Raw genomic sequence first — 144179 nt, 5'->3', positions numbered from 1 at the left:
GAGCGAGTGTGTGTGTGTGTGTGTGTGGGCCAGATTTTTAGGCCAGATCTGAAGCCTAATGAAACTGAGAGTCTGTATTTGAACTGAGCAGCCAACACACAGAGACATGCACTATAATTATCTGTCAGTGATCTCCAGTGCTCCTACTGGCAGATGAAGGGGTGGACGGTTTATGTCTGGACAAATGAAACAAAATTAAGCTCGAACAAAAGCACTATGTAATTGTCGGACAATTCCGCAGACACAGGCCCTCGCAAATCAATATGGCTCCAATTAAAATATGCTGCAGCCAATTAGACCTATTGAGATTGTGTTGGGGAAATGATGGGGTGCCTTTAAAGCCCTGATGTGTGCATTTACACAGACCGAAGCCTGTAATGATTCACTCATGCACAAAACAAGTCTGATTGCCCAGGTCATCGAGAGAAGCCTCTCTAGAAATGAGGCAAATAGGATTATAGAGACCACGGTCTTCTCAAAAGATGTCAAGGAATCTTTTTTTATATTTTGCTGCTTGTGTATTAGGCCACAATCTGGTTCAAATGCTTAACAAATAACAAAAATTATCTTCATACTAACGTAACGTTTATAATTTGAAAATTACTTGAATTCGACAACAATGTGCTTTATGTAGAAACATATAGACTACTGTTAGACTACTGTTCATCATTTTGGGGTCGGTACTTTTTTATTATTTAAGAAAAGAACATTTTTATGCATTAAAAAAGTGACTTTTATAATGTTAATAAACATGCATCACTATTTCACCAAAGTTAAGCAGAACAACTGCATATATAACATGTAATCATAGATAACAATTATTAATGTTTTTAAGAATCAAATCAGCACATTTGAATGATTTCTGAAGGATCATGTGGCACTGAAGACAGGGATAATGGCACCTGAAAATTCAACTTTGTCTTCACATGAATAAATTCCTGTTTTTTAGATTTTACTTTTCAACTTTTAATTTTTGACCAAATATCAATAGAGATCAGTAGTATATATACAGTAAAGCCAAAAATATTATTTTAATGACTGAATCAATTGACTATACTTTTAAGGGTTTCTGGGAATCAACTAAAAATAATACCGTCAAATATCACTTTTTATAATATAACCACATTTTAGTACAATAGCAGTTGCTTTTAAATCTCATTGTCTGAAACTGCAGCTGAGTGGGCAGAATAATAATTCTAATGCACTCATTCATTTCAGTGAATAGATTTGTTTGGACGATTCTTGTGAACTAAGCTGTTTTCATTTGATTTATAAACTGTACGACCAAACCAGTTTACTAAAACTATTCACTGATTTATTTAAGGCCTTGCAAAGAAATAGTAGACGACATAAGTAAAATATGTTTTCTGAATTAGATATTTAGATATACTGCAATATACTAGATATACATGTTGGCTATATTTAGCACATTTTCTTGTTTTATTAGCAGTATTTAGTCCTACCTAAAGTGTTCATTAACCCAAATATGCTAATTCTGTCAAATAGTTTTTTCACCCTCATGTTATTGCAATTCTCTATGATTTTCTTTCTTCTGTGGAACACAAAAAAATACTTTTAGGATTTTATAGAGATTTTCTCAACAACACTGTAATAATCTAAGTTAAACCATATATAAAAAACCCCATCAATTTATATATTCAGTCAACATTTTTATAATCTAACTAACACTAATATTTGGGTACAGTTGCTTACATTTAGTTCAGTACTATATATATATATTACTGTCTGTAACCACTTCTAATTATTATTATCTTATAGCTGATTCAAAGTAGCTACGAAAGTAGCATACAGCAGAATTTTGGAACTGATACAAGTTATGTGGTGCGTTCACAGCCAGAAGATATGCTTAAGAAGCCAAGAAAGTGCTTAGTGTAGATCTGCTCCGGTATAACGGACTGACTGAGAAATGATAAGTGAAAAGATGAAAAAGAAGAGATGAAAAGTGCCAGGAACCTTTACGAAAATGAAAAGATTACATTTTCTGTTTTATTCCGCTCTTATTTTTTGTTTTCTCTTTCTCTCTCTCCATTCTTCCCCTCCCACCCAGAGTCACAGAGAACGAAAGAGACCATCATTTATGATTTAAGGCTGAGGCTTCATTTGAGACGTGTTTCCACGCTTTTCCTTTTACCCAGTCAAGCGGCTGGTTAACAAGCACAAGATTAAAAACACATTTCTCAATAAACATCCTGGTCACAGCACTTAAATGGACACTGCACTGGGATCGAAAGCACATTAGTCTAAATACTAAAGCCCTCTCGCCGCGCTTTCAATTCACGAACTGTCCAATGAAAAACAGAATTAGACTCGACGACTATCACCATCTAATGGACTAATAACAAAATCTGATAAAAGCTGTTATCAGGGGCAGAACCGCAACACAGAGAACGGGGGGAAAAAAAGAAAGAAAAGAAGAATAAAAAAAACTTACTCGCGGTAGCAAGCTTAATGGTTTTTCACATAGGGGAAGAGGGTAATTTAAACAAGTACATTTTGTGCTTATTGAGCTTGTTTTGTCTCGTTTGAGACTGAAAATGGGCCAAATTCTTTTTTTTCTTTTGAGAATGTGAAAAAAAAAATGCAGTGACAAAGGGGGGGTTTCTATAAAAGAACAGAAATATATAAAAGCCCAGGCCAGGCTTGCACTGTTCTCTGTGAACAAGCACTCGCACACACACACACACACACACACACACACACACACACACACACTACCTTTCTCTTGTCCCCTTAGTGTAATTACATGAAATTAAAAGCATGTGGCTCTTAATGCACTTGTTACTCTGAAATAGAGCCTCAACACAACACACCCCCATTTCCCATTTCTTCCTTTTTCGCTCTTTATTTCTCACATAGATGCCACTCGTAACCTGGGTTCAATAAGCCGCTAACGTGCATAGAAAAATCCCCCGAAACGAAGAGTTTAGACAGAAAACAAAGAGTTAATCACTCACGCATATTATCTCCGCCTCTTCCCCCCTGCTTATTTTTACTCGTCCCTTTAATAGATTTTACGATAAATTAACTGCATTTTACTTTACAGAACAGACTCCATCAATGAGGCGGGAGAGCAGAGGGCGTCGGGTTACAGTACAGGGAACTGACTCGGCACTCTGAGCAGATGCAATTAAGACCCATTAGCCAGAGTCTAATTAGCCGAGGGTTATGTTGATATTTCAAGTGCTGTTTTATTATGGTGTTTTGTTTCCGAACAGCATCTCCAAAAACAGCGCCGGGAGACGCGGAAAGAGAGAGGAACGGGTCAATAGAAAGTCATCCGAAAAGAGAACGAGAGAATGCGTGATAGCGGAGAAGGCCGAGGAGGAAGAGAGATGGAGAAAACGAGCGAAAGGGAAACGAAAGCCCACGGCTGAGAGAAATTAAATTGATCTGCTTGAGGTGCCACATTTAATTGTTAGGCAACAGAGGGACATGACATTTTACCTCCTCTCTTACTCTCTCTCTTCCACTCTCGCTCACTCGTTTTCTCTCTCTACTCACATTAGCTCACCGCATCGCCTCAAATTCTCTAGCTGGAGGCAGACAGTCTACCACACGCTGTCTCCTTGTCCACACGTCCAAACCATCACACACCCCCACCCCCACCCCATTCATACACACATTGGACGTGACCCTGACTCATCCTTCTCTGCCCTTCTCACTCAGACTCTTGTCATTTTCAGCACTTTTCAGTTCTTGCATCCTCCCTCGGTCACCAACTATTAATGTTCTGACATATTCTGTTCTTTTTTTAAAAGGGAATCACGGTCAAATACAGAATAAAAAAAGAGACTGTAGCTGCTTTAAATATTAAGAGGCTCATTATTCCAGAATGACATTTTATGCTTCTTTTGTTTTTTACCTACCATCCAGTTGGCTGCCAAGAGCAGGGTATTCAAAACAATTGGGTTCATTACAATCAATTACTGTATGATTCATCAGATAAGATAAACAGAGCAGTTCATCAACATCACACACACGAAGCAAACACTAATATAGCCAAGCACAAACTCTTGTGAGCTCCCCCTATGTACACACATGCACACAGACTCATTTATCAATCTAAAATAAAGATCTCAGATATTTTCAACAAATTAAATCAGGCTTTATTAGTATATTTTATTAAATCTAACCGATAACTTTAATCAAAATAAAATAATACAAATACAACGAGTACTAAATATTAAGTTCTTTTTTTTTTTTTTTTACACAAAACTCACATTAGAAACTAAACATTATAACTTTACTGTAAGACTATATACATCATACATTTTTTAAAATTGATTTATGGCATTTATTGTTGTTAATGATATATAATTCCCCATTAAAAATGGATAAAATGAAATCAATAATAATAATAATATATTAATTCATAATAAACTAAAAGTCATAATGTATTTATACATTTAATAAACAAATGTTCACAAAAATGAATAAATCTTGATAATAAACGCTAAGTATCATTATCAATTAAGAATTGTTAGTTACCTATTGTTACCTATTGCATTAACTAATAATTGAAAATTAATATAATGTATTATAATATAATAATATAATAACATCATATAATATCATAATACATTATTAATTCATAATGAAATTGATATTATATTACATTTAATAAACTAATGCTCACAAAGATTAATAAATGCTGTAAAGTATCATTCAGTGTTAGTTCATGTTACCCACTGCATTAACTAATGTCAACTTGTGCAACCTTATCGTAAAGTGTCCCCAAGATCAGTTTCATACCAGATTGGCAATTACTTAATCTTTAACAGAGCCTCTATTTGTCAGAATGGCAAATCATGGAATAAGACCCAGGATCAAGACAAGGCCACAATCCTCAGTCTGTTTACAACAAAGAGAATCAAGCGTGCGGCTGGTTATGTATTGCTGGAAAGCGCCTCGGGGGCTATCAGGTGTCTGCCCTCTGCACACAAACTCCTTGCAATCCAAAAGATGCTGTCCGCCAAAGCCCGCCATGGATCAGCCCACAGCCATGACAGAACCCTTAATAAAATGCTTTTGATGGAGAGTGGATGGAAGTGTTTGATGCATAGAGATGATGTTTCTCACTCTGGAGAATAACTACAATACATCTGGTGGCAGAGATGGACATCTGCTTTCAAAGCTCAGAGTTTGAAGTTGTTTTTCGGCATTAAGGATGATATCTTGAATAATTGGATCCATTTAAAAGGGTTTTACTGTAATATAAGTTAGAGAAAATCAATAGCCTGGAGAAACCTAAGTTAGGGCGATAATGAAAAGTCTCTGATGAGAAAAACTAAACATAATCGTAATTTTACATTCTGTGTTTTACTATCATTTTCTCTGAGCTAAAGTGGTGTGAATGCTCAGTAACTCAACATTTACGCACTATGCAATAAAAAAAAAAATTACAGAGAGAGAGAGAGAGAGAGAGAGAGAGAGAGAGAGAGAGAGAGAATGAAAGAGCAGGAGAGAGAAGAGGTAAAATCAATGGCTGGTTCTTCTGTCCACCAGTTCCCTATAATATTTGGTTTCTTGGGGCATATTTGTTTCCACGGAGGCTGAGCATAAAGGCCATTGAATCGAAACGTCAATTCATTATCTCAAAGAGGCAGCTCCTAAAGCACCAGGCTCTTCCAGGAACAGCCTCACCTCAGGACCTGCATCACTGTAACCAGAGTGCATATGAAAATAAGAAATTAATGCATCCTGATTGATCGACGCCCTTTCTGATCTATTTCAGTTTCAGATTAGAAAGGATAAAACGCTTGAGTTTTTTTTTGTGTGTGTGTGTGTGTGTGTGTGTGTGTGTGAGAGAGAGAGACAAGCATATACAAGGAAAAAAGGTGAGCAAAATTTCACAATTTTTAATTTTTTTTTCTCTACAAACCAAGAAACTTGTAGGATTAGTTCCCTATTAATTGAAAATTGCATTGATTTCAGTAATAGTAATAGGCGATGAAAACATTACCTGAATATTACACTCTAGAGACTTGTGTGACATTACAGTCATAACAGATGCTTTACATAGCACCGCTTTTAGTATGATATATTTAGATATTTATGTAAATATACAGATATTTATTTTCTATTTATCCATAGTGTAAATAAATAAACACACACACACACACACATATATATATATATATATATATATATATATATATATATATATATATATATGCACAAACACAAATATTTATATGAAAATTATATCTATACATGTAAATAAATTAAATAAAAGTCTCTTATAAAAAGAGATGTGCCCATAGTTATAATGTAATCAATAAATACTTCATCGGTAAGTAATAACGGATGGGGTGAATGGAGCCCATTACTGTCATTATATGTGCTCATAATTATCGTAATAATGTGTAATTATTGATTCATGATTGCGTTTTAGACTCAGAGTCGGCAGAAATGGAGGTGGGAGAAAATGTAAGAATGTCTTAGCTGTGCAGACAGTCGCGGTGGAGTACAGGCGTCTGTGGCCAACCTCCGTTGACATCCATCCGTCCATTTCAACCGCCCTGCACTCATTTTATCCATTCGTATTACTTCTCTTCCCTCCATTTCACGTTCGCTAATCCAACTCGTGGTTCATGTTTCGGTCTCTGAAGGGCAATGCGGCACTGAGATCTGACATGGACCTTATCGCCAGCCGGTTCATCCTCCATTTACAAATATTTCTTTGTAAATAACATATCGTGTTTTTATGTAACATCCCAGTGGGAAGACGGAAGACCCTCTTGGGGTGCAAAGCTGGGGGTCAGTATTGAACTCGGAGCATCTGTCTGGGAATTCATAGAAGGTTGCCAGTCTGTCAGATCCGAGAACAGTTCAGCATATCGTACTATTGAGATGAGCTTGAGTGAGGCAGATATAAGATGCAACCATCTGTTTGTTGTCTTGACTTGGGACTTGGGAGCGTATGTGTGTGTGTTTTTAGGACAACTGGATTCCTCAAGAAGGCCCCAGCGTTGACAGTCCCAAAGGGGGGGACCACCTTCTGTTGCCGAGGGCGACAACCTTTCCCATAAACCCCCCTCCGTCGCCAGTCCCTTGTTACCCCATAATGGACGACGCATGTCATCAGGACCAAAGGAACATCCCTAAGGAACCCTCTGGGGCTGCCCTCTCCCTGCCCGCTCCCCTTGACTTCTGCTGCTTAAAACATAATAAATAATCCTTCATTTGACATCCACTGAAATTGACTAGAGTTTAAACCTCATCATTATAGGCAAGTCTGAATGCACAAGCAACAGACTGCAGTTAATACGGGAATAAAGTGGACAACAAAACAAGAAGTTGAATTCCAGTTAGTCCTGCATGATAATTTGGAAGTGAAAACAGAATAATGGTTGGTAAATAACCATGTTGATGTCGGTTTAGGACTTTATAGCGACAACAAAGTCTCAAACGGCTTAAAGGGGAGCAATATTGCCCGTCTCTTTGGATCACATCAAGCTAGAAAGTCCTTGCCAAATGTGTCTAATGCAATACGAGTCAGGCCTTAATAGTATGGAAATTATACACAATAACACTCTGGACACCACAAACCGTTGCAAGAATGTGTGTGTGTGCCCCAATGCTAATTGTGTCCAATTTGGGCAGTCGCCACCTTGGACTCAGACTCCAACATATTAGCTTCATTAGCAGATTCAATGTAATCACCACACTCTAAAATAAACAAACAGAGTAGCGAAAGCCAGCTCTCAGTCATCCTGCCAACGTACGCCAGCCAGCGCTGCAGCTTTTAGGGCCTGCATTTACATGCAATTATCTTCTTATATAATTAAGCACATTCGCTTAACGAGCACCTTGCAAACGGATGGCGCAAACGAGAACCTGAAAGAGGGAGAAAGAGAGAGCGAGAGAGAGTAATTAGATGTTGATATGTCTGTGTTAATGGAGGAAATTAAAGAACATACGGGATTGAATAGATGAAGGGAGAGACGAACACGAAGACGCTGATCGAGAGGCCGAGTTCGCTATCCAAACAAACCAAGGTGGCTCATTATGTACATGTTGAGCAGAAATAATATCTAAACATTAGCACAAAAACAGCTAAACTCTGACAATCACACATCTCATTTACTGCGGGAAAGGGAAAGTGGCGGCTCTCACTATTTGCTACAGCCTGCCGTACCTTAGGCTCGCCTCCAGCCAAGACCTGTTCTACCACAAAGCACTACCTTGTCATGTCCCAGTGCCATACTGTCACTACGCAGGTCGCCTCCCTCTCCCCTCCGCAGTCAAACTGACCTTTTCTTACAGCCACATAATACCTTAAACCCCTCAAAGGCAACGGCATTGTGCTGCTAATATGGGTCCTTCAGCAGACCCCAGGTGTAAAATATAATCCAACCGGGCCAGGCAGGGTTCAAAGCCTCGCCTGCTTTTGAATGCCTGCCAGAGTCCTATCGCCATGATTGCTGTAGCTCACGCTGAAAAGACGATACAAACTATGCGCGTCAGTAAGAATATCTGGCCGCCTTTGTTCCACTGAGCCTGTCGAACACTTTATCAGCCCTGAGTGCGGATTACCTCAGGGAGCACCCAAGCTTTCTATCCCCCCACAACACGAACATGACACCCACCCTCTACAATGCAAACCTACCGCGTCCTCCCAGGACTAATTGGCGATGTTCACCTTAGGATCAGGAGGAGTCAGGAATTGGGGAGTCAGCTGTTACGTTTAGGAGTGGAGAAAAACTGCCTGCAAAGTGGGAAAAGGTGAGTTTGAAAATCTATTTGTGAAGAAAAAGCGTGTTATGCTTTGCTTCATATGTTCTGCACACTTTCTCTGAAACTCTTTTTGTGTTGCCGACCGTCCAGAGTGTTGACAGGTAAAGGGACATTCCCAGAACGTTCCACAGCAGGAAACAGAATGAATGGCTCCTGTGAGTGTTGAGCAAGCCATGAAGACTTTCAGAACTTGGTTGCAGTGCCCTCATCTGGTAAACGGAGTAACTGACTTGACAATTGCTGCTGTGTTCAAAATAACACACTGTCATGCTGCATATAATAGACTACACCAGTATATACTGGAGATGAACACTGCATGAGACAAAATAAATCAGGTGGTGATTCTTTGACTGTGAGCATCTGTGAACCTGTAAACTAACAAACTCTATTAAAACAATTAAATTCTAATTAAGTCATTTTTTTTATTTGCTAACAACATCCAACAGTAAATTTACTGTAGCACGGGAGAATTGTTTTTCCTGAATTGTTTTCCCAAATGCCATTTCTGTAGCAAAATGCCAGCCAAGGCAATGCATCATGTAAGATAAGGTGGGAATTATGGTTTTAACATTTCAAATCAACAGCAAGGCCAAACTTTTGTCTTGCTCATTTTCAAGCTAAGCTAATTTTAATATTTTTTACTTTTTTGCATAATTGTGAAATTTACCTTAATATTTCTTTTTTTTCCTTGATACATCATGTATCAGACTTAATCTCAAGCACGCTCTTTAGAGACACACACAAAAAAACTTTAGACTGACCTGTGGGTTGTGGTTGTAATAACAGAAGAACTGAAGGACAGTCATAAATGTGTCTATAAATTAAATGTAAATGTGTCATAAATGTGTCTAAAAACTAATATAAATCTCCACACATCAAAAATATAAAAAAAATTTATTTGAGTCATGAAATGAATGTCATTTAAAATAAACGGATAGATTAAAATGAATATATAAATAAAATAAAAAAATTCTAGAAATAATACTTTTACAAAATAAAAGTATTATTTTCACATTTTAGTAGTTTAAATGTACCAGAAATAAGTTACTTTAAAGAAAAAGTAAAAATATGTTAAATAGTTTTAATGAAATATCAACCCCTGGGACATAATTGTGCCTACAGCTGATGAAACAGGTATTATGTCTTTCCATTCTGAAATTATATTCGTATTATGTATATTCGCAAATTCTCTTCAAATTCTTCGCAAATTCTCTTCACAATTATTGTGATCATTTTTGGTAGAAAGTTTCAACACAAAGTTCTCATCATCAAAATATTCCAAAACTACTTTATAATAAAGGTCAAAAGTTTCTTCGGGCCTCACAGTCCAAGTTTACATGTGACGGCATTGTAAAACAATCAGTAGCTATTCATTTGTTTTGTGAATACAAGCAATGCACCCCAAGTAGAATTTCTGTCCTCTCCTCTTTTTCTCCCATTTTCTCCATCCCCCTCTCCCCTCGTTCCCCACTGGGAGGGGAGACACTCCAAGGTCTTTCATTTGTTCTGTTATTATTCCCCCTCTATGCTGGCTCATTTTTCACCCAGCTTACATTAAGTATTGATATTGATTTCTTGTAAATGCTGCTGCAATGGACGGGCCACGGTTCTTTTGTGATTGTTCTGCTTTACCTTTGGGTAATTCATATCAGCTGTTCTGAGGGCAGGCCCTCTTTGCCAGGGTGTCCAGATCGAACATGCCAGCACGGCCTGCCTAAAGACATCTGTCATAATCACAACTGACTGTAAAATCTAGGTATCTGAACAGGCTTTGAATCTACACGACAGTGCAGTAAAACTGACACGAGATGTAAAACGGTTTATACATTTTTATATATCACAGGCCTACTTTGTGTTACCGGACACAGCTGCAGTGCGCCAGTTCAATCAATTGCTTTCTTTCCCTAAATCATGCAACAAAATCTCTCACAGTGCTGTATTTATTCTCTAGAGCCCACAGAGAGCTCCTTAATGCCATCGGATGATTTAATTTGTGTCCCATAAGCAAATGACTGTCAGTTAATATCATCTGAATAAGCCAATAGGGGGTTTCAACGGGTGAATTACAACATGGAACCCATCTGGTGGCCGCAGACGCCAGCATAACACGCCAGCATATACACAGTCAGCTTCAACGACGGTAAAGAAGAGCCCGAGGCTACACTGCATTGGTTAGCAAGCCGAACCTATTCACCTGAGGTTAATGGATGAGGTTGGGCTTAAGGATTTACATTCTTCAAAGAACATTTCAGGTTCAGATCACTCAAAAACTTCTACAGAAATCAATTTTTTGACTCATACCTAGTTATACCTAACTCTTATATTAGAAATGGCAAAAACCAAGTTTATGGTGAGGCACTGACAATAGAAGTGAAAGAGGACCATTTCTGAAGCATTTAAAAGAAATGTAAATATGTGTTCTATTGGAGGTATAAAGCCATTTATTATTTTATAGCCTTTTTAGGGTATATGTCAGTGCCATGATAAAATAGTTAAATAGTTAAACTAAACAGTTAAATTTTAACCAAAAAACAGCAGTAGCCATTTCTATACATTAAAATTATATTAACTCGCACACTGAGGAAAAAAAAAAAGCTCAGCCAAAACCATAATATACCATGGTCAGTTTAGACGTTATATTGATATCTATGTGGATGAAAAACATTGAGAAAAAGACTTTCAGTCTTTTATTTCATTGGTTGTATACTTTATCTATTCCAAACTCGTTTTCACTCCTGTCAAAAATGTTAAGAATATTTTACCTTAAACCTGACTTTTTTTTTTTGAACACAAAAGAAGATATATTAGAAAAATGTTGGTAACCACACAGTTGACGATAACACCTGACTTCCATAGCCTTTTTATCATTCTATGGAAGTCAATGGCTACCGTCAACTTTCAGGTTGTCGACATTCTTGAAAATATCTTTTTTTGTCTTTAAGAGAAGAAAGTCATACAGAACAACTTGAACGTGTGTAAATGATAACAGAATTTTAATTTGAGGTGACTACGGTCTATAAATGATTTTTCACCTTTTGTACTAGAAGACCTTCCTTGGACCTTTTTTAATGTTTGATTCACATTTTAGGATCAAAGAGCACCTTTTAGGTTCAGTTCATAAGGGCCTTTAGTTAATAGCATTTCAAGATGTTTCCCTCTAATTAACGCAGATATTGTTCTCATCTTATGACAAAATAATACAAATTTTGACTAGCATTTCTTGTTCAACCACATTCACTTTTATTGTAAGTACTTTTTTGTGGTTATCAACAATATGATACAAACGCTGTTTACTTGTATACTTCCTTAAAATAAAAAGTCAGTTATCATCTGAACTCTCTTTTATAACTATATGCAAGTCATGTGACACACACAGTGAAAAAAAAAAAAAAACAAGACACACCACCGTTGATGTTTAATGTATAACATGCAACCCAGGAGGGCGAACTTCATAGCAGCAGTGATCGTCAGGATTCAATATTTTGACTGGATGCGCGAACCAAGATGGAGTGTAACGGCTGTGCTTCGAGTGGGCCATCCTCCACCTCTGTCTTTCCACGAGGACTACGTCTGCTATAATAGGACAAACCCATTGAAGTTCTACAGGAGGCCATTTTGCAGATAGCGCTCATTAGATCCGTTCATTCTCGGTGCCAAAGTGTTGATCCCACCAATCAGATCTCTCAAACTCTAGGAGCTTATATAACCTTGGTCACCATCCAGCTCTCTCTCCATCTGGCTGCATTAGACCGCTCCACTTTACAGCGCACTCGTTTTCTCATGGAGTGCATTCGCTTTGTCTGTCACGGCAGCGCTAAGATCTCTCTAGCTCTCTCCCTCCCCCTCCCACCTCCTCTCTTAACTCATTTTTTTAATCTCTGTGAAAATGCTGAGCTCCTGCCCGTTATTACCGGGGCGGGTGTGGGCCGACAGACAGCTGTGTTTGGGCCACTTGTTCCTCAGCTGTGGCTGATTGCAGGCCTCGTGCTCAAGTGTGTGTGTAGAGGCCTGATCATGCGGCCGACTTGCTGCCACTCGCCCTTCTGATGTACGGTTCAAATACCGGCAAATTGACGTTAATCAAATAACGCGGAGGCCCAGAATCAAGCTTGTAAAGTCAGACCGAGGGAGAGAGAGAGAGAGCAAGAGAGGGGTTCTTTTTATTTTGGCTGCTAAGGGTACGGATTTTGAGGCTTGATTTAATTTCCTTATGCGGGAGAGACCAGCACCCGCCGTTGTTCTGCACTTAGATTGAATAAGGCAGTTAACCAGCACTAGAGTGAGAAGTACTACTCAACTCCATGGCAGGCCTGATTGCTCGGAGATATATCTATATCAAGCAAATACCTCAAGAGTACAGCAGCTTATTGACTAATGCAGCTCTCGGAGGATGAAATTAGGTGCTGTTCATTATGAATCAGTCCGGTATTCCGGCAATTGACATTCATGAACTCTTTGTGAAGATGCGCTATTACCAGCTTAGAGGTCTCTTGTTTAAATGATTGCGTACTTTAAAAAAAAAAAAAAAAAGTTTGTAGGTAGACGGCCAAAACTCTGTTGGCCTATTCTGGAAACCCTGGAAATGTAATTCTTCCACAACAAAAAGCTGCATTTTCTGTTACACTTAAAATAATAATTCAGATTTATGTATCCAAAATATATATATATATATATATATATATATATATATATATATATATATACATACACATATATACTATTTTACAATTACAAATCCTTTTAAGTAGTAAAACAAGTTGAAAAATCTGCAATAAAATTTTTTAGAATGTCTTCTTAATAATAATAATAATAATAATAATAATAATGTCTTAATGTCTCATGTGGTGTATTAACAACTTAAACTTCAAGAACACCTTGTCTATAGATACTTTTCATGGAGAACGGAGCAGTTAAAAATTTCTTAAGAACTCATTTTTTACTTTGTATGCTTTTTTACAGTGTATGAAGAATAAACAAACATAACCAAAGACGTAGGCTATTAATATTCAGACAAACAGGACAAAGACGCACAAACCTCTAAAATGCCAGCTATATAAAAAAGCACCAAGTCGTTTTCTAAGTACTGTGCAATGGGTCTGAATTCCTCAGAAAGCCACAAAAATCCCATCAAATAAACATGAGGAGCTCGGCAAACAATGCCCAATAGTCTTATTCCTCTTAAATAAAACTACTTCCACTGGCTGTACAGAGGCTTTAATATTGCCTTAAATATTAAACGAAAGAACTCTGGGCTCATCTATTTTTCATTTATTGGGTACAAATGTAAGACATCATCAATCTTAGATAAATTACTGACATTTTCATCTCAAATAAAAAAGGGTACACTTTATTCTGAGGGAGAAAGAATTGGCTGCCGCCACCTTCAGCAGCATTATAAGCGTCTGGGGTGTTCGAGAAGGCAGCAGATTTTTATTTCAAAACAGCTCCCTGATTTTAACCATTTAAAGCTAAGCAACACCTCAAATGGCCCTTAGCATAATAACCTGCCACACTCCGATTTTATGATAAGCGTGAAAATTTCAGTAACCACAGAAGGGTTTTGGGACAAGATGTTTTCGCGTCTGTGTTGTTGAGTTACAGGCTCCGAGGGAAAAAATGGAGGCCCTTTAAGAGGTAAACCTTCCCTTATTTCATATCGGCTTCGGAAGAATAAATTGTTGGAGAATTACAGCGGAAATATTTACAAATGATAGCAGCCGAATGAACTTAGCAGCATGTGAATTCATTAGTCATTTAATACAGCCATAATTATATTGTGTTTGAATCGTATATTTCTGAAAGGTGAGATCGGTCAATGTAGGCCTGAGGGCAGGAGCGGTGTAATTACAACCTGATATACAAATGGGGCCCGTAATGGGGGAACAGTCACAGCCGCCTAGCCTGTGGTGACCCCACCAGAGGATTACCATACAGAAGGGGTGAGCCTGTCTCTCAAAATATGAAGGGTAAAAAAAAAAAAAAAAAAATCAAGGTCTCTCAATCCAAGGCCCTGGGGTTCAGACAGCTACCCCCCTACCCCGCTAGCTTCAGTGAACTCGGCACGGGCGGTGACATTAATCTGAGCTGCACGCTAATCCGTCATCGCACAGGTATACAGAATGTTGGGGAAACGGGTACAAAACCAGGCAGTGGGATTTATAACAAAAGCTGCGACGTGCTCAGTTAATTCACCTCGACGGTGCTGACAGGCTACTGCCACATGCATAATTCACACGCTAAAGATGGAGAGAGCAAGAGAAAGTGACACGCACACACATTTTCTCACAAACCTGGCATTATACCCAGGCCCAAATCTCTCCGTCTAGGCTTCTTTCCTCTAATTTCCTCAGCAGGATGGATGAATATTTGTTTATCATTCTCTCTCCGTCTCCCAGTCAGCTCTCTACGGCCCTCACGCCTCATTTGCATAGGTAGATTGAGATACAGTGTGAATAACGAGATGTGGGGTGAAAGGGAACATGGGGTTTGTGGTTGATGAATCATTCTCTCTGGCTGGAGCTGCACTTCTGTAAATGTTTGATTAGTTGTAAATGGATTACTGTTAGATTTTGAGGTTGGTAGGTTTTAATGTGGCTTTTGCATTGGCTCAGTGCCAGGCAACGGACTTCCCCAATGGGTATCAAACCTGCGTCTCTGAATTTTTTCCCCTAGGTTTGTATAGCTGAGTCTATAGGAAACGCAATCCGAATATATATATATATATATATATATAAATAAATAAAATTATATACTGGGTGTGTGTGCTTTCTTAATTAGTATTTTTGTCAGAATTGACTGTAAAGTATTTAAAATATTCAAAACATAAAGTTATTAAATAAAATAACATTTAATATGAAGAGAACTGCATATGATAAAATCACAGGATATGTGAAGAAAATTTGCAATCAATATGTATACTAACAATCAAGACATTTCTTTAAATAGTTTTAGACTTGCTTTTGTATAAAACAGATAGCATTAATTTATCATCATATAATATATTTTACATCAAAATTAAACTATGAACTTAATAAAATTAAGAGTAATTGCTTTTTTGTATTTTTTTATCCTGTTTGCATATTTTTTCAAAGAAAATACACACACTCACACTTATATAATATAAATATGTAAAATAAAAAAGTAACATTTTCCACAACATTCCACAATACTAGAATAGACATATCAAGAGTGCTACAATGATCTGTTCATAGCCAGGAATCTCATTTAATCTCTCACCTGCCGTTACCTGCTTGAGGAGACAAGTAATTAGAGAAGTCGAAAGATATTTTTCATTAACTGAAGTTTTGACACCTTTGACCGTTAATCTAATTTTTACACCTTTAATTTCATTTCTGCCACATTCATCTCATTTCTAACACACACACACTCTCTCTCCTCTCTCTCTCTCTCTCTCTTTTACCAGCATGGTCAGTCTGCACTTTTCATTCTAATCCTCCCTATGATACCATTTCTCCTTTTCTGGGGAAAAAAAAAATTGTAATGCTACTGTTGACCTAGTCAGCTGGAATGATTATTCTAGAATAGCAGGGAAATGTTTGTTTATATTTGTGTATGTGTGTTGGCAAGGGGTCAGAGACTCTTTGCACCCCCACTTCTCTGTGCCCTGCTGTCCTGCTGTGTTTCCCCCAATCTGTTTGCCTTCCAGTGCTGACCTTTCTCCGAGTGAGATGTATTAGGCTGGTAGCTCATGCAGGAACAGTGCATTAGGCAGCGTTGGCCGTGGCCCGGTGACAGCCGCAGGAACTGTGGGCTAATGGCTACAGGCTTGTAGAAAGTTCCCTCATGAATCAGTAGTGCTAATACCAATGCGGCGAGGCTTTTGATGACGGGACATCGATGCCGTTCCATCTTCACATTTTTAACTTCCTATCTCTTCATTACCTCATCCACTTACTTTACTAGCTTCTTCCAGTCACTCATTCCCTTTTCAGTTGTCTGTTATTGGCATGCGCCTCTTTTCTTTTTCCATTAACTTCTTGTCCTTTTCCTTTCATTTTTACTAACCTCTTAACTCAATAGCCAATGCTCTCCTCCTCATTCTTCGTACTTTTCCTTTAGAGGGAGGGAATTAGATATGGAGGGGGAGAGAGAGAGAGAGAGAGTTAAGCAGCTCATTACTTTGCGCTCTGATTGGGTGGAGTGAGTGAGCTGGGCGATAATAAAGCCTGAATTTTTCAATACGGTTAAAAATGGGTCCGTGACAGCCGAGCTGGAGAGCAAAGGGCCGCCTTAGACAGCGCGCAGAGGGCCACCGAATTAGCAATACCATACATCATAAAATCTAATTAAACCCGGCTGCACGGCCAAATGAGCTCCCTCACTCTCCCGCCATTCTATTAAACGAGCTGGAGAGGGCTGACTGAATTATTCACAGTGAAGGATTTTGCATTTATACAAAAATTGTGCACTTAATTGTCCATGCTATATTACAGATTTGGCCTTATGTTAACAATGAGCCTTAAGCACACTTAGTGGGCCGTATCCAGAGTGTGACGGAGCTTACGCGGCTGCCGTGGTTTAACCCGGATGATCACTATACTACGGTCAGAGATAACACGTGAGCATGGTATTGTCATTGCAGGGATAAGACTATTAATGCATCTATTTACAAAATATAATTAGAGGAATAGTTCACGCAAAAATAAAAATTCTGTCATTATTGACACAACATACTATAGTTCTAACCCGATTGTCGGAAAGCATCAGAATCATTATTGACTTTTGTAGTTGCATCTGTTTTTTGTTGACAGAATTATCAGTTAAGTTACATGTTTATGGCAAATCCCTCTTTTATTAATGAGATAAAAATCCTATCATAATATATGTCATTACAAACGTGTATGACTTAATTTTCTGCAGAATGAACACACACACTAAAATTTTTTTATTTGGAATAATGTTTTAATTGAAAGTCAATGGGGTCCACTGCACCACATTTCTTTTGTGTTACAGAGAAAGAAAGGGGTTTTGCAATGACATGAGGATAACTAAATTATGACAGAATTTTTTATTTTTGAGTGAACCATCTGCCTAATAGAAGAATCTGCCATTGAGAATCAAATGACTAATATATAACTGACTAATCTGAGAAAAAAAAGATGCGACTACAAAAACAGGTGAAGATTATGCTGTGCTATAATCTAGATCGGTCCGAAGCTGAGAATACATCTGTACAGTTGTGAGCGAGAGGCAAAGTCATTTTGTGTATTATTGCTCGTGTATTTCAAGGCCGAGACTAGGAATTAAAGAGAGAAAGAGTCATCAATCACAACACTTTCAGGTTTTTTCCACCATAACATTTTTCAATCAATGAGCCATTTCACCATATTCCAGAGAAGGGACCTTTGTCATTATAGCTATTGCTTTTTAACCCCCTCTCAGGCTGTGTCTTTCTCCCTCGTTCCTGCCTTTCCTATCTTCCGAGCTTTCCAAAAACACAACTTTATTATAGTTGCTGTCAATACAGTAATAATAAAGAGTGTGCTCGTAGCTGAGGCCGGCGTAATACACTTTTAACAAGAGCGCCGCAGATGCGTGGCCAGTGAATATTGAGTTTTAAAACTCTTCAGCGTGTGATTTGTGGCCCTGTCAGGGTGAGTATTTGTCAGTGTCGGGGCGGTACGGGCTCGTGTTGACAGTTTGCTGGTAAGTTTGGAGTCTAGAAGGCTAAACTCGCTGATCAGCCATTACAGAGAGTCGGTTGGTGACAGTCAGGTGATGGATCTGTGTTTATCGTGGGCTGGGCTTTGCTGCCAGACATTATTATAAAATAAAAGGTAATTTTGTCAGGTTTCAATCAAGCCAGCCGTCATTTGTCATACTATCGTGTTGGCAAGCACGTCCTCGCGGTGATGAATTGTTGTGGCGCCGGTGTCTCGTGAAGCCGGCTGCTGTTGTTAAAGTCGGGAGGCATTAGCTGTAAGAGCTGTTTGTTGTGCGTTATCTCTCTGCAACTGACCCCATGAGGTCTTAATCTCTTTTTAGCGATGGAGTGTAGCACTTGCTTTAGATTCTATTCCTACACGCTGTGTGACATCTCCCTTTGCTCTGCTGGAAGTACATGCAAGCCTTTGTTTATCTGTTTTACGCTTTTGCCCTTCTTGCCTATAGAACTCTATGTCCTTCCAGAGTCTTCCCTATCTCAGTGGTTTGGCTAATTCTCTCATTCATCCTCCGGAGACCACAATTCATGAACGCTATTTCTGTCTTTTTTGAGACAAACACTCTTTTCAGTGAAACCGCGGGTCTGATGAGCTTCAACCATTCTTGATAAAAATCGACCTGGTAGGAGGGGTAAATACAATCAAATATCTAATTCTTTACAAATTAATTCTAATGGATGTGCCGGATCAACTGACATGTTCATGAACTTAACCGGGGTTATTTATTTACAGGATGCAATGGTTTAATCACAGAAAATGCTTCCTCTCATTCAGAAACATAATGTGTTAGGACAAAATAAATGGTAGACTCTAAAGGTAACCTAAAAATGTGCTTCATTTGGTTAAAAATGTGCTTCATTAAACCTGACAACATTAGGTTATTCAACAAAAGCCAATGCTAAGAGTTAGCTCAAGTAGAAATAAGCATTTTATGGCCACCAAGGCTGCATTTATTCGATTAAAAAATAAGATCATATAAAAATCATAGTCTGCAATACATTTTAACATTTTAAAACGTCTATTTAAAATGTATTCCTGTGACAGCAATGCTTAATACTTAAGGAACATTTTTGCATTATTTTCACAAAACTGTTCTACTTAACTTTTATGTAAGTATTTGTAATACGATATCTTATGCTATAAAATAAGCTTATTATCAATGCAATGCATGCTAAATCAACTATTTGTAGCTTTCAAAAAAGAAAAAGAAAAAGGTACCGAGCCTAAACTTTTGAAAAGTGTAGCTCCTTAAGATAAATATTGTCCTTTTGTAAGTTTTATTATGCTTCATTAAGCTAAACTTAAAAACATTAAAAATCACTCAAACATGAAACATTTGACACAGCCTTCGAAGACAAGAACCAAAGAGACCAGAACATACTGACCTCCTGAATTAATTCTATCTTGCATGGTAAAGTTTCTAAACTGTCCTAAAATCAAACAGAATATACTCTCTGAACAGCAAACCCGCCATATACATTAGCTTTAGCTCACCATAGCCATTAGCATGCTACAACAAGGCACAATTTATGTACTATTTTAAACAAGACCATTTTCATAATGTGAGTCTATAAAACCTAGAGTTAAAGTCAGTATCATGTTCATGTTTTCTGATTTGAATCATTTTAAACTGACCTTCAGAGTGGCTCAGTCCACAGACAGAGCAGTAGTTAGAGTTGTAATGGGCTTTTATCTGTGATTAGCCGCTAGCTGCTCTGTCACATTTAAGTCTGTAATGCTTTAAAAGTATTAACATTAATATTCATGCACACCTGCACAGGGAGCGCTGTGGTACCCCAGGACTTCAGGTTTGACTAAGAGCCACCATTACTGCCCGGCATTGAGTTCAGTCTGACGGCAGTGCTGCCCTCCACCATGTCATGGTTCAAACTCTGCCTGAATTCAACACAGAAAAAAGAAGCCTTTTATATAAACAGTCAGACATAGATTCTGTGTTCAACCCCCATGTAAAATCATATAGAGTGAAACAAGTCCTTGTGCTTTTCATTTATCTGCAACAAAAAGCATATTTAAACTGAAGTGAATGTCACGATAAAAACTTAACCACAGCTAATAAGCACATAGATTAACTAGAGAAATAATTGGTGGGTTTTGGCTGGTTAGCAGTACATTGTAAGAGGTCATTTACCGCATGTGTAAAGTAGCCAACCTATATCATGGGTGTATTTCAAAATTTAAAAATAAGCATTCTAATATAAAAAGATATAAGATTTTATATTTTTTATCTAATATAATTTTTTTGTAAATGCATTTAATCAAATTATTTATACATTAAATAAATTATTAAAAGTATACATTAAATTAATTATACATTATTTATAAATTCAAAAATACAATACTGATCATTGTTGTGGTTGGTATATTATATTAGTATGCATGTTTTATCACGTTTATCATGTTTTTATTGTGTTTTGTGTTTGTTAGCTGTATTTGTTTTAACCTATTTAAAATAACCCAACTGCATTTTGATGAAAAAAACATGATTTGTGAAAATTGTTAATTGTTTCAAAAGAGTTGACTGTTTTTGCAAATGAACTCTTTATATCACACACATGACATTATGCAGGTTTTTGATTTTTGATTCAGGAAGAACTAAATTAGGTGCAAATTTTTGCCGTTTGCTTTCTGCTAATTTATTTGGTTAGTATGTGGCTGCTTTAGTTACGCAACACAACAGGCCTGAGACTTCCAGATTAATAGAAAACCTTCTTAGCGAGCTGCATAGCAAGTACAAAATCAATTAAATCAGCCTCTATAACTGCGGACAATTCCTTCACAGCAACCGACTATTTTGCTAGTTCAAGACTTTCATATATCTGAAGCTAAGCCAGTCCCTTCGTACATGACCCACTTCCCATCAGAATAAATCTCAAATTATGCTGACTTTTCCCCACTTACAGAAAAGTAATTTTACTGCGGCATTTATAGGTTAAAAACTAGCCAATTTCATGTCAAATAAGCTCTCAGGCAGGAAGTGCTGCTAATATTATGTCTTCCATGATGGAGCGAGATGTATTCTTTTATCATCTGCTTCTGAAAAACTAGATTTGTATGACACCTCGCCATCAGGGCATCAGCTTCACGGTCAGGAGATAAAATGGCACTTAGGATAATGTGGTTGCCCTTAAGGTATGTGGAGGTGAATTATATTCTGTGATTAATAATCTGGAAATTAAAGACTCACTCATTTTCTAATTTAATTCCATCTCCAATGGAAAAATGTTCACTCTGAGGTAAATTGGCGAATAATGTTGCTAATTCAAATGCAGATGAAATTTCAATTCGGGGTGGCATTGGGAAATTTGATTGACGAGTCCCCGTTGGATCGTTACCACCGCCATCCACCATTGCACCAATTCCCCGGCAGTTGTCGTAATAACGGAAGCGACGGACGAAATGAGAGAAGTAGCAGGCGTTCCCCTTGTCACTGACTCATTCACTGGGTCTCATCGCACAGTTCTCTAATCGTATTTCTGCCCTTCAACTCTCTCTCGCCACAAAAATAATGAACAGCGCAGGGGAGGTCAGGAATCATGGGAAATTACAGTATTTGCTCTGCATTTCAGGCTGATAGCTCCACAGCCCACTGTTTCTAATTATTAGCATGTATAATTACTGGCGTGTGCCTCGATGGAGAGAGTCAGGAAAAAAATAAAATGGCTGCTGTAGAGTTGATTTAATGAAGGGTAAATGTCAAGGTAATTACATGGCAGCACAGGTTAAAAGCAACGTTAAATTTCCCAGCAGTGAAGTGACATTCACCTGACAGAGAGAGTCTGAGAGAGAAAGAGAGAGAGAGAGAGTCAATATTCAGTATAAATGTTTTTAGCAATACATGTCCATTAATCTCATTTTGAACAATCTGCATGTATTTACAATAATAGTCCATTTAAAGGCAATTGTCTCGGTTTGACTTTTACCTTTACTTTCCATCATATCTGTCTTGAAGATTTGTTAAACCTTTTACCCGCAGGCATTGGCAAAAAAAAAAAAAAAAAAATGGCCCATTCTCACCCTGTTCAATTAAAACAATCAATGACGATGAAAGGCATTTGTTCCAACACATTTAACTCTGAACCCTCCGGTCTCACTGCTCGCATCATCACATTATAACCCCCAGCACAACACAAACACCATTCCTATACTCTCATACATACGGCATCTACATCAAAAAATGTTGATTCTTAAAGTCCTGCACATTCAATTTATTGTATTTTTTTACATTCAATTTAAATACTTTAATACTTGCCTTACACACTGCCTCTTCAGGTTTGTTATTTATAAAAAGGATACACACACGCATATACACGCACAAGCATATATGTGTGTGTGTATTTACATATCAAGACATCGCTTGACAGCATATGATGTAATAGAGAATATTTATATTTATTTATTTAAAAAAAATACTTAAATTTTTACAGTTGCTATTAATCAACTTTCAAAATTCCAGACTATGAAATCACACTTTCAAAATTCTAGACTATTAGTTGTTTTAGCTCATTTTAATGCATTACACACCACCCTGAGGACCCCTTGGAAGTTTGCTGGTGGGCTCCGGGCCCCTGGTTTAGAACCATTGTAATACACCTAAAACAACCTTGTAGAAGCACAAACTTTTTCGAATTTTGAAACAAAATTAAGACATCTTTGGAGGCATTACAAACACAAATCACATTATTAAGTTTAGTGGTGAACTGTGCCAATTTGGAGAGTGCAAACATGGTAGGAGGCAGGTACGGCATGCAGCAGGTGTGGGCTGATGGCTTTCACATGGCTGACTCTTTTACATTAGCCAAGGTATTTAATAACAAACCTGTACGCTGACTGAAATCTACTGTATGCACCAATGGAGCGGTGAAAGTTTTGCTTGCTTATGGTTTAGCGAATATTTAGTGATATGAGCAGAAGGTGTAAGCTATGTAAAGCTAGGCAAATGATTTAAGCTCTTTTTCATCTATCTGACTGAGCTTAACTAACCACATTTGTAAATTAATGAGACCTTGTGTTCTCTACTCTCTGTTTTAATGCATGAACTCCTCCACATTTGGCTCTGATTCTCGGCTGTGCACGAGGAAATACTGTAAGCTGAGCTGCTGGCTGTGTTCAGAATAGAGCACAAGCGTACTCTGTTCATTTTTTTTAAATAGCGATATACTGTGTAAAGTATGCAAATATTCTGTTTGCATGCAAAATCCATCCCATTTAGTACTTTTATTAAAATACACAGAATACAACAGAGCGTTCTATACCAATATCTGCAGCCATTTCAGATGCGACAAAGATACTTTTTTCTTGTCTTTTTCTAGGCAATTTATACAAATCTGCAATGTAATTAGGAAAAGTGACAATAACAATGACATTTTGTTGTAAAATCATGCCTATTGTGTACATAGTATTACATTTTGGCCCAAATGATGTTTATTAAATTGTATGTATATATATATATATATATATATATATATATATATATATATATATATATATATATACACTTTCTAGAAACCATCTAGTGATCAGGACAGAATGTGACATCCAGACCTTTGCTCCCCGACCTTCTTTCTCTCTCTTTCTTTGACACCATGTCACAGAGTAGCGCAATTCTCAAACATCCAATTCTGCGACATTGTCAGAGTCTATTCATTACATTTGGCGTGGCAGGTTAGGTGTGTACGAACGAGTGTGAGTGTCAGCGGAGAGGACAGGAGGGGTCACACCACCCCTAAAATCTAATAATCCCTGCGGTCTAATGGTCCTCCACCTCTCCAACTCTCTTCTTCACTCACACACGGCCAGCACTTGAGCCAGCCTGGGCTGAGAGGAACATTTTCTCACCTTATTGTTCCTGTTCTTTTCTTTTCCTTTTCTTGCTCAGCTGAACCTCATAGACTGTGAGTGACAGAGTGCCACTAGAGAAGCAGCCGGTGCACAGAAAGATTAGGGCCATGCGGGGTTAAGCCAACAATATGTAGAAGCACTAAGGATTGTGTAGGTTACACAGACGTATATGACTGTGTGTGTGTGTTTGCGTGTCTGTCTCTGCACACGACAGGTCCATCATTACAACCATCGTGCTGCAAAATCGGTTAGGATTGCATGGCGGATCTCTCTCTTTATTATGGCAGGGTGTGAAGTATTTCTCAATTAGGAGCAAATTTGATAATCAGTCACGTAACTTCATAGCCTGCATGGGTTGTAAACAATACTCTTATTTACAAAGAGAGCAGGTGTAAGATCGTGAACAAGACTCTCACGAAGCAATTCTCTCCTTTAAATACACTGAGAGAGGCACTTTGTTTTCAGCCTAACGACCCCATTTAGAACACGTCGGCAAAATTAATGCGGAACAAACTCGGCAGTAACCGGGCCGACTAATTTTTGCTCATTTCGCGTGAATTATTAATGATGGAGAAATATACCATATGCTCCCGCCAGAGTCACGCACATCCATTCTGCTGCGATATCACGCCTGTTTGGTGAAAAGTAGTGGAAACTTATGGCCGTGCTTTGGCGCGAAAGGTAAGTTATAGCCGTGCGTTAATCACGTATAAATCAGGTGTGGTAATTACACTCCCAGCTGCCGCCTGAGGGGGGAGGAGGATCTTTTTGCTCCGTAATACAGACTACACACCTGATTCATTTGAATCCTGAGTTCCTCAACGAGGGGGTCCGTATCGAGCCAGATCATACCCCATCAAAAACCTACCCACTTACACTTTACTCCAAAGCGTTTCCATCGGCTGACTAAAATTCTTTTGAGTACCCTATTAGCAACCTGATCATGAACCTAGAACATAGCTTAAAGGAAAAAAGAAAAAAAAATTGTCCATTCAGAATAAACGTCCACGGTCACCCAAAACTGTTTGGTTACCATCATTCTTAAAAGAAGAAATGAAGGGACACAGAGGCCTACCTTAGAAAATGGACCAAAAAAAACACAACAAAAAAACTTGATCAATTAAAATTTAAATAAAACACTTTACAAAAGGTTCCATTTGTTAGCATTAGTTAACTGCATTTTTTTTTACATTTTTGGTTATTACAATTCAAAAGGTTTTTTTGTTATTATTACTTAATGGATCTGAGCTAACATTAACTAATAATGAACAGCTGTATTTTGTTACTAACATATTGTAAGTTCATGAATTAACTAAAAATATATAAATAAAAAATTTTATACAATATGTAATATCTATTATTTGGTAAATCTTGCTTTATTTACACATTGTAGCTTACAGTCAGATCACTAAAAATGTATAAATAAGAGCTGTTTTATACGCATTATTTATTTAAAAAAATAATCAGTGAAATCTGCAATGTATGAAAACGTATTGATCTAAAACGATCTGACACAGGTCCTGGTTAGGTCCTGCTACAAGAGTAGATTACTAATGTCTCGTCAACAGATCCTACCAATAGACTATATACTGTAGGTCGCATTCAGGTGGACTGTTACACAGGTCATTCTTTGTTTTGGCCTTAATGAGAAATCCATCTCATAAATGAATTCCCTTCTCTCATTTAAGACCGGTCGATCGCGCAAGAATAGCTAATGATCTAAAAGAAGATTTCATATATTGGTGCCATTACCGTCTGTGATATCATAATCTTATGACATAGGATTTGCACTGTCCGAAGGAGAAGGGGGGACACCTAGTGTTGGGTATTTGGTACTTTCACATCCACTGAAACCTACCAGAAGCTGATTTTGTAAAGCCTTCATGTTTTAATCTTTGATTACAGTCAAATAAAGTCAAAAAGATACTTAAATGTATCCTATAAATGTCCATTTTCAATGCTCACTTTTTTTTAATTGTTGTGAATTATTGTCAACAGGTATGATTCAATGTGCTGTATACAAACGACCTCTCTCTTGCTCTCTCTTATTTCTTTTGAGGGAAGATGAAGGGAACAATCGCTTGCTTGTTCCATACCTGAGTGACTCTTTCAGTAATAGTCAAATAGCTCTAAGGGGGAAAGTTAGTCCAATTCAGCCTAAGTTTGAATCGTGGATAATTTCCTGGTGTCAGGGAAGGGGATTTTGTTTTGTATGTAGCACTAGTAACTTTGCATATATAAACTGTATTTGTATATAGCAGGTCCCAGCAATGCAAAACTGCGTGGTTCTCTCTAAAGCCGGACAATAATAACCAGCAGCTATTTAACTGAAACTTTGTGTGATATGAGCAGCCCTCTAACCCTGTTATCCAGAACTTTTACTGATAGGCAAATGCAAGAACAAATTTGTTGGTATGGTGATTTTTATCTTCTTACTCTAGCTGCGATGTGGCTGCCATTTACAGCGAATGTGTCTGATAAGAGCGCTCTTCAGCACAGTTCAGGATAGATTGATGGCAGTTGCTGCAGAGTCCCAGGAATTGCCTGGATGACAGTACATGGATCAGTGTCGCAAGTCACAGGTCATACACTTATTAAAGTACTACATGTATATGATCACAGACATTATATGTGCATGACTAATGTAGGAATTTGCTTGCCCTTGATATTATTTCACACTGGTTGTACAATGCTAATCTTGTTAATGTAAGTGCACTAGTATTAACCATCTCTCTCTCTCTCTCTCTCTCTCTCTCTCTCTCTCTCTCTCTCTCTCTCTCTCTCTCTCTCTCTCTCTCTCTCTCTCTCTGTATGTATGTGTGTGTGTGTGTGTGTGTGTGTGTGTGTGTGCGCACAGACACATTCAAACATATGAAGCAGGTATATGAAGCGGGTTCTGTGTAAGTATCATTACTAAAAGAGTTTTTCCAACATTATTAAAGATAAACTTTTGTATGGTTTTGTAATAAATTAAGGGATATTTCTAATTCATATAGTATATAAAACATCTAAGATAAAAAATCCTTAATACTCATTATTAAATTTGACCAATAACGATACAGTTCATTAAGTCAGGTGTTGATTCAACACCAATTGATTCATTAGATTTATTCAAACTACGAACAAAAAGATTCATTCAAGATTAAGACTAAATTGTTGGTGTTGTACGTGTTTGATTCACTGCAGTGAACTGACTCAAATAGGAGTTGGTTCTTTGGGGATCTGATTAGTCTGATCTTATTCATCTGATCATGTTGTAGATTTTGCTGATTTAAAAAGAGCCACGTCACCTGTTCAAGAATCCAAGAATCGGTTTACACTGGCAGTGCTGTGCATTTTTGATTCAATAAAAAGAACCACCCCACAAGAGTAAAATTCTTTTGGTAATCAAATTACACTGGTCACGTTGTAGATGTCGATTCACTAAAAATAACCATCTGTTAAGAGTCATTTGCTCGTGAACCCCTCAGTGTGCTTTTGATTGAATGAAAGGAACGGCCTTGTCTGTGAATTGGGCTAGGCTGACAGTGTCAAGTTTTGATTCACTAAAAAGAATTAACTTTTCATTTGTGAATAATAGTCATTCTATGCGGTTTCCATATTCGGTCAGCGATGATGACTCAATAGAAGGATGTTTTTCTTTTGCTTTGTGGTACACGGTATTTTCATTGCATCAGAACATGACGCTCTGGCCTGTGAAAGGTTTTAACTCCACCGAGAAAGCAGGTGTTACTTCTCCATATCTTGCACAACATAAATGGCAACATTTTCAAGCTCAGTAATTCTGCATTTGAGCGCTTCTCTTATTTTAATTGAGCTATGCATTTTCAAATGGAAAGGTCTTCAGCTTTTGTATGCTCGCACACATACATAAACATGTACACACAACATTTGGAAAGCCTGAACTCCAGGCTAATTGGGACATCAAACAAGTGGGTTTTAATTGGCAGGGAGGGAAGGGACGTAAATGACAGGATCTGTTGCAGTATCGGTGTCTTTGTATACTTGAATAAAGAGGTCACAGCTCTTACTGTATCCCACCATTCATGGCTCCTTGCAGCCGAAGGCTCAGAGAGGAACACCTGCTGTTTCTAATCAGACCCTGTTAACCAAACGCTGGCAGCAGGGTGCTGCTCTCTGTTTATATTTTGTGTGAGGAGATCATTGAGAGGTTCATTCGCTGTAAAAGAAGAGGTCAGTGCATGCACACAAATGCGTACAAAAGAGCATCTTTGGTGGAGGCCACAGGCCAGACATGCACAGGCCAGAAGCATTTTAGTGCATAAAACTGATGTGTGTCCATATCTGCGTGTTAAGATGCTAATTTATGATTATGCACTGTTGTATGTAAACAAAGGCCGCATTCAAACCCTCAGCTGCAGTACCCTTGGTATGTACTCAAGCTGCTGAGGATTTATGAAAAAATTATAAAGCGGCACAGATCTCTAAATAACGTCTGCTGTTCAACAAGAGAGATGAGCGATGCAGCGGCTGTCCTTTCTTTCTGCGAAGTCAAAAATAAGGAGTGGGAAGAGAAACGGCCCTCGTATATCTGACGGTTGTTTTGTCGTACGGGCCGCAGATTTCTTTTGTGTTGTTGAGGCTTTGCTTCTGTTTTATGTCCACCTTTCACACAAATCAGCTGGCATTTCTTTCGTTATTTTGGATCCGAGGCTCAAAGCAGCAAGTAATCACGCGCCGGCGGTGACACCTCATCCATTCCCTAGCTCGGCGTTCTCAGACAGACTCCACATTTCCGCCCACTGTGGCCTTGTGCCGTTCACACAGCTGCTTTTAGTTATGGTGAGTGGTAATCACATTGCTAAAGTTTAATTGTTCAATTATTGGTGCGCTTTGTGAAGGGGAAACACAGACCTATCCCACACCCTCTTCTCCTCTCTGCTCTCTCTCTCGCTCTCTCCTCCTCTCCTCTCTCTCCACCAAATGGACCATATTTGTAATGGTTAGCAATTAGAGGAAGGGCCCTTTTGCTAAGTTGTGCCTGGTGCAGGCTGCTCAGCCCTAATGAAAAGCTTTTATTACAGAACCCGCTACTGCAGTTAGCAGCAAATTATGGGTCATTTCTGTCAGCCCAGGGCCCCGGCTGCCACGGCTACATTTAGATAAATGACTCGCATCAGGCAATGCCAAACAGCCAGCCGCGGGGACATCCGTCTTTTTTATTTAATACACAAACCCACAGACACTGGCTTTTATCTATCTATCATTGTTCTGGAGGATGGCGTGATGGAGGCAGGTAGACCAGATCAGATTTGTTTTTCCAGGGAGTGATTGAAGTCATTGGGGCCATAAAGCAACGCGCAGACACACGCTGTCATTGTCATACACACCATTAGGAGGGCTACGGGGGGCTTGTGTGTTTAAAATCTCCATCTAAGACCACTTTTTTCCTTTATGCTTTTTTGATTTGCATAAAATGGAAAATAAACCCCTCTGTCATCCCACATAAACACAAATCTATGGTTAGTTTCTGCTGAAGGCCAGCACTGTCAATGTCTTTACTATGAGTGTTGTACATTAGTGTATTCTGGTTGGAAATATGCTAAAGATGAACTGATATTCACAGTTAGATACTTGCGTACCTAGTCATCACACTGTATAACAGGCTACCATATCAATACGCTTAAACCACCCCAAAAATGATCTTAGCTGATTTAAAATGGTAGCAAAGTCCCTAAAAGTTCTTCTAAAACCAGCCAAGAAACTAGCTTAATCATAATACAAAAGTACCTCAGGATGGTTTAAGCCATATACTCATACAAAAGAGCTTCCAAAAGGCGGAATGTGCTGCCCTACAACCTTCAGTGAAACTTTTCAGTGAAAAATGAGGTGTGAGGCACATTGTAATAATCTAAAGAACCATCTCCTACTATAAATAATCTTTTGTAATGGAAAGGTTCTGTAGATGGTAATGTTTCTTCAAGGAATCATAAAACACCCAATTAAGAAGCTTTAAGAGTGAATGACTCATGACTTTCCTCAATAGCAGAAGTAGCTGTAAATTCATATACGTTTGTGTGTGTCAGATCTCTTCGAAACCTAACTAACAAATAAGATGCTTATACATTTTAAAGACACTTTAGTTTTCAGTAATTCTTCACGGCATATATTCAGACTCAAAGACACTCATTTAGTGGCTGAGGTCATTGTGTCACTGTCCACTCTCTTCATTACCAAAATACACGTCTGTGTATCAATAATGGCCGTGTCTCCGGCGCCTCACACAAGAGGCAGTTGCCGGGAAACCGCGCGCTCTATGCCGTCAACTTCACCCGCGTCTCCGAGTAAACATTACCGAGTGATCCCTCTCTTCATTACACTCGCTCCCTGATCTCTCTCCAGCGCTAATGAAGAGGGGAGGACTGTCTTTCTCCAGCACTACAGAACAATCGCTCCGCATTCTCTGGCTTTTTATCCACCCGCAGTAATGAGTAACATATTCACGCAGACGCTCTTGAAGATGCCTCCGATCGCGCGCATCACGGAAGCAGAATCCGACTCAACAGCGCTTCTATTCAGCACACACTGACTGCTTCACGCAATTACTGCATTTCGCACATTTCTCAGCCTTTATGCGGGTGACTTTGTGACAAATTGTCATTTTTCTCCCTCTCTCATTCATTTTCTGCCTTTTCCGTCCGTGGCCGTCCCTTTATTTCCTTCACACACCGTTTCTTTTGTTTGACTTTATACTCACACACGTGTGATGTGTGTGCTGTCATTTCCCTAATACTTATTGTGTGTCAAGTAACTCACAGGTACAGCTATTATTTTTGTCAACATAAGACTAAAACAGTACTTGTGTATGTTTTTAGAAGGATATCTTAGCACCCATACAAATCAGGTCATTTACATGGTATCTATATCTTGTTTCTCCTTTCTATTTAAATGCATTTATCCCATTACATTCACTTCTAGAGCAAAGCTGTTCTGACAAATGCCATCAAAAATAAATGCATTAATGCAAAAAAAATTAATAAAAAGCTAAATGTATTCAAAGCATGCGATTCAAAATAATAGCAGTGCCATCCTTCGTAGATGAATATTGAGGACTTTTTAATCTAATCCTTCCAAAGGAGACATAAAATTAGGCACTGTCGCCATCTATAGGTGACATGGGGTATTAGTAGGTCACCTTTAAATTTCTAGCCATCATATTTTTGGTTTTAAATTGTAATCTACACTCTTTGTAAGAGATTTATCGTGCCAATATACATTATTAAAACATGGTAAATTAAAAATAATCAACATTTTGCGTATGAAGTAGCTTAATAATAATGCAGATGTAAAATCCAGGACAAACAGAAGGCCGGCTACCCTCTAAAAGCGCAGAGGCATAATGGTATGGAATTGGGCTAATGAATAAACAGATAAAATGTGATAATGTTTAATATCCTCTTTCAAGCTGACTAGAGTGCAATACAACAGTCATTTGTATAACGGCAGCCAAGCTTACGTAGCATAAAATACTCATCGATGAAGCTGGCATTGTTTTTTTTAGAGGTTAGGCAAATCTCAGGCAAATCCTGGCTGTTTTTTCTTGACTATGATTCCTCATTTGAAGTCCGAGTAATAGTTAAAAAAAATCTTTTTGCATGGCTATCAGATTTTTGATGAACGAGGTGTTAGAATTTAAATGATCTTATTATCATGCATTCTGTAAAGTCACCAAAACAGTTCTCGAGAACAGTTGAATAATATATCACAAACAACTCTAAACCTTAAGAGGACAAAAGAAAACATGTGACCTGTTTGCTCTGCAGGGCCTTATTTGCATTTAAAAAGTGAAGCACTAGAGGATCAGTTATTTGTGATCATGGATTAACCGTCTCTCTGGAGCTTGCCGTCCCCACATCCATTCATTGCATGCATATTTACAGACAAATCATTTAAATCAAGGTCTGAAAACACAGTTAGGGCACATCAAATTAGAGTACATCACATACTGTAAATTGTTGAAGTGCTGGCAATTCATCTCTACATTAACTTAAGAAAACAAGGTCATTCTAATCACGTAGTAGTCCAGAAATCATTTAATAATATCAAACTAAAGCAAAATTACTCAAATCTAGAAATCAAAATCAATCTGCATTGTTGATCAAGTTAAAAAAATGTATTTCTTTTACAGGAATAAGGACATAATTTATTATTATTATAGCTTTGTACAAAAGTTCACGCAGCAGATTTTGATCAACATCTTTGTTGACCCTGGAACAACATTGTGATTAACCAATCACATTTGAAGAACCATTTTAGAGTTTTTGTGAAATTTAAGCTTACAATCGGTGTTTGTTGCTTGTACATCAGTGTCATTCATCCATCATTTCCTCTGATTGTAGGCCTTACTCGTGGGTAAGGTAAGGTTTAGGTGTAAATATATGGTCAAAATTAAATTTTTTGGATAAAAATGTTGTTCAAGGGTCAACAAAATATGTTGACCCGGGAACACAAGATCTCAGCAAAATCAGGGCGTGCACATAAGGATAGCAAACTTAGAAGATACAAATTCAAATCCCTGAGGATCTTCCCTTCTCTGACCACTAATGTTATGCCCTTGAGTGAGGCACTTAACCCTTGACACCTGCCCAGTATAATCTCACCCCCTCCACATTTCTATTATGTATAGAAAAATGATAATAATTCTAAAATAATAATAATAAGAGTAATAAATAAATGTCAAATTACATGACAAAAATATTACAAATTAATTCCACAATAATATATATGAAATAATATTTGAATAAATCTATATATCCGTAACTATTTATTTCTCTCTATTAAAAAGAAAACATACTGACATGAACTAAGAATGAACCATACTTCTACAGCATGCATTAATCTTAATTTATGTTAATTTCTGAAGTTACTAAAGCATTATTAAAATCATAAGCTGTTTTTTAACATAGGTTTTTAACATTAGAATTAACACGAGCAAACAAATGACACCTTATTGTAAAGTGTTATCAAAAAATCTAATAAAACACACAAAATCTAACTCCACCTCATCTTCTGTGTGTGTGTATACAATCATATAGATACATATTTTTTTGAAGGAAATGTAAACATACACACATCCTTAGCTGAATCCTGATCCATGCTGTTACCAAGAGACAGTTTCAGACAATAGAGATCTATGCGGGTCCCAGAGGGCCTTTTGAGCAGATATCTCTGTTAGCTGTCCATCGTACGCCTGTCTCAAAGGCCCTGCTGACTTCAGGTCAGTGTGCTCATACACACATTTATCATGTAATTACCTTGTTTGGGCTGAGTCTCTGATCTTAGGACATCATTACCAGTAATTACAGAACATTTCACGCCTCTCCACTCACACAGATGGGGTTCCAGACTCCCTACACAAAAGGAGAGTGGAGAGAGGCTCATTTTTTCATTCAATCTTTTTTCCCCAACCCGTTTTTTAATCTTTCATCCATCGTACCTCTTTAAGGGTGCTCACTGGCAAATGAATTGAACCATATGTGTTCGGCAGTTAATGTAATGCCAATGAGTGTGGTGGATGGGGCAGGGTTTTCTATTAGAAACATACATATAATGACATAATCATATAAACAATGTTAAATACAATATTGTTTATCATTACATAGATATTAAACTACAGTCTCAGGGCAAAAGTCAGGTTTGTCTTAAATCACAATAGAACATTTTTAATTGAATGGGACTTTGCCTTTTGAATGCGACATGGGTTTCCATTAAGATACTTGTAATGAGATAAAATACTGTAAACAATTTGGAAAACAATGTTATATGGAAGCCAAAGGTCAGATGTTAGTATTAGATAATATAAATCATTTTCAGAAAAACATTTACATGCATTTTCACAGGCAATATTGTATGTACATACAAAAATGCAAACCAGGCTGTGAAGAAAAGCTTTGAATCTAATTCTGTAGTATTTCTAGTTTACATATGCTACACTTTATGCAGTTTTATAGTTTATTATTTTTTCATGGTTTTTTTTTTTATCTGTTGTGGTCATTCTTCACAATCCAACAGTCTTCTGACACATTCTTGATCATATCTCTATGCAAATCTTACACCAGTGAGAGTCTTTTATACCCTCAGCAAAGCTACGGACTGTATTTCCGTGTTTCCAGGCCCACGGTTATGTTAAGTAAAGGGGAATTCCATACATTTCTGCATAAATCAATTTTACTGATCCATATACAAAATTGTTTTTGTATAGATGCATACACACAAACCTACATTACCAGTAACACTTGGGAACGGTGTGGTCTCTTATGCTTTTTAGGGCTGTAATTATTCAAACAAAAACAGTACAATTACGGAAAAAGTTTTTGAAAATCGTTTTATCGTTTACTTTATTCCAGCAAAAAATTTCTTTAGTGTCCAATAATCCTTCACAAATGATTTTAATATGCTATTTTAATATGGTGCTCACAAAACATTTCTTATTATTAATTTTAAACAAATTTTATAGTTAAACATTAATTTTGAACAATATTGTTTGTGTAATTAATTTAGTATTCCTTGATGAATAGCGAGTTCAAAAGTTCACATAAATAATTTAATGTGCCCTTGCTAAATAACAGTGTTTATGTCGTTAAATAAAATCTCATCAGCCTCAAACCTTCAAACAGTAAATGATTTTTGCAAACGCCATTAGATACGTCGTTCGTTTGGCTAAGAACAGTGATGTCACAAACTGTGGACTATGCTAGACTGGAATGAAATGACAACAGTGCAGTAAAGACAGATGCGAAAACGTCTATTTAAACTGTTATTAACTACTGTGGCTGTCTGTGCGCGCACTGAACTGTTCACCTCAGGCAGAATAACAGCAGATGTGGTCTGTGTTGAGACTGTGTGTGTGTGAGAGGGAGAGAAAGAAAGGGAGAGGATGGGGGTCACATTAAGCTGTTGTGACCCTCACATGAACTGGGGGTAGACAGATCACCCACTTAGCAGGTGCAGCCTACAGAACTGCAAAACAGGCCTCTTCAGTGCCATATTCAAGCTCTGTGTGTGTGTGTGTGTGTGTTTGTGTTGGTTCGAGCATCTATTCTGAATCCATTACCCCTAAGGTCTCCCCTCTACATTCTTACAATTACCTGTGCGGGCGAAACAGGTGCATTCTCAGGTTTAAAAGGGGGGTCCGAGCCACTTGGCTGTTGGGGGAAAACCTCACGAGTGACACTTTGGCCTGGCAGAAACAATAAAAACACAACAACAACAAAAAACCAAGCAAGTGAGAAAAACAAGAGGAGAAACCAAACTGACAGTCCTGTTTAATAGGAAACAAATTGCTCTCCACTTTTCTGTGACACAGATAGCTGCCCATTTATGCCTGTCCGGCTTTGTTGGGAACAATTGGGAGGAAGTGGTGGGATCCCGAACAGGGATTGGTTTCAGGCCTCGCCGCCCCTCATGCTGCTCTGAACAAGCCCCTGTGGTGAAGCAGTTCAGGTGCGGCTACATACGGAGAGAATGGAAGCGATGGTTACGGCCCTAGCTGGGATTGGAAGGGGTTGCGGGAGGGGTGGGTGAATTGCCGGGGGGAACTTAGTGGATGAATAACGGTGTTGTTTGGATTCACAGAGCGAAACAGTAATAGAAAGAGCCTGTTCACATTGGCATCTAGTGACTCGAGCTTTATTTTTCTCACTTGCGCACAAACTTTCCCTTTTCTACGCACACACTTGCATTTATTTACACACCGACTGATATAATAATAGGAAGCTACTAATTTAAGAGGCACATGCATTTATTCATCAAGAGCAGTTAGGGTTATAAGAGTGCGGGCCTGGGTTTCACTAGATTGAATCTAGTCAAAGACGTTTTTGAGTACAGGAAACACACAGTCCCCCCTCGTCGAACATGGTCCTGTGGGACACACACACTCACACTCCTATGTATGTAACCTAGGCTGTGTGTACACCTGTTTTACCAAGGCTGGGAACGTATTGACCTCACCTCTGACCGGCCACTATCTGCCTGTTAACTGATCACATGCATCCACATCACAGAAGCCAACTGGCCAGTTCAGGAGCTGAGATTAAGATCGTGTCACTTTACATTTCCATCCTTGAATTACAGCAGAAAGACAATTTGCTTTCAGCTTATAAACTGAACCGTTTCCTCTCACTGAAATACACTGACACTGCGGACTCCCGACATGTATTTATTATAATTGACTGCCTCCGACCATGAAAAGCACTATATTTTGGAGAACTACAGCCCGAGGAGCGTAAAGCCTCACTGAGCAGCCAACTAATGGGAGTTAATCTCATTTTCTGTCAGCCGGCTCCCAGGGGTCAGGGTTTAAGTGCCTAGGTCAGAGGTCCTCTGAAAAGAGAAAAAGATAAACCATTTCAGAATGGATAGTAAAGTTGAATACGAGTCCATTTTTGAATATAGTGTTTGGTGGTTTTCTACAGAGGTTGGCTTTGAACATTGGTATTGTATATTACATGGACTTATTCATTCTCTGTTTGCATATCCAGTTATGGTTCCTCACTAAGATGCAAATAAGTGGTAATTGCAAATAGTAGAGATGCTAAAAGAGTCTTGCTTATTTACACAACTGATACTGTGCATTGTCATGCTATGTCCTCAGCAGAGTTGGCACACGGTAAATCCAGGACTTAATTGTTATCCTCTCTGCAGCTTAAAGAAAGTGATATCCCTGTGACCGGAGTGCCATCTGATTCCTCAACATGTACATTTGCACTCATTTTTCTAATTTTATCCTCTATCTTTTCCACCTGTTTCGGCTCCTGCACTCTTTTTGTAATTATTTCAAGGTTTGAATAGCGTGAATGCGAAGCGAGGGATGAATAGATCGATTGATATGGGGTTTTGCACAGATAGATAAAACAGTTGATAATGATCTGACTTTCAAGGAAACAGAATAACAGTGGAATGCATGGTACTTTACATAGGTAGACTGTATTGGAAAAAAACACATTTTACTTCTGTATATTTAAATCTAAAGTGCTTTGCATCAGAGAGAATGATCTGTATATAATAGAAATTATCCAATGCTAAAGCAATGGTTTGATAACAGACTTACTGTTATTTAAATGTTTTTCATCACTGACAGTATAATATTCAGTAATGGTATGATCTCAAGTTTATAAAAATGAAATAAACTTCTGATCAAAGAAATACCACTTAACCCTTAAAATAACTGTACTCCCACAAGTGTGCGTTAAAGCGTTAAACTTCAAAAAAACTAAATATTTAAGAAACATGAAAAAAAGAGTATAACTACAGTGCCACCTATGTTTCATATGTGGAATAACACAATTAAACAGTGGCAATAACCAGAGTTTTGGTTGCATAAATTGATCAATTAACAATTTTTTTTTCCATTTATCAATGCGTATATGAATCCATTTCAAAATGGTGACAGAAAAGACTGATTTGACAAAGTTAGAAGGAACAAAGTGGATTTCGGCGTCTGGTCCAAAATGGCCTCTTCTAACAGAATTTTGCTGATTCTAAATAGCTGAAATGACTGTACAATTGATCTAAGAGGCATCCCTCACTCTTTCATCATTCTCAAAGACGGATTATATGGGGATGTGGTTCTTTCAAAATATTGCCTCCGTTTCTCTTTTAACAAGGCAATTACCCTGTCAGACACACAGCCGTATCCACCCACATGCATGCACTGACACACACACACATGGTTTCTTTTGTCAATTAACCTCTGTTTCAGCCCAGCCAGGGGAAGAGAGCCCCTGTCAGTCTTTCAGTGCATGGACATTCTTCTAATAAACTTGGTTGACAGTATGATCAGATTGCGCTGCTTGCCAGGTCGCAGTGGTTGGCAGATTGAAATTTTTGGTGATAACTTTGCTCAGATTACTAATTGTTGGAGCGTTTTTATTTTTCTGTTACTTCTAAACCCACAAAAAAGCCTCTGTTTTCTCAAAGCAAGCAAAAACGCATTTGAAGAAACCTATAAAAAAAGTTTGCACATAGTTTAGTATCAAGATAATTTTTTAATAAGATCTGCTGAATCATGCCAGAAAAGCTCGACTGTCTTCTTTGATCTGACTCCAGCTTTGATTCTGTCTCTACATGTCCAGAGACCGTAAATGGGTATTTTATGAACGTTCCCTAATTATATCCCTCATCGGCTTCAGTCTGTTTGTGGTAAAGGGTCACTGTAAGCCTTTTGTACTTGTATCAGATCTTCCTGCTCTTCTCAGACTGAAGAATGACAAATATTTACCTCCCTTATGCTCATATATATATAGACCTACACACACAAATTGTATGCATTATATGACACTAGCCTAAGTTTGACCCTGTAATGTTCTACAAGTGAATCCTCAAAAACAACTCATTAAAAACCCTAAACTATATTGAAATGCTTCCATAACTTCTTCTCATCTTTTTTAGTGTGCTCAGTCTGCAGTTGTACAATGCACAGTGAGAGTGCAGAAAGCAGCGTTGTATGCCTAAATAAGTGGCTGTTGAAACGAACCTCAGAGGAGCACACTTTATCCCCTCCCTTTCCAGACGAAACGCCTGCGGGGAAAGGTAATAGCATCCGGATGGCCTTAACTAAATATTCAGATTATCCTTACCTCTCATCATCACCCAATCAATCAACACTACCTGGAAACGTGTGTGTGTGTGCGTGTGTGTGTGTGTGTGTGTGCTCTGTGATAGCAGGCCAAACAGCTCAGGCACAGGGTATAAGCCCTTCTTGGCCACATTGGCCCTCTGTTTCCATGGTAACTGACTTGCCACAGTAAAGAGCAAAAGGAAATTAAGATTATCTGATTAAAAGTTCAAAGTTGAAACACATAGAAAACAAAATGAAGAGGTGAGTCATTGGCTGAATAATACAGCAGACCTCAAGCCAGTTGAGGGGCTTTTAAGTGGGTTTTTGACTTCAGTGACTTAGTCGCTAAAGTGATAGTTCACCCAAAAATAAATTCTGTCAGTATATTTTTACCCTCATGTAGGGGTGGGTAATGACCAAAAATATGAGTAATTTTATTTCACTGTAACAATATCTATCAATATATGGGTTTTTTTTTCTTTGAATAAGGTATTTATGATATAAAACATTTTAAAACACATAACTTACATAATTCTTATGAAAACGTATATATTGTTAAAGTTACAAAAGTGATTTAGTCAGAAGTAGTAAGAGATTTTCTGTCTTTTGTTGTTTTAGTACCATGAACGACAGAAAGCTGGAATATTAGACTACTATCACTTTAAGAGCTGCCTGGATCCTCTTACAAATGTGTTTTCTTTTTGAGCAGTTTGCTTTCACTCCAAGACATATAAAGGTGTTAATATTTAACCATTCAATGCCCTTAAAGTTGCAAAAATAACTACCATTAATACTCCCACTCTATGACCAAAAGTCTTCACGTGAGCACATGTCTCAGACAATGCACAGATATAGCAAAATTAGTTGTTTTTCTGATTGCATTTTCAATAGCTAAAAACTTATGTGCCACTTGAGTATGTAAATGTGAGGTGATAGTCTCTACAGGTTGACAAATTTCTTCAAATTTCCAGTCAAAAGTAGTCAACCGGTATATCACCTACCCTATTCTAATCCTCTATGACTTTCTTATGTAGAACAGAAAAGACGATGTATTTCAACTCTTTTTTCCCCACATAAAATAAATATATAAATAAGACAATAAAGTTCACTGACTCCTTTTTTGTGTTCCACAGACACAAGTCACAGGTTATGAGTGTAGCAGAATTTCCTTTTCTTTCTAAAATGTCTGTGATCTGGAAATGAAAAGTATCAAAAGAAATATGGTGCAACGGCACATCCTAGGTTATCTTATTCCCTAGTCGACATGAATGATGTGTTAAGCAGTTTGTATAACACCCGACAGGCCTCTCGCCCACCGTCCAAGTTCAATTTGCAACCGACACCTCGCATCTGGCCTTTCCTCCGCATCCTGCCATGCCAATTCACTTTGCTGTCGGTCTTGTTTTACAAAAAGAGGCTTTAATGCAACTCAATTCACAATTTCCTTCTTGCGCCCTACTGTAGAGGATACGACCCCGTCTCCTCGCTTCCTCCCCCTCTGCCACACACAACACCGTGCACTATTAGAGACGGGAGGAATTCTGATAAGCGTGGCATTAAACTCAATTTCAGATATCCGCAATCCCCAACCCACAAGCACCAACCCCCTGCTCTAACTTCTAATCTTCCTTAACTGCACAATAATACTTTATTTATCTGGAAGGGGTGGGTGGAATTGTCCTTAAGCAAGATGTGGTAGCACTTTACAGTATGCATTTCACACAAGAGCTAATCCTCTGGGAGAGAGAGAGAAATGGTTCGCCTTTTTTGGTGAAGGTAAGACTATCCTGACTCAGGAGTAGGAATGCTGAGCTTATCTGCCTGCGGTTTTAATGCGTTTTGAAATGCTATGACAGATTAGGTAAACAGTGCATTTGATGAATTGGAGAAGAAGTCAATTGGCCATACAGCATAGCGTTCAATCCTCACACAACACAAAAAGCTCTTTCTTACTCTCCGCTCCTCTACTTTCCGAAGGCTTAGAGATGCCTCCTACCCAAATCTGATTTCCCTCACATTAACCTCCAGAAGGGCAGGTTACACTAAAGCTGCAGACACTTCCGCAGGTGGAGAGTTCAGTCGGGAGAGACGCTTTTAGTTCGCCACACTGAATCGGCTTCAAACCAGCTTCGGTTATGAATGAGTGACGAAAAAGAAATAATCTTGGACAGTGCAAGCCATTCAGTAGTGAATACTAGGCGAACTGCTTTTTTTCAACAAATTTTAATATTCTGAATGCGGCCACACTAACCTGTTAACAAGAAGAAGGAAGAAAACATCAGAGACCCGGCCATGACCCTGAAGCTCGAGTTGCTGCCATTGATCATTTATATCCACAATTATCCACAATTGGTGCGCACCTGGGTCATTGATGTGTAAGACATTTATTATGGGACCTGTTTCACACAGTATGCACTTTGCATTCAATTACAAGCATCAGTAGAAAAAGTAGAAATAAAAATCTAACTTATTTTCTTCAGAATAAAAGTTCAAACAGTAAAATAAAACTATCACACAAGTGATTCACATGATTCCAGTCCATCAGTCTTGTGTCTGCATGTTTAAAAGAAGAGAACTACACAGTTAAAAATGAAAACATACAGGGTTTTCCATTAAGCAACTGTGGTTGCAAGTTAACGGTTCTTTTGGGAAATGCACCACAGAATAGTTTTAAACAACTGCAGTATGTCTGTGGATTTTGATGTGTGAAAACAACAAAGAAATCTGTTAAAACTGCTTGAAGTATTTGTTTAATACAAATATACAACTTTTCACTTCACAAGACACTAACTGAAGAACTGCAATTGTGTAGAACCCTTAGATTATGATGTTTTTAATCAGACGTTTGAACAAATCTGATTTTCAATTTTTTTTGCGTTGTGATTTACCTCGTAGCTGTTCGTGTTGGTTTATTGCTTATAATTATTTAACAAGACTTTTTAAAAGTTCAAATCAGAAGAAGAAGAAGATATGAAAGTTTACCTGTTACAGGAAGTGCTTAGCCAGGTGTTTTTTCCTCTTTCAGAATCTCTATCTTTCAAAACTGTTTTTTGACAAATCTATTACTAGTAGATTTAAAATCTGTGGCACCTCCGTACAGATCCATTATTTAACTAAATTAAAATAAGAAAATCAAGGAGTCCGCAATTAATAAATTAATAAACTAATAAACTGTGGAAATCAAAGTTTTAATTAATGGTCATGACATCCTTTTTTCTTTCAAATGTCATATTTGGGGCTCATATAAGGTCTGTGTAATTAAAAATAAATAAACCTTGCTGAGACGTAGGTTTACCTCCTAACGTTTCCAGCTTTATTTTATGACTTCTGCCCTCTCCAAGCAACCACATGATTCACACTGTGGCTTTATTCAATTAATACTTTCGTAGAAAGTATTTGCCAGAGTTTACTGCCCTCTCTCTCTCTCTGTCTGTCGCACTCACATACGTCTAACAAATAGATAATCCCCCCAAATATCCCCGAGCAGTGTGATCTCTTCTTTCCTCTTCTCCTTTCCTTAACCTCCCTTCCCTGCTTTAACCATCCCATATATGCCATTCATCTATCCACAAGACCATGTCTCTCCTTTTCCTTCTCTAATCCTCTTTTTGGACATTACCTGCTAATAAAGACACTAAGAGGGGAGAGAGGGAAAAAAAAAATCTCATCTTACACCCAGTGGCAGATTCACCGAACAGGCAGTTTCACCCTAGCACAGACAAATAGAGATGGAGAGAGACAGACAGACATTTGCCAGGAGAAAAGATCCAAAATATCTATATCATGGAACTCTACTCTAAGCAGTGAAGTCGACTCATAAACAACTCAAGTCACAGCTAACAGTAAATTATTATGGCAAGACAAATAGTTTTGGACATACTACTCAAAAATCTGGAACAGTTATGACGCTTAAGAGTTGCCAACCTTTCTATCTCGTCTTTTCCTCTTCAATAGTTAAATTACAGATTTCCGTTCAAAGCTCCATAGTTCCAACAAGCCCGGTTTTCACAAGGACGATCTCTTTCACATACCTGCCTGATCTGCTTACATTCCTCTGCAACACTTGAAAGGTCATCAGAGGGATCTCATTGTGTTTAGCTAAGAGGCCTTACTTCCCCTTGCAAACTGCTCACGCTGTGATAAGAAGTACGCTGGTTATAATTTAATGCTGGCAGAACTAATGCAAACAGACAAACATTTTAAAATCTTTCTTTGCTGGTTCTTGTCTGAACGAAGTAACTTCTAAGTTCACTCTGAAATGGTGTAGCATAGTGGTTAAAGATCTCACTCAAAATCTGAAAGGTTCATGCTTAAAACCCACAAATAACAATTTTATCATATTATGCTCAAGTAGGTCTAGAACTGTAAGAAATGCTTAAAAAAAACAGCAGCATGGTTATTTGACACTTGTACCAATTAGCATTTGCATAGCAAAAACCTTTATATGCCACAAAGCGGAAGAACACAAAATGTGATTTAACCCCTTGTTATTTATTTATTTAATAGAGATATATTATCCCCCTTTTTACAAAATGTAATTTGCATCAAAATGCCTTTTTTACAAAAAGTCTCTGGTGTCCCTAGAATATGTCTGTGAAGTTTTTAGCTGAAAGTACTATTTTTAAAATGGCTATTTTGAGTGGAAGCAGAAACACTATGTTTTCCGTGCCAGTTTCTTTAAATGCAAATGAGCTTTTGCTCCATGCCCCCTTTTCCAGAATAGATCTGTGCGGTTACAGCTTGTGCCTGCTAAAAACATCTGGTTTGGTTCTTATCATCATGTTTATAGTGCTAAAATCATTTTAAATCATGAATTTTAAACTATATTAGTTTAAACTTCTGATATACGGTTTTCTGTGTGGATACATCCAAAGGACATGGACAGAAAGTGGCTGTTACAGCCGTGCACCCAAAGACAGAACAGTTTGCCATCGCATTAGAGCTTAAATCAAAATGATGGTGCAAGAGGTTGAAATTTATAGATTAAGGGGAACTTTTATTATAATGAGGTCTCTTTGCAATCAGAAATCAGCATGAAATCAGACACTTGTTTTTTCAGATGTGTACAGTAAAAAAAAAATCTAAATTAAGTTACTGGGTTATTCTTTTTCCCATTTTCTTGGTTGGTAGATGCACTGGGGACCTGATGATAACACTGATTCTAGCAATGGAAAAAGTCAGATTTTTATTATACATCACCTTTAATTTTAGTTTTTTTTGTCACATATAATTTCTTTTATTATTGTTTATGTATGAGAGTTATGAAAAGTATCTTGATAGATGTTTCAGGTGTTTTGTGTGTGTGTGTGTGTGTGTGTGTGTGTTTGTGCTTGATCCTTCAAAATCTTGGCTCCCACTGACTTTGATAACATAAAAAAATTCTTCAAAACATGTTCTGTTTTGTTTGTTTGGCTTTATTTTATAACACAGAAGAACTAAACATGACAGATTAACCCTGACTGTGACCTCTGAGGACAGACCAAACAGCACTTGTACTCTACCCCCTGGGCCTGTGCCCGGACAACGCACATGGGCATTATGTGATGCTGATGATGTGTTTATTAGGTTTGTTGGGAAGTGATGACAGAATTGTGGGTCCAGAATGGTTTCAGTGAAGGCCAAGCTCTCCCTCTAGAGGTCAAAACAAGGAGTTCACATTAAACATCTACAAAATCAAGCAATTATCAAACAAAATTAACAGTACGACCTGAAAAACTAAAGTTCTTCCTTTGTTTCAGTTTCATGAAAAACCGTTTAACATCCAGTAAGCCTTTTAACTCCACAAAAGGTTCTTTTTAGTGAAACAGGCTTTACGTTATTCGTTATTCTAATTGTTCTCCACACTACCGTAGGAAAAAAAAAGACTCCAACTGGTAACTGAAATGTTCTTTGGAGAACCCAAACCGGCTCGCTTTCTGGAACCTTTGTTTTTAAGAGTGTAGAGAACAGCACTGTGCAAGCTGGACAGTGGGAAGAATCTGGGGGAATTTCAGGTAAATATGTTCATTTGAAGAGGACCCGTTCCTATTTTTGCCCAGGGCCCTTAAACTGGTAACTCTGCTCCTGCTTGCGGGTGCACAAGTGCTTTTTCTAATCACATAACAACTAGAGTCAAAACAACATATTTTCACATAATGACTAGGCTTTGATTAGTAAGGGCTCCACCACCAAAAATAAATTAGCTGTCAAAGTAAAGATGAAATGCCCCAGAGACAATCACAGAATATTCAGTGCATACATAATGAACATCAGTCCTCATACAAATAAAAACCGACAATAGATAAATTAAAAATAATCCTGAATAAAAATGAATTAAATTATGCATTCTGGTCAGATGCAAATCCAGAGCAAGGCAACTGTACTGAATGCAAAATTCCAGTTGCACCACCAGATGGAGCCACAGCTATACAGAAGAACCTGACACAAAAAAAAAAACTGGCAAAATATATACAACTGAAATCTGGCTGATCATATCACAAGTCTTCACATACACTCTCACTCGCATAGGTAAATGTATTGCATTATTTGCAGCAATTTCTCTCTCTCTCTCTCTCTCTCTCTCTCTCTCTCTCTCTATGAAAACCTGGCAGACTGGAATACAACACATCCTAAATCACATGAAATAGAACACAATGCTTAATTCTTGAAATACAGCCTTTGACTTGCATATGACAGGAAATTGGTTGTGCATAGAAACCTTTCATCTCACGCAACAAGCAACAGAATAATGAATCTGGCAGAATCAGAATGACTGGGACCAGAATGCAATGCATATAGTCCACAGGGCAGCATTTTGTGGTATTTACCATGCAGAACATGTGTGCATCACTCACATTCCAATGGTTTGGAAAGGTTACAATACACACAGATCTCAAGCTGTATAATCCAGGCTATAGAAACAATAGCATCATCTAATTACACATAATTGCCTTTGGTACAATTCCCTGCAGCACAAAATATACACGTACATTTTGTACATCCAAGTGTTCATCTAAATGACTGATTTTGACATCCTCCTTGCCCTGGGCTCGGTCAACCTGTGCTTTTCAGCTTGTAAATGCATGCTTAGATGGATGCACTGTCATGTCGGAGGAAAAATGTATATGTAAATTAATATTACAGATCAGCAGAAGCACCCAGTGAGATGAAAATTCCGAAGGCCCTTACAAAGCTACAGCTATCGGGCCATGTAGAAACATGAATCCAGTGGACCAAAGGTAGATGATGTCCTGTGGCAAGAATGATACCAGTAACCCAACATCAGCATATGACAACCAGCAATGATTTTCAACCAAAGCACTTAACACAGGCTCAAAAAGATTCATTAGACTGCTAACTTCAGAATAAAATAGAGTATTATTTCATGTAAATAAATAGGTTTAGGCAAGCTTTGCCAGGATCCCATAATATTTAGCCTTCATTTTAAGTCTGATTATTCTTGACCACATCTAATATTTTAAAACGCAGCTCTAAAAAAAAAAAGAGGGAAATTTATTGAATTATGCAGAAAAAGCGATGGAGATAAAAGCCTATGTTTCACATCAAGACAAGCTGTCCGTATCGCCCCCTCAAGAAGAATAACGAGATCTGTGCAGTTGCTCTACTGATTGGTCAGAATCGTTCATGCTGTCACAAAGGATCATGGGATGGACCACCACACACCCACTGCCCAGACAGCGTGGGCGTTTCCGTGGTAACAGAGGACAGCGGCGATCTTTACGTGGCCTCAGTGAGCCACTAATGAGTATGAGAGCATGTGAGCGTGTGTGTGTGTGTGTGTGTGGGTGCACTGGTTCATCGCTTCACGCTATAAACATGGGTGTATGTTGTAAGACAAAAACTGCAGGGAAATAGAAATGCATCCAACAAATCTAGGCTGGTGTGTGGGTGTGTGTGTGTGTGCGCGTGTGTGTGTAAACCTATCTTCTGGTTCAGTAAAAGTAAATGTCAGGGTTGCTTTCTAATTAGAGGAGCCAAAACGAAAGTAATTCCCCAGCAATAAGGCATCTGGTATAAGAGAAAAACTTCAAATGTCATTTTCATTGCAGTCAAAACAGTGCTATAGTTCTGAATATTGTTAAATGACGTAGTGCCCTACATGTCAACATGCAAACATATACACGTGCATTCGCCCAGACACGTGCACATATACAAATTCACATACAGATTCATATATACAAAGTGACAGGAAATTCATCTGACATCCTCCAGCCAAGCAAATAAGAGCCAAATGCATCAAGCCTGGCTCTCCCTTCTAACTCTGTCTCTATTTTTGTATTCAGATACAAATCCAAGTCACAGAATCAGTTCTTTGAATTAGAAATACTGGATTCATTATTATTATTGAGAGACTGCAGAATTAAAAGATATGTTAAAAGTGATTCGACATCTGTATGTGACCTTTAAATATACTATGTGTGTGTTTGTGAAAACATGAACTACTATAAAATGTACCTGCAAAACACTGGAATTCTACTTCAGTAGAATCCAACAAGAATGTGATTGTGTGTTCAGTTATATGTTTTTTTATGCATACTGAAATTGATTTGGCTTGGACAACAATAGCATATTTCTGCCCTAAACAGCTTAAAATCAATTTCACCAAAGGTTTACCAAACACTTAAAATCCCTCCTTCACTACATTTTTCTTCGTCTCTCCCTCTAGCTATTACAACTGCTGTTGAAAAGAGCCGCTCAGATCATTTTTCGCTCTGTCTAGGAATTATTTGATATTAATCAAACATTTGATTGTCAGAGTTTGAATAAAACTACATTTTCGTGATTTCCACGGTCTCTCTTAGCATGTGTAATGGTGAGGACAAAATGTGTCCGATATGAATATGTTAAAAAGGGCACAAGGTTTACCATGAGAAATGCATGCCCGTTTAATTAAAATCTCCATGTTTTTAATATGTGTACGCTATTGTGGACTTTGTTATATCTATATTAATTTGCACGATTTAAGAATAAGTAGCAGATTTCTAAGCTTCTTTCATTTGCAGCAGTCAAATATGGATTACAAACAAAGTTCGAGATTTATAGTCCTACAAATCACTGTCACAAACGTCGAAATTAAACGCGTTTCTAAATGCATAAAAGTGTCTGCAGCTCTTCAAGATCTTGTAGGTCTGACGCTTCGTGCGCGAGCGAATCATAAAATTGTACCACGAGACCCAGGGCTTTTGCCTCATCGTGACGTGAAAGAGTTCCCTTCGACAAATATAAACACCGTCTAAATTTAGTCCTCTTACAAAATTAATTCCCTGACGATTCCTTTGACGCTAGTCACGTGTGCTTATTTCGTGAGAGAGTGTGTGTGTGGGGGGGGGTGGGGGGTGACATTTTGACATATAAAGCTGTTTCAAGGGCGAATTCTGCATTAGAAGCGCGCGCGAACCCGAGCTGCGCAATTGCGCGAGGCATTCCTTTAGGGCTGTGAGGGAGAGCGGATTAATCGTCCACTCTTGAGATTTTGCGTTCCAACTGTTTGGATGGATTTTCCCAACACTTCGCTGACTAAACGGAGGTCGGAGTCATGGAGACCCGTGGATCGAGCGCCCGTGCACAAGTGGATATCGCGTCGGGGAATCTACAAGTTGTATTGACGCAATTTAGTTCCCCGTCATGAACTGTCCGGGAGTTGCGGTTCAAAGTTGGGGGCTTTAAGAGCGGGGAACATCATGCACACTGCGGAGCTCGCGCTCTCTCTCCTACTCGTCGTGATCATCGTTGTGTCGCTGCTGTCCAACGTGCTGGTGCTGATCTGCTTCTTGTACAATGCAGAAATTCGCAAGCAGGTTCCTGGGTTGTTTATACTCAACCTGACGTTCTGCAACCTGCTTCTGTCCGCCTCCAGCATGCCGTTGACTCTTTTCGGGGTGTTGAGTAATGCGCATCCCGGAGGACACATTTTCTGTCAGGTGATCGGGTTTCTGGACACTTTCCTGACCACTAACTCCATGCTGAGCATGGCTGCGCTCAGCATCGACCGGTGGGTTGCAGTGGTGTTCCCTCTGAGTTACCATTCCAGGATCCGTCACCGGGACGCTGTGATCGCGCTGGCTTACACGTGGGTGCACTCGTTGTCCTTCTCTGTGGTCGCCGCATGCCTCTCCTGGGTGGGCTACCATCAGCTGTACGCTTCGTGCACGCTGTGTAACAACAGGGCGGTCAATGCCAAGACGCAGTTCGCTATTTACACCATGGTGCTGCACTCGCTCACGTTCCTGTTGGTGTCGGTGGTGCTCTGCGTCACGTATCTGAAAGTGCTCAAAGTCGCGCGCTTCCACTGCAAGCGCATAGACGTGATAACCATGCAAACGCTCGTGCTGCTGGTGGACATTCACCCGAGGTAAGAATGAGTGAGAACATGCTGATTTTTACGGATAGAAAGGGAGAAGACCGTCGCTAGAAGTGGGTTGGCGATGTATTAATAGTTAAAAACACTAGTAACAACACATATGCATACACCGTATGCTGCTTTAAAGTTCATCAGAATTGTTAAAAGCAACAACAGTAGTCAGGAATGTTATCAAACACCTTGTTAACAAACAGTTTAAACTTAACATACAATGCAATTAAAAAAACATTCACAAATCCAATAACACCAATAATGTCTGTACATTGAACTTTGGGAATCCCCCTTGTAGTTCACTTTATATACAAGTAACTTTTTGATTGTGAAACATGTTTTTAATAACACTGCTATTTTATAGTATTTTGTTTTTAATTGTGCTTTTGATTTTAGTGTCCGCACAAATAAATATTACATCAAATATTCAGCACTCAAACATTGGGCAAGAGACCTCTTTAGAGCCGCTGGGTTTCAGCACCACAGTTTTGGTCCACAGCCCTCTTCACTAGATTTGACAAGGATTTTAACCATGAATCCTAAATAGTTTTCTATTTACACCTCACTCCTTAGATATATCATAGAAACGACTACATATTTGAAATGAATTAACTCCTGAATTAAAAATTTTCAATGTAAAAATTGTAACTGTAAACTACAGAGATGAAAATATGTCACAAATGCGTTAACTGAGATTTTGGGGCTCAACTGTTCATTGACAAAGGCATCATATTTTAATACATCAAACAGGAATTAAATTGCAACTGCTCAAGAGTTACGTATAAATGTCAAAATTAAATCATCAACCACCCAAACTGGACCCCTCAGACTAAATTAAAGTCGCGAATGTAACTGGTGCAATAGAACTGCAATCAACAGTTTCTACTTTACACCAGTGATAAACCTTATATAATCTGGCACATTTGCATTCTGCTACCAAATAATGCGGCTGAAAGAAGTTAGTGGCTGAGCACACCTCTCTCACGTGCCAACAGATATCAAGAGACATTTGTGCTCATCAGAGAGTGAACATCATCAGCTCATTGCCCAGAGCTTTGGATGACTTTCAATGGCAACATGTCGACCACAATAACTTATTAACCAACAATGACAAATCACAATAGCCCTACACAACACATGTAATGAGCGCATCTGGTGTTCAGGCAGGGAATGTATCGCAGCACTCCACACATGCAAAGAGAAAGGGAAATGACTGCCAGCTGCTGGCTCTTTCGCTATCCGTGTAAATAAATAAATAAATGAAAAGCTGCAGCTTTTTATAGACTCATCCAATCACACCATATTTCTGTTTGACACAAGTGACTGTGTGAACAAATGTTAAGTAATCCACCGCAGGTGTGACGAAACTAATCTTCACTGAAACAGATTGGGCCAACATCCTTAATCTATGGGAACACCTGTTATGTCTCTTGAATAGTTTGTGAGAATATGTTAAGTAATATTGTGGTGAAATATGTACGCATAGATACAGTTTTAGATAACATCTGTTTGAAGCTGGGTAAAAAGTAAGTCCAATGTGTTTGTTTCATATACATAGTAACATAATACGCAATTACATTTTTTGCCCAGTGTTCGTCAGCGTTGTCTGGAGGAGCAGAAAAGGAGAAGACAGAGAGCCACCCGCAAAATTAGCACCTTCATTGGAACCTTCGTCATCTGTTTCACCCCGTATGTCATTACCAGGTAAGCCTGCTGCTTTTCTCCTCTGGACACAGCATCTGTGCAGTCATGCTGTTATTATAATTTTAATTTGTTGGTCAAGTTGAGATCCCTGGATGTTATTAGCTGCATTAATAAGCTGGAGGACACTGCTTATTGTTTAAGGATATTGTGTGGTACCAATTCTTTTAGCTATAAGAAACAATGTGTGTTTAAAGCAAAACTGAAAAATGTCTAATGTAGATAAAATTAAAATCAATCCAAAAAATGTTTAATCATTTAAAAAGTTATATTTACTTATATAACTTAAGAATTGCAGCCCATTACTGATCACAGAGTACCTGACAAAAATCTATAACGTAAATCTATTCGATTACACAGTTTACGTAATATAATTTGACTATGTTTGATTACTTTTAAGTTATTTTGACCTAATTCTTTTAACATATACGTTTAAATAATATTACTGTATACCAAAGAAAATATATTGTATTCTTTATTATTATCAAAAAAAACAACAAGTGCATTAAATGTCAAGGTTTTCAAACTGGGGTTTGTGAAGAAACTGCAAGGTTTGATGAAAAGCTAATTAATGGGTAATTAAAATCATAAAAATGTGAAGTGCATATCAGTGTTATCGTTAACTGACATCAGAGAACTGTAATGTGCACATTTTTTGTTAATTTGAAATAATATGAACATCAAAAATTTCAAAAAGGGGACAATGTTTTAGTTTAAAATGCTTTAAAATGTAATCTTACTTTACTTTTCCAAACATCTCTCAAAAACGGGTCTCCCCTACAGTATCCTACGAGTCATGAAACATGAAGCCTGTAGTTCCCGTACTAATGTCTCTGGTCATGCATGTCCACCTGACTCATAATCCAAAATGAAGAAGGGCCTCCTGACTAGGCATGTTACATAACCTTTGTAAGCTCAGAGAAGATGGAAGGATGAACTGTCTTGTATATCCCTGACTCTTACTGCAGCTTTTCATCCTCAAAGCCCCTGTCAAAAGCAATTTTTATGAGCAATTGTTAGTTTCCCATCCCTCACATAACCAAACTGAAAGCAGAAATTGCTCTGCATTTACTGCCTCTGCTATACAAACGTGTAACCTTCCGTATGCAAATAAGATCCTGAAAATGTGTTAACTGCAGAGAACGGACTTTGCAGCTTGTCTTGCTCATGTGGGTGTCATGTGTTTAGGATTGTGGAGCTATTTGTGACGGAGCCATTTAATCCATATTGGGGCGTGCTTTGTAAGAGTCTGGCGTACAGCAAAGCTGCATGCGACCCCTTCGTCTATTCTCTTCTGCGACACCAGTATAGGAAGACCTGCGGTGACATCATCAATCGGCTCTTGAAACGCAGTTCCCCAAATGGCTCCGGGCATCAGCAGGAAAATGGAAAGATTGGGAGGGCCAAGGAAATCGTAAAAGATGGGGAAGTCGAAGCCAGACCTACACGCTGAGGACTCCTGTTGCTATAGAGATGAACGATCACAAAGGTAGAGCTTCAAGTCTGGAGGGAGAGAGAACAATGAAGGCAGAGGAAACAGCGGGATTCCGGGCTCTGCGTTTTTCAACTCACAAAGAATTCAAGATGTAACTGTAGCAAATGATTTTAGTAGCAAAAGAGTTTCTGTTTTTATAAAAAAATAGTTATTAGTTCTCTTCCTATCTTTCTCTAATCAATTCTGAAATCAAACTTCTGTAAAGCTGCAAGCCACGAAAGCTGCTAGTTAGCCAACATTCAAAGAGAATCAGTAGGGCCTTTTACATATCGTGGTCTGATTTGTCTATTATTATAGTGATAAATTGCTGTTTAGATTTATGAATAGGTGACTGCTTTGATTATACCGTATCACATGGTAAAATGTGAGAAAACAAGATCGCATTGTGAGTTTTTCAACAGAGTAAGAAACAATCTTTTCTAGATGATGTTTTAGTGGAACTCAGTGGCATGTGGTTTTGATTTTCTTGTAGCATGTATTGTATCTTCAGGGTTTAGATATGAAGCCCCTCAGCAATGGGCGGACCTGTTCTTTCGGTGCCTTTATTTTATTTATTTATTTATTTATTTATTTATTTAAAACAAAACCTGCATAGACTGAATTTTAAAGTAAGTTCATGATATGCTTATTTCAGCAGAGAATTGTAGAAAAATCATGTTGTGTGAACCAAAGGGTACAAATAAAGGAGCTGGAATGAGTATTTATTGTGAGAGAAACAATACGAGTTAAAAAAAAAAAAAAATGTTGGATTAGATTCTGACAGCATAAACAGTCTCTTTTTCTTACTTGCCTCTGAAAATTATGTGTGAAAATATTGTGCAAGTGCCTGAAGTGCTGTCATATGGGTTTACTTAATTAATGTTCTCTGTGTGGGAACACTGGCCACAAGACACAGAAGAAAAAAAAAAGCAAAATGGAAAAAAGTTTTTCTTTCCCTAATCGTTCTGTTTAGTTTTACAATGCCGCTCTTTGTCTATGTACTGTATATATGCATATACATTTTTGTATTTTTCAAGAGTAAATCATTTCTACAGGGTAATTTATAACTGAATGTCACTCTATAGTAAACATGTACCGTTTTATTTTTTTGTAGTGTGTATGTATGAATATGTGTGCGACATTTAGAAACTGGGAACATTATTACACTTTGAGGTAAATGTATAAAACTACATGTTTAAATGTTTTCTTTCGTGCAAATGTAAAGCCTTAGGAAGAAACGTCTATTTTTGTTAAACAGAAAATAATGTAGTTTTAAATTTTGCTACATCTTTGTGACTTTGACGACAATAAACAGTGGGTTTGAAAAGAGCACAGAGGTTTTTGTTATTTGTTTGACAGATTCTTGCAGAGCACTAAGCGCAAAAGGAATAAACAGCAAGCGAAGAAGTCCAAATTTCCTCTATATATCTGCTGTATTTGGTCTTTGAGAGAGTCCCTGCCTTCTAAGTTTCCTTCTGTCTAAGAAATAGAAGAGAAATGCATGGAAAGTTCACTTCCAAAGCACAAGAAAGCATGAGAGAGAACGATAGGAATGTGGGGGAGACAATTACTTTGTGAAATGCTTTAAAACAGATTTCATCCCTCCTCTGTTCAACTGAAACGAAGACAGCTTTGCACTTTGCACTCGTGCTCTGGCTCAGAAAGCACACAATAGAGAGAGAAAGAGTCAAGAAGTCTCTATAATTGCAGGTTCAGAAGAAAAAGAAGGAACCATAAAAAGAGAAGTAGAGACCGTGAAGGCAGACGGTACAGAACTGCAAGAAATGAGACCACTAAAGAATTCTGGGTAATTATTACGCCCCCTTATCACCACCCCCTCTTGCAATGCAAACAAGAACAGAAGAAAATTACATCAGAATCCAGCCTCGACAGACCCCAGGTCCTTACTTATGTCTTCCCTTTATCTCATCTACTGCGTTTGTTTAGTTTTTTATGGATTTTTTACTGCTGAGTAAGTCATCCCCATTTTGCACTGATCCATCAATATTGGCCAACAAAAGCAAAAGACAGTAATCACACCAACACTGAAAGTAAGGGTTGAGCTAAAGTAAATAAAATACTAAAAATAAAATACTAAGGTATTTGACCACAGGAGCATGTGACCATAGGATTTCTTGATTGACCAATCAGAATCAAGTATTCCAGAGAGCCGTGTAATAATGCTAGGTAATGGTAATGACAGGTCTAGCTCTAGTAACAGATTATCAATATTTAAAATCTAAATCAAAGATAACTACTTGCACAAATGGAAAAACCTACTCTGCTGTCCCTGATAACAGTTCACTGTACATTAAAAAAAATCTCAACAAATTATCATGAATTATCAAATTGTCATGGAAATGTGATACTAAACGGCTGAAAGATTACAAGCCATAACCATTTGCAAAAACTGCTTCTCTAGCTTCTGTAGTCCAGCTTACAGACTCATACTGAGTGTGTTTGCTCCAGTATGATAAATTACTTGCAATGTTCCTCATTTGTAAGTCACTTTAGCTACAGGTTATTACATGTTGCCATGTTTCATGAAGGTTCCTGCTGTTATACATCTAAAATACCCTCAATCCCACCATTAGCTTTTGTTGAACAAGATGTGGGCTACAGCCTTGATTAAATAAGCTCTACACAATTCTACACATACATTCACACGGACAGAGATGCTCTTAAACATAGTCATTTAAGGACATACTTGTACAAACATTTAACCTTTTTCCCCACACACACACAATCGCACACAAGCCCAAATTCCTAAATTACTATGATTTGCTCCAAGACTCACCCACACAAACACAGCACGGAGCTCTCTAGGGACACACGCGGTGAGCCCAATTAAAATGCGAGCAAGCAGATAGACAGAGAGGGGTAAAAAAAAAAGAAAAGAAAAAGAAAACACAGAGCGCTGTCAGTTTGTTCTCTTATTTCCACTCATGAACTGCACAGCTTCACAGCAGTACAACACAGAACAACTCATGAGAGAGCAGCTCTTCAGAGACTTCAAAGTCTATTCTGCGCTAACTGCAACTGTTTAGGGTCAAGCTATCAAAGATGATTATCTCCTCTGAAAATAATAACGTTTTCATAAAACATAAGGTATCGTTTAAAAGATTGATTTCTTTGACAATAACAGATCTTTTATAGAAACGTCTCTCAATTTTACAACTGACAGCTTGTCTGTCTGACAGAAGGAGAGAGACTAAGAATGCTTTGTTCCTCACAGGACCAATCTGTAATTGCCAAGATGTAATGGGTACCTGAAAACAGAGAGAAAACTTGCAACTGCTTTTAAAGCTTTGTGCCCATGAAAGCTATTTACAGATTTTAAGAGTGTTTTATTAAGTTTTCTCACACTGATGGTATATTGAGAACAAAGGCTGGGTGCTCCATTATAAATGAATGAGGTTCAGAGGTTTATTTGAGTTAATACAACTAAATCCCTGGAGAAATAACCAAAGTGAAGAGTCTGTAAAACATAGCAGGAGAAACACCAGGACAAATCGGAATTAGGGCAATAGCGTGAACAATAATGCTTCCTCCTTAGGATGCACTGATATTAAATTCTGGACGATACTGATTAGATGATAATTATTTTCCTTTTATGACTGAAAAACAGAACACTAGATTTAATATAGATTACCTTTTTACTTATTTAACTGATTGAATATTACCAAAAAATTCAGAAGATAAAGTTTATTAATAAATTTGAAATTGCATGCTTAACACCAGTATTTAGTAATTCAATGTGAATATGCTGATATTAAAATTCTGGGAAATATCAATACGCTGATAATTATTTCTTATGGTTGAAATCCAGCATTACTCAACTGTGCTTTTAAAATGTATCATTTTAAATACTATAAAGTTAGTAATGTGATGTAAAATAATTGTCAGGAGTTGAGTGCTCTTTTGAATGAACACACACCCTACGCACAAATTATTAGATTATTAATTGTTCAAAATTATATCCCCAGCATCCAATACAAAATTAGTGCTTGATTGTTTCTATAAAATTAAGAGAAAGACCAGTAGGAAGGAGCCAAAACTTGGACCATAATTGCGATTTTCCCTTTCTCCCCTGTACATTCCCTCACTATGCATTATGGATTAAATCGTGCACATTTTTACAAGAACTGATTTGCAAGTTGCCAATAGCTTCCTGCTGAGTTGTTCAAGTGAAACCATGGACCTTGATTACCCATTTTAGTCATTTGATTGAAAAAAGCATAAACCATATGAATTTAAATACAAGAGAAAATGAACCTCTGTAGTAGTGTGCCCATAACAGCTATTTACAGCTTGTTGTCTGTTTTATTAAGTTTTCCTCCCACTCTATAGATGCTATATTAAGCAGAGACCACAATTTCCAAGCATGGCGATAATGGTTCTTATTCCATCGAGATTTTTTGTCATCTTAGGCTCAGTAATTTACTTACAGCTAACTAGCAATTATAGTTAATTAACTGGCATTCATGCAATTCTGTGTACTGTAAAAAAACAATATGTAATGCCTGAGGCAAATACACAAGAAATAAGTTAAATTATAAACCTCAAATATCAAATTTAAGCTCTGTGGATGAAAAGGGGTTTGATCATTCACTGGATTTTCCCTTTGGATAAAGTCACACACTATGCATTATGGATTAAATCGTGCACATTTTTACAAGAACTGATTTGCAAGTTGCATCTGATGCTTACCTTGATTAATTTATCATTTGATTGAAAAAGCATAAACCATATGAGTCATTATAGATGCTATACAGACCACAAATATCTATTATTCTGTTCATCTGGCATTCATGCAATTTGCATTTAATAAATGCCTGAGGCAAATACAGGAATAAGCGTTATAATTAACTCAAATATCAAATGGTAAGAGTGAAAAGGGGTTTGATCATTCACTGGATAAAATCTGGATAAAGTCACACCATGTCAACGAACACATCTGATGCTTATTTTAATCATCTATTCCAATGAGTCATTATAGAAATATCTATTATTCTGTTCATCACTTTGCATTTAATAAACACAAAGACAGGAATAGCGTTATAATTAACTCACCAAATGGTCAGAGTCAGTGAAGCGGATAAAAGCTTCATCGGGCCGGATCCAGAGGCTAGCAGTGAGGAATTTATGAACCCATGATCTCCCCTGACTGGGGGAATTGCATATGCATGCAGGGAAGTGATGGTGGCGATGCTGTTTGCATGATTGTGTTTGATTGCAACGTTTGATAAGGGTTCAGAAAATATGGTCAAAATCTCTAATAATAGCACCTAAAGCCTGGAAGGTAGTTTGAGGGAAACATCACAACACACAGACACACACGCGCACATACATAAAGCGCTTGGTTTATCGGCCTTGGAGTGACACACGCAGAAAAACACATTAAACCTGTTTTCATTATCTGCAGACACGCACACAAACACACACATACACAGAGTCATTATATTCCTGACAGTCCCGTGGGAGGTGAAATTTGATATGATGGAGGTTAAGCAGCCAGTTAAGGCCAGGTCACTCTTGTACTCTTCAGATTCCCATGACTGTCTGACTGGGTCAAGTCCATGGTCGTCGTCACCAAGGAGACACAGCCTCTGATGATCTTTCTACAGGGTTTTTGTTCAGCTTCAGCATTCATTATTAAAACTGTTTAAAGAAAGGGCTCAATAAACTATCGCTCAATAAACTATCTCTTCTCTTTGTGCTTTGAACTTTTCTATACAGAGCCCTGCGTGCTGTGACACTGTGTTGCTTCAAACGCATCATTCTGTGCATGGGAAGCACATAAGCGCTTTGTGCCATGCCATATTGGAGCAATACCCTTTCGTATTATAATACTTTTGCACAATTAAATATTATTCAAAGCCATTCTTGTTCAGTTTGCCTTTAGCCCTTCCCTCTTTCCCCTACCCCTCCATGTTGCATGCTCAGGTGAAGGGGTAGTGTTGTCTCAGTTCACTTTTAGTTGGAGTGGTAGATTTCCCTTCATTTGTTTTATGTTACATTAAATTCTGAGTTCATATTTACGGTCATGTCATTTCAAACAAATGTTTGGAAAAAATAAATAAATAAATAGTCACATAAATAACGTCATATCATTACAAACTGCACGATATTGCCACAAAATATCTTACCGTAGAGAATATTGAGGAGAGCTATGTCCCCGCAATAATTAGCAATCGCTAAACTTTTTTCTCAAATATTGCCAATTCGCGTGAGATATATCTATAAAAGTTGTGTTTAGACATATCTGTGCATCTCTCTTTACAACGAGTGAGTTTACTTAAAATAAAAAAGGGTGTGTGAGCTGTGCAATCACAGATGTGTGTGTGTGTGTGTGTGTGTGTGTGTGTGTCAGTAAGCAGCACATTAATATAGAACAGTAAGAATCCAATGCACACAAGCACATCAATATAGATGTAAGTACTGTAGGAGCTAGGCGTCGGATGATGATGTGTGACAGTATAGCAGTGGTTTCCCAATCCTTAGAGAAATATTTTCAACCCTACCCCTTGACACTCTACTTCAAGGGACAAGGGGAGAAAGGACAGGAAAAGGGTTAAAAAAAATGATTTGGATTGGTAATAAGTCTGACTATGCTTTTTTGTTTCCTACTAAATAATGTTGTTCCAATAAATGTTTAGATTTCATAAAATTGTTGTGCACCAATGATCTTTTGCTGCTGAATTATACACTAAACCTAGCAGTGTTGGGGAAAGTTATATATCGTAAATTAAAAAGTAATGTGTTACTTTACTTTACTTGAAAAAGGTTATCTGATTACATAACTCACGTTACTTGTAATGTTACCCCCAACACTAAACCTACTTTATAATGGCATTTTATTCATATTATATACCATAATCTATGAATAAAATGAAATAAAGTTGTCTATATTTAGCACTTTGTGTTTAACACACAAAAGAGTGATGGTCAGGTCAACACACAGAAGTACAGAAATTCTACATATGCTGGTATCAGATCAGATTGGTTTGATTGGCAAAATTATCATTGCATAACTGGGACATGGGGATCACTAGGTGAGTATTGATTTGTGCAGAATTCTTAAAACTTCAAATGGCAAATATTTAGTGGATGTTCTAGCAGTGAAAATCCCTTTGAAGGGTTTTTTACAGTGCATTTTATAAGCCTTTATGCAGATATCAAATTAAAATGACTTACATACAGTACAGCTGTCTCATATTAAGCAAGGACATGATATTTTAGCATCCAAAAAATTACACACTTCACCTCTAAGTAATGAATAAGTCTCGCTGGAGAAAGAGGATTTTAGACTATTTAGTCTGTGGAAAAGTCTAAAGAGCCAAAAAAAGCTGACAGCCGGTGAATTTTAAACAACAAACAGTTGTGTGAAACAACACCAACAGTCTAGTGAAGAAGATATGCTGAAAAAACATCCCCGTTTACTTACTGTAATGTACAGTTCAATATGGCAAAATTATTTTAAATGTAAAGGTACAGCTATACTACCATTCAGTAGGATTAGTAGAGTCTGTAGGAGTTCTTAAAATACATTTTTAAGAAAGGTTTCAACAACAGACTGATTCCAGCATCGATGACATTTTTTAGCACAAAACATTTTGTGTTCTGAAATTCTTTCTTTGAAATTTCTCACGTACATATTTTGGTTTAATTCTCCAAAGATCATATTAAAATATACATTTTAATGTACATTTTAAAATATACTGTATATCATCAAGGAAAATAATGCATTTAGACAGCTTTCCTAAGAAATGCCTCCAGCAATAGTAGCCAGACTAAATGCTAACGTACCTTTGCAGCCATTAAAAGAAAGTGAAGAATCAAGTTCTAACAACTTGGTTAGGTTTAACGAAGCAAAAGTCACTGATTTAGAATTCAACATCAGCACTTTCACAGTTTACATACGAAAACGAATGACAACGTTCCTTAATTTTAGCTTAATTTTTCTACATATAAGAATTAATTTAACTCAGAAAAGGTTTTACACTTAGTATAAAAAGGTGATACAAAATAAAGAGTCAATGTGAAACGCATGGAATTAGCTGAACAGAATATAAAAGAAAGACAAAGAAAAGAATGAGATTCTAAGGCAGTGGCCATTAGACTGACTCCTGCGGGATTCATAATTACTAAAACCACTGTGTGTAGATTTTGTGTGTGCGTGTGAAAGTGTAGGCAGATGTGTCTGAGCGCCTATGTTAATTAACACTCACTTTAATCACTTAATCAAACAGGAAAATTTGAATCCCAATTTGCAAATAATTGCATCTGCTGCAGCATGTCAGCAATGACGTTTTAAGCAATGACATGCACTTGCCGATTTTCATGACAGTAGCTAATGCCACTACATCTGAATCATGTGTATTTTCATAGTTATGAATGATATAGCTCTCATCAGAAGATATCCTCTAAGATATGACCGGTGACTGAGAGTACATGATTAACCAGGTCTCTGAGAGAGAACAAAGGATCAAACTGCTGATTACAAATCAAAAAGAATCTGTCACATATGCAGATATTCAGACAAAAGTCAAAAAGAGGATCTCATTTAGTCTGCGGTAATGAAAATGTATGCATAATTGACTTGTTTAACATTCCTGTCCTAAGCTGCCAAGATACCATCAAGGTGGCTAACGTCAGTAGGAACCTTTTTCCTTTCTTTTAAAAAACTACATTTGTAGTTCAATTAAAGGTAAGATGTAATGGTATGTGCAGCTGGTATAATGAATCAAAATAGACACTACAAAAACAAAGTAATAATTTAATAGTCGCAATTACTGCATATGTTTCAGGACAGTATAAGCATTGTTATTTTTTCTATTAATTTTATTTATTTTGTTAAAAGAGCCAATAAAAAAATAAAATACTAACAGCAACTTATTAAAATATGTTTTAAAAACAAGGAATTGCAACTTTATTCCTTGCCATTCTTTGTTTTTGCTCCATAGACAGACAGTCAGACAGACAGAGATAGAGTTTGACTGAAACAGGCTTCCATAGCAACTGGTCTGTTTTACTGCTCATTTGAGTTACTTCAACAGTGATGAAATCCGTTGCATTGGCTAAACCGTACTAATCAAGACTATAACGAAAGTATGAACTAAAACATAGTTGTTCAGACCCTTTACAATTTTATTACTTTTTATACAATCCGTTCACATTTATTCACATCTACATGGGGAGTTCGAACAAAAGGTCTGAATCACTCTTTCACTCCATGCTGAAATTCCCGACCCTTGAATGTCAGAGCCGAAGAGAGAAGCCAGGAATTATCTAACCGCCCCCTAAAATCAATTAACCCCAGTCCCCTCATCCTGCCCAGGTGCAATTCCCATCATTCTCAGATTAATGCTTGCCCATCAATTAAAGACACGTCACTGTGGCTTATCGTGGGCAGCACAGGAACATCAGAGGAGTGCTACAATTGAGAAAGAGCTGTTGCATTGCTGTGGATAAAAGATGTTCACTCTGCTCCCCAAAAAACAGTCTGATATTCATTCTTATAAATGTCACAAGGCTCCCATAAGACAACGGGACTTGTGTTGATGTGACCTTCTGCATAAAAATGATCAAGACAGTTCTTCAGATCAGGTAAGAATCGCAGACGTTAACACCATTCAGACAGTAATTGCTTTTCAGGTCAGTAATAAACAAATCAAAGGAATCAAACTACAATAATAGGTGTAAAAAAAGAAAAAGAGGGTAGCTCCAGGAGAGTCACTTAAGTTTCACTAATTAAATGCACCTAAACAGATTAACCAAAGTCTTTGGGTTTACCTAAAATTAGCCGCCTGTATTTTTTCAGGATGTCAAAATAAACAATGCAAGATATAATAGGAATGAGTAACCCTGAATTATATCATTATAACGACTTAATCACTTTTGCAGTTTGCAAAGTCACCGATAACAAGGTATGAAATATTTTTAAGTTAAAGAGGGCAGAACACAATGTCCTTTTCTTACTTTCCTTTGTCCGACGCTTCTTTAAATGCCTCCACTTGGCCTTGGAAAGGTAGCAGCCAACCCCTGCACTGTATGACTCATGGTACTATTACTCAGAGCTAAAACCACAGCAGTAAATTGAATAATGGTCAATTAGACAGGTGCTTCTAAACACCGCAAAAAGAAAAAAAAATGGAGAGAATGAACAACGGATTGGCCTTTTTTGCGTTTAAAGGCTCTCTTTTGTGTTCAGATTGTTAACAAAAAAGTTTTAGTAAATAAATGGTCAAAATCAAGCGGTTAAATCTCATGACTAAACAACCAGCCACCTGGTTTAGTAACTAAAAGTTAGAAGCTTTGCGAGAAATCAAAGTGAGAGATACACAAAAGAGGGAGATGTGGGTATATACTGACAGTTGCTATGGTAACAACATTAAAAGCAATCAGTAAACTTTCTGTAGTTCTTTCCTTCTACTTTCTTTTTTTAACATTCAGACTTACTGAAAGACAAATTACTATTTCTATTTTAAAACAACCTTTGGTATGATTTTTTGATATTGCACAAAATCATTTGCTTAATCTGCTTCAAACCACATTAAATGTAAGCAACACTCAATTTAGAAAACATTTAATGACACTTCCAACTGAAATGCAGCTTTAAAAATGAGCGTCAGGTTATGAGAAGCGCAACGTCTCTAAGTCCTGCTCTCTAAACAGATGCTTGATAATGCCACATTGATTAGTTCATTAATATATATGCACAGTCTCCAATTTCCAGAGAGGTTAATTCTAATATAGCAAAGCCTCTCAGAAAATGAGAATGGAACAGGTTAATTAAAGTGACGCTGTGGGCATGAACTCGGAAATGAAGTCATTCCTCAGCTCAAGCACAACAGATTGCATTTGCTCAAACTCAGATGAAGGTTAGTTAGTTCTTTCTTTAGCCCGTTGTCTCTTATAGTCACATCTTTAACTCAACGACAAAAAGATCTGCCCCACATAGGTCAAATCTGATGCCTACTGAAGCTCTACGCAACCTATAACAATCACTTCAAGGTCATGCTGTTGGTTTCTCTTTGCTTGAGAGTTAAACAGCTGCTTTATCTGAAATCAATTAAAGAAAATAGATCATGTGCAAACATGATGACAAAAAAATCACAATAATCAACAAGTAATCCACATGACTCCAGTCCATCAATAAATGTATTGTGAAGAGAAAAGCTGTTGTGTAAGAAGCAAAACCATCTTTACAGCATTTCAATGGCAGTTCATCACTTCCAGCCAAAATATGGCTCAATAATCAATCGAATACTCAAAATATAATGTTGTCCTCCCCTGTTGTCCTCATAAATTACAACGTAATTTTAATAGTTTTTACTTATAAATGGTGCTTGATCTTAACATATTTGTCTCCTGATTCATACGAGATTGCTTCATTACTTCAATACAAAAAGACGGCAGTAGCTCAGATGGTAGAGCATGGCGCTAGCAATGCCAAGCTCATGGATTTGATTCTCAGGCAAAGAACTGATAAAAATGTAAAAAACTGTCACTTGAATGCAATGTATGTCGCTTTGGATAGAAGCGTCTGCTAAATGTAAATGTATATTACTCCCAAGGAGCAATGGCTTGAAGCTTAAAACAGCTTGATAAATGTATTAATTACAAAGCCCATCTTTTCACTTTTAATGAATGCACTGGAGTTATGTGAATTGCTTGCAATCTATTTATTTAGGCACACTAACAATGCAATAAATGTGCAAAAATAATAATAATAACAATAATAATAATAATAATAATAATTAAACAGTTGTACATGCAGAAATATACTCAAAAAATGTTTCTCACTTTTGTGAATATCAGTGAGCTTTTTTCCTTAGTATGTCCTCAGTCATTTCAAGTATTCTGATGTTCTCAGAAGTGAAATATCTTACTGTGTAATATTTATGTGGACAAGGACTGCGCACAACAGTCCATTACTAAGAAGTTAAAATAATACATCCCTCTGTTTTTATGCTTTCAGGTCCCGTCAGACTAAAGAGGGAATACAGGGGTTACGACAGAGATTAAATTCCAAGACAGTGATGAATGACTCATAGTTTTATCACAGGCCACATGTGTGGGCAGACATGCCCAACGCCCAAGCATCATTACAAGCATGTGTGCAAGCACCAGAAATATATTCTAGACTTCCCTTTCTCTATTTCACCAGCTTTACTCATTTAATGACTAAAGCTCAATTAGTGTAGTCCTGAAAATAGAAGAAATAAGTAGCAGATCGATATAATTAAAAATAAGTATACTATTTTTATTCTACAATATAAATTACATGATGTCATACCCTTGAATTTCAACATGATATTGAGATATGGCTATAAGAATCAAATTGCAAGGTGATATTAGCAGCTACTGTATGTACGAAACATTTGTGAAAACAAAAATTTAAATGTGAGATATAAAGCTGCATTTCCAATTATAAGATGCAATGATAAAGACTATTTTGATAATTGTTAAAACATTAAAAAAAAAAGAAAAGATGATATAACCACTTTGTCTTTTACTCTTAAGCTTCAACTCAACATGGAAATGCTTTCTCAAATACCAATGCAATTTAAAAAGAAGTGGAACAAGGACAAGAGCAAGAAGAAAAGAATGCAAATGGGTTGAGTCCTGTATTTGGCTGGAGAGTAAGCAGCTGCAATATCATCATGCATTAATACTTCAAGGACCCCAGAAAGTTTGGTAATTATAAGTGCACCAAAATAAATTATAAACATTGTGAACAATATCAGATAGAGGGAGCAAGTGCCTGAATGAAGAGGTTTCATAAAATATTTTTTTCTTAAAGCTCTTAAAGTTAAATTTGATAAAACACTCAGTGGTGAAAAAAATGATTTTTCTTTTTCAAGGAAACAAAGTTTTTCCATTATAATAACTTTTATTCATATGTAAGGATTAGATTTCAGTGGGAATAACATTTTTTGGAGAGTGGCAATGGATCATTGTAATGTATGACAATGACAAATATTTCTCATGCAGATGTTCGTTTTTTATGTTTCTTTCTTTCTCTCTTTGCAATTCTCCTTAGAAAACCAAACACATAAGTATAGACCATCTGGATGTGCATGATCATCCGGAAGACTCCTGTTATTTAAAAACCATGAATGGTGTCAACAGGAAAATGTACAAGCTGTTTGACCAGCCTGGATTATTTTGTAAATGCTTCAATTAATTCCTCAGCTACCGCTCTGTGCATAACAAACCCAATTATACATTTGTACATCTTTTGACGTCAGAATGCTTCCTGCTTGTCACAAAACTCGCAAATTCTAAGAAGATCTGAGCACAGTATTTTAAGAAACACAAAAAAACAGAAATCCAATGGAGAATTTAAAAAAAAATATGACAAGCAAACAACTTGAGAACGGGATATTTAATAGGTGATACTTGAGATGACAACACACAGCTGCAGGTAATGAAGAACATACAAACAGTTAATCCAAGAGAGTGCCCTCTGGTGGCTAACTTGAGCAGTCTAATAAGTGCCTGTGACATAACCCCCCACTTAAGGAGCAGATTCCAAATGCTCCATAAAAACTCACATTTCAGAATGGAGGCAAATCAGAGGTGGACCAGGAGGAAAGATGGTGGTTCAGGTCTATGCAAAGGCAGAGGAGCTAAAGACAATGACAGAGCAGAGTGCCAGGGTTGGCAGGGCGAGAGGCCACCACAGGTGAGCAGGATAATGCAAATGACCCACCGATGGCTCAGGCAGGACAGCAAAAAGAAAACAGAAAAGTTAGTACCAGCCTTGACTGCCACGACAGGGCAGGCAGTCAGCTCAGCAACAGTCTCCTTTTCTGGGAGAAGGCAGATTGAGTGGACTCTGAAGGCTTCTGTACTAGAACGGGTTTGTGAGTGGGCTTTCAGATTGGGGCTGAATCATGAGCAGACTCTGAGGGCTCTTGAACAGGAGTGGACTCTAAAAGCTCCCGAATTAGAGCTGGTTCAGTAGTGGACTCTGAAGGCTTGCAGACTGAAGTGGGTTCTGAGAAAGGTACCTGGACCCACAACACGGGAAGTTTAAGTGGGTTCAGCAAAACAGAGAGTCTGGATAGAGCCGGCAGAGAAAGGAGCCTGGGAGAAGCTAAGAAAACGGGTTGCTCAGTAACTTTCAGAGTAGAGTCCTCCAGGACCAGAGAACTTGAGTCAGGGCCTCCAGAACTCCCGGATTTGGGACCACCAGACTCGAGGTCACCAGAGCAGACTTTGCTGTCCTCCTCCTTCTCAACCTCTGCTTGAGAGTGGAAATCAAGAAAGGGTCCTAAACTTGACTAGGAGGTGGGGCTGGAACAGTATCTACTGGTGGATGCTAGTGGTGATAAACTACCTTGCCCTCTTTGCGCAACTGCAAATAGTTAGTGAAGTTCCAGAAGAGTAGTGACTTAACCAGTTCAATTTTCCATGACAGCGGAGTTTTGTCCAGACAGAGTTTGAATCTTAATGTCTGCATTATGTCAACCCTTGTCCAAAACCTCTGGGCGAAAGACCACACCTCCACTCCCTGTTGGTCAAAAGTCGCCAGTTCTTGGAGACCAACTTGTTTCTCTAGCATCTTGTCTTTCATACTGCTGGATCAAAAATGGCTGGATAATTCTTTCACAAAACTCACAAATTCTAGGAAGATCCAAGTGCAGTATTTTAATGAAGAGACAAAAAACAAGCAGAAGTCCAAGGCAGGGCAAAAAACAGGGCAACAAAAAACGTGCAATACAATTTTCCAGCAACAAAAAATAGTAGGTCTGTTTGACATGAAGCAGCACTGCAGGCACCGATTGGTATTAACATCAACGTAGCGAAAGATGGTTCCATATTCTCGTTATAATTGCTGTCGCGGTACTTTAAAGTCATACACCAATTGGTGGCTGCAGTGCAGCTTCAAGTCGATCACACCAACTGAGAGTAAGGTCTTTAACAGGTGAGACTAATAAGATGACCGCACATAGTTGAAGGTAATGAGACCCTTATAAGAACAGAGTGTGATGCGAAAAACATTCAAACAATGAGTCCAAGAGAGTGCCCTCTGGTGGCTAACTATAGTGACTACTACTATAGATTGTCATTTTGTTTCATTTTTCATCTAAAGTTATCATAAAAGTTTTGATTCAAAACGTTTTGGATTCATAGTTTTTAAAGACAAAAGGTCACTAAATATTCAGATGACAAATATTGATTGTCCTTCCAACATATGTTCAAGTTTTTAAATAGCCTACTTATTATCTCATGCATACAGCAAGACATGTAGTTGACATATAGTGTACAATTAGTCTTTCGCAGATTAGTCACTCACAAGTACAGTCACTGCTCAATCATCTACTATACTCACTATTTCCATATGTGCTTTCACAAAACATTTTCACATCTGAGAATCTCAGATTTATGAAATAAAAACTTTTATTTACAAACTTGTTTTTGTAATGGCAATTCATAATGACTTGGCTTTAAATTCAAATGACGATGCCCTTAAGGCTCCCCAAGCATGTTATGACATCAACAAGATCTGCTCTATAAAACTTAAAGCAATGCAAAGACCAGCTCTTCTTTATACTTCAAAAGGCTCTGTCTGAAGCGGTAGGTCATGGTGCAGTTTTAATAATCAATGTGGATTCTAATTACTCAGAAAGATGCTACTTCTTTGATGATCACCCTTTTTTTAAAAGTGCAGCTTAGATGAGATCCATTTATGTCCTGAGAGATTTAACACATTATTGGTGCAAAAAACAGCAAATGTGAAAAAGAGCATCAAGTAGCCTATATTGCATGTTTTGTGTATAGTGCATCTAAACAAAATAAAAGAGACAAAACGCTCAAGCTATGTTGTCCAGTTCAGCTGAGGTGCCTCCTTGCATCAGACATAAATATGTGCAATGTGAACACTAAATAAAGGGATCAGGTTGATGTGCCCATTTATATGTCATAAGCTTCAATAAGCTTCACACACTGTATGCACACAAATACACAGAGTTCCCCGCTATTTGCATTTGATACTATTCTCCTATTGCCTCTTTTCTTTGTTTTAAAAGCAGACTTAATGTTTTTGGGTACCAATTAGGGTTCATGAAGCTTTGTGCCGTGCTGCTTTTTTTTAATCAAGCATTAAAACTGCCCATTCCTGTGGATGAGAGTATAAAGTGAGGACTGATGTAAAGTTGTTCTGCTCTACTTTACCAAAAATGACAGTGGTTTTGGTTTTCAGTTTAGTCAATTGTTTACATCGTACTCTCGGTTGGATTAGAAAAGGTCTACACCAACCATTCAGCCGATGGTGCAATCAATCCAATTACTAAGAGATTATCTGGTTGCATGTGTACATGGCCAATGTGTATTCTAAGCAAATTAGATCTAATTGTATAATTTACGTTTTTTTTGGTCCGGACCAAAATAACCAAGAAAACTGTACAACAAGTAAGAAATTGCCCTGGCTATCACAGATACAGGATTCTGAGGAAGTTCCTGTATAACCACAGAACAATAAACTACTCTGTTTTACTGTAATCTTTTTCTTTATCTCCTAGTGTACTAAAGTAAATGGCAAGCCTTAACATATCTTTCATGTGAGCTACAAACTCATTGTCCACTTTTTTTTCCTCTTAGGCTGCACAACGGCATGAATAATGAATGATATGCCTGTGCGATTTCTAAACAGAATTTTTCACAATTTATGCAGAGAGATTTCAATCATCAACTTTAACTTCTCCACTTTCTTGGAGCACATTTGAATAATTCATTATAAGAATATTCATCTCTGCAAAGAGATTCGAATGACAATAAAAGTTTTGATTAAATTGTCATGACATCACCAGGGCTGGCCTTTAAAGAAACAAACGCTAATCTGCACTGGCAGAGTTTCAGTTTTATGAAACCGTCAACATGGGTGATCAAATAAGGGTATTCAAACAAACATGTCTTCAAAGATATATCCCTGTGGTATCAGAGCTTAAATTTAGAGATATTAATACATCACAGGGCTCTTTAAATCAGTGCAAACCACTGAATTAAGCTGCATTAGAATCATAGATAACATCAGTTCCCTCTACTGCTTTTGACTCTCTATATGCTATACAAGACAATATAGAAGATGTCACTTGAAAAATATAGAGCTTCAAGCAGCCTTTACCAATAAAATGTAAAACATTTTATATTAATATTAATTCATGACCAGTGAACACAGGCGATGCACCTGCTTGTGATGCATTATAGCCAAACGTAAAAAAGCCTTTCCAGTGCATCAAGTTTCAAGTCCAACATTTTATCGATTCATTTATTTGCAGGCTTCTCACGTCTACATTTTCATATCTTTATATTAATCATTATTTAAGGGTAGACAGCCTTTAAGTCAATAGCATGCTTGGGAATAGGTGTCCTTTAGTAAATTGAACAGGATTGAAGAACATCAGGAAGTCTCATGAAGTCAAAGAGTGCTTTTGAACCAATCAAACTCATCTACGGCTGTCTTCTCTCCCCCACAGCGGCCAAAGCAGCAAATTCATACTGATTATTGTCTGAATGGATCACACAATCATCCATCTGAGGATGCCCTGCAGCCCGAAGCCCTCTCTATCAAGCCTAAATTACCACTGTGGGCAGGGTGAAAGTGGTATTTATGTGTGTGTCGATGTGTGAGTGTGTGTGTGTATGCTTTCACTGCATGATAGCAAATGGAAATCAGGCAAGAGGTGCTGAAAACTTCACAAACCTTTTCAGTCCCTTTTAAGTCTGGATTTAGGAATATGCGCAAGATGAAATGATACTTTAAAATGTAGCTATATAAAAAGTACCGTAAATGCACCTTTGAACTTTTAAAGCACATATCACTGCCTAAAATGTAATATAAACATGTAAACCATTCAATGCCATTTTAAAATTTGAATATATTAAAATAAAACATTTTTGTAGAACTATACAATATTGTCAAAAACAGGTAACCTTCACATCATCACACAGAAAACAGTACGAAAAAGAGGCAATCTTTTTAAAAATTAAAGTGTTAGAATATATTACTGTTAAAGAGAAAATAGCCAATATTGTCTGATTTGTGTGCACATCCCTTACCCACATGCTCAGAAAAAAACTAAAAAGCTGTCACCGGGGGCAGGTACATCTTTGTACTTTATTTATACATGTTCTTAAGAGTTGTAATTTCTAAATGTGTACCACCCCAGTGACAGTTTTGTGCCTTTTTTTCTAAGAACGTATTGCTACATTCTGCTCCAAAGCTGAATGCCACAAACAGGCACGGCAAGATGTCAAAATCCCCAAAGTGCCTCATCAGAGATTCTTTTACCACCAAAAACAGAATACAGAAAGAATAACTACAACACAATGCCCCATAACAGCGCCAGGCAGCCAATCAAAATATCACTTTTATCTACATTCCTTTGGTCAACCAGATATGAGACCAGACCTGAAATCCATCTCCCTGAAACAATATGTTTTTCCCTCAGAGAGATTCCAGCTAAAGACAAACAACAGATGAGTCATGCGCACACTTGTCTCTCCATCCACCCACAGAAATACGGCACCCCTGTATTTCTCGGAGGATTCTTCGAAGAGCAGGTGAAAAGGAGGCAGACACAGTGAGAAATGTGTTTGAGGAAATGGAGCAGAGAGCCATGAATAATGTGTGTGGAGGGGTGTGTGTCTGCAATGTCATACTCCATCAGAGTGTGGCCAGCTCATCGTGAGTCAAATCTCAGAGTAGAGGCTGTGAGGTATATTGATGATATATCACATAAAAAGAAAAGACTATGCTTCACCAAAACCGTATTGCATTCTTGTCCAGATGTGCATTTAGAGACTCGTCTCTGAGAAGGTTTCGACATATTTAGATCAGAAAATCGAACCTACAATAGCCAAGGCTCAAACACATTGTTGAGGTGTGAACGCGGATGATGTTTATCTTCGAGAGTCCTAATTTCCTCTGCATACAAAAACCGAAACAGAGAAAGAGCTCCATGCAAGAATTGCCTGACATTTTTGGGTCAACTGACTGAACATTAAAAGCCTCTGCATACCAATGGTGAATTTACAAGGTACTGGCTTGCATTATTGCAGAAGAACATGCAAGCTTACAACGTTTTTGACCCAGTAAAGATGTTAAGATTTCTTTTACTTTATGTCTATATGACGTATTTCAGGATACTGAAGCACAGTATCTGTGTAAGTTAAATGACTTAATATACTATTCAACAAAATACTTAAAAAACAGCCTTATCTGAACATCAGACATTTCTGTGATGTATAGCATTTGTTTTATAATACACATAAAATTGCTCGCACACTTCAGAAAACACCTTACTGCCCTCAAAAATCGAAATTGACATTTGCTTTTCCATCTCTGTAATTCTATCTATTTCTAATTTATAAATTCTAACCATTTATAAAGCAGTTCCTGTCTATCACATGACATTTCAGAGTGCATTTTCACTAGTTCACACATCTACAGATCTGTGAAAAAGTATTTACCCCCCCAGTTTTGTAAAGCTTTCCAGATTTATATTCCTCAACCTTTCACAAACATTAAAAGGACGTTGCAATGGCTGATTAAAGTTGCTCAAAAACAGTGTATGAAGAAAAAAAATGCATGTTGGTTACCAATGATGAATATTACCAATAATAGTCAGACTGTGGAGAAACTGCAGCTAAAAATAGTGGACACTCTGAACTGGTGCAAGGGTCAGAACAGAGCAAAAAACGAAGAGGGACAAAAGGACACAGATGCTTTAAAGCGTGACCCTGAGTGCTCTGACTTCCTCCGCATCTCTTTTTGATACAGACATTCACAATGATACAGTGAACGCTTATTTAAACTTATTACAGTGATCAAAGACTGGTTTCTTTTTCAGCTTTTTGGCAAACACACACACACACACACATACACAAACATACAAATAAACTTCAGCCTACACAGTAATAAGAAAATATTATTTCCAAAAACAAATTCAGCCTTCTAAAATATGATATAATTACTGTCAAATATATTTATTTATTTAATAAAAGGTGGATATATCACAGTTTATCATGTTAGCCCCTTGAATAATGAACTTATAATAATCTTTTGTTCACATACAGGTGGATGTCTGTTATGTGGGCACTTTCCAGTGGCTTCTATTATATTTATACTGAGCTAACGTGATAATTTCGTCTCTTCACACTAAACCTAATACTCACAGTCCTTCTTATTTTTTTACATTTTCATTAATGTATAGTAATATGCATTACTAAGAACATATTTTTTTAGTATTTAAAAGTATTTCAAATTATAGTATTTAAATTCCTGATTTTCAAATAGTTATATCTCGGCCAAATTACCCTAACGACCCATACATCTTATTTATTCAGCTTTCAGGTGATGTATAAAGCTCGTTTTTTTAAAAAAAACAAAAAACAAAAAAACAACTGACAAATATGACTGGTTTTGTGGTCACATATGTTTCTTCTGCGAGACTCCACAATTTTAAATCAGCCTTTTCTGCCCTCTAGCGAGGATATTGCACAACTACGTTTAAAATCGTAAAATCCTATCATACAGACCAATCTCTAATCAAAAGTACGTAGAACAAAAAATAGCCTACAATCTACAATAGGTCTGCTACGTTGAAGTTATTAAAGTGTTTTTAAAGCAACAGTGCAAATAGATAGGTGAAACAATTATCTACAGTGCTGTTTCGCATTTTCAGTAAAGCTAATTATATAATAAATAAATAAAAAAAAAACTGCCATCTTTTACTCACCTGTCAGTTATTTTCTGATACGATGACGCAGAGTTCGGTCGTCCTTAAGAGAAATCCATGATTTCTGAACTGTAACTACTCCAAAACCTAACTAAATCCGTTTGTGAGACGAGCTGACTGACATTTAAGCTGCGGTTAACAATAATTCTTAAGATATTAACAATGCCTTTTAATTTTATTCACGCCGTCGCATATTCAAATTTGGCGAAGGAAAAGAGACGCGTCATCAGAATATGTGTGTACCAGGCCTGCTCTCTATGCTAAAAGCAGTTCGTCGAATAAGTAGAAAGTCGAATAAGTAGAAAGTCGAAGTCGAATACACCACTGTATGGCCGATTTAAACTTCATGGGCATGTTAAGTACACAACTAAGAGAGAGTATTCACGAACGCCGTTAGCGCTTTTTAGCTTTACCACAGTGAGACCCCATCGTCTATGCGTCGTTACGTCACTATAGCATATAGAATATTATTTGATATAATATATTATATTAATATATATGCCCTCGCTCGCAGGTCATGAAGGATAGTATGTATCATTTCTATAAAGGCACTTTTTTAGGAGGTGAGAAACTATTGGTCGTCGTTCGCGTAGCATACAGCCTAAACAAGTCTACCAAAAACCTATTCCGTTAGACTTTCATCATTTTAAACAAACTGAACATTCACAGTCTTTGTTAGATTTCTACAGTATTTTCACATGAACCTTTCTCAAATGTAACATAAAAGTGATGACGTATGGTACGTTATTGGCTTGACAGACTTAGAAAAAAAAGATATTTTATTGATAGCCTATTAGTATCCATGTATAGCCTGTGATCATTGTTTGTTACATAAAAAAAAAATTAAAATCTATTTTTTTTTTCTAACTTTATTTATTTACCATCACCAGTTCTCCAAACAAAACAAATTATTGGGTTTTAGAGAAGCAAATATAAAAAAGCAATATTTATTTCAATTCAGTCAGAAGATATCAAAGTTGAATTAAATGAAGTTGAAATGAATCTATTCTTGCCCTCATCTCTTTACAGTAGCAATAACAAATTGAAACGTTAAAATTACATTACAGTGACATCAGGTTTCATTTAATGTCCAGATGGCTTTTGTGCTCAGTTTCCACAATCTTTTATATTGTCCTTTATATTACAGATCCATATCTTCTAGCAACACTAGGTCCTCTCACATTCTCCACAGAGCTAAACTCTAAAACACTTTTTATTAATTGTTGTTTGTTGAGTGTGTATTTGTACATTTTTGATCGCTGCCTTTTCTGTTTCTATACCTTTCAATTTGTAGAAACACCTTGGCTTCCAAGGCCTTATAACAAATACATTAAATAAACTGTCGATTAATTTCTCAGTGGTCATCCAGACCAAATACTCTCACAGTATCAAAGTGCAATAATAACCGTGTCCAGCACCAAATACCCAAGGAAAAAATAATAAAAATAAAGTCAGTGGTATCACTATATAATTGAGTAGAACTGAAAATACTTTCTTAAATTTGAATTCTAGCCAAAGGTGATACCAGCCACCCAGCATTGCCCTAACAAATTAATTTAGTTTTACATTTGAATTTAATCTGTGTCAATTTTTCTATTACAATAATACATGTCTGTTCATTCCCTCTCCTTCAGGGCTACATCCACAAAAAAGCAGGGTCCCTTAGCACTTGGGCCAGGCGTTGGTTAAAAGGCTCGTAGAAGCTTTTCAAGATCTCCTTGGTTATGGGCAGCATTGGGCCAAGATTTCGATTGGCTGGCCGTCTGGTGTTGGAGGCGGGGCTCTTTGTGATGTCTGCTTCCTTCTGCAGGGTAAGAGGTCCTGTAGAGTCGACGAAACCCGGTCAGTCATATAACAGATTCTGGCACTTATTTACATGTAATGACAAATTTCTTCAGAAGTTAAACAAACAGACCCAGATTACCGTAACAAGTATATAGAAGCATGAAAACTAACTCACCCAGCTGTAGAAATTCAAAGACCCTACGCATAGTAATTTTTCGGTTAGCAGCATGATCCTCGAGTCGTAGGATGAGTATCTGCTCTCTACTGAAAACACTCAGCCAGTCCAGCAGGTATATGACATATAGTCCCACCTGAAGCCTCACCTACAATAAAAACAATAGTTATTATAGGGGAAAAGAAATATGATTCTGTATCTTCACCTTGAATTTTTGAAGTTGTATTTTATGTAAATAAATTATTTAAAAATCATCTTTTGATCCACCCTTGAAGCCCTGGTTGCCCTGATTCGAAATCTGCATTAAGAATGCATTCATTTTATGTGTTCACCAACAGAGGGACCCACAGACTCAGTATAACATTTAGCAGAGTGACAATGCCAGATTTTTATATATTTTTTTACAGTAATTTATCCACTGCTGTATCACATCAGCATGTGATTACACTTACTATATTATACCGTGTTGTCCTATGTAAACATCTTGTGTATGTATTTAACATTCTGTATTATAATACTAATATAAAAAAGTTGGATGGGCAGAAATGATGTACAAATACTAATTATATAATTAATTTTGATTTTATTATTTGATATGTAGATAACATTTTTACAGCCATCAGAATTTTGAAATGCCCACCACATTGTTCTCAGATAGCTTTATGCCAATAAATGTTTACATTTTTTATGTGTATTGATGTTTGGCCCCATAGATAAAATCAGAGAGCTATGGTATGTTAAATGGCTTAACAATTCTGTTTGTATCTTCGGTTCAATTTCAGTTCATTAAATCAAAATATAATAGGCATCCTCAGTTTAAATTCTGGACGGTGCACAGCTTCTGTTTGTATTATATTGCATCCAGTTTACCAGAACAAGCAGCAATGATTCAGCCGTCCAGACATTTGCTGGTTCATCAACCAGCTTAAACAGCTTCAAAGCCATAAATCAAACATTCATGACTTTAATCCCCAGATCAGTGCAACAAAACAATGTATATTTCACAACACGTTTAGATTTGTCTAAAACTGCTTTCATTTCAGCTTCCAACAGCTTTCTCCAGAGGTGAGGATCATCTACTGGCTGCACAGCTTTGGGGAACAGCCAGAACAGCTCATACCCTGGTGGGTATATCTTATCTATGCGGCTGCACCTGGTGGCTGAACCAATTACATCATATCAGACTGAACAAAAATCTCACTCTGACTCATACCAGCCGCCTTTGGTGCCTGTCCCTAATGAGAATTACCAACTGAAATGCTTTGGTGAGACATATCCATCTATCGTTCAGAAGATCTGATAACATTTTAATGAACTGAAAGAATCTTTTTTTGCAACTTGTCAACCTTTGGTCCCCAATCACTTCCTATGCATCATTACATGTAACATCTTTTTTAAATCACACATGAGTAAACAGAATTTTCCTTTTTAGGGTGTACTTTTCCTTTAAGAGAGCAATAGCAAATTGAATATTCACATTATTTGATATGATCGTGATTCCTACTGCACTCACAGGCATCAGGTTGTTGAGAGTGGTATTGTAAATGCAGGAACGGATGGACCTCTCAGCCAAACAGCCCTCAAACAGGTGCAGTGACTCCGATACTCGTTCGTGAAAATCCTCCACAGATTTATTAGCCATGCCAAAGTACAGATAGTCTGAGTAAAGCCTGCTCTCTCACACGCAAACACACACACGCGGCGCACAAACACAATAAGAGGTAAGAGAACAATGTAAAAAAGCATCTCTCACATAGTACTATTATACTGGTTATGATATGCAATTATTACAATATCTTATTTAAAGATATAGTAGTACCTTTCCACTGGGTCTCTGAGCATCACAATGAATCTGGCATCTGGTTGGACAGCACGAATGAAGTCTTGCACAAGAAAAGGAGGATCCACCTCCGTTCCGTTGTTGTAGAAATAAACCCAAGCGTTATTGTCCCACATTGTGGATGCACTCGCTTCACCTGTCAATCATAAAATGTGTTAATTGCTTGATCCAACTTCATTTTTAATTTGAAAACTGGCTAATCTGATTTCATCTATATGTTATTCGTGACTATGATTTAGTCGACTTTAATTTCTCAGGCCTCAGTAGACAAAGACTGAAATTTGTGATATTAATTATTGCTATGAGTCATAACAAAAGGATAGATCTAGACCATAGCATCTGGCATCTCTAATTAGAAAGTCTAGATGATGTGTATTTAATCTGAGTACTTTCTTCATCATCATCGTCATCATTAAAGTAATTGAAAAAAAACAACAACATTATTTTTGGTTATTTTACCGTTAACTGATGTCAGGAAACCCTAAACATGAGAAAATAACCAATTTAACATGAATATATTAAATCTCACAGGGTCAAATTAGTATTTTAGGTAAAAGAGGTATGGCTAACAACACAAAGGGTCTACACAACAACTAAGTAACCTAAAGATGATTTTACATTTATATTTTAAAACATAATTACCAATTATAATGTCCACTTTTTTGTGGGTTCTGGAGGAGTTGCTTGTCAAGTGATCTTGAATCTGATTGGCTGCTTGGTCAAAAAGGTCCAGGTAATCATTCAGTGGATAGGGGTTATGAAAACCATTACTCAGCCTGATGATACCTTAAACAAGGGAATACAAAGTACAATTATTTCAGTTGTAAAACAGCTTGCAACCAAAATTGCATGGCAGCTGTTCTGTAGCTGTAAAATCTTTTGTAATAAACTGATAAACATTAAGCAGATGCTCAGCATTGCAAGAAAACTTTAGTGGTAAACATTTTGCAGACTTTTAAAAGAAGATCATCCAGCATCACGTATCCACATTTTAAAACTGTCATTTATCTCTTACGTGAAACTCACCAAATCTCTTTCTTGTCCACCAGTGTGGCTCCTTCATAGTGGTGAAATGGACCTCTGGATGAAGCCGTAGCCGGTCGTAGAGATCCGTGGTGCCACACTTGGGCTGGCCGATGATGTAAAAGAAAGGCAGGCACCGCAGGCGAAACTGTCTACCTGCATGCTGATGCAGGTGAGCCGGAAACGCTCTGCGCAGGTGGTCATATATTGCTTGGAAACGCTTTGAATAAAGAGCATACAGGTTTTTCCCATACGGATCAGCTGTGACATTCCCAAAGAATTCTTCATACCAGCAGGGGTTCTTTAGATGGGGAAGAAATTTGCGAGGAATTGCAGAGAATATCTGTGGATGAGACATAAAATTGCATGAAATTGATACAAATTTTTAATTGATACAAATATTTAAAGGAATGCTTAATTTTCTATTCATTAAAGAGTCCTGGAAAAAAAATATCCTGGTTTCCACAAATATAATAATTAATGAATACAATAAGCAGCACAAGTGTTTTTAATAGTGATAATTATAAATAGCATATTAAAATGATTATGGGACACTGAAAATTGAAGCAATGGCTGCTAAAAAATCATTATTTCAAATTAAAATATAAAACAGTTATTTGAAACTGCAATAAGATTTCACAATATTACTATTTTACTTTTTGATTAAATAAGGTATATTGTAAGAAACTTCTTCATTTAAAATCTTGTCCACCCAGACTTTTGAAGGTAGAGTATGTGCTTCTTTATGTTTCTTTTGTATTCACTATTTGGTCCCATTTAACAATAATTTAATCATTATTGTAATTGTTGAATTGTAAATTCCTGCTATCGCCCTATATTTCCTGTTGTACAATTATAATTACTGACATATACATACATTTTATTAAGTTAGTTATTTATAAAAAAAAATTATCTAACAAATCTATTCTGTAAAACACAATAACATCTATTGTAATGACTAATCAAGTGTAATTCTAACGATCTTAACCTTAAAAATTCACAATATACCTTTTTTATTTATAATTTTTTTTAGTTGTAAAAAAACAAGAATTTATTTAGCGATATAATTCAAATTCAAATCCACGTACATTTGGCTCCTTCTCTTTCACTTCTCTCAGGTCAGGCACTCTTCTCTGACTGAAATCCACTTTGGCCACAATGCTGCTTACCACCTCTCTCACAACTCTGTAGTCTGTAGAGAAGGACAGATTAAGGGGCAGCTGAGCCGGATGAGTCTCCACAGTGAGGTGATACGGTGATGGTGTTAAAAAGAGCCCTTTCTGGTCCCTCGTCAAGATGTAGGATGCCATGATGAGAACGGTGACCATAAGTCCGAAAAGGAAGCTTAAGATTTTGATTTTCCGTACAGACCTGAGTGTCCACGGGCCCCATGCTTGTTGTTGCGCTCTGTTGTTCTCTATGACAGTCAATACACCCATCCACCTGTTGCTGGAGTGCAAAAACGCAGGCTTTCTGTCATCCAGGCCATCGAGAAACCAATACCTGTGGTCCATTTTTGTGAGCTACGTTAGCTGTGGTTTTTTCACATATGAATATCGGTGTGAGTTATAGTACATGGTCTTCATCACACTGCTCACACGAAGTGGACCGTAACCCCAATGAGCTGAGTTTTGCCAATAAAATCAACATCTTTCATGCAGCAGATGCCGTGTGGCTTCAGGTCATTGTTGATGATGGGATGTTTGTGGGCAGGAAGACAGACAGCGGAATGAGCGGGCTGGCCGCCCGGGGCTTCCCGCACACGTGGCGAGGGGCAAGACGTGTGGGAGACGATTAGAGCACTCCTTCAATTTAGCTGCCACAAATGACACAGCGGCAGCGGGCTTGACAGCGCACCAGCACAAACAGCGCAGATTTGGTTGTCAAGGTCACAAGAGCCCCAACAGCAGCTCAGATAACAGAAAGGTCTGTTCCTGCAAGACAAAAAAAAAAAGCAATAGGCTGTGAATACGCAAAGACTGCTCATTGATTTGAGTTTAGGAGGCAGTGGATGGCAGTGTTACTCTTCTTCTGTCTCTCACACGTGCCAATAACTCTGTGATGGGGTTTGGATAAGCATCAGAGAAAGGATGGCAGGGAGATCACACAGGCCACAGACTGTGTGGCATATGGTGTGTGTGGGTATGTATGTGTTTGTGTTGCGTGTGTGTGTGTGTTTTGGAGAATTTGGGGCGTAATCCATTCAGACATGATAGCCTCAGGACATGCCTAATTAAGAACACAGTAGACCAGCTGCAAGCTAATAGATACATATTTTATTTGACAACCTCCACTACTTCTTTCTATCTCTCTCTGTCCTGATCTTTCTTTGTTTCCATTAGTGTTTTTTTTATCATTCTTGGAAATTCTACAAATGATTCAGTGCTATAAACAACTGATGTGGAGACGGAAATGTAACCTTAAATAAGCCCTGAACGCATGAAATGGAAGCTAAAAACAAAATGATCTTTTTTTATTAAACATACGAGTATACACTATGTTGAAAAGTTTGGGTTCAGTAAAATTGGACTAAAAATAATAAATGATACGGGTAAAAAATCTATATCATGCCATAATAATGTTCATTTATCCATCACATCATGTTTTCTTTATTCTTTGTTTTTCATAAAACTAATGACTTTATTCTTGATAAATACCTGAAAATTAATGTTTAGGGAAAGTTCTAATTATTTATCATCCTTTTAATTATGTGTTTATATTAAACTCAAGTAGCATTTCTACCAATCTCTTCCTACGAATGTCATAAGTCAAACTGAGAAACAAAACCAAAAATGAACAGCACAGCATTTCTCCTCAATGTAAACCTAACGACTTGTTATTGCTGAATGTGCAGGGTTGAAAATTCAAGAGCAGGGCTTTTGAAAACCTTAAAAATCAATTTGTTTGCCTTGTTTTGCTTTCTTCCTTTTATTTGAGCAAATTAAAGGGCCTGTACTAAGATCCTCCGGTGAAGCGTTTGCCTTCATCATTTCATCATACAGTTCAGGGCTGTTATTTACCGCCTAATTGTGGTTAAATGTACCTTGGGGAGATCATTAACAGAAATGTGACTCTCCCGAAGCCCACACAGACCACAGTAATCCATGCTGAACTAATAAATAGATGTGGGGCTCATAAATTATAGATAATTTCCTATTTGTGCAGGGAAATAAATGGTTTGTATAATGCTCAGAGAGAGAGAGTGAGAGATTAATGAAAGAAAAGAGAGGGAAGGTAGTCAAAGAAGGACATGTGCGTTCCCATGGAGATGAAGGCAGGTGTCATTGATCCGTGTTGCTATGGAAAATAGACTCTGGGAGTGTTTGTATTTGTACGATGACCTCAAATGACATTCCAGTGACATCTAAGTCACGTAGATTGGCTATAACTGAGGTCTCGCTATCTGTGTCGAAAATAAGAGTTTGAGGTAAACCGTAGCATTCGCTGTCAGCGTGGGTGTCTATTTTAAGCACGAGCGTTAAATTTCTGATGACTTTAGCACGGAGCTGGGCTGATGTGTGCTGTCACTTTAAATATATTTCAGAATAACAAACCCAGCTCTAAGTGTGGGGAGGTGAGGCATCTGTGAGCGTGTTTTCATTATGGATCTGACTGAAGTAGAGGAGGAGCCCGGGACAGCGAGAGGATGCGTTAGTGTTGAAATGAGCACTCACTGCGGGAATGCCACAGCAGTCCACAGCTCAATGATTCATTACTGAGAAGCTCTATCATTATACCTGTCAATCAGAACCACAAGTTAGGAGCTCTAAAATGTACGCGCCTATTGATGTTGTTAATGCAAAGCTGACACAAGCTCCTTACGGGTTAAAGGCATAGTTTACCCTAAAATGATTAGTTTTGTTATCATTTACACGCTAATCAATGCGGCCATTTCTGTGCAGTTAGTCTCACCAAACATAATTTAAAAAAATTATGAATAATTTAAACCTGTATGGCTTTTTCTCTATTGCAGAGCATTAAAAAAAAAAAATCTAACCAAAAAAATAACAAATAAAAATAAAATAAAAAGATTGTGAATGAAATGAGGGTGTGTAAATATATATATATATATATATATATATATATATATATATATAGTAATCTATTTTATTTCATCTATTTAGCAACCTATAAGCAACGTAACTTTTTCATTTTGAGTTTTGATTTGCAATATTACAATACTGTTGTCCATCTTCAGAACACAAATTAGGATATTTTTGATGAAAACCAAGAGCTTTCTGACCCTGCATTGACAGTAACATGACTGACTTTCAAGGTCCAGAAAGTCAAGGCCTAAAAATCTATTACTTTATTCAACACATGGACAGAATTCATGACAGAATTAAAATTTTTGCATTTCAAACAGGTTTTCAGAATACTCACCGACCTTCTATTGGTCAGAAAAATGAAAAGTCCCGCCCCCAAACTCAAACCACTGACCGAGCAATTGTTGCTACGTAAAGCTGGCTGATGGAAAATGCAAACATACTATCCTACTCTCGAAGGACTGTTTGATGTCAGGATGCTGTGATGTTTCTTTATGAGAGTGCTGCAGGACATCTTTTCACATACATCTTTACCCCCTTCCTCATCCATTTCCAGAGTCATATAAAGAGGGTGGCAGGGCTGTCAGGACCGCTGCCTCCGAGCACAGTGGCTGCTCTGTCTGTGCCAACCAGTGCCATGACTAACGGATCAGAGTATGCAGGAATGGATCCGGGTGGATGGAAGGGAATGCCAAGGATCTAGGGAGGAAAGTAGCTCAAGTTGGAGCCCGCAATGTACCACGGAGACATGCAGTAGGAAAATCGCGAGGAGCAACGTAGCAGTGGATGTGAAACATTGCTACAGTGGATGCCTTCACATATACAGTGGCTATAAAAAATCTGTCTATCTATCTTATCTATATGCACATGTGGGTGAGTCTGTTTGTGAAATTACACAATCCAGCTCTCCAGCTCAAAGGAGACACAGAAAGCAAAACGCTTGCACTCATCTCTTTCTGAGTTAATCTAAATTCTCCTCTAATACACACAATCTCAAACACAAACACACACACACACACACACACACATATAGACTAACAAGTACACATTCCATTTGTGCAGTGTCAATAGAGGGAAAACACGCAGGGATAACATCTATTCCACAGTCAGTACAAGTGAAAGGAAATGAACGAATGCGGCATCCAATAGAGATGAATGATGAATCTCAGTGGAGCCGAGTATGAAATGGCATCAGTCAGTTATATTAGTATATACTTATTACATCAAACTGAATAATCTGTGCTAAATGCACTTGGTTATATATTCATTGAAGTCACCTATTGAAAGTGTGGCATTGTAAAATCTGTTTTACTCTCATCCATTTGTCTTTTTATCTTTTCCCTGTGTTTGTTTTATGTTATTTACATTTTTTTAGAATTAGGAAATGAGAAACAGGTTTAATTAGCTGTATTTATTAATATGCAATAATTGTACAGCTGTGCTAAATGACCAACATACCAAATACCAAAATGCTAAATGTGAAAATAGCAACTTTCAGAGATCAAAATACTTGTATTTTGCAATTTTTTTTAAATAATTGAATTACTGTACTATACTACTGTGGGAGCTGTAGTATTTCTTTTTTATGTGGAACTCAGTGGCTACCAGCAACTATTTGGTTATCAACATTCTTTAAAATATCTACTTTTGTTACATTTGGAACAGCGTGAGTAAATAATGAAACAAATTTTCTGGGTGAACTATTCTTTAAAGAAAACAGTATTATCTAGCTTTATCTGTTTAAAATGAATTATTCATCATTTTGGAGAATAGCAAATACTTCTAAACAATAACAAAAATCTGGCTATTTTATGTTGCATAGCTTAAATTTTTTTCTGTTTTCTTGTCTCATGTGCTGATTAAATGTCCTCCAAATGAAATGGAAAAGAAAACAAATAGTTGGTAAGTATCAAAAGACTTTATGATTGAAGGCTTTGGGTACAAGGATGTGACGTGACGTCTGACAAACACAACCCAGAAAAAGCCTTGAGAGTGACAGTTCAATTAATACAGTCACTCTGTGAAAAACCGCAGATGCTCTAGTTTCCTACTCGAAAAAAAAAAATTTTTTTCCTCCTTGAAAAAAACTCTCCCTGAAGAGAATAGTAAAATTGACAAATATATAGAAATTAAATGCACTAATAATGACAGAGACCGTCTACACTAAAGTGACATTTTTCCAAACCTTACACAAAATAAGCTATTTAATAGTATATAGTGAAAGCCATTATATAGGCAAAAAGAGTTGAAATGTTGTTTAAAATATCCTAATTTGTATTCGGGTGAACCGTTCTTTTTATATCATTCTGTTCCTGCAACATTAACCATCACTGTAGAGCTAAAAAAAACACTTTGACAAGTTTGATTAAACAAGGCACAGTGATAAGTGCTATGAAATCTGGAAAGACAAATTAAGACATACTTGTAGTATCTTTTTTCTTACACTGTGCTGAATATAATGCACTCCATTCAGCAATGATTTTTGCGCTGAATGTAATCATTAATAAAACAACTGCATACCAGAATCTCACAATCAAGCAATATACATCTATGTGTTCTCTCTTCTCAACATCCCCCTTTCATCATAGTGACAGCAGACAGCCGCATAACCCAAATCAGATTAATACCTGCCGTTCGGTCATATTAATTTTCACACTCAGTTTCCTTAAATTACTTTTAGGCTTGACATATCACTTTGGGGGTGCAATGTAATCTATTTGCATTGACGCTCCCCTTTATCACGCACTTTCACGGAGATCCACTCCAAATTACATCTTTAATCAAGGAAGGTCCACAGTGACTGAAAAGATAACCTATTTGGTATAAGTCTGCATGCAAAACTTTACTAAACCAATGGCTGAATTCAGCCACATGACAATAAAACACAACGCTGTGCCCTTGCTGTTTATTATTGCAGCAGGTCAGCAAAGCCTGAACTTGTCTCATTAAAATGCAACATGTATTTTTCTAAGCAGATAAAAACAAGGGCATAAATAATATGCCAGTTATTATTAGCGACATCTTGTGTAATATGGCACCCATCTGGCAGACAGATGCGTTTATGGGTGATGCTATGTGAACTCTAGCTGCTCGAGCAGGCCTTTCTCAATGCTCCTTTATTCCTCCCTCTGATACTCCAGCTTCTATATATATATATATATATATATATATATATATATATATATGATGACAGACTCGCGTTCGGTTTGGCAGATTTGTTTTGCAGCTTGAAGAAGATGTTTGTGTCTCAGCTCTTGAAACACGAGGCATGTAGTTTGCTGTTGATTTCAGACTGTTGATGGAAGGCTTTATTGTGTTATATTCTGTGCAGCGCGTGTAGCACCAGAGCTGGGGAGAGCTGTTTATGTAATCCACGCTGAAAAGAGCAGTAGCGCAGAAGAAAAGAAGTGTAATTAAACAACAGAGATGAGAGAAGAGAAGTTCCTCAGGTGCTTCATTCGCAGCCTATGTGAATAAACACTTCTCGGTTACGAGAGAAGAAAGAGAGATTTTTTTCTTAAAAAATTTATTAAGATGATTACAACGGTATCTTTCACACAAGTATTTAAATATGACTAAATTATTTTTTTAAATAATAAAATAATATATTTTTAACCATTTAAATTGTTTTTTTTATACAATATTTTTTTGTTTATTATATTTATCTTCACATTTTTGTAACATAATTAACAGTTCTCTGGGTATGTGTTAAACTGTTCTGTGTTTCCTGACAATGTGCTGTTGAAACGGCATTGTGTGCTTGATGGGAAAGTCAGAACACTTCTTCCTAGACCTTTTATGTCCCAGATACCCTCGCAGTGCAACAATAGATCCGAGTTCCTCTTGCCAGTTAATCAATAGCCTGTTCTTTGTTACCATCCCAATGCACAATTCACAAGGATAATATGTATCAAATGTCAGCCGTGCAGTTGTGCATAAAAATGCGAAGTCACGCCGATTCTATACCGTCAGATAACAGCCACTTGAATTTATCTCATAAATAAACTATGTATTGGACTGGATTCTTAATTAAATCTGCTGCCTGGGACTTACGATATAAAGCGTTGAGATACAAATTGAAAACAGAGGGATGGGATATTCGTTATAGAGCACCCGTTGTATGAAAGTGAGCTACAAATAACTCTAAGAAACCTTTCTTATTTCCTTTATTTTTTCTCTCTCATCCTCTTCTTTTATGTTTCTCCACCCCCGGATGTAGGTTATGGAAGACAGCAATCATTTTCCTAGGTTTTATCTATCACAATATATCTTCCCTTCTTTTTGTTATGTTTTTATTGATCTTTTTGTATTTTCATAGTTTAGTCGATCTTTAAACTAGGGTTTTTACAAACTTTTTTTTTTGCCAAATTTCTTTGCTACAATATGTAAGCAGCTAGGCTTTTCCCTGTACTGTATAAGATCCTATTTATATTGTAAAGATAACAGGTTGTTGTTTAATTAAATATTTTGTTTTTCTTTTTCTATGTATCTATCTATCTATCTATCTATCTATCTATCTATCTATCTATCTATTTATATATGTATGTATCTATCTATCTATGCATTGAAGCCCATTTCACGAACAGGAAAAAGCAATTTTATATATGAAAATTCAGACCAATTTTCACAATACTCAGATATAAACTCTGAAATCTGCATTTTTTTCCCCCTCACAATTCTTTTCAGTTCACACCTCACAATTCCATTTCTTGGGTTTCGGCCACAGACTAAATAGATTTTTTAAAAGAATGTAATTGCAATTGGTTAACATCTCATAATTCTGACTTCTTTTGTTTTTTATCTTGCAACTCTAACAGGCTTTCACAATTAAAAAGTTTGACCTCAGCTAGAAACCTATGCATTAAATGAACACAATAGCAAATCAGATCTTTCACAGTAAAGCGTAACAATTAAAATGTCATAATAAATTAGGTAAACCTGCGTGTATGCAAATTACTTCGAATGTCATCAACCTACCAATTGCTCCGTGCATGGCAGAAATGTGCTTGAATATGAAAGACATTAAAATGTAATTTGCAGCAATCACAAATTACGATTGTGGTAACAATTTTAGAAAACAAACTCGACAGACAGCACACTTTGTTCTTCCTTTTCTTAGTAGACCATGCTATTCTGAACCCAAACAATGCAGCCTCTTTGACCAGAGAATGCCATCGGCCTTGTCCTATCTTGGGATAGTGGCTGGCTAATGTTCCATGCATCATTAAAGAGGGCAGCAGACCAAAGCTCCTGGCACAGATGACCAGAAAAGAGAGGGGGAGAAGTGAACTCTCTCCCTCCATTGATAATGCCGCACAATGTTTATGTTTCTGCTCCAAACAGACATGAAAGACTGAGTGCAGTACTGAGCCTCAGGGGGCCTGACGCCTCAAGTAAAATCATATTAGGATTTAATCTGATCTAATTCTGTGCCTGTTGATAATACCTATTCACTACCCAGAGCAGGTGCTATAAATACCCTTTATTGGGGGAAGGGGGTACTGGGAAGGCCAATGACTCCCTGCTTGTGGTTTGCATAGTCTAGCGTAGCCGAATGTCTGATTAAAAAGGGTTCTGGTCCTCATTGCAGCCTAATATAGCGAAAAACAGTCTACTAAGACGGCTTGCTTGTTTACTTGTCTAGCTTTACCTTACCATAAAAAATTCAACATTTAAAACAAACGTATAAATATGTACTTACAATATTAAACTTAAAGATGCGCGTGCATTAACTTGCTGCATTTAGTGTTTTATTTGTATTTGGAATATTAAAACAGAAATAAAATAAAAATAATTAATTTTATTCATATAATTGCTATTACAACTAAAATATGAATATATATTTAATAACTATTTAATAAGCTGTTCAAATTTGATTAACTACTTTAGTTTTATTCATATTTTATTCATAAATGTAAAAAAAAAAAATATATATATATATATATATATATATATATATATATATATATATATATATATATATATATATATATATATATATATATATAACCTGGCAAACTTTGGCAAATTCAGTGATTGAACTAAATCAACATTGAATTGAACTGAGCAAAATAATGACACCATTGTCTTCTACAGAGCTTTTCGTAGCTTAATTAAATATGTTTATAGCATATTTGATTCATTTTGCAACACTGGCAATGTTATTGAACTGAAAAACCATAAAACTGTTTTGTTGCTCAAAATAAACTTTAATTGAAAAAAAAGTATGAACCATATTTAATGTTACTTGACTTGCCAGTGATTATTTTGTCATTAGAAGCACTTGCTGAATCAGGTAACTTTGTAAACATGACTGTGCTTTCAGATGGACTGAGTAAAAAAAAAAAAACTGTGTGCCCTGAGCTGCACAAAGACATCCAATCAGATAGCAGCTTGCCAGATTGTGAAAGTACATTCCAGTTTTGTATCCAATATGCATCAGACGGTCAGTGAGCGGACTGTGGGCGGTCCGTGGGTGTGCCGTCTGTGGCTGAGACTATGTTTAGGATTAGAGGAACACAGAAATGCAGAGACAAACAGCAAAATCGAGTTCTCTCTTTGCTTGGAATGAAATGAAGACGGGCATTTAAGCTGCTGAGCCAAGACATTGGGCAGGAATATGCATAAATGATAAACTTCCCTCAGATTTAATCTTATACAGTAGCTATAGAGTGATGCAGCCAGGAAGTACATTACAGCAGCTCGCTAAAGTTCATTTTTTACAGTCAGTATGTTCATTTTTTAACATAAAGCAAGCATAAATCAGACTAGCCTTATGTAAGCTCATAACATAAAAACATTATTTCAGGAACAGACTGTGCGTAAGAGTAAATGTGTGTTTGTATTTTCAAAAAGTAAAACAACGTAACCCTAGAGGCACCCTGCATGATGAATCATCCTGATGGAATGGGCCATCATCCTGAAATTCACTCCGTCTCCCTCTCGTACTCGGTTTCTTTTCCTCTCACTGGCCAGAATCCATATTACCAAAGTTTTGAAGTAGTTCGGTAAGTTTAGAACCCAATTTAAGCAATTAGGCAATAATCAGGTAGCAAGTATTGCACAGAGTGAGTAGCACGTCCATTACAGTAAATGTCATAAGGTCACTTAAGAGTTACCAGAAATATTTTATGACTGAACTCAGCAGACCATTAACACAAGCTCACTATAGCTCACTGAGGCAGGCAGACACATCTCCCTATTTGGCGGTTTCAGACAGGCTCACACCATTAAGACTGGCTAACACAACACAAGAGATTAATACCACTCAGACCGACACCATTAAGACTAGCAAAAAGCACTCATGCAAGTTAATGCTGCATACAAATGACTCTACATCGGCACTCACCGTCTTCTGTGCTTGTAGGATATGCTGTTAGCATGTCTGAAATACACAACATGGCTGGAGGCAATGTCGGTTTATATTCCCACGGATGGCCAAATAAACCGCTGACTTGGCTGAAGTTAACAGCTGGTGAAGTGTGGAGTGAAATATTTTAAGGAAGCATCTTTCTCGTTACTATAGAGTTCACTTAACTCTGCAGTGGCTGTGAGTTCTGCAAGGCGAAGTGGGCCTGCACAATAATTATTGATTCCAGTTTGAGAGTTTAAGGTCACAATGAATGAAGTATGGATGTGACATGCATGAACTCCTCAGGATGGAGACCATTTTCATCATTTTTAGAGTTATAGATGTTTCTACTGAACTCCACCAGATACTGATTTCCGTGATCTGAACACTGTCATTTTTAAATGTATATATATTTTATGTGATATATATTTATATACATCTATATATAAATGTTATTTAAAAAAACGTACATACATTGATACAATGTATACACCACCGTTCAAGTCAGTTAGGTTTTTTAATGTTTTTAAATGTTTTTGTTTCTTATGGCCACCAAGGCCTCAAAAACACAGTAAAACCGTGAAATATTATTACGATTTAAAATAAATGTTTTCTATTTGAATATTTTTTTTTGTTCCTAAAATTTCCAGCTCTTGTGACTACGAGCCCTGTTCTCTCTCTTGTAGACTGAAAGTTAGGTTACTTGATTTAAACTGCTTTTAAAGTTTTTAAAAGATCTCTCTTTCTATCTTGCACAGACCACACAATATTAAAAATTCAAAGCTGTGTAATATCTGATTTGCTGGGGTATGAAATTGCAAAAAGAGAGAATGGAGAGTCTTTATAGAGCATAAATCGTGCCAGTGAACAGATGACATGAGCCATAAATAACTGAATTCTTTCTCATTTGCTTTTTTTTCCCACTTTCATCCCCTTTTATTTTCCTCAAAGGTTATGGGAGGCAGTTTTCATTTTCTAACAAAAAAAAGAGGGTGTTTGCCAGGGGAGAGGAAGGGGAGGCCGGTCACAAACAATCACAAACACACACATAGATAGGATGAAGGAGACATTCACATGACTACAAACACACACAAACACAAACACAGCTCCATGTCAGAAGCCAAAGGGCATCTGTCTACCTGTCAGGCCAAGTTTTGCGCCTCTCAGAAGAAAAAGGAAGAGAAATGTTAATAAAGGCCTTGAGCCCTATCGTGTGAGGTCTGAGACACCCTGCTGACTGCCACTACTGAGTTTCATCTCACTGATGAAAGCAATATAAACACTATATGAAAAGCCTCCATGATATAAAATGTACATTTATGGCATTCCAGAAGAAATTGCGTATTTGTATGTAAAGTTGTGATGATGAAAACGATGCTTCTGTTTTAGTCTTCTCGTGGGCCAAGTGGACCATTCAAAAAAATTGTGCTCATTGACTGTGACATAAAATCTGACATGTAATAAAAAGAACTGCATTGGGAGTCTTTTGATATGAATAGAAATAATGCAAAATGACTGGATGCAATATAGTTACAATACACATAGTAGGAAACACTATTTGCTTTATGGTATTAAAAAATGTTATTGTTGCCTATTACAATACCCCTAAAAAATCTGAAGATAAGAAGAAGAGAGTGCTAAAATGCATAAGTGCTATATTTTGTGGTAAATAGATTGATTTCATAAGAAACACAAACCAGACCCTTCATACTATAAATACTATTTTCTGCCATGAGAAACAGAAATCTGTCTGTGTGTGTATAAGTGTGTGTATATATGTGTTTGTTTGACTATAGGTGTATTAGTGCACTTGCAGGCATAAAGGGTCAGACCGTCTGTGTCTGTGTGTGTGTGTGTGTGTGTGTAGGTAGACAGTGGGTCAGAGCGATGAAGGGTTTGGTTGTTGGTATGGATAGCATGTTGACTCAGCACTGAGTTATATATTCTGCAGCTGTTAAGATCTGAGCCTGGTGAATGTCTTTCTAAGGAAGAGACTCTCCAGCCATCCAATGCACACTCCTTGTGCCAACAATTACTAATACATCACAGCCTTGTAGACACTCCAGAGTGCAGTAGCCATGACAAACATGAAAGCACTCCATGGCAATTTCCTGAGGTAATAGAGCAACACTTTCATTTCTAACATATCTACTACTAAAAAAACAATCAATCCAGCCTATTGCATTCTCAAAATTATCCTAACCTTCACTTTAAATTGCTCTGAATTCATTGCTGGTTATAATTAACCAGCTACAGTCTGATAAGCAGGTGCTTCACAGTACAGCATGGATTTCAACAGGTTCGTACATGGATTTCGTAGATGCAACCTGATGCCGTTGAATAATGTAAGACTAGATCCATCTGTTCTTCTCTCCTAGATAGCTGTCAGTATAATCTACGGGGAAAACACGCACAATACAATAACCAAGTGAGACATGTTCTTCTACCAACATCTACTGCTGTTCCTATAGTTCCTATTCCTAAAATCATAGTCAGGGGTGGAGCTTTCTGGATGTGGGGGATGTGTCTGAGGTGCAAGCTCTGGAAATCGGACAAAGCGATTGGGAAATTGCCTTAAATTTGTCATGACGTATTTAATTACTTTGGAAAAGCTATATTTTTTCATAATAAAATAAAATGTTATATTCCAAAAGACGGTCTCTCTATACAGTACGTTGGTAAATGACATTAAATGATGTGTGATTAATTATAGAAACACAAGTGTGTTTAGTGTGCTCTACTCTAGGTACATAAAAATAGTTCAAGAGCAATAGTCAATCCTTCCAAAAATTTTCCATGGTAACCCTAGCATTCACAAAACACTTGTACTGTATCTACAATATCTAGTAACTAGGTGAGTCCCCATCACAAAAATAAATAATTAAATGACAATACATACATTTATTTTATTAGGATAGAAGCCTATATTAGAAGACTAGATATTTTGAAGAAGGAAAAGCTTTTTAAAATATGAATGTTAGTTATCCGGTCAGTTACAGTTTTATTTTAGGATTAGAAGCCCTTCAACTTGAAATGGGTTGGTAGCATATACATGCACAACAAAACTTAATTAACAAATTATTAACAAAAGTTAAGAATAAATATTTTGTGACATAAACGCAAGGACTTAAAGTGATGTTTGTTTCAAAAGACATTCAACAAAGAGTGCATATCGTACCAAGCCACCCCGGTCTCCTCTGATTTACGCTTTTACAATGACAATAACTGCAATTATGGTATTTTGTCGTAATCTGTGGTTACCATGGCGAATGTTTGTAAGGGTAATAATGCCGTTGAACTTGCCTGAGGTCGCGCACAGCGAATCTTCTGTCAGAGCAGCATCCCATCGATCTGAATGAAACATTGTGCGTGTGAAAATCCTGATGAGAGCCGCTATTTATGAAGCGCTTCTCAATGGACTAGTTTTAGAAATCATCTGTTTGACGCTTTATCATCCAGTCAGTGTCAGATGGTGCGTCGCTGCATGAAAACCCTCACTGCCATCTAATATTTGGGTAAATCTGTTAGCTTGATCCAGTGTAGTAACACGTAAAGCCTCGAACATTCCTGTCAAAAAAAACCCCATCACATTACTCGCGTGGAAAACTTACCTTGACAACTTGTCCAGTTTTAATATTCCAGTGAACGCGTGTGTTTACGTTTGATGAGGGAAAAGCGGAGCGCTAGACAGAGAACTTTCTGAGCGACTGAGTTGATGAAAGCCTTTCTGTCTGTATTCAACCACAATGCCTCTCTCTCTCTCTCTCTCTCTCTCTCTCTCTCTCTCTCTCTCTCTCTCTCTCTCTCTCTCTCTCTCTCTCTTTCTCTCTCGCAGGGGTTCAGTCGGTGGAGGGGGTGGTACACGGCGCATGCTGCTACTGATGTGCTGTGCTCCCACCAATCCCAGCTATTTGTGAACTCAATCTATTTGAGATTAATAATAAAACAGAATAGAATGAGCAAAATGTTGGGCTAAAGCATTAAACATTAAGGGGTGGCTATCATCTGTTGTTCTGTGAAAATTAATAGGCCTACGACGTTTTGTGTAGCCTGGCATCTGTGGAAATGTGAATTTTGTGACAGTTTCGCTAAACAATACGTAGTCCACAATAAGTACGCTGTATGAAATGCTAATGCAGCCTAAGCTCAGATACCTCATATACAAGTAAGCGTGAGAGAAGTACAAGCAAATTTCAAAGTTATATAATGAAAATGGCGATACTCACTAATTGGTTTAAACATTAAACCCTTTCAGCAATATGTTATTAGCATTTTGTCATTTTTCGCCCATCTCCCCCATGTTTGTTCTAATTGACTGTCATGTTTAGTCATAGTTTATTCAGAAAAGTGTTTTTGGCACAGGAAACCAGCTTTGCACTGCAGTTGTTATTTTTATATGCAAGATGGTATAGCATTCACATAAAATAAACATCCCCCTTGCTCATCTTGCTTTTGATGGATTCACAAAGGACCGTGAGCTTTGAGATTGATGTTGTGTGTGGTTGTGCACATGGTAAAACCAAAAACTTAAAACCTTTGGCAGACCACAGCTACTTTTCCAATGGGAGAAAGAAGACGAATGATTATACAAGATGAATTCACTGCAGTAGGGATGCCAGAATAAATCAGTGGTGAAAAGAAGCATGAGCAGTTTGAACAGAAGTCATTACATAATTGTTATTGATTGGTTCGAAATTGATTAATCTGTTTTCTAGCACTCAGACAGTAGGCTTGGCGATTTGTCAGGCCACGAATGTAAGACATAACTGAGAGTCAGTCTCTCCAAAATCTATTTAGCTGTACTGTAAGTATTCATCATATCTAAAAAGTATTGAGAAAAGACTTGAGGTTTGTCCTCCTCATTCAGTAACCTTTCATTTGTCAAACTAAATATGGGGGATGACAATTGGATACATTTGAAGGATACTAAAATGGGTTATGGTTTGAGTGGTATTTATATGAATGTTTTTTAAAGCTTTTTTATTGACATTTTAAGCCAGTTACATTAATAAGCTATTTTAAAGTCTAAGGTCACAAAGTAAACCACATTAAGGCAATTAGAATTTTATCAGGGTTTGTTTGTTTATTTATTTATTTATTCAGATGACCAGATGTTTGATAATGACTGTACAGGTGCTGTATTATAATGTGTATTAAATGACTACTTAGCAAATATTTAAGCATGTGGACCAGACATATTATTTTGAATCCGCAATCACATACTTTTTTAGTAGCATATACTGTAGTAGGTGAAAAAGAGTATGTGACAAAAACTTAAGTAACTTAACTTAAGTAAACTTAAAGTTGATTAAAATTCAGCGTACAATAAAATCTGTTGAGCTTTCAGAATGATGGATCTTTGAATTACATAGGAAATTTACTAAGATTATGAATCATACTGACTCATTGACAAACTCACCAACGCATAAGTTGTCATATTGCTTGTCTTGCAAGAAATTCTTATTTTGCTGGAATGAAATGATATTATGCTTTGGGAAAACACACGTTTGGTAATATTCCCTTAATGTCAGAAATTTTGGGGAAATGAAGTCTGTTTTATCTAAAGTTGGCCTACCATCAACTTGTTTCTGTTACGTCATGAACTTTATTGATGCATTATGTATGAAGCAATCATTTTTTAATATGTGTATAGACACTGGCAGGATGACAGCATATCAGACCCCTGATATTTTGCAATAGAGCAAATGTGTAGCAATAGCCTCAACGATCTATGACAAAGACTGGAAAATGAGTCCGAGTTTAATCATGACTTCTAAAACAGACCACCGCCCCTGATGCAACCGTCTATAATTTCTGTAAAAGTTGTACGTTTTGTAAACCTCAGTAGTGTAAATATAGAGAATTCATTTGTATATATTTCGAACGCTACTCTGCAGGCTTAGCTTACTTTCTCATATTTCAGAAACTTGCTACACTTGGTGTGTTTGTTACAGCAGCATGCTCTAGATTCCTATGCCATGTCTCAGAGCTAATCGCTCTCCCTCGCTCTCTGTCTATCTCTCCGTGTCGCCATCAGTGCCAGCAGCCCACCTCTTCAAAGAGAGCTGCCCTCTGGGAAATCAAAATTTAATTCGCTGTAACGAATGGGATTTGACTAACACTGTCACATCCGCGTGTTTGTTCAATGGTCTGCTCTCAACTCAAAATCAGAGATTGAACAACTGGTTCTTGTGTCAATGCAGAAACAGATGAAATTGATTAATTGATTTGAGCAAGTGAAATAATTCACCGTAGTTAGTTAAATAGACAGATAGATAGATAGATAGATAGATAGATAGACAGACAGACAGATAGATAGATAGATAGATAGATAGATAGATAGATAGATAGATAGATAGATAGATAGATAGATTCCAATAAAGGGCCACTCTTTTTAAGAGTGTAGTCTTTAAACTCACTGTGCACTCAGTGGACATCTGTTTGAGATATTTTGAAGGATTTCCCCCTTCACTCCCTTTCTTCCGAAAGCATTCTGAGTAGAATCCCTGAGAATTAAGACATCTAATTGAAACAAACTGTGGAGTTTCAGCAAAAGACAAAGTAACCGATTCAACGCATCGTCAAGGGGTTAATAAAATCCTAAAATAACTAATTACCCAAAACCAGCTGGATTACTCGGCCAGTTTGACAAGACTGTGTCAGCTACAGGGGAGTGTAGCAAAATTACGATAACGATTAAATGAAGACATTAGCTTTTAAATGTTGTGTGATAAGATAAAAGAGGGCTGCTGTCCAAGGCTTGATATATGAAATTCTTTCCACATTCAGTCTAAATCACTTGTTTAAACCCTTTAGGGGACTGGGAGAGATTTACCACTGGGAATGCAGCACAACAAATCTAAGCAAGCAATCATTTTCTTCTGAAATATATCATGGGGCTTGTCTATAAGAATTTTTTTCCATTTTTTTTCTGATTGAAAATGTTCCTTGAATAAGCCAAATGCTGTTCATCCATATTCATGACGGAGGCATGTGTAATTTCATGGATGGGTGGGTTGTGTTTATAAACATCTCATCTGAATGCTGATCAACTCGCCACTCTACTCTGAGAAATCCTGCATGTCTTGATGAAGCTGATGATGTTAATCAAGTCGATGAGGAATATCAAATTACTTTTTGATATTTCATTCAGGTATTCTAATTTGTCATCAGCAAGGCAGCCCACTCGTCGCAAATGTTACCTGGGCGCTTGATGAAATGTCAAAACAAGACACCAGCAGAGATGACTGCATAAATCTCATTACACCACCCTATATTTTTACTCCTGCAAATATATGACCATAACGTATTTTTTAGCGTTCTGCATGTTTCATGTATCATTCAAAGCTTGCGATGTATTCAGGTGGGTTATCTATTTTCCTACTCAACAACTGTTTAGAGAAAAGAGGTTGATTTCAATGGAAAGTGTTTTATTTATCCTTCATCCATTGTTTCTGGTGAGCCTCTTGTCAAGCTGTTATAGATCTCAGCTGGGAGATTTGTCTGGGGGCTGAAAAAGCAGAAAGCTCTTCTTGAATCCATGCTAAATTCACTTTGTTTCAAAAACTACAGCATGTTACACTTCAATAGTGCAAAATAGACATCTCAGTCTAATGCTGAAAATATTCAGTTTCACTTCCCTCTGGTGACTGATTGTCTGTACACTTGGCTTTGGATGACAAGTATAGCCAAGAATAGGAAATATTTAACCACCGAATGACACATCTGACATCTGATCAGAATCAACTGTTTTAGAGAGCCATATAATAAAATGCAATAATTATACTTTTTTCCGTACAATAATTATACTTTCTTTCCTTTTGAAAAACAGTTTTTGGACAGAGCATCGACAAATACGGAAGAAAATGAGCAAAAATGTGGTCATAAAGATAACCCTGTGCCATCCTGTCTTTATATTCTCTTCAGAGTGGAGTCAAAGAGCTGAGAATGTATGCACAGCTGGAATGGAACAGTTCATCGATATTCCAGGAAACATTCCTGTGTGCTGTCACTATGAAATAGTAAAGAGAAGGTAAGGGTTATAAATGTTTCATAGACAAACATACAGGCAAACACACTAAGTACTACATAAAGCAATAATAGAACTTGACAATTATGTTTAATGATTCAACTAAAAACTTGTCATATAAAAAAATTCCTTCTTGTGATCAATGAAGTGTAGTTTTATAATCAAAAATGCATCTGTTTAGTTCATCCATGCCAGAGCAAAGAAACTGCATGCATTTTTTTCTTTTGATTTTTATGTTTAATATTTTATCTTCATGTTTTTTTAGGTGAAAGGGTTAACTTCTGCAACTGACAAACAAAAAATGCAAACTTTGGACATTTTAAATTATTTTATAAATATTACATATTGGGGGAAAAGTTGGTCGTTCTTGATTCACTTGAGCTTTTTTGAAAAGGTCTCGAAGCTTAATTGACTTGGTAGGCCTTAATCTAAGTTAGTTGATGACAATTCCAGAGCTTAATGAATACTGTAAGTCTGAGTCCCTCAGGATGTTTTGGATACGCTCAACAACTGTGAGTTCCTCTAAGGAGCTGGCAGAAGATGAAAAAAACAGACTTGTACAAAGCGGAGGAAGCCCATCTATATGCTTCCTGTCTGCAGTTTTCATGGGTTGTAATGTAATTAAAAAAATAGACTTTACAAGAGAGAATTGTCATACAAAATATGGCAGGAAAAATAGAACTTCTATTACACATCAAAAACAGCCATTCATAATTCTTACATCAATACAAAGGACATGCAGAAAGATTTAGGGGTTAATGAAAAATAAGAGAATGTGAAAAAATCCAAACGCCAGGAACGGTTGGTTATGCTTTGGAGTCGTATGGTAGCCTGTAGATAAGAGGAGGAAAGAAAGAACGGATTCTACATCAACATATTCAGGAAGTACTGATAAGAAAGAAGTAACAAGACAAAAATCCAAAACATACCTCCATGAAGTACCTCATAAAATGAAAGATTGTAACAGTGGCCTTATTATTGTGAATCTATAAGGAGATCTTAAGTATGCAGTGGATGAAGGATGAGCGTAATAAGATTTCTAAAATAGAAGCACTCAGCAATAGCAAGAATAGAAACTTTGCTGTGTAAAAGAAATATTGGATGTTAGAATGTGTGCTAAAATGGATATTACAGAAGCTGATAATTTCAAACATTTAAATGGTCCGCATTCAGTTATTTTTATTAGAAAATAACTGCATTGTCATTCATAGCAATTTTGTAAGTTTTAGATTTTGTTAAAAAACGTATACCTACGTGTTTTAGGTTTTTAGGATGCAAACACATGTACATGACATACTTCATGACAATATTTTTCATATACAGAAATCTAATGTATGAGCATATATTTGTATGGGAAGAGGATTGACTTGTCCCAAAACAATTTGCTTCAGAAATCATGGAGAATAAACTTTTCATTTTTTTCAGACAGCAAAGAGGGGACATTAAATGATCTGTCATCTTGAACACACATTGCTGCTGTTTATGTTTAGAATTTATAGTCTCACATTTTGTTCCACACAATCTATTACAGGATGTATCCCATCTGTGAGATGTCAGATCCCACAATCATGTCCATATTTGGGGAATATATTAGAGAAGTTGCAATTCATTGAGTGCTGTTGAAAGATCACAGAATTGTCTATGTTCTAGAGAACAATCACTCCACTGACTTTAACCGTCAGTTCATGCTAAGGTCCAGGTTGAGAATGAGGACACCACACACACGTTTGACCCTGCCTCTCTTGAGATCTCCATTCCCTTCCCCATATTTCTTTTTAAAAACACTTGTTTACCATCCCACTACCTTCATTTCTCTCCCAACCCCACATCCACCACCTTATTAGCCTCATCTTCATTTCCATTCTCTCTTCATTCTTGTGGTTCCATCCTTAGATGAGACGTCGCGTTCGTTTCCCCACAGACTCCAGTCATCATGACTGTTTCCCCTCGGCTGTGGTTTTCCATCAAACCAGAAGGCCAGGAGGCCAAATGCTCATCTCAAACCAAAATCACTTTTTCCTGTCCACACAAAACGCCACCGTTCTGGAAGAGAGATGGGTTGTGGGACAGAAAATGACCTCCTGTTTAAAGGTCAAAAATCCACAAAGAACTTCATTACTTCACAACGCTTTCCTCTGTTCAGACTCTCTCTTTGTGTCACCTTCTGTGTTCAAATCAGCCTTATAGACCTCAATGTAATGGAAAGGAACCACAAAACTGGGTCTTGGGTTAATAATTACATTAAATGCATGATTATCTCTATTAACACAGTAACCCTGCTGTTTAAAATATTATGCATGCATGCATTTCCATAATAGATCCAGGAACCTGAATGAAGTCTTGAACGGATGTTCATTATCGTCATGCAAGTCAACAGCGATGAACAAAATCATTATCCTAATCACCATGTTCACCTTGTTTTCCAGTAAATTAATTCACAGTATTTTTTTTTGTTTAATAAAATTTTATACAATATTAAATAGATATATTTTAAAGTTAAAAATAAATAACTGTAATATAAATGTAAAAATAATAAATGCATAATTTTTTTCTTCTTCCTCAAAAAAACAAACAAAAAAACATACCACCTCTTAACCCAATCCTCATTATATTAAAAATGTGAGAATATTAATCGAAAGCAAGGCAAAAAAGAATGATTAAGTACATACATTTTTGAAGGTGAAGCTAGATTACAATACCAACTCCACTGCTTCAAACATAACAACTCCTGCTCAGTGATGCTCCTACTTAAATTCAGATCCATTCAGTTTTCGCATGGTTCAAATTTGGATAAATGCATGTTTCGATCAACTGGTGAGGAGTTGTTTGTTTTCCTATCATCACAAATTGCTGTTGGGAAAATAGATTGCTATTTCCTTTTAATCTAAACATGAAACAAACTTGGATATGTACTGTGTGAGATATTCAAGATCTGTTCAGTCAAAGCTTCTTTGATCATAATTTTCCCACAGGAAAAAAAATCTCATGGCTTATGTTTAGATTTTTTTTTTTTTTTTTTTGCTGTTTGTTGAAATAAACTTTGTCTTCAGTATTGTTTTCTTTAATTATATCTTTTCAGCATTAAAAATACATTTTACTAAACTTATAGTCTCAGCTCATTATATTACAGCTTTAGTGTTTGCTTAAAAAGCATAATAATAAACACATCACAACACTCCTGTAATATCTCTGTTGTAATATTTCCCAGACATCTGTGGTGGATTTTGTATGAGTCTTGTTGCTCAGAAAATAAAAAAATCTAACTCTCTCTTATCTAAAAATAGCTCAGCCCTAGTTGTGGGATCGTGAGTGTTACATCATGGCCATCACGTAAAGTCATATTTACTTCCTGCTTTGCCAGTCTAACTTTAAATGAGGTCAAAATTATTTTCTCTTTGGCCTTTTTTCCCAAAAGGCATTGCTGCAACAGTCATAGAATGAATCTCTCAGTATAAGTTAGAATATGTGTAATGGAAACCAAATGACTCAACAGCTTTTAGCCAGTGTCAATATTTCATTTGGCAATGCGAAAAATTAAGTTATAATGTGAGAAAGTGCATTGCCTGTTCGTGAGGACAATTTTAGCCTGCCCTCATCTTTCAAAGCCAAAGAGCACAATTAAGCCTAAACGTTTTATGAATATTGAAATCTAAGAAATTGAATTTAATATTAAATATATTCATTTAAATATAACATCTACAGTTCAAGCGGAGGAAAAGTTCAAAAGTTCACTGATATTTGGAAACAGAACCACAATTCTCAAGACTATGTTTATGGAATTTCAAGAAGTTGTGTCACCCAGGGCAAATCAATCATAACTGCACACACAGGTGCCGCTTTGCACCTGCTTTTCCCCTCGGTGATGAATAAAACATGTCCTTTTAGTTATATCTGGTAACACAGTCACACTTAAACACATACTAGCCCCGAGGTATTGTGAATCAATGTCACTCTTGTAACTGTTGAGCAACTCATGACATGTAACGGCAGGGTCCTGAGAGACACCCATAAATTCAGTCAGAAACCAAACAGAGGAGTTTTAAAACTAGAGGAAAAAACCTGCAATGATACTAGACAATAAGCGCTGGTCCAAAGTGAACCGATGGTGACAGCCAGGTCTGAGAAGCAAGTGAGCAGGTCCATCTAGTGGGCAAAAGCGTAAGCAAGCATAGATGTTCTGTGGTCAGTTGCATTTTTTCTCAATACAAATTTGTATATTTATTCAGCAATAATACTTTAAATTTATATTTATATGAAAGACATTTATAATCTTACTAAATATTTGTAATCATCCTGAAAATGTATATTATAGCTTGCAAAAAAAGATAAGCAGCACGACTGTTTAAAAAATAATTAAGAAATGTCTCTTGAGCACCAAAGCAATATATTATAGTGATTGCAGCATAAAAATACCTCATAAATCTTATACCAGTCCCAACGTTTTGAAAAGAAGTGTCCTAATGTAACAAGTAACATGTTTATCTTCAAATATAAACTCTTAATAATGAATAATACATGCTTAATTTTTGGTCAGATGTATATAATAGTAAATCATGAATAATAAAATAATAATTTTCATCACTGACTAACCGTAATGTTTTTGCAAATCTCAGTTTTTCCACGTTCATTACTATACAGTGAATTTAACTAGGTGACCAGTGAGTTTCAAGTCTCAGAAGTTAATGAAAAAAAAAAACACTCAAAAAAGTTGCTATATATGTGAGAAAAGAATAAGATGTGCCAGTGTTTATTTATTTGGATTATTGTAATGGACTTTTTATACTGCTTTCATTGTTAAAAATAGATTATTATAACATCCTCTGAACTACAAAAACATGCAAAATCACATAGTTTTGGAACAATATAAGGGTTATGAATGCTCCAGTCTCTCCTGCCGTCAGCCTTAACTTCAGCTGTCAACATCAAATCAGAATTCTGACACCTTTGTAGCAGGAATTCTCTCTATGTTTCTCTTCAGCGCTTTGCTCAGTGTGCTTAAAATGACGTCTTTGTTTTTCAAAATGTTGAGGTGGTGCTTCTGGAAATCCTCAAGTTTGTATGTAAGGTTGAGAGTGGAGATTGGACAGAACATACCAGTGAAGTTAATATCCAAATCTCTGGCTTACCCTCTCTCTTTACTCCTACCCCACAAACACAAACGCTTTTAGTTGATATACTGTTAAGGGTAATTATGAATGAACTGAATGTCTTTTTTGTTCATATGATGAAAATCAGTGGGGTTATGTTTGGGACTCCACTGACAACACTTAAAACCTTTAAAACAGGTAAAACCTTAAAATTATCTAGAAGAATGTCCATTTTTAATTGAAAAAATATATGGTAATAGTAAAGGTTAAAATTGGCAGTACTCACCAGGAGACTTGATGTGCTTGAATGAGATATTGATCAATGGAAAGTGAAGCACTATGGGAGCATCTGGATTGTCTTTATCTTCAAACACATAAACTTCCCTAAACTTTTTGTAATCGATCTTTGGAAATGGAATCTTGCGATCGGTGCAGCACTCCTGAGTTTGCTTTATGACCTATAGACACATATGGAAACAACATAATCTTATTTTCCTCCTTGATCTGAATCTGCCAAATCTTTGTGGTGTCCCTCACCTTTAAGTGGTCCATGTCCCAAGCGTAGTTCAGAGACAAAGAGATGTCTGCGCATCTGTTAAAGCGTAACACGGGAGGGAATCCTGACTTAATGACAAAAGCAGAGTCCACTAGGCCAAGTTTGGCATCCGCTGGTGTCAGGGAGTTTGGAAAGGCGTCTGGATGTGTGTCTGCAGAAAGTCCACTTTATAATTAATCATTTCCAAGTTTAATTAAGTTTAATCAAAAGGGGAATAGCACTAATTAGGCTGTACTCAACAACATAAATGATGTTCTGACCTTTCCAACAGCTCTCACTGTTGTTCCTGTGAAGGAGGAAGCCTCCAAGGAAGTTGAACACTTGACTGATAATGGGTCGGTTAGTCAGAAATACAATAATCTTTTTGGCCAAGTCAGTCTTCGGGCTGTCCTGTGAACTTGGTCCGACGTTGATGGTTTGTCATCTGTGTCTGCAAATAAGTAAAAAATAGTTGTATATTTTTGAGACAAGAGTGTGAGTCTGAATAAAGAACTAGGTTGTTTTGGCTCATTAATAAATCTGAAAGGCAACCAAGGGACTTTTCCTCTTACCCGTGTGACTCACTTCTTCCCTAGTTTTGCTGACCCAGGATTGAATCACTCTTGTGATGCGACTCCACAGCTAAGTCAGACTCAGAGAAAAACACTGCTTCATATTCCTACAAACACAACACATTTTGACTAACATTTTAAATACAACCAATCACTAGCTTTAGACTTTTTTGTCATTTATTGACCTTTGGAGTATTTATGTTTATTTACCCAATAGAGAGTATATTCCAGATTCAGGAAGTTTCTTGATCATGTGGCCGAGGTAATATTCGCTCCCAAAGTTCTGTGCAGGTATGAAGGCACCATACTTGATAAATCAAACCTCATATGGGGTGAACTCACACCATTCTAAATGAGAAAAGAGAAAAAGAAAAATATCTGCATGAGCACTCTTTGTTGCTCGGAATACATTGAATTGATCTGGTGAGGAACAAACATAATTAACTTGCAGCATAGGATGCATTAAGCAAATTAAACCAGCCAGAATGAATTCAAATCCATTCTTACCAGTCTCTGTGGTACATCCTGTCTTGCCATTCTTAATGTTGAGAGCTGAGTAGATGGAAAGAGGACTCTGGGCTTTTGATAGTGCCATCTACTGGTCAGATAGTGAACCTATTTTTTATGAGTATTTTAATAAATGCATGAAGTTCTAATGATAGCCATTTATTCATATTTTATGCTGAAAATGTGTGAAATCAATGGTATTCAAGCACCTTTCAATGACTGAGGTATTATATAGCCAGACCCCACATATCAATGAGAGAAATGAGTAGTCCTTCCTTCTCTCTCTCTTCCATCTTTTCTTTGTAGTGCCGTAGCTGCTCATGGGAAAATATACTGAACACACTTTTAGAGATTTCCTTCTTTACAGACTCCATAACTCCATGTTTGACCAGTTAGCATCACCATAAAGAGAAGCCATAGTCCTATTAGACAATGATGAAAGTTGATCTACAATGTAAAATCTGGGTTTTGGTTTTGTCTGAAAAAACACTGATTTAGAAATAAACTGGTCTGTAGTGCTCCTTATACTAACCAGGTGGAGCCAGAAATTCCTGTGATGTAGCTGATAGTATCAAGAAGCTGAAGTTTCTGCAGAGCTCTTAGGCCTCCGAATGTGCCAGTCATCGCTCTGGTCCCGCCTCCAGAACACACAACAGCCACCAATGGGACCTGAGCGGTCACTTCAATCTTAATTTTTTTTTGTATTAATCAAAATAAAATTAAAGAATAGAACATACATGTAATTAAATTTGATGGATGAAAAAAACAGTAAAACTGCAAGTCAAATGACTCTGCCAGGGATCTGAATGTGTTTTACTCAGGTTTGTGCTTGTTTTCATGCCTTGTTGGGTTCAGGTGCAGAGCTGAGATTCAAAGCTTTCTGAAGAGCACAAAGCTTTGTCTCTTCAACAGAAAATTATTTTCTTCCACTGGAATATCAAAATCCAGACGTACATCCAGCTTCTCTTCAGAGCTTCAGAATCATAATTATTCTGAGACATGAATGAAATCAGACTGGAACCAGGTGAGGAAATATTGACTTCATTGCACTTCATCTTATTTAACATGATCAACTGAACGATAAAAAAAATAGGTTTGGTTAATGGATTGCATTACATTATAGATAAGCTATTCTATTTTTTTTTACCTACCATCTGTGCTCAGTTTCAGAGCAATTTCATCCTAAAAGAGACAAGTCTATTATTGCAGGTATTACTGGCTTTTCTTTTTATATTAAAAAAAACACGTCTTCTAATTAACTTTGCCAGTTAGCACCCACCTTTCCAAAAGGCATGGAGAGTTTAATCTGCTGTTTGGCTGGTAATGGTTTCATAGGGACCGATGACAGAATGTCTGCAATCTTTGGATTTATCCCATCCACTTCTCCCCCAGCCTGGACGAACAACAAACATGCAAACACACAAAAAAGCATCATACACTCTGTGTTAGTGATAGCCTATACATGCTTGATACATGATTTAGTAAGAAATCACCAGTCTATTCAATGACACACTTTTGGTGGGATGAAGTTAAACTCAGTCTCCAGGTCTCGGTTGATGTAGTAGCGAATAGTCTGTGTGCAGCTGGGGTTTTCCTTAGAGCCTGGGATCAAACAGTCTTCTTTATAAACGCCTTGCAGTTTTAACATCATGTCCTTCTCAGCTGGGGTAAACACAGGGGAAAATTTCACATAATTTTTCCCCCCAGTTCCTAATGAAGCACCTTTAAAAATGGATAAAGGCCGTTATAAATAAAAGGAAAAACTGATTTTCATTTATTTTATTGTGGAGTATAAAGCTAGAGTAGGCAGTTTGATCCAGAAACATTACAAGTTTATTCACGTCCTTATAGCTGTCTTCTGTGGGCTCAGGGTCATAAAATATTCATCCAATCTTTGCATTTGGTCCGAATACAATGATGGGATGTCCCACATGCCTTTTATCCTATGTATTTAGTTTGGGGCGTGGCTACTGTCACCTGTAACAGACTAGCAATCCAACTTTTTCCTGGCGTAAATGGGCGACGCCATTTATAAATTCTATGGGTATAGCTTCCGGTCTTATCGGCGTCAAACTATTTTTAGCTGTTGTTGCTTGATATTGATAATGTGTGTGTCTTATGGTGTTGTTTTAATGTGTTATCTTCATTATGAGCACACTGGTTTGTAGCGCAAACAGTTTTGCAGTTTACGTTAGTTATGTCTATAGAGTCTAACGAACAGGAAGCCTCACATAGGCTTACTTCCGCTTTTCGGAAAAAGTGGATAAGATGTTCCAAGTCCGGTTCACACTACAAGCGTAAAAATCATTTTAATAGAGCAGCATCCGTTGGTGACTGGATAGGGCGTGTCCAGCGACGTTAAAGTTAAAATCCGACCTCATGTGATTGTTCACCTACAGTAAGCCCTGCTTTTCTTTCATTTTTGTTCGTATGTACGAAATTTATTTTATATTTATATTAGGCAAGAAACCTTATTCGTTGTCATGGCAACTAGTAGTGATAACGCCCACTAGCAACCTCATCTCCAGCCCCTGGCCAGTGCTAGTGAGAATGTAGCTTAACAGGTGTGAAAAAAAATAATAATTCAGATTACAGAAGTTTAAAATAAAACAAGGATATTGTTTTTCAAGTTTTTAGGAATTTGATGGGATTTTTGGTTTCAATACTTGAGGAGCTTCTTCTCAACAAGAAAGCTAAACCTCAAAATAAAAGTGTGGACCTTTTATTAAAAGTGGTTTGCTTTTACCCTTTGAGCCTTTATATTTAAAGACCCGTAAGTACACATTACAGTTTCACAAGCTTCCAGTCATATTATAAATCCCCATGTATTTAAATACCCCATTGAGGTTTGTTTAAAGTATAGACTTATGGATACAATTAGGCTAAATATTAGCGTAAAACTAGAAAGTTAGTTAAAAGTAGAGATGTACGGATCTAAACCCCAGATATAACCCAGTGTTCTTCTATTTACCATTAGTCCTTAGATGTTTTTCCACCTTCACATCCAGTGCACAGAATGGGCCTGCTTAAAAATGAGGGGGAAATTGAGTATATTTTGTGTTTAACAAATATTTCCATGTCAGTTTTGGTTATGGAAACCTGATTTTGCCCTTTATGATACTGGCAAAAATTTTTTAACACTTTACAATATGTGTAAAATATACAGTAATTAAAATATTGTGAGATATATAGCATAGGCCTAATGTTAGGTGAATATTAATAGAATACCATAATCCTTTGTAACCTGTTCTTACTATCAGCACTCCATTAGAGATGTATGGTTCAGGCTTCTCAAAGCTTAAAACAGAAAAGGAACGGATTAGGTGACGGATTAGTCATTTGTTATTTAAGAACAAATCTCAGATACGCTACGCACTCGATAGATGAATAATACTCCCAGAGCACCTGTTTAAAAGCTTTTTTATTATTGTTTTATTTTTACCACAGGGTTTTTAAGGGCTGATGGACTCACAAAGGTCATACAACCAATTGAATTTCCCCCTCAGCACCGTGACACCGAGGTTCCAGCACGGCATGAAGTCTTTCTGTCAAACACAATGAAAATGAAACTGGTTTGGAAAGATGTAGCAGTATTTGCATCTGAAATTGTAACAGCAACATATGAAGAACTAACATTTCACAATTTAGTATGTGGAGTATGTGAAGTGAACTCCCCAGGCTATACCAAAATGTTTTGGTTTCTGGTTCTCTGTGCATATATCAGAGCCGTATATATATATATATATATATATATATATATATATATATATATATATATATATATATATATATATATATAACTATATAAATGTTAATATATTGTTTTTATATAAATTGCATTTATTATGAAAAAAATGATTAACTTCACATATTCTGCTCTTGCTTTTTTAAATCATAAATTCTCAAATACATTGGCAAAATAAACTAAATCTTTCCAAGTACTCCCAAGATCTTGCTCTCCTGATTGGGAATCCCTGTCATGACGGATCCTGGATCGAACACACAGTCTTGTTCACAAAACAGCTATTTGTGGTTTTAAGCTAAACAGCAATGCTAGAAAACAAGTCGGTTAATTCATCAGAATCAAATATCTGTGAGGTGCCTTCTAAGGTACCTTCAGCATTGTTGTTTTCTCCTCGGCAGGCCTAGAGTGAAGACTCATAACCAAAAGATAAAACTAGTAATATAATATATAAATATAAATATAAATATAATATCCAGTCCGTCACACCCTAATAAAATATCTGATGTTGCGTTGTTTTGCGTTTAAAGTGTTTAGGGTGGAATAAAAAATTCCAGTGCTCACAATCATCCTCCAGCTCTAGAATTTGTTAATATGTTGAAATAAGCACAACTTATAAGAAAAAATAAGTTACCAGTGGCCATACAAAATTACATACACCGTCTTTAATATAAAAATTAAGGTCACTCGTCCCGGAGGCTTATAAAACAGCTATAGATTTTGGTTATATGCAAAGCTATGTTTATGAAATCCCTCCCATCCCTTTTTATCTACGGTAGATTCTAGGATCCTACAGTGTCATAGTGAAACTGTTTAATGATCTCATGCAGCGCATATGAGGCCCACACCCAAACAACCGTCTACAGGAAATCACACCAAATGTTTACATAAATAAGTCACGTTTGTCAGAAAAACATGCTACGTATTTTATGTGTGGAACATACGCAATTACAGCAAAAACAAAAAAAGCCTGCATGATCTTCAGTCAATAAATAAAATGAAATATAAAAAAAACAACAACAAATCTTTCAATTAAAAAATCAGGTTTAATTTGTTAACCAAAGCAGTTCTTAATCCACTAAAACTGCTACCTAATTAAAATAAATACATTTTAAAAAGCATAGTGCCAACATTACATCCAATGAAGTTACCAAAAAATCAAGTAATTAGGTTTGTTATATTAATTAAATTTAGTTACTTGTGAAGAAAAGCAAAATGAAATTTTGAAAGAAATGACAAAATGTATATATGTGTGTGTGTGTGTGTGTGTGTGTGTGTGTGTGTGTGTGTGTGTGTGTGTGTGTGCCATAAGAGACTTTTCTCCTTCCAAACATCAAGAAAAATCTTACTGACCTCAAACTTTTAAATAGTAGTATACATATTTGGCATCTGTATATCTCCAAATATAAAATCTCTGTTTGGCTTAATGGTTAACAAATGTTGTGAAATAATAATAATAATAATAATAATAATAATAATAATAATAATAATAATAATAATAATAATAATAATGAAAATTAACCAATTTACATCAATGACTTTTAATGATGTTCCATGCCTTGTTTTTCTTCATAAAAGGCAAATGTTGTTCTGCTGATTAACATACAATGTATTTAGCCAGGTGTCCAATGACTTTTAAACTTTAAAAAATGACAAAAAGCACCAAAAAAAGTTACAATATATGTAAGGAAAGAACAAGATGTGCCATTACTGGAACTGCCTCAAATATTATGTGTTTTATTGAAATAAGGAGTATCAAGGTTGCCATGATGCCATTAGCAATGGTACCAGACTTGGAAATGGCAAGTATGGCATCATTTAGACTACTGTAATGGACTTTTTTATCATGCTGTCCACGGTCACCTTCATTTTTATTGTTAGGAATAGATTATTGCATTAATCTCTGATCTACACAAAAAATTCAGTTGAACAGTTTTGGAGCAATATGAGGGTGATGAGCGATGACATTTTTGGGTAAAGTTAAATATATACAAAATTCAAACTCTCCAGTCTCTCCTGCCGTCAGCCTTAACTTCAGCTGTCAACATCAAATCAGACTTTTGACGCCTTTGTAGCAGGAATTCTCTCTATGTTTCTCTTCAGCGCTTTGCTCAGTGTGCTTAAAATGACGTCTTTGTTGTTCAAAATGTTGTAGGTGGTGAGGTTGCTCAGCTTCTGGAAATCCTCAGGTTGATACGTAAGGTTTTGTGTGGCGAATGGACAGCGCATACTAGTGAAGTCAATGTCAAAATCTCCTTCATTTATCTCTGCCTTGCCCTCTCTCTTCACTCCTACCACAGAAAACACAAAATTACTTCATAAAAATATATTTTGTAATCCGTTGGGAGAATATTTGTGTAAGATTCTTATTAGATTAGTTAAACCAAAAATGATAATTATTTGCCATTATTCGTCAAAAATTATATCAACAAAAATCTGCATGACTTTGTTTCTTTTGCAGGGCACAGAAGATGAAAATGTCTCTGTGTTTCTTGGTTCATACTACGATAGTCAATAGGGATCCCTTTGACTATCAGTGCATGAACAAAGCAGAATATTATTTAAAATTATCTAATTTTAGTAAGTAATTGATTCTAAAATTTTCATTTTTGGGTGAACTATCTCTTTAACAACACCAACTGACAGGTTACAGTTGGCGGTACTCACCAGGAGACTTGAACTGCTTGAATGAGATATTGATCAATGGAAAGTGAAGCACTATGGGAGCATCTGGATTCTCTTTATCTTCAAACACATAAACTTCCCTGATCGGCTCAGACTCCAGCTTTTTGTAATCGATCTTTGGAAATGGAATCTTGCGATTGGTGCAGTACTCCTGAGTTTGCTTTATGACCTATAGACACATACAAAAACAACAAAATTACGTTTCATCGCATTCTCCTCATAATCTGCTGTGTTTGTGGTGTCCCTCACCTTAAAGTGGTCCGTGTCCCAAGCGTAGTTCAGAGACAGAATGACATCTGCTCGTCTGTTAGAGCGTAACACGGGAGGGAATCCTGACTTGAGGACAAAAGCAGTGTCCACTAGGCCAAGTGTGGCATCTGCTGGTGTCAGGGAGTTTGGGAAGGCGTCTGGATGTGTATCTGCAGAAAATACACTTTGTAATTCTTTCTCAAACTGAATCAAAAGGGAATTATTAATAATTAGGCTAAACTTGTTCTGACCTTTCCAAGTGGTGAAGTCACAGCTCTCACTGTAGTTCCTGTGAAGATGGAAGCCTCTAAGGAAGTTGAATACTTGGCTGACAATGGGGCGGCTGGTCAGAAAGTTGCTCAGCTTTTTTGCCAAGTTTGTCATAGGGCTGACCTGAAGTGTGTCCAGTGTTGATGGTTTGTCATCTGTGTCTATAAGTGGATAACATTTTTAAAATGGAAAACTTGAAAATGTTTTAATTTAAAATGTAAAATGTTCAATTTGAGATCATTATTGCAGTATACTTACGCCTGTTAAGAAATTAATATACTAGCTTTAAGTAGACTTACAGTAAGCAGCAAATGCAGATCTGCAGCCCAACGCTACTGCATTATTAGTACAATTTAGCATACTTTTTCTTCACAAGGCAACATTTGAGAAGCTGCACATTTGCTCAGGTGGTCTTACTCATTGTCCCTGCCTTCCATTTACCTGTCTGAGTCACTCCTTCCCCGACTTTGCTGGCCCAGGATGGAATCACTCCAGTGATAGTACTCCAAAGCTGAGTCAGGCTCAGAGAGAAAACACTGCTCCATATCCCTGCAAACGCAACGCATTTTGACTAATATGAATACAGCTGCCAGTTACTATCTTTAACTTAAAATCCCTTCATCAGCCCATCAATTTACATTTATTTACCCAATAGAGAGTATATTCCAGATTCAGGAAGTTTCTTGATCATGCGGCCGAGGTAATATTCGCTCCCAAAGTTCTGTGCAGGTATGAAGGCACCATACTTGATAAATCCAACCTCATATGGGGTGAACTCACACCATTCTGAACGAGAAAAGAACAAAGAGAAACATGGACAAAATATCTACAGTAATGCAACAAATTGATCTATTAAGGAATAAACATAACCGATCGCCCATTAATCATAATGAACTATAATTTAGTAGGAACCACCGAGTGGATAAACCAAATTAAATTCAAATGTATCCTTACCAGTCTCTGTGGTACATCCTGTCTTGCCATTCTTCATGTTGAGAGCTGTGTAGATGGGAAGAGGGTTCTGGGCATTTGATAGTGCCATCTGCTGGTCAGATAGCGTACCCATTTTTTTCTGAGGAAAAGAAGAATTTCAAAAGTTTCTGGAGGAGAAATGAACTGTATTTGCATTTATTTTGACTTAAAATGCATTTTGCCTCTGCGATATCAAGGGTGTTATACCTTCCCTTGGATGAGGTATTCTATAGCCAGACCCCACATATCAACAAGAGATACGAGTAGTCCTTCTTTTTCTCTCTCTTCCATCTTTTCTTTGTAGTGCCGTAGCTGCTCGGGGGAAAATATACTGAACACACTTTTAGAGATCTCCTTCTTTACAGACTCCATAGCTAAATTTAGGTCATTGTTTGACCAATTAGCATCACCGTATAGAGAAGCCATAGTCCTATGAGGCAAGAGAGTTTGATGTTTAATGGCATGATATCCAATAAAATCTGATTGAAACCAACTGAGAACCACTATTTTAGAGTTGAACAGGTATGTAGTGCTCCTTATACTCACCAGGTGGAGCCAGAAATTCCTGTGATGTAGCTGATAGTATCAAGAAGCTGAAGTTTCTGCAGAGCTCTTAAGCCTCCGAATGTGCCAGTCATCGCTCTGGTCCCGCCTCCAGAACACACAACAGCCACCAATGGGACCTGAGCGGTCACATCAATCTTATAAATGTATATAAGCTTCTAGTGTTGTCTGCTTCCAGTTATTTTTAGTTATATGAAACAACACAGTTACATTTCTTTATATTGCAAAATGATATTTATTTAATATATTGTTGTAATTATAAACCATGTAGTTGTATAGCAAATAGTTTTGCAGCTTATCGCACTTTTGTTATTTTGCTACCTAATGTATTGGAATGTATTAATGAAATTAAAATTGATGGGAACAAAAGTAAAACTCTGCCAGAAACTGCGTGTCTGTTGAATGCATTTATACTCAAGTTGTTTTCTTGCCTTGCTGGGTTCAGGTGCAGAGCTGAGATTCAAAGCTTTCTGTAGAGCTTGTGACGTGACTTTTCGTCTTTTGGCCAGATAATTCTTTTCTTCCGCCGGAATATCAAACTCCAGACGTACATCCAGCTTTTCATCAGAGCTTCAGACACACACACACATGATTTTTTTGAGAGATGAATGGAATCAGACTGAAACCATCTCAGGAAATGTTGGTGGTTTACAGTGCTTTTTCAGATTTAACTATAATCAGTTACGAAAATTTAAATCATTCAGGTTTGTGTGATGAATAACATGCTGTATTTGAGATAATTAGACTAATACGTGACTAATAAATAGTCATTCAAATTATTTACCGGTCCTCTGTTCTTAGTTGCAGATCCACTTCATCCTAAAAGAGTTGCAGTTATTTAACTGTTCTTTTAGAGACATTGAAAAAATGCATGCCTTCCAGCTGGTTTTACCAGTACCCACCTTTCCAAAAGGCATGGAGAGTTTAATCTGCTGTTTGGCTGGTAATGGTTTCATAGGGATCGATGACAGAATGTCTGCAATCTTTGGATTTATCCCATCCACTTCTCCCCCAGCCTGGACGAACAACAAACATGCAAACACACAAACAAGCATCATACACTCTGTGTTAGTGATAGCCTATACATGCTTGATACATGATTTATTGAGAAATCACCAGTCTATTCAATGACACACTTTTGGTGGGATGAGGTTAAACTCAGTCTCCAGGTCTCGGTTGATGTAGTAGCGAATAGTCTGTGTGCAGCTGGGGTTTTCCTTAGAGCCTGGGATCAAACAGTCTTCTTTATAAGCGCCTCGCAGTTTTAACTTCATGTCCTTCTCAGCTGGGGTAAACACAGGGGAAGATTTTTGACACAGTTTTTAAAGCAGCAAAAAATGGAAAAGGCCCTATTTATATTAATTTTATCAAGCTTTCAGTGGCTATTATAAAGCCTCTTTCTTTCTCTCTCTCTCTCTCTCCATCTCTCTCTCTCTCTCTCTCTCTCTCTCTCTCTCTCCCCCAGATATAACCCAGTGTTCTTCTATTTACCATTAGTCCTTAGATGTTTTTCCACCTTCACATCCAGTGCACAGAATGGACCTGCCTAAAAAATTCAGAGTGCTAGTTAGATTTACACAGCACAGTTAGCTTTTGTTTATGGAAACCTTTGTATGTGTAAAATATACAGTCAATATGAAAATGTTCTTACCATCAGCACTCCATTAGAGAAGTATGGTTCGGGTTTCTCAGAGCTTGAATAAGAAAAGGGACAGAAAAAATGACAGATAACTTCAGAACAATGTATTAGAAATATGTATTTTTATAAAGAGTAAGAATACAGTTACTACGTGGTTAATAAGTATTTTTGTTTTCGATCGTTAACATTCTCACTAACCTCACGGTCACCTCAAACTCCACCCACAGCTCGCTCTTTTTCTGATGATAATCAAAAAGACGAATGGGGCTAAATCCACATTTGTAATGTTTTGCTTTCATGCACTGATTTAAAGTAATGTATGCAAAATGCTTCCACTTCAAAGATAAAATTATAGTTTCATCATTAAATGATATGCCTACCTGATCGTCTGTAATGAAGCATTTTGTTTGCTTTTGCCCAGGTGTGAGGTTACTGATGTCGAATAGGATGGTGGAGAAGTAGTCATCTTTTGTTAACTTGTCAGCATCAAATATGTGGAATTCCAGAATGTTCTGAGGAGACAAAAACAAGTTTATTAAACCTTAAAAGCTCTCTCTCCCGGAATTCTGGTTTACAGTAGATGGCAGCAAATGTTTTGTGGATTTAATTTGTATAGAATAGCATTTGACTGTTATTGATGTCACCAGCATGTCATTCGTCACTTTTGTATTTAAGAACAGTTTGGGTGGAGAATAACATGCTGTCACATAAGACTAAAAGGGCAAGGCACAGTCACAACGTTTTAGTTAAGAAAACCCTCAGGAGTAAATGCAAACACATTATTTGCCTCTAAAAGAGGTTTCTTGCACATGTCCAAAGCCAGTTTGCTCACCTTGACTCCACTGTGAACTCTGAAGTGAAACGTTTCGTTCCAATTCGGTGCATTACTGTTTTTTACTGTCTTGGTGCGGTGGCAGCAAGCGCAGGCCGTGGGTAACTTTAAAACGATGTAGCAGTCGCATTTAGACACTGGAGAGAGAGCAAAGTATGAGCTACTGTACTAAGCTCTTGTTAGATGTCGGAAGCGTGCAGTAAATCAGCGATGTTGTGTGCAGAAAATCAAAGACGGCAAAGGCAAACAAACACAAATACACCTGATTTAAACTATTTTTTATGCTAACTGAAATAATTTACACTGCAAAATCACACTTTTTTGAAGGGCTGACTCACAAAGGTCATACGACTGATTGAACTTTCCCCGCAGCACCGTGACACCGAGGTTCCAGTACGGCATCAACTCTTTCTGTCAAACACAATGAAATGAAACTAGACAGATGTAGCAGTATTTTCATCTGAATTACTGACAGCAATGTATATATAAGCTTATATGAATTAATTTCACTCATTTGAGGTAAGCTCTTGAGGCTGTATTTTCTTCAGTACAAATAAATATTAAAAAGACAAAAAGTAACACAATGAATTAGAAGTTAAATGTGAATGAAAAAAAAAAATAAAAATATTTTTTTTTTTTGAGAAATGAACTACAATAAACTATACATGCAAACATGTTTCAGTTATATTAAACAATATAACATTATTAATTATATTGTTAATAACAAATTAACATAAATGAACAATTAACAACTTAATTTATTATTTAAATATTTAACATCTGAAGAACCTTTCTGTTTCACAAAAGACAACTTATTATGAATTATTACATTTGCATGAAAATAATTATGTTTTTTTTTTTTTTTAATAAAACAAATTAGACTTGTCAGGTAAAACATTTACATCCTCATCCAAATGATTTTAAGTAAACATAAATATATTTGCTTTATGAATTGCCAAACTAATGAGAGTCAGATATCTTTACGCTAAGGTACCTTCAGCATTGTCTTCTCCTCAGCAGGCCGCAGTGAAGTCTTAAAATCAAAAGATGAAATGAAGATCTCTCTATACTCACAACTAAATTATAAAAGAAAACCTGAGAAACTTGTTTATGTCCAGCCCTTCACACCCCGATAAAATATTTGATGTTGTTTTATTATTTAAAATTTAATGGGTGGGATGAAAAATTATTCTCTCCATGTTTGTGATCATTCCCCATCTCTATAATATAGTGTTAATATGTTACAAATGCTAAAAATATATTTGAAAAGATAAGTTATTAATGGCTGCATGCCAAGATTATATACCTTGTCTTATGTGGACTTAACTATAGAAACCATGGTGACAAATCCAGGCGCATAAGATTTTAAAAAAACAAACAAAAACCTAAGACTTCAGTTATATTACAAGGAATGTTGTGTGTTTACAAAAACCCTCCCATGCCCATGAATACCAGCCCAGCCCACTTTCATTCAGATGCACCGTAATCATCACAGTCCTTCTTATTCAAGGTCTAATCTGAGAAAATTGAGCTATTATAAACATTAACGTTGCATTGTTTGTTGTTATTTACAAATTTTACAGAAGATTATGTATGTGTATTAAATGCTTCCATACAATGTGGAAAAGGTTATGAAATAACTGATTATCTGATCATGCTCATTAGGACCCTATCATTCAACTCAATAGGAACGCTCTTATTCTAAAGATATATAGTAACAGTTTCAGCTGTTGAAGTTTTCATTAGTGTGGTTTGTTTGTATAGCGACAAATGTTCATACCTTGCAAATCCTCGTGTTACAGTCAGACTACAGTCATAGATATGCAGCGCATATAGACACACCCCAACGATACTCTAAGATGAAACAATAGGGAATAACTGCAAAAACGTATTTTTCCAAGTAAATGAGTCATATTGAACCTGCCACATACTTTATATGTGGGACACCAATTATAATATGTCTCTACTATTAATATTGTTCAAATTGTCATGAGTGTAAAATACAATACTACATTTATTTATTTATTTATTTATTTATTTCTGTGCTTAATTTTCTAATCACAAATGAATAATTTGTACTTGGTGATTGCTGACATCAGATTGGCTGGCATGTCTTTGGCCAGGGGGATAATATCTAATATTTAGTGATGTTTATCAGTAAAATAAAATAAAATAGCCTTTTAATTAATGCATTAGTTTTAATTGTGTTGTGAATTGACAGAAATGACAAGTTAACAATGCATATAAACAAAGCTGTTATTTCACTATTCACCATCCATACTAAATAATGTCAAGGTAATATTGAGTATGTCATCACCAACAATTTTTTCATTAAAACCGCAGTCCGTAAGTTTTGCCTCTTTGTCGTCATCTATGTTTGAAAACCACTTTTTTTTTTTTTTGCCGCACCGGTGTGAATCCTGTATTTAGTAATCACAGATTTTTAAACTACGTCTTAGAATATATGACCCAAATAAGACTTTTCACCGGATATTAAGCCATGCTTTGTTCTGACTGAGGAAAAAAATATTATCATAAATTGCGCTATCGATGGCGATTTAACAGTCACATCACATCATACTCTGCTGATTATTATTATTATTGTACTTTATTCTCAAATTATTCATGCTAACAACATCAGTATTGTGTGACTATGAGTGTAATGTGTATTAGCGTGTAGATTTAAATTTATGTACAGTCTAATATCTGAATGCCACATCATTCGAATTTCATATTAAGAAATTCCTTTAACCCAAAAAGTAAATTTTTCCCCATTTAAACCGGTTTTCTTTAAAATACAAATCTTGTGGCAGACAAATGACAGTCTTGTGTCCCAGCCTGTCTGTTATCAGAAGCACATTTAAAACCGGAATAGAATTTAATTTCATTCGTTTCATATAATCCTTTCTGGATTACAATCCACCGTCAAAATGCCATTTTTTGACAATTATTCCAGCTGTTATGAGAACAGGCTACAATTAAATGTCTATATTCACAGGTGAATAAGACAAGCCGGAACTCAATCTTGATTTTTACAGATGTGATGTGATGATGACATGCTCGAATTTCCTGCAAAAAACTACCTGTCCTCTCAAATTAGAAAACATTATTACAAGTTAAGCACAGCAAATCGAACTAAAGTAAGGCGACAGTTATAAACACTGACTGGTTATGTGTTTCTCAAATATTGCTTTTGGCATTTTTTGCATTTATAACAAAAAAGAATTACAGACTATTAAAGAATATGATTAACAAAACTTAATAAAAGAAGGATGCAGGGGTTTTTTTCACAGTAGCGGAGCTGTAGATCACTTTGCTTCAGTCTTTCGTGTTTTTTGTGATCCTGGTTGTGTTGTGGATGCTGAAACAGCTGCCTTCTCCTTTTTGCCATGACCATCATCCCCTGTTCGCTTTTCTCTGTTTCGGTTTAATGCTTTACTTAGCGCATTCAAAATGGCATCTTTGTTGTTTTGGATGTTGTAGGAGGTGAGATTGATGAGCCTCTGGAAGTCCTCTGGTGTGTAAGTCAATTTGTGTGTGACATAAGGGGAGGTGCTACTGTTCAATTCAACATCAACCGCTCCCTCTTTCTGCTCTTTCTCACCCTCTCTCTTCACTCCTAAAACACACGCATACACATCATTTCACAATGATGTGCATTCTTGGTTATTTAAACAAATTTTCCAAACATTAACAATATTCAATCACTTTATACTCCAATTAAACAGCTAAAAGTGCTTTAAAAGCCACAAAGGTATTGTTAAATATTGTTGAACGAGTTGCTTTGCCATCGTCATGACAGTCTGTGTATTATAAACATTTAAATGGGTTAATATATGTAATATATTATTATTTCATTTATCATTTAGTCCAAAACATAGACTGAGAATATATTTATATACATATATACAGCAAATACATACAGAGAATATATTTATTTTATATTTTTGTGTATTTACACAATATAACGGTTTTTTTTTGAGAAATATAAATACATTCCTGCCTTAGAAGCACTGTAATTCCTATTAGGAATCTGGCAGAATGGATGTAAAGAGTTATGGTAGTGCTTACCAGGAGCTTTGAATTGCTTGAATGAAACATTGACCAAGGGAAAGTGAAGCACTATGGGAGCTTCCGGATTGTCTTTATCCTCAAAGATGTAAACTTCCTTCAGCGGCTCTGACTCCACCTTTTTGAAATCAATCTTTGGAAATGGAATCTTCCGATCAGCACAGTACTCCTGAGATTGCTTTATGACCTGTTGGACCCAAACAAGTATCATTTTTATTTATTTCATTTATTTTTGCATTTCCAACAAAACTTATAGAATCTCCCGGCTTCTCACTTTAAACTGATCTGGATCCCAAGAGTAGTTTAGAGACAGAATAACGTCCACTTTTCTGTGAGAGTGGACCAAAGGAGGAAATCCCGAATTTAAGGCAAATCCGGCATCTACTAAGCCTAGCACAGGATCGGCTGGAGTCATGTTGTTAGGAAAGGCGTCTGGGTGTGTGTCTGTAGACAGAGCATGAATATTATGGAAGACTGCAAGTTATAGGCAGCAGCCATCTGCAATTACATCTGCACACATGAAAGAACACTAATAGTATACAGCCCTGAAGAATAAACATAATAAACACAGAATGCACACTTGAAATTGTATAAGCAGAGCTCAAGACCTTTCCATGTGATGAAGCCCGTGTTCTCATTGTAGCTGCTGTGCAGGTTGAAGCCTCTCAAGAAGTTGTATGCCTGGCTGACAATGGGGCGGCTGGTCATAAAGCTACATAGCATTTTAGCAAAGTCAGTCACAGGGCCGAGCAGGTATGTACCAAGTGCTGTTTGTTTACTATGAGTCTCTTTACAGAAGGAGACAAAAAGACAGTTGCATCATGTCACTGTATAATAATGAAACACACAAATCTACTAAATCTTCAAAAGATTAATGTAAGATAAGATAATGTAATGCATTTATTTTAAAAACAGTAATATTGTGAAATGTTGCTACCGTTTAATTTTTAACATTGTGTTTGTAAATAAAAATATTTTATTAAATGTAATTTATGGCTGTGATGGCTAAGCTGATTTTCAGCACTGTTCAGTGTCACGTGACCCTGAAAAAAATTTTCTTATTACTATTATGGAACTGTTCAAGTTAGTTAAACTCTCACCTGTGTTACTCACTCCTCCTCCAGTGCAAGGCATCCAGGAAGGGCTGACTCCTGTCGCAAGACTCCAGATTTCCGTGAGATTTATAGAGAAAATGCTGCTCCACATTCCTTTAAAACCACACACAGAGTTTGGGCTGATAAGTGAATGGCTACAGTTCACATTATTTGCTTACGGCACAGTACAAGTTCATATTCAAATATAGACTCCCCCTACTGGTCATAATAAGCACATCATGCACTTTTTCCTCTTCTTCTTTATGGCCTTCCTCTTTTTTTTCCTCATCGTTTCATGTATTCTTTATGTACATAAACACACAGTGTCTATACAAGACTTTTGTGGGCCCCCAAGAGACTGTATGACACTCATGTTGCATGATTTGCCTGATTTTTAAGTTAAAAAGGCCAGCAATGCACCACTTTAAAGGAAATGAACATTCATGTTTTCATAACTGCTAGCCATATAAAAAAACAGAACTATGTACTTGCTTGCGTACTTTGCCTATATGGAGGATTGTACATGTAAACACACACACTCCCTTAAACTCACCTACAAGAAAAGACAACCCAGTCTCAGGAAGTTTCTTGATCATGTGGCCGAGGTAATATTCACTCCCAAAATTCTGCGCAGGCACAAATGCACCATATTTGGGAAATCCAACCTCATATGGGGTGAACTCACACCATTCTAAATAGAAAACAGGAAGAGGTTATTGATCTGTTTATAAGCTCTTTTATTAGCAATATCAACTACAAGCTAGTTGTTTATGATCTACTAACCATACAGTGAACCTACTGTGTTCTAAAAAAGTTCTGTAACTCTTTGGATGAGAAAATCATTTGCATGTGTTTATATCTTCAGAAGCTGTTCCCAAATAATCTTTTATAGCTACTGATATATCACTTCCCAGGAAGCAAATATTTACCCGACAGTCATTGCACTAGCACTTAGAGAAGTTATAAAGAAGAAATATAAAGGCAGTAAAAAGGATTTGGACTGGTCGCAATTATAAAGTGTGAGGTGCAACAATGCGACATTCGTAATTATACATCTAATATTAACTAAATTATAACTAAATTACATTTGTTTTTATATTAAACATCAAAACAGGCATGACTCAACTTAGCGCCTTTAAATGACAGTTTATATTAATTGCATACCAAATAAAAATGATTTATTTTATGAGTATAATACAAAAACTTATTTTAAAAGTTTATTTACAGAAGTATCCTATCATACCTCAAGCTCCTCTAATATGCATGATTCAAGTGTCAACTTTTTAATGACATTGCTGTTGATTCCAAATGAATGCATTTCCAGTTTTTTCAACTGCTTAGACACAAAACCTGAAACCTGACCGAGGGTTGCCAGGTTTTCTCAACAAAACCTACCCAATTGCTACTGAAAACAGGGTTCCCCTGATAAAAGTCACATTCTAAGGGATAAATACCAATTCTTGGATTTGTGTGTAAAGTTTTGAAAAAAAAAATCTGTATAAGCAGTTGAAGAAAAAATAATCAAATGGCATGAACTTTACTTTGACTATTGACATATTTTGAATGTCTAGGTCACTTATTAGACAGTATGAGTTGATTAGACAACATGATTGATGATACTACCTTGTTCAAACATGACAGTTTCTATGTACACATGCATATTATGCAAAAGCATTATGTAATATGCGTATAGTATAGTATTCCATAAGAAACTGTAACTCTTAAAACAAAGCAGAACATACATTGACGCCCTGTGATATCATGTTGCATGGACTCAAATAACGTGTGAGACCGGTATAGCAGGCAGTATCTGCATCCTATACAAATGATGTTCTTTAAACTTGGCTTTTTATGTACAAATTCTTATTTGTCTTAGTGTGAAACTTAATAGTACATACCTGCATCTGTTATACTGTCTTCTTTGCCATGCTTGAGATTAACAGCTGTGAATATGGGCAGAGGGTTCTGGCCTTCAGACACTGTCCTTTGCATTTCAGACAGCGTACCCATGCGTTTCTATAAAAGGAATGTGTATTATAAAAGTGTACCAGACTTTAAAACACATGATTGAGCTTTGTTTCTCCCTTACTTTCCCATAGAAAAGATACTCTAAAGCTAGGCCCCACATGTCGATAAGAGACACAAGTTGTCCTTCCTTCTCTCGCTCTTCCATCCTCTTTTTGTATTCCTTTAGCTGCTCTGAGGAAAACATACTGAGCGCCTTTTTTGAGAGCTCTTTCTTTATGGACTCCATAGACTTGTCGAGACCACCCTTTGACCAGTTAGAGTCTTCATAAAGAGAGGCTAGGGCCCTAAAACATTAGGATTAAACAAAAAACTCAGTCTTGACTGGCTGACTTACAGGAGAAATGGCACACATGGTCTTTATCAGTCTGACTAGAAACAAAGTCGTTTAGAAATACATTAAGACTACACATTCTCACCAAGTGGCACCTGAAACCCCTGTGATGTAGCTGACTGCGTCGAGAAGCTGGATCTTCTGCAGACCCTGAAGGCTACCGTATGTGCTTGTTAATGCTCTGCTCCCGCCACCAGAACACACCACAGCGAACACTGGGACCTGAGGAGTCACATCAAACACAGATTCTCATTTTGGTCTGTTTGTTGTTGGGTATTTGTATTCTATAAAATTGACGTTGCATACTGTATAGTAGGAAAACATCCCAATCTTCTTAGTTCTTTTTAAAGTATCTGGGTGATTTGTGCTTGTGTCTAATGTACCTTGCTGGGCTCAGGTGCAGTGGTGAGATTCAAAGCTTTCTGTAGAGTCTGACAAACGACATTTTTTCTCTTCACCAGAAAATTCTTTTCTTCTACTGGGATATCAAAATCCAGACGCACATCCAGCTCTTGATGAGAGCTTCAGAACACACAAAAGCATTTTGATTCTGAGGTTAGGATGGAAAGCTAGTATTGTAACCTGTTTCAGTTCATACATTCTAATAATAATTTATTATTAATCTACTACTGTGGATAGATGTGAATTTGTTACCGATCATCTGTTTTCAATTGCAGATCAACCTTATTCTTAAAAACAATAAAGAAAGGCCATTTTAGATATAATACAATATATAATTATGAGAAAATATGGTGAAAAATGCATATTACTCAGATACTATGCTATGTGTTACTATATTATCAATAAACTATTTGTGGTGTCTCAGGTTCAGATTTAATTAATAAATCAGTAACTCACCTCTCCCAGAGGCAAAGAGACCGTAATCTGTTTTTTGGCTGGTAACGGTTTTAAAGGGATGGAAGTCAATCCAGTGTCCATAGTTTCTGGAACAGCACCATCCACTACTACTGTCCCAGCCTGGAGAGAAGTATGTTTAAGCAAACATTTAAAGCCAAAAGTTGCTTGTTTCATGTGCTTTCTAAATCTACAAGATATTATGTGAACTACTGTATACATACATACTGTTCCATAACTAATAAGATGTATGTGGTAGTTTTAACTAAACACATGTACATATATGTACACTGTAAAAAAAATATGTGAAATAACTTGTTACCCCGCTACTTGACATTTTTTCGCTGAGTCAACTTAAAATTTTTAGTTACTTAATGTTAATTTAAGTGACAACTAAAATATTTTAGTTGACTAAACAAAAAAATGTCAAGTATCGGGGTAACGAACAAACACATTCATTCAAATTGAAACAACTTTTTTCTTTTACAAAGTAGTAAACACAACAGACAAAAAATAAAATAAAGCATCTGATAGTTTTTACAGCAATACATTTTCAGTAAACATGGTGTGTCAGGACTTACATTTGCTGAGCTGACAACAGTCTCTGAGGTCAGATTGAGTTCAGTTTCCAGGTCTCGGTTGATGTAATAACGTAACGTTTTCAGAAAGCTTGAACTTTCCTCAGATTTTGAGATCACAAAATCCTCTTTGTATGCCCCTTTTAGTTTTAACACCATGTTCTGCATTGCTGGAACACACAGAGAGTAAGCAAAAAAAAAAAAAAACCTAAATCTAGGATTATATGTGTTTTGAAAACTCATTATAGAACAGAGCAATGTAAAAAAAAAAAATTCTGAACACCACTGAATTCCCAGTAGTTAATATCTGAGCATTTGCATAGGAAATGTAGATGAAAATGCCTTTATTTACCTTCTGATTTTTTTAGAAGCTTGTCTATCTCTACATTCAGCTCACAGAAAGGACCTGCCTATTTCAAAGAGAAAGCATAAAGCTCATCCAATGGAGGTCAACTCATATATTTTTATAGTTTTAGTTAAGAGTGCATGTAGCCTGTTAAGCTGCTATACTCATTATGTTAAAACTTTAACTTTTTGGGACTGTACTGTGCATCAGAAAATCATTTTAAATCATCTGACTGTAATCCATGATACAGATAAGAAATGTTTTGTATAGGTTCATACCACCAAAACTCCATTAGAGACGCATGGCGTTGGTGTCTCAGAGCTGCAGCACACAGTTAAACACAAAACAGACACTTTCAGATTCATGTGTAGTGACATCCGCATTTTTCCTCATTTAACTAGTTCCTACTTGTACCTATTTTTGAAATTCTAACTAGAACTGCTCAAGGCATACTCACTGACCTCTTAGTGATCTCAAATTCCACCCACAGTTCATCCTTGATCTTAAAAAAAAAGTAGTCACAAATCAACTATGAAGGGCTCTGTAAACCAAGTGTTTATTTATGTTGAAATATCAGTTTAGGTGTGAGGTCTCCATACAGCACTGACCTTATTTATTATAAAGCATTTGGTCTGCTTTTTCCCAGGTGTGAGGTTATTGATGTCAAACAGGATAGTGGCACAATGGTTGTCTCTCATGAATGGATCCTCGTCATAGATCAGGAGCTCTAAAATATTCTGTGTATAGAGAAGAGAATAAAGTGTCGTTCATATCACACTGGTGAGTTAGTAGTAGGATTTAATATATTGAAACATTCTAAGATCAGAAGAAAAAAATACCTTAATGTTGCTGTGCACCCTGAAAGTGAAAGTTTCATTCCATTCAGGTTGCTTACTATTTGGTATAGTCTTGGTGCGAAATGTACGGGCAGATGCAGTGGGTAGGTTCAGGATGACATAGCAGTCAGGCGCAGAGACTAAAGAGAAATTAAATGTAATAATAAAAATATTATAAAGGCGAGGTTGGAAAAGTTAGTGAGTTGGCTGACAGACTTAAGCATTGATTTATGCATGTACTGCATACTCATGAATAGAGGTTAATGTTGGATTAGTTGTCAAAATGTACAGCTAAAGACTTTTGAAAATCAGAAACACCTTTAGGCTTTGAGATCAGACAAAAGATTGCATCCTACTACATACAGTATAGTTCATGTGTAACTAGCAGAGCAAGTTCAAGCAACAACGCACGTTTTGTTTTTTTTTATCAAAACTGGTTTAGACATGTTTCACGTTAAACTTTGTACATACTGTAATCTTTGTTATTGCAATACAAGAGTGCATTATGGCAATAAAAACATCTGTTTTAAACTTCACACTTAAAGCTAAAAAGAAATGTAAAATCTGTAAATTAATATATTTATTTGGCTGCTGTTAAGAGGACAAATTATCTCACAGTAGTCGTAGCACTCGTGGATCTTCGCATGTAAAACTTTGACCGACAGATTCCAGTATGGCTTGACTTCTCTCTGTTGAAAGCATACAACCAGACACAGAAAAAGAAGTGGTTGAGAAATAACGTCATCTGTCTACAAAAGTGTATGCAAGTTTATGTGCGTTTACTCATGATCTATGATCACAAGATCTATACTGTTTACTGACACAGTTAAAAAAAAGGCAAGTACTGTTTGTTAAAAATAGTGTCATAATACAGTCATTTAAAGAAATCCAAAGAGGAAATACAAGCTAACCTTAAGCATTGTTGAATGTTTGCGCTGAGATCTGGCTCCAGCTGCCTGTGAAACTCAAATGAGAATGCATGTGAATTCAAAAGGCGGTGCATGCGAAGCTTGAAAAGCTAGTTTTCATGTCTATCCATAATACATTTCGAGAATTCACATTGGTTTTCTTAAAAGTTACCTTCTCATCCACAATGCAAGTTTCTTAACGACCCATAAATATTAAGGCGTGCCAGAACAAGACAGAATGCTTTGAAAGTAAACTGATTTCTTTGAAACTTGCTTCTACAAAAACATTATAAAGCTGCCATCCCTTACAACGATTCGCCCAGTTTCATTTCTTAACTTCACATTGCATAGTTTTGCCACCTCAAAATGATATCTGATGTTCTGCTAATATATGAAGGATTTCAGCCTGGTACATTTACTTGATGACTTATTTTTCAATGGATTTTAAGTGGATACTCACCTAGGTCAATGAATACAGGGTTGCTTCAGAAGATTATCTTCAGTCTGTGTAGGTCTGTCTATCTTTTAAAGTGAGTGCTGGTTCTCTTTTCCAGTTTCACAGGGTCCTGGCTGTTCAGCAAAACATTTTCTGACTCATTAAAATTCACATCCCATTTCATTCTATGTGTTACTTAACACAGCAGGGTTTTTTGAGTTTGATAGAAAGAACAACAGCAATTATTTTTCTTATCCCATAAAAAGACTATACTTACCTATAAATTACATAACCGTGTCAACATGTTATCATTGGCAGTATTGTCACTGTGTTTTATGTCTGTGCTGGTATTGCCCAAAGTGTCCAAAAAACAAGTAATTCACAGTAAAGCACAAAAGTCGTGCTGTTTCAGTCAACCATTTACCGACCAGTTATGCAATGACTAATTCCAGTTTTTATTTCAGAACAGTGTATTATAGTACAGTTTGTCTCCATCCTGCATTTTAACCATATGACCACACACTCGCCCCTTTTAAAAACTTAATTAGGGTGATTAAACAACAACTGGGAAAGATATATGTCTGAGTTTAACAGTGAAGAGAGCGTGTTGCAACATCAGCTGGACATGAGACAGACGAACAATAACAAAACAAGACTACAATAAAGAAAATGCTACAGAAAGCAAAGTAAGTGACAAAGCAAGGACATCCGTTTGGGTCACAGAAGCTGATGTATAAATGCTGCCTGTATTAAGCAGGAAGGAAACCTAGTGAGGAGCACTTAACAACATCTCAAGAATAGAGTTTGGTTATAGAACCAAGCTGATTTTTTTTGTTTTACTTTTTGCATTAACTGATATGCATTGTAACTAGTGCTGTCCAACGACATGTGTACTGTATATATTTATTATGTGTATATAAATACAAGATAGAAGGACAAAACAAATTGCAAATAAATTGTCCTCGCTGGTTCGTTATCGTGAGATTTTATTATATTACTTAGGACATTTGGTCCTCACTGCCAAAACTGTAGTCTACTGTAGGCCTAGCTGCCAATTAGTTTAAAATAATACATCTTAATAAGAGATTAACAACAAAATAAATCTTAATGTTTATTAAGTGTGTATGCTGTTATGCGTTTACCCTGTGTTTCACATGTACCCTGTTTAAATCTAGCTTTAATACGTCTACAATTGTTTAACGGCAGACTTAATTAATGTGACAACTTGCCACATCGCGCCATTTGTTGTCAAAATGTTATCAAAGAACTGTTTCTTCTCCGAATAAAAAAAACAAAACAAGAAAAACATTGTAGCTGGACTACAATGTGGAAATGTTCAAAACCCTTTTTTGTAGCTAAAACTCTAAAACATGCGTCTATCCATCTATACATCAATTAAATGTAAAAATAATAGTACTAAATTATTGTAACAAATAATTACTAGCCTCGTGCGAGGTCGGTTTGCTTCCAGAAGATGGCGTCCGTCGCTAAACTGTAACGTTGAGAGGAGCGAAGAAGAGTCGACACAAACACGCGCTGACAAATGTGCTCAAGGTGTGTTGCCATTCTCCACATTTTTGTAAATACATTTTAATCTAGTGTATATATATATATTAGTTGCTTCAGTAGCTCAATTAACCAGCTACTGAATTGTGTAAACTACTGACGGTATGTGCTCCCAGCGTTTGTTCACGGTCTTTGCTAAAAGAAATCTTAAGGAACACACTGCAGTCTATGTGCAGTACAGGTGTCACAGCACAGTCTCGTTTATTCACATACAGATCCCCTCTTTCTACAATGCCGCCCACACCTGCAAATCATCTGTGCATTATATTCCACACGCATTAATTTATCCTCATAGCGTTGCTGTAATAGATTGAGGTCTTTAGCATGCTCCTCTAAGTAGAGCTTTATGGGTGAAATCCTGAAACCAAGCTAAAGTGGGACAGCAGAGGGGGAAGGGAGATCTTTATCCTAAAAAGCCTAAATGCTGCATGACATTTTATAACTGCAGATTGTTCCAACGGGAAAGTAATATTTCTACATTTGTCAGAAAATGACTTTCAAGTCTATTATTTTTAGATAAAATGACATGTATTTATCTGTGCAAATATCTTTTGTGAAGAGAAAAGAAAATCATTAAATGTTCATGAAAATGTGTACAGTTTCTTTGTTTAGATGATTAAATGCGTTTTTCTTTCAAATTATTTTATCATTGGATTGCAAAGCTTTTGTGTGCCTTTTGAATTCTTTAAAAACTTTAAATGACTGGGCTTTTTTAATTTTACGAGACATTGTTGTTTATTGTTAATGTTACAAGACAAAGCTTTTGTTAAAGCTTTTGTTGCACATAAAAGAAAACTGAAAACACAAATTCCTCATCTCTTTGCAGTCCAGCTCATTTAATTAAATTGGAGTGATTGTCTGATGTTTCGTCTCAAAGATGAGCGCCATGACTACACAAACCCCTCCTGCTCCACCTGTAATGGCTCTGAAACCCCACATTAGACCCTCACAAAATGTGCTCTGATGAGAAACCTCAGCCTGTGTTCTTAAACACACACACACACACACACTCTCTGACTCCAGGTCAGACTGACTCGCTTAGATGAAGCAGTGTGTGTGTTGTTGTTTTTTTATTCTCTGCTGGTATTATATGGTCTATTATGATTTGAAGATGGTTCCTAGCACTGTTTTGAACAGGAGAGCAGAGGCTGAGAGATGGTATTGATTTGTTAAATCTGAATGAGAGGCTTTAGGTAACAGAATAGAAGAAAAAAAGGGAACATTGACGACATGCCCTCCAGAACAATTATCTGAAAATCACTTCCGTCTGAAAACAGCCAGGTCTGTGTCTAATCCTTGAGAATATACAAACCATGTAAAACAATGAATACATGACCTGACAGAAAACTACTAGAAACTACCATTTGTATATATATATATATATATATATATATATATATATATATATTATAATAATCATTTATGTAAGTGTTAATTTATGAAACATTTTCTAGAGGGTTTTTTGTTTTTAATAATTTTAAATAAACTCACTATACTTTATATACTCTTACCCGGTTTATAGAGACCCCTGAAAACACTGATTTCACTGAATCAGTAAACACAAAAACTTTTGATTTCATTTCTCTTTTTTTTTGTATCTCTTTTAAATTTATATTCTGTATTTTTGCAAGAAAAAAAACTCTATTTTTACTATATTTAAATAATCACCATATAATTGAAACCTGTAAGCATTACTATGTTGTGGATTCATTGAACATTACTTTTAATCACAGTTTAAGTGCAGACCATGTTTGTATTTACATGTCACATCAAAGTTCATACTCCTGAACTTACTTTTACTAGACAGAGGCGGCTGTCTGTTTCACCCCCAACCCCTCCAACACAATCAACAGACCACCTTTGTGCGAGAGTATGAACCTTTCAAAATATAATTTCAGAACAACCCCTCTCTAGCAGTAGCATGGTATGTTTTGAAACCGTTCCCAGGTTTTGCCTCTACTTGTACATTTGACACGTTGTAGATGGCAGAAAGAGGTACAAGGAACATTAGCAGAATAAAGGTGCTAGCGATATAGAAGAGAGCCTGCTTAGCTCTACTAATGAGCTATTAAGAGCAAGATAGGACTCAAGTCTCTCCCCCTCGGCCTCTTTTGCAGCTAAAACACACTTTGTCTGGTAATGGGTGTATTAGCGGAGTAAGAATACACTGGTGTTAGATGGGGGTTGCGAGTTGGATCTGTGTGCATGATTTTACATCCTGTTACAGTAGCATAAATTCAATGTTTTTACTGCTGAAACATAGCATATTGCCTTTTATTCTTTATTATTTTATATATTGTCACATTTGAACAATCAAAGCTGATGAACAATTTGTAATTAGGCAAGCATATTGCTCCCAAAATGGTTAAAATGTCTATTTTAGATTTCTCAATATTTTTTCTCAATATTGATATTTAGTTGTGCATTCTACTTTTAATGTTGCTTAATGTTTAATGATACTATTAAATGCCACTTATACTGTATATTACATTTATCATTTATATAATTCACTTTGGATCAATTAAAATGACTGTGTTTTGTTGTTTTTAATGTTTTATTTTAGAATATTTTCAATAAAACTGTATTTCCTATTGTATTTTACAATGTTGTTTTATAAAATAGTATAGAATTTTAATCTCAGCCATTTATTTGTTTATCGTCTGTAACATTAAAACTAGACTAAAGTAAATTAAAACCTAAATGAAAACAAACCTAACCTTAAAAATGTTTAGTATAGGCTAGAATTGTAATATTGGTGCATACTGATATATACGTATGCATTTATTTTTTGCTTGATTGGTAATCTGTTTTTGTCTTTCTTATGACTTTAAGTAGCCCTGAAATATTAAATTGTGGGAGTCTGAATAGTTTCACACATTCATAATGTCCACATAGACATTTTATGAAGCAGGTATTCTAATTCAGAGTAGCGGACAATAGTCCTGGCCCTTTTCATCATGTTTTGTTTTTCCAAAATCCACAGGAGGTTTGTAAAATCATGGAGTTCGTAACCCACATGCTGCATCGCCCAGACTCAAAGGAGCTGCACAAAATGTGCCTTTCCCATCTTCAGGTATTGTCATGTCATGTCTTGTTTCTTATTTATCTATTGATATGTCTCACCATCTGTCTTTTTGTCTCTATCTATGTGTGTTTCCGCCCATCTCGCCTTTGTCCCTCTTCTCTTTTGACGCTGAAGTGTTTTGTTGTCTCTAAATAAATGAGGTGGGTGAGTTTTGCCATTCTGACACTGTGGGCTTTACTTACCATCTGATGGAAGGCTTTACCAGCAGTGGCACAATAGAGACAAACATAGAGGAAGAGGAAACAGCACTCATTTTGTTTTGGGATCTGCACAGCAGCTTCATTAGGAGTTATCTGAATAACCTTCACACAGACATGAAATGCCATAGCAAAAATATTAGCATTTCACAATGTTATGACTGCTATTGTTAACGACAGAATTGACTAAACTGAAGGTCAGGACATTAATTTTCTACACAAATCACTAAATTGTGGCATTTAATGAGGCTTTAGAAAGAAATATTTGTAATATTATTTAAGTATCAGAAGGTTGAGGCACGTCATTTTCAGTGGACTGGATGCAGATGGCAGCCAGCTTCCCAAGTCTGGTCCCATTCTTCCATCTAAACTATACTTTCCTATAAAAATACATGCATAAATCCCCAAAACAAAATAAAAAGTTAAAACCTTTGCCTGTATTTGCAGTGCCTGAATTGGTAGTAACCTGGTGAACTTTGGTTCCACCAGTTATTGAAGCAACATAGGCATTTTATTCATATCGATCAGCCATGTTGGAAACTGGTTGACCAAGTGGTTTGTACTGGTAAAGAAACGTATGCGAGAAGATGTGTGGAAAATATATACCTTTAACTTTTCACTTGGACAGTACCTTTTACACCTTTGTGCCTTATGTACTACTAATGTATACAGGAATGGTTTATTTTAGTAACCCAAGGGTTGATATTAATAACGTAAGAATATATTTTAATACCATAAGGGATGATATTAGTAACTTTTACAAACTAAAAGGGTTCAATTTAGTATCTTAAGGATTGACTTGAAGGTATGTATTAACATCTTAAGGGTCTAATTTTACAATTAAGGTCATAATTCATAATTATAAAATATTTGAAGTAAATATAAAATACGTTAGAATAGTTGAAATGAGTCGTTTAAGAAAGCATATTAGAACCTTAAGGGTTGAGATTAGTAAGTTAAGGTTATATATTAGTTCCTGAAAGATTGACATTTATAAGTTTAATATTCATATTAGCATCTTTAGAGTTAATATTTGTTACTTTAGTGTATGTATTAGTATCTTAAGAGATGACAGTGACTTCATGGAGCATATTAGTGTCTTAAAACAAGGTAGGAAACCCTCATCCAAAACCTAACATATGTTGTACTTTTCAACAGGTATTATACAGGACAAATAGTCTTCCAAAGCAAGAGATATGTGAAGACGCCTCTGCACCAAGACAGTTTAGTGTCCCACAGCCTCCGTGCAAGACATCTTCATCTTTTGTTGACCTGGAACGTCTCAGACCACAGCTGGTGTGCGTCCCACCGAACTCTTTTTCCCAAGCTCGGCTCAGAATCACCCCGTTGCCCCTGCGGCCCCCTTTCGTAGCCTCCTCTTACCTTTTCTTTAAACAATCCCTCCCTCTCATCTTTTCTTTAAACAACCTTTCCCTCTCTCCAACAGGCTGCCCCACACACTCACTAAATGAAGTTAGTCCAGCACCCCCCTCCCCATCCTCTTCTGCTCCCTACCAGACACACTCACAGAATTGTTTGTTAATAGTCCAATTAGATAATTGCCATCTTTCACTCCTTTTGCTCTCCGTTTCCCATAAAGGACTGAATGGCTTCGGGAGAGGGGGTTTAACATGAAGAGGGCCTCTGGCCCTGCAAGGTGACAAGAAGGGTCCGAGCCTGTTCCCTGCTCGCAACCATTGGCTTGAATTGAATCATTGTAGCCTAATCAATGGTCTTATTGGATTACAGACCACTGCTGTTCCCCCAGATATTGTTGCGTTGACAATGAAAATAGGCGAGACTGAGTGGGTGGGTGTGTAGTGGTGTGGAAGGAGTGGGAGAGGGGAGGAAAAGGGGGGTCGCTTTGGGTGTTAGCAGTGGGATTTCGGGCAGGTTGAGTTTTTTAGCAGTGCTTTAACAGGTTTCTTGTAGGTTAAGGGGGCTTAGTGATGGTAGTATGGGTTGGGGTGTGCATTAGAGGCGCTGGGTAACTCGGGTGGTTGTGCGCACTGTCCCCCGCTTGACAGAGTTCCCTTGTGTTCATCTCTTTCTTTTGTCAATCCGTGTTCATTACCACTACAGATTCCAAGCGAAGTGGATTCCATTTTTTTTCGTATTCCAGGTCTCTCCGCCTCCCTCATTTCTTTCTCTCTCTCTCTCTCTCTCTCTCTCTCTCTCTCTCTCGCTCTCTTTGCTCTCCACCGATCTTTCCCTCTCTCTCTTTTCGCTCTTTGCTTGTATTAGCTCCGAGGGTGCAGCGTGCGGTATCGGGCCGTTATCCGGGGGGGAGATTCGCCAGCGTGTTCGTAAAGTTAGCCCGAACGAACATCTACAGCCCGAGAGCGGAGGAACGGCCAATGCTGGGGCATCGAGGAATGAAGTGGAACTTTTCTGGCGGTCCGTGATTGCGCGTGGTGGCGATTCGAGGCAAATCATCTCCCTTGAACCTTTGCGAACGAGGGCGGAGAGGGGGGTCGGAGTGAGTGGACCCCTCAATCAGGACAATGTGTATTTCCCAAACAGTTTAGAGTATTCATGAGGTTACGCAAATGTGGAGGCAGCAAAATTACCGTAATCAATTGAAGCGGCGAGCATGCGTCCGTCCACAGCTCTGATTACCCGGAGATCAGCCTGATGTGAATGTTACAAGGAGAGGAGCTGTTAAATTGCTGTTGAATTTGGGTGAGAAGTCTATGATCATTGGGCAAGTGAGTCTGCACAGAGATAATAGGGCAGATCAGTGGACCGGGCAAGTGCTGGTGGCACATTAGCTATCTGACTTCGACTCCAAGCTGCTGTTTTACAGAAAGACCAAACCTATATTACCCAGAATAAGCAGTGTGTGTCTATACCCCGAATAGTTATTTCTTCCCAACAAGGAGAAAAAGAAGGCGAAATCTTCATAGAGGATAAGAGACTATGGAAGTCCGCTACAGCCAAGACTCTGAGTCCGGAATGTTGCTGAAGAATGGACTAAAAGAGGGGAAAGAGGGAAAGGATTCCCAGGGGAACATTTCAAAAACGTTCCTGAAGGACCAGCAGGAGTCCTTCTCTCCATCCGGAGCGGTGGAAAACTGCGAAAAGAGCCGGACGAGCTCAGGAGATCCTGATTACTGCCGGAGGATTCTAGTTCGGGGTAAGTTTAAAAAACACTCCTGTGGAGCTTTCTTTACATTTTGTACTCCACAAAAAACAACAACAACAAAACAAAAAACTGGAAATCGACTTAACGGGAACTTTTACATTTTGTCACTGGTTTTGTTTTGTTTTCCCTCCATGAGTGAGTGTGTATAGATTTGACCAAAGTGTACATGATGCAAATGTATCTACTCCGAATTGAGAACTGAAAATTACTTTTGAGAATTGAGAATTGAGAATTGAGCCAAATTTGTCCTGTAATAAATAAAAAAAAATATTGTTTTATCAGCTTTTATGGTGTGTCTCGTAGCTTTCTGATCCAATTTATCCGCTGCAAATATTTGCAAATGCTATTTAAAATAACATAACATATCTATTACTTTTTTGGATAAAATAAATAGAATAATTATCAAATCTGGAAAGTACTATGGCACTATAGTGTATGTTTGTGAAAGTTTTAATTCTTTACAGTAGAGTTTCTGTGATTTTGAGATTCAAGAAATGATTTTGTTCTTTTTCGACGTAATGAAAAAAATTACTTTTTTGCACAGCTGATTATGTTGGTTATCATTTTTACACAGTCTTATGTTCCGTCTTTAAATTTTAGTGCTTTTTCTTCCTCATCAAAAAATAAACATTATGTGACTTTTTAAATGTTCTGTTACGTTCATCTTTTTATTTACTCGGATTTAAATGGAGATCCATTTTTTTGCATGATTGTGGAGCATGCTTAGAAATGAATCATATTTCACATTAAGGTTTTGTTATGTTTTTAACAATAAAAGATAATATAATATTTTGCAACAATTTGGCTAAAAGCAGCTTATCTATATATTTTTTAATTACTAACATAGTTGTGGAGCCCCTCCTGCTTGTGTCAGCTGATTGTGAAATTCTGGAGAGCAATCAGCTCCATTAATTTATTTAGGTTGTGAAGCTAAATCTAGGTCAGTCTCGGAGGCCTGCTGAAATATGAGGAAATTAACCTGATGAAATTATTGTGTAATTTCTTCAGTCACAATTCAGCAGCCAATATAATTATTATGGATTATTATATAGTTATGGAGACCAGTGTGTGTGTGTGTGTGTGTGTGTGTGTGTGTGTTTTAAATTATTTTGAAGTTGTCACAAACCTAAGCTAATTTTTTAAATAATGTATTTATTGCATATTTTTTTGCTACGAATGCTGGCACATTGCAAAGACACAAATAACAACAAACATAACTTTAATAACTCACCAGATAACATTTTTGGTGTATTTTTAAAATTATTTTATTATTACTTTTGTTTTCAAATCATGCATTTATCTCTCTGTTTTTATTCATTTTCCTAAATACTTGAGTATTTCACATTTTTAGAAATCATTTAAAGCCGTTCAGAGATTGAAAACCCATTCGAAATAAAAAAATGTTTTGCTGTATGATTTGACTATTTTTTTGAAGACTATTTTTTTGTATTTGTGTTTTTAGTTTTTAAGTACTACTTTGAAATGCTTTGAACTTTAATTTAATTTTTTTTTATTTTTAGTCAACATTTGTACTATATGATGAATTCTTAGTATTTTAAATAATACATTTTCGTTTTAATCACTAAAATAACAAAAGTCTAGTTTTCATTTGTTTGCCATTTATGTGCCAGGATATACCTACAAAACTGTGACATTTTTAACAGCTTTTGGTAGAAAAATCATTTTCTTGATTAAAAACGTCTGGGATTATTTAGCTATAAAATAACTGCATTTAATATGTATTGCATTGCTACCTATATGAAATCCTTTAATAATATAAGGATTTCATCTAATGATATGTACAGATATTTTAACGATAATCTTACAGTATTATATTCATGATCATGTAGTGACAGTTTGCTGGAAATATTTTTCCTATCACATTTAGATGCCAAAGGTTCGATTCGAGAGATTATTCTGCCCAAGGGTTTGGATCTAGACCGACCAAAGCGTACAAGGACCTCGTTCACAGCAGAACAGCTGTACAGACTGGAGATGGAGTTTCAGCGGTGCCAGTATGTTGTGGGACGAGAACGAACCGAACTTGCCCGACAACTTAACCTGTCTGAAACTCAGGTACACAAATAAATGCACATATCCATACACATATAAAAAAACCAGTCATTATAAATACTACTGAAATAAACCGGTACAATAAAAACACAAAAATAATTGCCAATGCTATATAACACAAATAGGTTCTCCCAAATATATTTATCCTTATGATGCATGTCTGACGCGTAATCATATTTATTATTTAATTTCATCAAAATGTATTATTAAGGCTCTGTACAAATAAAAAGAAATAGCTATCTGGCTATACGATTTTGATCTTTATTTAATTTGCATTTTGATCGTTCTGTGGCGTCCGATCACATTCCTGATATTTTCCTTTTTTCTGCTCTCACCATCGGTGTAATAGTTTATGGTTTGTTAGTGGCATAAAGGTCTGCTTTACAAAAATAAGCCCAGCGATGCATTTGCGGCACATGCTTTGCGCAGGGGTCAGCAAGAGGTCATGAGCTTGAGATTACATGACTGAACTGTACATGCACTCTCTCTCTCTTTCGGCCTCGGTTTATCCCTCCCTCTCTCTCTCTCTCTCTACGTGTCTCCCTGGATAATCTGCAGTGCGGGGAAACTCTGACTGCAATAGTAAGGCTAATTTTGGAACCAATCTTATTATTTGTTTATTCATTAGTGATCATGTTCATTATACCACACGCTCGCTTGACCAGGTACTACATTTATTATGAAAAATAAGACGATAATATACTTTTATTTTAATGCTCGATTTTCAGTCATATGTTGATCGGGGCTCCCCTAATTAAAAACCCCGAACACCTGCAAACCGACAATGCTTTTCTCAACGTTTCTAATTCTATTGGCCATTTGAACTGTGTCACATTCTATCACATCATCACTCCACTAACGACTTTAAAATTCTTCTGCTCTCCTGTGGGGCGAAATTAAGACATTTAAAGCCCCGAGGCAGATCGGTGCTGCTAACACAGGGAGCACAATAGAGTTAGCTTCACTAATGCCCTCTCTAATGCCCCGTGTTGCAGTGCAGTTCAAATCCATGCCTTGATTACATTAAACCTTCCCGTGTCTGTTCTCGGTCGCCTGATGAGGAGGGTGAAGTGCTCCTTAATGACGGCTTCGTGAAAATTAACATTTGTGTTCTGAAATACGAAATGTTCTGTGGAAAGATCAGACTAGGAAAGTCATCCATTTGTGAAAGCGTACCAGCAATGCGTTTTGTATTCCTTAAAGATAAGTCAAGTACGCACCGAGGACGATAATTGCTGGTAACTCAGTGTTTTTGGTTTTTTTTTATTTGAAGTTATGGTATCCGCAAAACATTGTGAGATTAAAGAAATGCAAACCACAAATGTGCATTTGAATGATTTAGAGACAGCAACAGGTTTAATGTGATAACTCGGTATTTAGCATTCCACTACAACACTGTTGAGGCATGCACTAACAAACAGCCTTGTTAAAAACAGCAGCATTCTTTAGTTAATAATCTTGATTGATCACAAAACCATATAGTGCTGTGATTTTTATTGTGATGCATTTAAGCTGTTTATTTTAGTATATTTATAGATGTGACGGTTAAACTGGATGACACAATTCTGAGATGTTAGTCACACTTCATTGTTCTTATTCCTCTGAAGCTATTATCGATCATTTGAAGCACAGCGAATATAATGCGGGCCTCCTTTTTGCTATAGAAAATAAATATATATTATGATTTTGTTCTGCCTTTGGAACTTGATCTAAACATGTATTATCAGGAAATTGCCATTCCTTTTTCTTTGTAATCCTAAATTAAATGGATGCAGTACAATTACGTGGTGCAGAACGGTATTGATCCATCCGTCCTTGCAAAAGCAGCTCGTGTTGTGGTGTTTTTTTTAAAGAACAAGTGTATGTTTTTGTTCATTGAGTGGGTTTATATTTAGTTTATTTCAAAATTAATTCAAAAGTTTTTACTTTTCAAAATTAATGATAATTTTAGCTAACCTTCTTTTTTTTTTTACTTCTCCAAAATACATTAAATTGGTGCGTTAAAAATAGAAAGATTTTTTTTTACATTAAACTTATATAATCTAATTACATTTTAACTTTTATAGTTTCTATAAAAAGGCTTCTGTAATTAATGCTGTCTTTAAAAAAAAATAAAAGAGCTGTTTTTTACTTTGTAAACTTTATTTATTTTGCATTTATTTACTTATAATTTGCATTTAAATCAATCTGAAGCAGTATTTAGCAAATTTCCGGTATTTTTCATATTTCATTGCTTTGTGTTGTATTTTAAGCTCATTTCTAATACCGTTCTCTCGGCAGGTAAAAGTGTGGTTCCAGAATCGTCGCACTAAGCAGAAGAAGGATCAGGGGAAGGATTCCGAGCTGCGCTCCGTGGTTTCTGAAACAGCCGCCACCTGCAGCGTCCTGCGTCTCCTGGAGCAGGGCCGGCTCCTCACTCCCCCAGGCCTGCCAGGGCTGCTGCCACACTGCGGGAGCTCGTCGCTAGGCTCAGCCCTGCGTGGGCCATCCCTGGGCATCACGGCCAATGGAGGCTCCTCCAGCAGCAGTAGCAGCAGCGCGGCCAGCTCAGGCACAGCCGGGGGCAGCCCCCCGCTGCCGACGGTAACCAGTTCAGGGACAGTCACGGGGCTGCAGGGATCTCAGCCTGCCCACGGGCTGTTTAGCTTCCCTATGCCCTCTCTGCTCGGCTCGGTCGCCTCACGCATCTCCTCCACCCCGCTCGGCATGGCCGGGTCCCTCGCAGGGAATTTGCAGGAACTTTCGGCCCGCTACCTGAGCTCGTCCGCCTTTGAGCCCTACTCACGGACCAATGGCAAAGAAGCGTTAGACAAGAAAGTTTTGGAATGATCGCTAGGGGTTTCCTTTTGTCGGTTTATTGTTGTTGTTGTTGTTGTTGTTGTTGTTTTGGAATTAGTTTAAACTCTGGTTATCTCTCTTTTTTGAATCGCTTTCGCCCCTTTTGTCTCATCAGTGATGTTGTGTTTCCAATCCTGCGTTTTTTCATGTCGTCAACCTGCACACTTGATGCCTCTCAGAATTGTAAAAAGGTGGCACTCATACTTATAGGATTTTCAGAGCATTTTGCACTAAATCAAAGTTTCTCCAATTTGACACAAATGAGAGCTTGAGGAAGGAATGTAGCAAGAGATTATGGAGGGGAGGAGAGATGAAAATGGTTGCTGAGGCAATATTTTCGGGCACTTTTTTCCCACTTTTTTGGAACTGGACAGTCATATTCAGATTAAAAAAACTGATCTGAAAGCTGCTGGGTAAAAACAAAACTGAAAAACAGTATAGAACATAGACGAACCCCTCCCCGATAAAAACTGAACTCACGGCAACATCCTTCGTGTTTTCCTTTTGAAGAACTAAATGTGTTTTTTTTACATAGTGGCATTTGCCAAGTCTCAAATAATGGAATATATATTATACTGGGGTTCATTTCCAAAGGTTAGCATACAATACTGTCATACTGTGGCTTTATATACACAATTAGCTTACAGAGGTCATGAATTTGCCGTATGAAGCTATAAGATCAGATGTCTATACCATTTTGTATTTGTTTGGTTAAACATGTTCTGACTAAATGGAAGAAAACACTGTCACACCGTTAAATAGTCCAATAGTCCTGTGTTCATTGTTCTCTAAATGGTTTCTGTGAGGGTGCTCCCAAAATTGAGTTTTGAAGGCAGTCTCAGTTTGTGAGTTTGTATGTCTTAAATATGCAGTTTTTCTCCTCTGTGTGTGTGTGTGTGTGTGTGTGTGTGTGTGTGTGTGTGTGTGCGTGTGTGTGTGTGTGTGTGTGTGTGTGGGTGCTCGTACTGAAATTGTAGTCCTGGTTTCCATGTTTAGGTGCGTGTTTAACTGAAAACCTTTCGAGAAAACTTGAGACGTCATTTCCTGGGATTAAGAGCATCGACGTGACCCTCACATTATCGGACTAAATGTATTTGCTGTGAGCGGCAACCCCTCTACCAACGCGGCAAAGTTTTCCAGAAGAATCTGAAGCCCTTTCTATTATCAGAGCTGAGACGACGCGGATCTCTGAGGGACGAACAGGGTACGATTACTGTAGTATAAAAGCAAGAAGATTGAATAACTAAAATTGTTATTTTATTGTAAATTATTCACGTCTGTAATAAATAGATCATTAGTATATCTGCAAATAATGAAAGAATGAATGTATGGGGGAAGGGGGGGGTTCTGATTGAACAGCCAATCAAAGCTCTGGTGGTGTTGTCGTTAAATATCTTGAAGTTTGTGAACCGTGGTATGAGTGTGGATATATATTATATATAACTAAAAAAATCAAAACAAAACCAATCTCTTCAGTCTTTCATTTCGTGTGTAAATCCTAAATGCAGTGATGGTTTCTTCATGTGACGTTCTCAGCATCAGTGTAAATCATCCAAGGTCACTTAACACTGCCAGTTCTGTCACAGCGCTGGCTGACTTTGTCTGCTGTGGTGACGGCTGAGAGATACGCAGCCTTGCATGAATGAATTTCTCTGAACATCATGAAATGACAAATACTCCTACTCTTTGTGCATTCAACCTGTATGGAGTATCGGAGTTTGTCTCCTATAGAGTCATTCCTCGTCTCGATATGCTGATCAGTTCAAAGGTTTCGTTAAACTGTTTATGCGGTATGCATTATCACCTTTTAATTTTGAGGCTTTACAACGCAGTTAGCATTTTTTAATTATTATATGGCTGATCTGTGAGATGCAGTGGATGATATAAGGCAAATTAAAAAAAGAAAAATAGAGGTGTGTTATGAAAGATAGACAGCTGTTTTGTTTTGTATTGTTTTTCAAGAAAAGGAGGATTCTAGGGGGATTCTGTCCTTGTAATTTGATTCTGATTTTGCACAGTTGTATTTTTTAAAAGAGACAGACTATTTAAAAAACGTTGGGAGTATTAGGAGAGGATGAGTAAAATGTTTTTTTGTTTTATGAAATGTTTTTGTAAATTTATTTTAGAATTATTTTAGAAGGTTGTAGAATGGCAATTACAAGCCAAGTGAAAGCAGAACTTTTCAGTGCAGTTTTGCAAAACAGTTCCTAAACACCACATCCCAGCTGTAAAAAAAAAATAAATTCTGCAGGGTTTTTTAGTTGTCCATTTTTTTATTTAATTTTTGTAACATTAAGTTTTAAAACTCCAAATATTTTTTCAATACATGGTTCAAAATCTGGCGTTCACTTTGAATCTCCTGAATTTAAAATATAAATTTGGTTGATATTCATTCAGGAGACTTTAAATTAATTTTTCCGATTTTGATAAATACTTTAATTTATTGTTTGTTTCTCTCAATTAATTTTATATTTTATTATTACCTAAAGATTTGAGCAGAAAACATGGGGTTCAAACCCTTATCGCAACCATTTAAAAAATGTGATTACGTGTCGTTATAGCTTTCAGTTTGAACCATCACATGTATGTGTGCATGTTTATATGTATGCACTGATTGGAGGCTTCTAACTAAAGGCCTTTGTCACTTTGGTACTCTGAGTTTTTGAGCAGTCTCTGCCCTTCTGAGTCTTGGGAATCTTCCTAAAAAAACAACGATCTTGGCCTCCTCTCTCCCTCCCCCCCTCGCTCCATCTCTCCTCCCTCGCAGCCCAATTAGGCTGAAGGTCGAGCTGCATTGTGGTTGGGGGTGAGGGAACGGGTGGAGACGATGGGGGAGAGTGTGAAAGAGGGAAGAGGGGGGGGGATTGAGTGAGACCACCAACACGTTCCCTGCGTCACATGACTAGCCCTTAAACCCCAGCCTACGGCGGGAGGAAACGCAGCATCCTGTGGGTGTTTTGTGCTCTTTGTGCGTCCCTTACTTCCTCTTTTATTTGAGCTTACGTATGGTGATCAGAGCGTAAACTCACGCTGTGAAAGAAGCCTGTATGAGCGTGGAGTGGACTCGTGACCCCCGTGTTCCCGGGGAGCGCTAAATCCCATCACGGCTCTCCCCGTTTTTCCCTGAAGTGTCATACACGCTGACAGGATTTTCTAACTAACTGATCCAATAAACCAATCAGAGGATTTCAAAAAGCGGAGCAGCTACACGTCACTAGCTTTGGCACTTGGACTTGCCTGTGCCCTTAAATTTCAAAACAACCTGTGCTGGCCGAAAATTAGATTAGAAAATGCAAAAGGCAACAGCAACCCAAGCGCCCAGAGAATCGGTTTGTATTTCGAAAGAAAAAAATCAAATAAACACCTCAATTGATACAATTTAAACGAAATTAAAAGAGGTGGTGTAGACCTGAAATTAAAAACCGTGGTTTTTATTTCCACGTCTTGGTCATTGGATGGAATTGAATATTTACTAAATGCTTAATATAAATAAATGATTTGTGCTAACTTTCTTTGCCACTGTGCACATCTAGATGAATATGTAATCGGATATTTAGCGATCGTGTGGATTGACAAAAATAATGTGATCAAGACATCCAATAAATTATAAAATAATTATTACATTATTAAATGATTTAGATATAAATCTATCATTGAGATGGTTCTTATTTAAAAATACTAATATCTACGCTTTAGGTACTGTAGTAATGTATTATGTACCTGTAATGCTCTAATTTGTACCATTTAGGAGTAAATAAGGTAGCTTTGTACCATCCCAGTGACAGCTTTGTACCTTTTTTTTCAGAGCGAGTAATTAGAGGCGTTGCATAAAGGCTAATAAGAGTTAAAGGGTTTTGAGCTGATTAGCTGCCCACAGTATAGAGATAACGTATGACTGTTTATGACAAGAGACCTGCTGACCAGGTGGCATAACACTAAGCCTATTACATATCTGACACAGCAGACGTCTCGAAACAATAATTAGCGATCCCAACGACGGGCCCTGCTGTGGTAGATTAAATACAGATGTTGTTATCAAATCACACAGGTTTCAAACAGCAATTACGCAGGTGGTATAAACACCATTAATCGCCACATTAGAAGCAACAAGCATCTCATTGAGGCGCTGGAGAGCCGTATGGGGTTTGGTCGGCCCGCGTGAGAGGCACTACACCAAAATAGCCCATTTCATAATGTTTTTGCATTGTTGTGTAATATTTTGAGCAATTAAAAATCACTTGATTTTTAACAATAGCACAATTCTGTAGTAGCAGAGGATTCATTTCCCACAGCGTCAGAGTTTCAGCCCTGCGTTTTGATTCAATTTGGAGCAAGGTCGCTTCAATGAACAATAATAAATACATCAACACTCCAACCTCCCTCTGCCTGGACCAAACCGCACCACACAGCCCTGATTTTTTTACTTTTTTTTTTTTTGTGTGGAAGGATTGTGAAACGGATGATGTATTTTAAGCGAGGGCATGACTCCAGTGGGTGGGTACTCTTCAGGGGCATTAATTTGCTATTTTTTGCATTCTGTCTGAAACATTTGGATTGACTCTCAAGAGACTTCACAAACGGCAGCATCACCACCGCAACACCCACCCACTCCAAACTCTAGTGCTTTTCCCTGCCAACATGTTTCACATTGGAGTGTGTGTATGTGTGCGTAAACTCATATGCATACAGTATGGGTGTGTTTGTGTGTGTGTGTGTGTGTGTGTGTTTAA

The 144179-nt window shown here is 37.0% G+C and overlaps 5 protein-coding genes and 1 pseudogene across 7 annotated transcripts; 2 read left to right on the top strand and 4 right to left on the bottom strand.

Moving 5' to 3' along the window:
• Positions 1-48228: 48228 nt before the first annotated feature.
• Positions 48229-53735, top strand: gpr26 (G protein-coupled receptor 26). Its single transcript, XM_043262406.1, has 3 exons — positions 48229-49231; positions 50822-50935; positions 52121-53735. The coding sequence occupies exons 1-3, from the start codon at positions 48561-48563 to the stop codon at positions 52383-52385; spliced, it is 1050 nt and encodes a 349-aa protein (XP_043118341.1). The 5' UTR covers positions 48229-48560; the 3' UTR covers positions 52386-53735.
• Positions 53736-74090: 20355 nt separating this feature from the next.
• On the bottom strand, positions 74091-93132 carry chst15 (carbohydrate (N-acetylgalactosamine 4-sulfate 6-O) sulfotransferase 15). The gene is made up of 8 exons (XM_043263852.1): positions 92991-93132; positions 79071-79916; positions 77986-78325; positions 77602-77745; positions 76939-77095; positions 76633-76789; positions 75120-75267; positions 74091-74980 (listed from the first exon to the last, which is right to left on the bottom strand). The coding sequence occupies exons 2-8, from the start codon at positions 79494-79496 to the stop codon at positions 74796-74798; spliced, it is 1557 nt and encodes a 518-aa protein (XP_043119787.1). The 5' UTR covers positions 79497-79916; positions 92991-93132; the 3' UTR covers positions 74091-74795.
• On the bottom strand, positions 89227-108090 carry LOC122361987 (annotated as a pseudogene).
• A 1768-nt stretch (positions 108091-109858) lies between these two features.
• On the bottom strand, positions 109859-115464 carry LOC122361986 (cytosolic phospholipase A2 delta-like). Its single transcript, XM_043263224.1, has 19 exons — positions 115401-115464; positions 115063-115199; positions 114611-114742; positions 114429-114469; positions 114243-114285; positions 114083-114137; positions 113724-113876; positions 113494-113594; positions 113376-113410; positions 113023-113161; positions 112574-112710; positions 112235-112457; positions 112010-112127; positions 111704-111841; positions 111497-111604; positions 111037-111216; positions 110786-110955; positions 110519-110705; positions 109859-110142 (listed from the first exon to the last, which is right to left on the bottom strand). The coding sequence occupies exons 1-19, from the start codon at positions 115462-115464 to the stop codon at positions 109904-109906; spliced, it is 2400 nt and encodes a 799-aa protein (XP_043119159.1). The 3' UTR covers positions 109859-109903.
• A 1776-nt stretch (positions 115465-117240) lies between these two features.
• On the bottom strand, positions 117241-126954 carry pla2g4f.1 (phospholipase A2, group IVF, tandem duplicate 1). Its single transcript, XM_043263787.1, has 22 exons — positions 126823-126954; positions 126570-126679; positions 126113-126157; positions 125818-125890; positions 125205-125341; positions 124974-125102; positions 124827-124867; positions 124644-124686; positions 124372-124429; positions 124023-124189; positions 123445-123564; positions 123241-123275; positions 122970-123108; positions 122672-122808; positions 122317-122539; positions 122126-122243; positions 120781-120918; positions 120234-120341; positions 119742-119921; positions 119408-119577; positions 119134-119320; positions 117241-118681 (listed from the first exon to the last, which is right to left on the bottom strand). The coding sequence occupies exons 3-22, from the start codon at positions 126119-126121 to the stop codon at positions 118371-118373; spliced, it is 2523 nt and encodes an 840-aa protein (XP_043119722.1). The 5' UTR covers positions 126122-126157; positions 126570-126679; positions 126823-126954; the 3' UTR covers positions 117241-118370.
• Positions 126955-127168: 214 nt separating this feature from the next.
• On the top strand, positions 127169-139655 carry vax1 (ventral anterior homeobox 1). Of its 3 annotated transcripts, none has more exons than XM_043262364.1 (5): positions 127169-127231; positions 131095-131184; positions 133638-134529; positions 136427-136614; positions 138892-139655. In XM_043262364.1, the coding sequence occupies exons 3-5, from the start codon at positions 134313-134315 to the stop codon at positions 139438-139440; spliced, it is 954 nt and encodes a 317-aa protein (XP_043118299.1). In that variant the 5' UTR covers positions 127169-127231; positions 131095-131184; positions 133638-134312; the 3' UTR covers positions 139441-139655. The 3 variants fall into 3 exon arrangements, with proteins under 3 accessions (XP_043118299.1, XP_043118296.1, XP_043118297.1); XM_043262361.1 differs by lacking the exon at positions 127169-127231 and adding an exon at positions 128017-128099; XM_043262362.1 differs by lacking the exons at positions 127169-127231; positions 131095-131184 and having other exon boundaries at positions 133258-134529.
• Positions 139656-144179: the final 4524 nt, after the last annotated feature.

Source organism: Puntigrus tetrazona, chromosome 17 (genome assembly GCF_018831695.1).
Source record: "Puntigrus tetrazona isolate hp1 chromosome 17, ASM1883169v1, whole genome shotgun sequence".
Lineage (NCBI taxonomy): Eukaryota > Metazoa > Chordata > Actinopteri > Cypriniformes > Cyprinidae > Puntigrus > Puntigrus tetrazona.
The sequence above is the reverse complement of the archived record's forward strand: the minus strand, read 5'-3'. Positions and strand labels throughout refer to the sequence as shown.

Coding starts and splice junctions, on each gene's coding strand:
- gpr26 (XM_043262406.1), top strand. CDS start 48,561: ATGCACACTGCGGAGCTCGCGCTCTCTCTCCTACTCGTCGTGATCATC. Junction 49,232..50,821: donor CTGGTGGACATTCACCCGAG/GTAAGAATGAGT, acceptor TTTTTTGCCCAG/TGTTCGTCAGCGTTGTCTGG. Junction 50,936..52,120: donor ACCCCGTATGTCATTACCAG/GTAAGCCTGCTG, acceptor TCATGTGTTTAG/GATTGTGGAGCTATTTGTGA.
- chst15 (XM_043263852.1), bottom strand. CDS start 79,496: ATGGACCACAGGTATTGGTTTCTCGATGGCCTGGATGACAGAAAGCCT. Junction 77,096..77,601: donor AAAAGTGGACATTATAATTG/GTAATTATGTTT, acceptor TATGATTGACAG/GTGAAGCGAGTGCATCCACA. Junction 76,790..76,938: donor CTCAGAGACCCAGTGGAAAG/GTACTACTATAT, acceptor GTGAGAGAGCAG/GCTTTACTCAGACTATCTGT.
- LOC122361986 (XM_043263224.1), bottom strand. CDS start 115,464: ATGCCGTACTGGAACCTCGGTGTCACGGTGCTGCGGGGAAAGTTCAAT. Junction 114,743..115,062: donor GAGTTCACAGTGGAGTCAAG/GTGAGCAAACTG, acceptor TTGTCTCCTCAG/AACATTCTGGAATTCCACAT. Junction 114,138..114,242: donor TCTCTAATGGAGTGCTGATG/GTAAGAACATTT, acceptor TGAATTTTTTAG/GCAGGTCCATTCTGTGCACT.
- pla2g4f.1 (XM_043263787.1), bottom strand. Junction 123,565..124,022: donor CTGTTGTCAGCTCAGCAAAT/GTAAGTCCTGAC, acceptor ACTTCTCTCCAG/GCTGGGACAGTAGTAGTGGA. Junction 119,321..119,407: donor GGGATCCAGATCAGTTTAAA/GTGAGAAGCCGG, acceptor TGGGTCCAACAG/GTCATAAAGCAATCTCAGGA.
- vax1 (XM_043262364.1), top strand. CDS start 134,313: ATGGAAGTCCGCTACAGCCAAGACTCTGAGTCCGGAATGTTGCTGAAG. Junction 134,530..136,426: donor CCGGAGGATTCTAGTTCGGG/GTAAGTTTAAAA, acceptor TATCACATTTAG/ATGCCAAAGGTTCGATTCGA. Junction 136,615..138,891: donor TTAACCTGTCTGAAACTCAG/GTACACAAATAA, acceptor TTCTCTCGGCAG/GTAAAAGTGTGGTTCCAGAA.